Source organism: Macaca fascicularis, chromosome 15 (genome assembly GCF_037993035.2).
Source record: "Macaca fascicularis isolate 582-1 chromosome 15, T2T-MFA8v1.1".
Classification (NCBI taxonomy): domain Eukaryota; kingdom Metazoa; phylum Chordata; class Mammalia; order Primates; family Cercopithecidae; genus Macaca; species Macaca fascicularis.
Window position 1 is genome coordinate 3054174 of NC_088389.1, and position 122328 is coordinate 3176501.

Genomic DNA, 122328 nt, shown 5'->3' on the forward strand with positions numbered 1-122328 from the left:
CAGTGCGTGGCTCCCTGCCCTGCTGTAGATGAAAGCCTCGCTCAGAACCCCAGGGCCTGGGCCGAGATTCTCACGCCAGGCCTTGCCATGAGCCCCCAGCCCTGATTCTCATCCCTGCTGCGGGCAACTCCAGCAGGTCTGCTGGCCACAATGGCCCCAGGAGGGCTCTCTGCTCCTCAGCCTGGGCCTGCTGCCAAGTCCTTTCCTGCTGTGTGTCCTGCTCAGGGCTGGCAGCCTCCTGCCACCCGGGACACGGCCAGAGTATATCCCTCAGTGTGGCTGTGCTGCCTCCCAGAACCCAACAGGCCCCCAAGGTCTGTGCTGCTTTCCTTGCAGCAGGTGAAGAGGCAATCATCTGGCTTTCACTTTGGAGCAGAGGACCAGGAACATCCTGCCACCAAGCAACACCCTAGCCACCGAGCAACACCCCAACCTCTGAGCACCACTCCAACCACCGAGCAACACCCTGACCACCAAGCAACACCCCGGCCACCGAGCAACACCCAGCAACCAAGCAATGCTCCAACCACCGAGCAACACTCTGACCACTGAGCAACACCCCGATCTCTGAGCAACACCCTGGCCACCAAGCAACACCCCAACCATGGAGCAACACCTCAGCCACCGAGCAACACCCCAACCATGGAGCAACACCCTGTCCTCTGAGGAACACCCTGACAATGTAGTGACACCCCAGCCACCGAGTGCCACCCCAACCACTGAGCAACACTCCAACTACCGAGCAACACTCTGACCACCGAGCAGCACCCTGGCAACCAAGCAATGCTCCAACCACCGAGCAATGCTCTGACCACTGAGCAACACCCCAACCACCAAGCAACACCCTGACCATGGAGCAACACCCCAGTCACTGAGCAACATGCTGACCATGGAGCAACACACCAACCCTGACCTCCGAGGAACACCCCGACCATTGAGCAACACCACGGCCAAAGAGCAACACCCTGACCACCAAGCAACAACCTGACCATGGAGCAACACCCCAGCCACCGAGTGACACCCCAGCCACTGAGTGATGCCCCAACTGCCAAGCAACACCCCAACCTCCAAGGAACACCCTGGCCACTGAGGAACACCCCAACCTCTGAGCAACAATCTGACCACAGAGCAACACCATGACCACCAAGCAACACCCAAACCACCGAGCAACACCCCGACCACCAAACAACACCCCAAACACCATGCAACACCCCAGACACTGTGCAACACTCCAACCACCAAACAACACCCCAACCATGGAGCAACACCTCAACCACTGAGTGACACCCCAACTGCTGAGCGATGCCCTGACTGCTGAGCAACATCCTGACCACTAAATAACACCCTGACCACCAAACAATACCCGAACCACCAAACAACATCCCAACCACTGAGCAATACCCCAGTCACCACACAACACCCCAACCACCAAGCAACACCCCAACCACCGCGCAACACCCCAGCCACCGCACAACACCCCAACCACCGAGCAACCCCTCAGCCACCAAGCAACACCTCAACCACCGAGCAACACCCCAACCACCATGCAACACCCCAACCACCGCACAACACCCCAGCCACCGTGCAACACCCCAACCACCATGCAACACCCTGACCACTAAACAACATCCTGACCACCACTCTGACCATGGAGGGACACCCCAACCACTGAGTGATGCCCCAACTGCCAAGTGATGCCCTGACTGCTGAGCAACACCCCAACCTCTGAGGAACACCCCAGCCACTGAGTAACATCCTGACCTCCAAGCAACAACCCAACCACTGAGCAACACCCCAACCACCAAGCAACACTCCAACCACTGAGCAACACCCTGACCACTGAGCAGCACCTCGACCACTGAGCAACTCCCCAACCTCCAAGCAACACCCCAGCCACTGCATAACACCCTGACCACCAAGCAACTCCCTTACCTCTGAGCAATATCCCAACCTCTGAGCAACACCCCAACCACTGCCCCTCTAAATACTTTATGGATGAGATAGGCCTCAGAATCTTTCCAGGTTTTCAGCCATCGTGGCATGGTGGGTGAGTGCTGGGCACGCTGCTGCCGCCCAAGACCACTGCCCTGTTGGATGCATATGTATCCCAGAGGCCTTTGCTCACCCAGCCCTGCAGCCTCAAGTCACTGATGGGCTGGAGTGATGTGGCTTCTGAGGAAGGCCTTGATGGTCTGGGGCAGGGCAGGTACGCATGGCCCCGGGGCAGGCTGACGAGCCCGTATGGTTGGCTGTGCCAAGTCTGGAATGCAGTCCACTTCTGATCATAATGGAGACCACACCACATCCCAGGAGCTGGCCTGGACCAGTGAGTTACACGGGGCTGTGATGGGGACTGACAGCCCTGCACCTCCTAGAGCCTCATCCTCGCCATCTCCCTCCCCTGGGGTGAGGCTGCTTTGCTTTCTTCTCTTGGCTGGGAAGGGGCCTAGTTTTGTGGGTTCCTCTTTGCCTTCCCCATGGGAATCATAACGAGTGCTCTTATCCTGCAGACCAAGGGTCCAATGTAGGGGTCCCAGTGGCCCCCTCCCCACATGTCAATCCCAGCCCTTATTTAGAGCCTGGGGTAAGGACCACTGGGAACTGCAGCTTGGGCAGAGCTCTACCAATGACTGCCCCGATGTGGGGGCATGATGACATTCTGGGTCTCTGGGTATCCGTGTCACCCTGACCCCACTGTCCTCAAATGTCCAGCAGTCCCCTATCCCAGTGCAGCTCCTATAGGTCCCTGTCGAGAAGGGCTGACCAGAATATTACATGTCCCTCCTGGCAACCTCTTCAGTCAACGGTTCCAGGTCTAAAGACTGGCTCAGGTCCAAACCCCAGCAAAGACTGTGACTTTTTATTGGGGCTACCGCCCTCAGTCACTCATCCTTAATTTACTCTGCTAGTACAAGTTGACAACTGCCCATCTATCCTGCCCCAGGGACACCGTGTTCATCATCTCCATAACTCTCCAGGGTGATGTCCCTCTGACCCTGCCATTAATTAGGATATTTGCAACCTCCTGGCATTTAGCAGTTAAGCGTCACCCTCCGGCCTCTGTTATTTTAGGATCTTCTCATCTCTATTGCTATCTGTAACAGCCCCTGGCCTGCAGGAGAGTCCCCACTGACCTCGTTGGAGGTGCTGGTGTCCTTCTGTCCAGCACCAGCCATGTGGCCTTGATCAGTTGTAAGTGGTCTACCCTGGAGCACAAGCCACAAGCCTTTGGTGGGCCTTTCTGGATGCATGGTTCATGGTATTTCCAGCCTGGCATGCTCTGGACTCTTCAAGAGCAACTCCAGGAGCTAGAAGACAATGTGGAAAGGCCTTTACAGTTCTCCAGGAAAATGTCTCCCAATTTGGACTTCTATACCCAGCCAAACTAACCATCCAGTGCTCACACAGCAGGTGGAATAAAGACAACGTCAGGCACGCGCCCTTTCTCATGGAGCCACTTGAGGGACGTGCTGCCCCAAACAAAGGGGTCTAACTACAAAGAGAAGAGGGCACACAGGAAACAAGGGGTTTCCCTCAGAGGAGAAGCACTGGGAGCTCCAGAATGACCTTGCTGGGGAGATCCTGGGATGCCTCTCTTCCTCTGGCATCAACCCAGTTTGGAGCAGGGGAGAAGATTCTGGAGGAATTTCTTCCAGAAGACTAAAGTGATGATACCTGCCTCAGACGTTTGCATGTACACAGGAAATTTAGACACTTGGAAGAAAATTTGAGGTTCTGTTATTCATAAGCACCAAAACTTATACAATCCAGGGGGAAAACAAGAGGAAAAGTATTTATAGACCCTACAGGGTCAGCTGTAAATAGTATTTTCATGTAAATTCTGAATATTGAGTTTATGAGAAGGGTGGGGAGGGACATATGTGGTCAGACAAGCCGAGAGGTGGGGGTGCATGGGGACCCCCTAAACCTGACAGGTCGGGGAGCGGCGATAGGAATGTGCTTTGTGGTGGCACAGAGTAAATACCGAAGGAGTCAGCTAGAAATGGGAGTGCTTGCTTCTGGGAAAGGGGGAGGGAACTATTTTTCATAGGAAGCCCCATAGCATTATTTGGTTGTTTTGCGAAGACACTTGTAATACCAATTTATCTACTTTTTGCCCTGCCCCCAGGGTGAGAGAAAGCCCATCACACCCCTCTATTGTGGAAAAGGACTCACTGCAGCCTCTTCAACAGCAGGAGGACAGGGAGCAGGGAGGGCTCTCCTTTTGTTTGAGGTGGGATCTTGCTCTGTTGCCCGGGCTGGAGTGTAGTGGTGCAATGTCGGCTTTCTGTAGCCTTGACCTCCCAGGCTCAAGCAGTCCTCCCACCTCGGCCTCCCGAGTATCTGGGACCACAGGCACATGCTACCACACCTGGCTAATTTTTAAATTTTTTTGTAGAGATACGGTCTTGCTGGCCGGGCATGGTGGCTCAAGCCTGTAATCCCAGCACTTTGGGAGGCCAAGACGGGCGGATCACGAGGTCAGGAGATCGAGACCATCCTGGCTAACACAGTGAAACTCCGTCTCTACTAAAAAATACAAAAAACTAGTTGGGCGAGGTGGCGGGCGCCTGTAGTCCCAGCTACTCAGGAGGCTGAGGCAGGAGAATGGCGGGAACCTGGGAGGCGGAGCTTGCAGTGAGCTGAGATCCAGCCACTGCACTCCAGCCTGGGCAACAGAGCGAGACTCTGTCTCAGAAACAAAAAAAAAAGAGATAGGGTCTTGCCATGTTTCCCAGGACAGTTTCAAACTCCTAGCATCAAACTATCCTTCCACCTCAGCCTCTGAAAGTATAGGAATACAGGTATGAGCCACTATGCCCAGCCGAGGGCTCTCTTCTGAGCAACATGGAGCCACACACAGCTCCTGCCAGAGCTCTCTCCTGAGTGGCTGCTGGGGGCCCCCCTGTGTAGACATGGAGGAAGGCTGCTTTGGGGCTGGCACAACTGCTGAAGTGCATGGGGACCCTCGGCCTGCCCCTGGAACCCTGACCCCCAGGGCCCAGTGGGAGTGGGGCCTGCCGAGGGCTGGGCAGTGTTTGAGCTCTGTCATCAGGAAGGCTCTTGTTAGTAACACTGTGAACCCTCATGAAGCCAACGCCCCAGACAGGCCCCAGGGGCCGCTCCCTCTCGTCAGAGAGCAGGTGAGCCTAGGGAGGAGCTGGTGTGGCCCCATGGCAGCACTGCTGCCTCGTTTTGGCCACTTGGGGGCCATAACCCAACGTGAAGGGACGCGGGTAGGGGATGGTCCAGACACTCAGTAGGAATTTGCCTCCTCTTGCAGGTCCCAGGTTCTGTGCACAGCCCTGGGCCAGGTGAACATCCCCCTGCTTCTCTGACATTGATAGACAAAGTCAGGCTGTCCCCAAAAGCCCACCCAGGACAGCACAAATCTGAGCCCATCTGTGGTGGGAATAAGCCCACGAGGGCCTCATCTGGGATCCTTGGACACCTCCTGGCTGTGTTGAGGCAGGCCGAGGGTCCAAGAAGCTCCCGCAGGGGCCGCCCCTTCCTGGCCCCCTGCCCAAGGATAGGGGCCACCTGCAGCATGGCCTTGCCTGGGACAGTGTTGTGCAATATCTGGGGACCGAGGGATTGCTGCTCCCCAGCTGCCTGCAGAGGAGCAGGACACCCGGAGCGCTGGAGAGACCAGGCCATCTCCCAGCCTTTGCTCCCAACTCCAATCTGAACACCAAAATGAGTTTCTTGGCAACAGATTTGTTTTCCTACGGCGCTTTTCTGGGTTGGAGGGACATATTTTCTTGGGGGCGAGTGATGGGTGTCAGGGACCCCACCCTCTCCACCAGCAGCCCAGCCCTGCGGGTAACCCCACCAGGACGGGGAGAGGGTGCCACCTGCTGGCATCCCCATGGCCATATAGGTCCCCTGGGAGAACCCTGGATTTTCAGGGGTCACACAGGCTGCCTGTCCCCAAGTGGACCCCTGGACCCTAAGGCACCCGTTTTGGGAGTGGGCGGGGCGTGGGGGCAGCGCGTCCTGTGCTGCAAACTGATTCGCGCCCTTAGTTGAAAAACTGGCCTAATGGCCTATGGGGAAGCTCGGGTTCCAAGGACCCAGATACCCAACACCCTGAGTAGGGGCCACGGGGCCCAGCAGGAGAGGGAGGCCGGCAGCCGGGATCCCCACAGCCCTCCCGTTACTCCTCCTCCCCTGACTGCATGGGGCCCAGCAGGAGAGGGAGGCTGAAAGCCGGGATCCCTACTGCCCTCCCGTTACACCTCCGCCCCCGACTGACCGCCCCAGCCTGGCTAATTTTTAACTGTTTTTGGTAGTAGATAGGTTCTACTCCAGCAGCCGAGTGGCCTTCAGGGTTGAGTTTGGTGTCACTGGACTTGGCTGTGCCTCTGTCAGTCCCCCAGCCAGGCCCGAACTGCCCCACGGGCCGCTCTTCCACAGTACTGCTTCGAGGTTCGGAAGCAGCTCCGGGCTGGAAGCCTGCAGCTGCCGGGCCCTGCTGGCTGGGTGGGGGGTCCCAGGGGAAGACGTAGAAATGAGGGGTGCAGCAAGCTGGGAGGGCTTGCTGGGGGCTCTGATGGCCCCGCCCTCCCCTGCTGTCCTTGGGGAGCACAGCAGGGGCGTGGGTGGGGTGCCCCAAGTGTGTGCCTGCCCCCTGCCAGTCAGGGTGGGGTCCTTGGTGGTGACTGGAGACCCTTCCCCTGCTCAGCCCCCCACAGCCCCTCAAGGCCTAACAGGGTGGAGCGCCCCAGGTGTTGCCCCACCCCATCCCGCCCACAGCAGGGCTGGGGGCCCGGGGGGTGGGGCTGGGGTTGGGTGGCCGGGGGGTGGGGTAGCGTCCAGGTGAGGCCCCTGGTGAGTGCTGGGGCTGCGGCAGGGCTCTGGAGCTGCCGGGGAGGAGCCTACACAGACGCCTGGAGTTTCTCTGGCAACCACGTCCCTCCCCTCCCTGAAGGTACCAGCTCCCAGGGTTCCTGTGCGCTGTGGGCAGTGGCCTTCGAGTGCGGGTGCTTCCCATGACGGACGGGGCGGCCGGGCCTTCCAGCGGGTGAGTAGGGGGCTTTGTACCTGAGCCCCACCCGGTCCTTCCCAAGCACCAGAGGAGGGGCCTGGGGCTGCAGAGCCGCTGGGGTTGATGGGAGGGGGTGAAAGGGCACAGGCCAGTGGGGAGGGGCTTAGACTTGCCTTTTCCGGGAACTTAGCCGGGAGAGAGCAGCCCACACGCTTCCATCCAGCTCCCCTGGGTAGGGGAGGGGGTCTGCCCACCTAGGGGCTCCCTCTGACGGCTTGGGGCCCCCTTACGGGCAAAGCCAGGCTATCCCCGGGACAGGAATTTTCCTTTCCCCACCCACTGGGCTGCCCTGCCTCTGGGCTTAGGACCCAGGTAGGGCCCTGGGATGAAGTCGTCACATAATGAACTATCTCAGTTTCCCCATCTGTGAAATGGGGATAAACACTGCCCAGCCCCAGACGGCTGATGCCTGGTCCTGCATTTGGTCCTACTGGGCAGTGTGTGGTAGAGGTGGAGGCAGCCGGCTGACAGAGGCTTATCACTGTACCTCCACGGCTGACGGAGGTTCACTGCTGTACCCCCACAAAGGGGGCCAGCTGACCGTTCTGCACCCCAAGGCGGGGATGTCCGTGGCTCCTCTCCTGGTGGCATCCCATGCCGGCCGCTGCCGGGTCTCAGGCTCCACAGCTGCATGGTTGCCTGGGGAACATGCTAGGCACAGGTATGGGTGCCCCGGGCCACACTGGCTTGGGAGACGTTGCTATCCACAGCGGTCCTGGGGGGTGACGGGTGGCCTGCTGCAGGGGCTGCCGCCCTCACGCTTTGCTGGCGTGGCTGTGGCCTCTCCTCGGCTGTGGTGGACGGTGTCTCGCAGCAGCTCTGAGCTACCTGTGTGTGCTGTAGGCCAGGGCTTTTATTAGGGGGCTGCATCACCACACGTGGCGGCTGGCCGAGGGTATTGCAGGGACTGGGGCCTAGAGGTTGGAGGGGTGCCGGCAACTGTGACCCCAGGTCCTACCTGTCACTCCTCTAAGGGCAGGGCCACTATCCCTGTGATTTCTCTCCACCTCATCTCACCCCTTTCAGAGTTTCCGTCTGGCTTCCCCCCTGGCACTCTCCCCTAGGGTCTTCACAAATAGCTGGCTGTTGTGCCACCTCCTTCCCACCCTTGCATCTGCCACCTCCATGTGGTCCAGTCCCCCCTGTGCCCGGCCGAGTCCCAGGGGGAGTGGCTGGTGTCTGAACCGTCTGCAGCGTCATGGGGCAGGTCTGCAGCATCATGCAGCCAAGGCTGGAGGGGCAGGTGCCTGTACTCAGTCACCCTAGCGGCCCGGGCTGGCCTTGTCTGCCCTGCAGACCCAGGCAGGCGTGCGTGTGTGTTTGTGTGTGTGTGTGTGTGTTGTGTATTGTCTGTGTGTGTTGTGTGTGAATGTGTGTACGGTGTGTGTTGCCTGAGTATTTGCGTTGTGTGATGTGTGCATGTGGTATGTATGTGATGTGTGGTCTGTGTGTGTGTTGTGTGCCTGTGTGTGTTGTGTATTTTGTGTGTGTGCATGGTGTGTGTGTGATGTGTGTGTCTGTGTGTGCGCACTGTGTATCTGTGTGTGTTATGTTTGTGCGTCTTTGTGTGTATATGTTTTTGTGTGGTGTGTGTGTACTACTTATCTGTGTGTTGTGTGCGTTGTGTGTGTGTTGTGTTTGTGTGTGGCGTGTGTGCACTGTGTGTGTGTATCTGTGTGTTGTATTTGTGTGTCTGTGTATGTGTTTGTGTGTGGTGTGTGTGCACTGCATGTATATGTATCTGTGTGTTGTGTGTGTTGTGTGTTTATGTGTATGTTGTGTTTGTGCGGGTGTGTGTGCTGTGTATTGAATATCACCGGGTGCATGTGCTTTTGGGTGTATGGGTCCCATGTGCCCAGGCGTCCTCATCCCCTGCGGGTCATTTCCCCGCACCTGGGTCAGCCCCGCACCTCTGGTCAGCCTTACAGAGCTGGCACTGCTGGACGGGCTTCTCTTGGGCCGCTGGAAACCTGCCCCTTTCCTGAGCGCCTGGTGGCCTCAGGGCATGGTTGAGGGTGGCTGGAGCCTCCAGCTAGGGGGCAGGGCCAGCCTGGTGTGTCTGCTGCCAGGGGTCACTGCTTGGCACCTAGGGCCAGGGCTGAGGACGTGGAGGTTGGGTGCCATGCTGGGTGCCATGCCCATGTCCAGGCCTGTGCTCGGCTGCCGTGGCTGCAGAGGGCTCTGCGGTCTCCGGCCCTGGGCCCCGTGAGGCAGGGGCGTGGCAGGCACCTCTCCTTCACGGCCCACTGGCTCCGTCCCCCAGGCCTGCCTGGGCCTGCCGAGGGTTTGCTTTTCTAGGGCGAGGCGGTGCCAAGTAAACAGTGTCGCTAATTAGAGCAGAGCTGCCACCAGCTTCCAGGAGGAAGCCCCCCACCCTGCCACCCACCCAGCCCCGCCAGCCAAGACCGCAGCAGAAGTGCGGCATATGCCACAGGCTAGAGTGCCAACAGGCTTCCACGGCGGCAGCCGGCTACGCTTGCCGTGGGAGGTGCCACCTGCAGGCTACACCTGCACGGAGCTGGGCAGAGGTGTGTGGTGTGTGGTATGTGTGTTGTGTGTATTGTGTGGTGTGCGTGTTGTCTCTGTGTGTTGTGTGCATTGCCTGCATGTGTGATGTATGTTATGTGTTTTTCCATGTATTGTGTGTCCTGTGTGTGGTGTGTGTCTGTGCATGTAATGTGTGTATAATGGATGTTGTCAGTGTATGAGATGTGTTGTCTGTGTTGTGTGTGTAATGTGTGTTGTGTGTCTGTGTGTGTGGTGTGTGTATATGGATGTGATGTGTGTTGTTTGTGTGTCTGTGTGCAATGTGTGTTGCATGTCTGTGAGTTTGTATGTCTGCATGTGGTGTGTGTGTCTGTGTGATCTGTGTTGTGTGTATGTGTGATATGATGTGTTTGCGAGTGTTGTGTGTGGTGCGTGTGTTGTCTGTGTGTCATGTGTGTAACGTGTGTCTGTGTTGTGTGTCTGTGTGTGGTATGTGGGTTGTCTGTGTATTATGTGTGATGTGTATTGTGTTTGTGTGAAGTGTGTGTGTTGTGTGATGTGTGTGGTTTCTGTGTGTTGTGTGTATTGTCTGTGTATTATGTGTGTGATGTGTATTGTCTGTGTTGTGTTTGTGTATTGTCTGTGTGTTGTGTGTCTGTGTGTTGTGTGATATGTGTGGTGTGTGTGATGTGTATTGTGTGTGATGTGTGTTGTCTGTATGACGTGTGTGTGCTGTGTGTGTGTTATGTGATGTGTGTGGTGTGTGTTTCTGTGTGTTGTGCATGGTGTGTGTGTTGTCTGTGTATAGTGTATGTGTGATGTGTATTGTCTGTGTGTTGTGTGTCTGTGTTGTGTGATATGTGTGGTGTGTGTTTCTGTGTATTGTGTGAGATATGTTGTTTGTGTTGTGTACATGAAGTGTGTCTTGTGAATCTGTGTGTGTGTGTGGTGTTTCTGTGTGTTGTGTGTGGTTTGTGTTGTCTGTGTATCGTGTGTGTGATGTGGATTATCTGTGTTGTGTGTCTGTGTGTTGTGTGATGTGTCGTGTGTTTCTGTGTGTTGTGTGATGTGTGTGTTGTGTGTGTTGTGTGATCTGTGTGTTGTGTGTGGTGTATGTGTGGTGTGTGTGAGATGTGTGTGTTGTGTATGGCATGTGGTGTGTGTGTGTTGTGTGTCTCTGTGTGTGATGTGTGTTTGTGTGTGGTGCGTGTGTTGTGTGGTGTGGTGTGTGTCTGGTGTGTTATATATCTGTATTGTGTGTGTTGTATGGTGTGTGTTGTGTGTAGTGCCTGCAGTGTGCGTGTGCTTTGTGTGTGGTGTGCGTGTTGTGTGTGTGCTTTGTTACGTGTGTAGTGTGTGTGTCCATGTGTGTTGTGTGTGGTGCATGTAGTATGTGTGGTGTGTGTACTTTTATGTGTTGTGTGTGTGTTGTGCTGTGTGTTGTGTGTCTGTTGTGCTGTGTGTTGTGTGTGTGTGCTGTGTGTTGTGTATCACGGGGAGGCATGTGCTTTTGGGTGTGTGGAACCCACGGTGCCCAGGCATCCTCGTCCCCTGCGGGTCATTTCCCCACACCTGGGCCACCCCGGGAGCTGGTGCTGCTGGGAGGGCTTCTCCTGGGCCCTGGAAACCTGCCCTTTTCCTTTCCTGGGCGCCGAGCTGCCCTTTGACGACAGAGGTGCTGTCTTGGTCCCTCCCTGGCTTCCTTTCTTCCCCCACCCCAGCCCCAGGGTGAGCACTGTGTACTCCACGTGGCTTCTGACCCCCAGGAGTCCTAGCAGCTGGGGCTGACCCTCCGCTCACTTTATAGAGGGGAAGACTCGCGCCCAGAGGGTTGAACGACTGGCCGGCCGTCGCCAGCCTCGGAGACAGCCGTGTATCTGGGAATCGGTGCTCTTGGCCTCTGGGCCCCAAGGTCGCTGGGAAGGGGAGCTGCACGGCTGTTCTGTGGGGGTGTTCATTCCAGCCCCTCCTGGCTGAGGTGCCATCCCCATGCAGTGGCTCTGCATGATGCTGGGACCCCAGGTGGCTGCTGCTATTCCCTGGCCTGGCCTTGGAGACACGGAAGGTGTGGGACGGCTTGGCACGCCCGGCCTTCTGACCCTGCTGGGACCCTGGACACATGACTTAGGCTGAGCCTTGTCCCCCGGTTAAGTGGAGGTAGCACCTGCATTTCTCCCGTGGGATTGCCCTGAGACGGTGTAAAATAAGTCCTCAAGCACTTGTGGGGGCGCTGGAACGCTCTTCCAGCATCTGCACACCAGTGTGTGCCACAGGCAAGGCTACTTCCTGCCCCCAGGGACCGTCCCCCCAGGGAGGGAGGCCTGGGAGGGGCGGCAGAGGGGAACTGCGTGTGCCTCACTGAGCCGGACTGGAGCATGGTGGGCCGAGGTGGAGGGAGCCGTGTGGCTGCGGAGGGGCCTGAAGCCGAGGTGCAGGGTCTGAGTGGGTATGAACCCAGCTAGGCCTGGAGCGGGGTGGGGACATGGCTGGCTGAGCCTGGCTGCAGGGCTCCTGTGCTGCTGGGGACAGGGCGGGCCCGGCTTGCCCAGGGGATACCCCTTCACTGGGGCTGCAACCTCTGCCCAGTGGCCGTCTCGGAGCCTTGCTGTTCCTGTCCACCCCATGCTGAGCAGCCCCAAGCCTCGTATCCCAGCAGGCTGAGTCTCCTGGGGGCAGGGCAGGGGCACCAGCTGGTGCAGGCTGTGAGCGGTCCCCCTGGCACGGACATCGGCAGAGGGTCCTGCACAGATGGAACAGCCTTCGGGAGCTGACGTGCGTCCCCTGATTCAGAGCTGTGTCTGGAAGCCTCGGCCGGTGACCAGGCCAGCGGGACCGATGCTCAGCTGTCCCCCGGGGCAGATGGGGAGGAGAAGGAAGGAAGCTGGCGGTGGGGGCGACTCGCAGGACCTCGTGATGCTCTGCTCGCCCGATTGGCTTTTCCGTTCCCAGGCATTTGCTGTCATGATTTTGTTCCTGGCCACAATAACGCATTTCCACGGCCGTCCTGCTGCGTTTATGATGCGGCTCCTTCCAGAGCCTCCAGGCAGCTGCCGAATGGCTGGGTGGTTTTCCTGCTCGTGGGAAAAAGGGAGCCACCAGGCCTGGCCTCTTCTGCTCATAAGGACCTTACCCCTGTCCCTTTATGGGAGCAGGGCTGAGAGCCCAAGACCACTGCTGATTTGGGAGCCTGAAGGCCTGGCAGGGAGGTGGCAACCTGTCAGCAGGGGGACCAGGTCTGTGCGCCACTCAGATGGCCCCGAGGTGCAGAGGTGGCAGAGGGATCCCCGCGCAGAGCCAGGCTCTGTAGGTAATGGAAGGAGGCTGGAAGTGGAGCTGCCTTCTGGGTGCCTGAGAGCTGTCCAGGCTCCGAGGGCGGTGGGGACCCTGTGGTCACACCACTGGTTCCCTGAAGCTTCCTGTAACATCCCAGACATGCTCCCCAGGGTGTAGCAGCCCGAGGGTCATCCTTGTCCCTGCCTCATCCCAGGAATGGGCTCATGCCCTGGCGCTAGGAGGGTGCAGACAGGCCAGATGGGGGTGGAAGTGGCCGCACCTCACATTACACACAGGGCCTGCCTGTCCTTGGATGGCTCCTCTCTCCTTCCCCTCCGAGGCTGCTGGTGGCTCAGCCTCTGTGCCCTGGATGCCCGTGGCTGTGCCTGCCAGTGATCAGGGCCCCATTTGGCTCGGAACCTCCCCTGAGCCCTGTGCCTATGTGGGGCTGGGCTTGGGCAGCATCTCCAGGCGTTCACCTGGCGGTTCCAGAACAGGTTCTATGGAGTGAGCCGAGGGCCCTCCATCCTTCATGCCTGCCTAGGCTTAGGGAGTCTTTTGCTGCAGACCCCCCTTCCCTGGGGTCACTTGGGAAGGGGCACCTTAAGGGCCATTCCTGAAACAAATCCGTGCTCATTATCACCTCAGCTCCATGCCACTGCCACACCCTGCAGAGGTGGACTCGCTAGGTGCTCACAGTCCCCAGAGGCAGTGGGGTGGGGTCCCCAGGCTCCAAGGTGGCACTGCCAGTGGGGGTGGGGAAGGAGCTGGGAGGGAACTGGGATTTGAGTCCGAGTTCCCCCTCGGACTGCGGAACCATGTCCTCCTCACCACACTGCCCCACCAGGGCCCTACTGGGGTGTGCAGGGGCCGAGGAGGCCAGTGGGGGCTCCTGAGCTGGGGCAGCACCTGGCATCTCTGCCACTATCACTGTGGGCAAAGGGTGCCTTCTGCCGTGCACCAGGGTGAGCCCAGAAGCCAGCGTCCCTTCCCCTGCCCAGCCCCATGGAACTGACAGGTGGCGGCTGATATGTTTCTGTTGGGATGTCTGGGCTGGGCCCCACAACTGCTGGGACCTCTGTGCCTCAGACTGAATTGAGCCTGACCCTGACCTGGGGTTAGGCGCCGCCCCCACCAACCAGAAACTTGCCCAACCCTGACCCCACAAGCCCAGCCCGGCCCCATTCCCTCCCTGCATGTCATTCTGGGCCTGGGAGGGCTGGGTGGGGCACCGCTGAGAGCCCCAGCAGGAACTGAAGGCCTGAGGCTCTGTCGCTGAGTGACAAGGTTATTATGCTGTCACCAGGCCAGCCGGAACTCTCCCCCACCCCACCAAGAGACAGCTCATTAGGAAGGCCCCCAGCTGTGGCCAGCCCAGGGCCGGGCTGCCCACCGTGCCAGCCCAATTTCAATGACCCACCTGAGGGTTTCCATCGTGGGCCAGGGGACCGGCACAGGCGGGCATCCGGAGCCAGGCAGCGGCCAGCCCATCCTGGGCAGGGTCGTAGGCGGGGCTGCAGGCCTTGAAGCCGTCATGTGAAGGCAGCAGCGACCCCAGGCAGGTCGGGCCAGGCTGGCCTTGCACCTGCTCACCCCTTGGCCCTGCGGCCATGCCAACCCTGGTCATGGGCACGCTGCCCACCCGCCTGGGGGACACGCCTCAGCTCAGCCACAAGAACAGCCGGAGGCAGGGCCTCTTCTCCTATGGGGCCCCAGGGAGAGCAGCCGACTGGGAGGCTGGTGCCAAGCCCAGGTAGCATCTGCGTGGACTCGGGCGGGGGGCTGCACTGCTGGCAGGTGCCATGCCTGCCCCGGGAGGCAGCGGCTCTGTGCAAGATACGAGGGTGTGGGGTCAGAGTGCTGTGGCTGCCTCTGACTGTGCCTTTGGGCAGGCAGCCCGGCCTCTCTGAGACTCAGTTTCTCCATCTGTAAATGAGGCCAATCATATTGCCTACCTCAGAGGGGTGTGGTCAGGGCTTGAGAGAGAATGCTGGGGCTGTCCTTGAGGTGGGGTATGTTCCAGGCCCTCCTCTCCACCTCCAGTCTGCAGAGCAGGAATGCCTGGGGAGGTGGGGCCAGTCTGAGCAGCTCTGCTCAGCACTTCACCTGCACATCTGACCCGCGTGTCTGCTGTTCCCTCTCAGGCTCCGCGCACCTGCAGCCGAGGATGACGTGGCATCCCTGAGGTGGCCCTCCCAGCAGCCGGACCCACCCTGGGCAGCTCCCCACATGGTCGGGTCTGAAGACCTCGAGGAGCCAGGCCCCTGGGGGAAGGCCCACAGCCTGCCCATGTGGTCCACAGGCCCGGAGGTCAGGGATGGCGACAGCTCGGTGTCATCGGGCCGCCTCTCGGGTTCTTCGGGGGGCCATGAAGTGTGTGTGTCCTGGAAGGAGAGGCCCCCTCAGGTGTTGGGGCCCCGGTGGCGGCCCAGAAAGAGTGACCCACGGCTGGAGCAGCTGAGAGACAAGATCCGGGCCCAGGCGTGGCAGCAGGGGAGCTGTGCATCCCTGGGCACCTCAGCCCCCTCCAGCACCTCCAGACGCCACAAAGCCTCCGTGTTGGCGCTTAGGAGGAAGACCCAAGAGGCAAAAAATCCCCCTCCAGCCCCTGAATGCTCAGGTCAGTGGCCGCTTTGCCAGAGAGGGGCAGGAGGGCTGTGAGGCTGTCGGGAGGGTGGAGAGCGGGCAGGATCGAGCTGTGCTGGGCACGTGGTGGGGGCCAGCCGGGTGTATGCAGTGTGCCCCCAGGGTGGGGATTAGGAGTCATGAAGGGGTGCTTCTGAGCCGGGTCCATGATGTGGATCCCTCCCTGGAGATGGCAGGGGAGCGGTGGAGATGCCAGCGCCCAGGACGGGGGGCACACAGGGCCTGCGGGGCTGGGAGAGGGGGCCTGGTCTCTCGACCTAGAGTCTGTGCCTTTGTCCCTGTAGCCTCGGGGGACGCTGCATGGTCAGGTTTGTGGGGACTTAGGTCAGGAACGTCCTAAAATGTCAGCCTGGGATTTGGAAAGTCTGGCGGCTTCCCTCCTGCAGGGACAGGGGTGGGAGTATGGTGGGGGTCTTGGCTTTGGAGGGGTCAAGGGTGGGGGTGGTAACTAAAGAAGTTTGGAGGCCGGGCGCGGTGGCTCAAGCCTGTAACCCCAGCACTTTGGGAGGCCGAGGTGGGCGGATCACAAGGTCAGGAGATCGAGACCATCCTGGCTAACACGGTGAAACCCCGTCTCTACTAAAAAATACCAAAAAAAAAAAAAACTAGCCGGGCGAGGTGGCGGGCGCCTGTAGTCCCAGCTACTCGGGAGGCTGAGGCAGGAGAATGGCGTAGACCCCGGAGGCAGAGCTTGCAGTGAGTTGAGATCCGGCCACTGCACTCCAGCCTGGGCGACAGAGTGAGACTCCGTCTCAAAAAAAAAAAAAAAGAAGTTTGGAAACAGCTTCCCTGTTGGAGTAATGTTGAGAGCCAGTCCTGTGGATTCTCTGTGTCCAGGTATTTAACTCTTTTCCTAAGAAAACACGGAAGATGTTTTCCTCCTTTATTTTATTTTATATTTATTTTTTATTTTTTTATTTGTTCGAGATGGAGTCTCGCTCTGTCGCCCAGGTTGGAGTGCAGTGGCGTGAGTGTTTCGTGGGGACAGAGCTTCAGGAGGCAGAGGTTGTCGTGAGCTGAGATTGCACCACTGCCCTCCAGCTTGGGTGACCGTGAGACTTTGTCTCAAATAAATAAATAAAGGCTCTTGAGCTGCTGCCAAAATGGAACCTTTTCTTGGAAATTTTTTGTGGATCTCTCTCCTCACGCTGCCTTCTTCTTTTCACCCTGTTCCAGGTTTCGGCATCTTGAGCGCGGCTGAGCGCAGAGTTGAAGCCAAGGCCTCCCGTGGCCAGGGGCACGCGCTCTCCAGGGTCTCCCAGCACCAGGTTCCTGGTGAGTGGCTCTGTGGCTGGCTGCCCTGGTGCTCCGGGTTACATGCTCAGGCCATGATATGGGCAGCACAGGCTGGACCACACTCACAAAGACACAGGGTCAGGGAGGACCCCAACTGGAAAGAGGCCAAGCGGGGATTTGGAGCCAGACTGCCATTCTCTGGAGCCTGTGTTGTAACCCTCTGCCTCTCCAGTGGGACAGGAATCCAGGCAGGCCCTGCAGGGTAGGGGAGTTGAACAGGGGCATTTTTTTTTTTTTTTCCGGAGAGATCTCCTGCACAAAATAGGCAAGGAGTTTCCCGTGTGGCCTCATGCCAGCCACAGGGAGTGGGCCTGGGGCCCTCCAGGTCCGTGCCAGCTCCTGGGCTCGCTTTTCCGTCTTGCAGATTCGAGGCATCCAGCCCACAGAGGGGGAGACGCTGAACCATTGGCGGGCTCCCAGGCCTGTGAGGAAGGCGCTGGGGCCAAGGGCCAAGGGCCCCACCAGGTTTTTTTTTTTTTTTTTTTTTTTTTGAGACAGAGTCTCGCTCTGTCGCCCAGGCTGGAGTGCAGTGGCCGGATCCCAGCTCACTGCAAGCTCTGCCTCCCGGGTTTATGCCATTCTCCTGCCTCAGCCTCCCGAGTAGCTGGGACTACAGGTGCCCGCCACCTCACCCGGCTAGTTTTTTTTTTTTTGTATGTTTTTTAGTAGAGACCGTGTTAGCCAGGATGGTCTTGATCTCCTGACCTTGTGATCCGCCCATCTCGGCCTCCCAAAGTGCTGGGATTATAGGCTTGAGCCACCGCGCCCGGCCCCCACCAGGTTTTTACTCACTCATTTGTTTGACAAATGGGAGGGGTAGGATGCAGGGGGCAGGAGCTGCTGCTGGGGGCTGGAGGATGTGGCCTTTATCCCGGGCAATGGGAGCTGTTAGGCCTAGGCCGGGAGTGGCCGTGAGCTGGGCTTGGGCAGGCTCACTCTGCTGCCAGGGCGAAATGGATGCAGGAGGCTCTCTCCAGTCTGGAGAGAGGCAGATGCCAGGAAGATTCCTGAGACCCAGAATGAAGGATGGGGAGCTTGGGAGCAGAGGCATTTCGGGCTCAGCACAGGAATCATGTGCATTTTCGTGGGGACAGTTGTCACCCATCCCAGCGGTGCAGTGCTGGCCGGGTGTACCCAGGTTGATGGTTTCTCCATGAGGTCTGGTGGGGCGGCAGCCACAGGCACGCATTTGGGTGTGTCCCTCCCATGTGGTGTGTGAGCCAGTGCAGATGTGGGCGGGGTCCCGGGCTGGCCCCCAGAGAGCAGGGGACAGAGCCCTCTCCCTCACCCCACAGTTGCAGGGGCACTCCTGCCCATCCAGATCCAGTTCCGCCTGAGGCCCGTGGTCAGCGCCATTTTGTTCCTCCCTCCTCTGCCTTCCGGGGGACCCCAATGGCAACAGCTTGTCCAGGTGGCCACTCTCCCTGCCCCTGCCCCAGGTCAAGTTCAGGGTCCAGCAATGGGTCACTCAGGGACCTCAGCCACTCCATCCTATCAGTCACCGGCTCCTGGCAGCCTCGTTTTCATGCTCCCAGTTTGAGAACTCTCCAGAAGCAGGCATGGAGGAGGGCCTTTTTTTTTTTTTGAGACGGAGTCTTGCTCTGTCACCCAGGCTGGAGTGCAATGGCGCGATCTCGGCTCACTGCAAGCTCCGCCTCCCGGGTTCATGCCATTCTCCTGCCTCAGCCTCCCGAGTAGCTGGGACTACAGGCGCCTGCCACCACGCCCGGCTAATTTTTTGTATTTTTAGTAGAGACGGGGTTTCACCGTGTTAGCCAGGATGGTCTCGATCTCCTGACCTCGTGGTCCACCCGTCTCGGCCTCCCAAAGTGCTGGGATTACAGGCGTGACCCACCGCGCCCGGTCGGAGGGCCTTTAAGTGCCCAGTTCAGTGGCGCTAAGCACATTCATCGCGCTGGGCAGACATTGCCAGCCTCCATCTCTAGAACTTTCCATCTTCCCAAACCGAAGCTCTGTCCCCACTTACTCTCCATCTCCGTCCCCCAGCCCCTGGCACCTACCTTCCTACTTCCTGTCTCTGTGGACCTAGTGACTCTGGGGACCGTATAGAATGTGTCCCTTGCAGAGGACCTGGCTTTTGAGGCTCCTCCTGCCAGCAGAGTTGGGGCCTGTAAAACTAAGGGACAGGCCCAGCCTGGACCCAGCGGCGTTTGGAGGTTCAGACGCCTTTGGGTCAGCGTCCTCTTCTATGGGTCCCCCGCCGTGGGACACCCGTCAGACACGGCAGGCTCTCGCATGGTGGCTTCCCAGATGCGCCCCCACCCCAGCTGTGCGGAGACTAAAGCTTGGAGGCAGGGAAAGATGACCAGCCAGCTTCCGGAGCCAGGCCCTCTTGGTGGCCGCTGCACTCGCTGCAGGACTTTGAGCAAACTCCACCCCCTGGGGTTCTCCATCTCCTCCCCATCAGCAGAGGGGTCCACCCCGCCATGCCAAGACCTCTCCAGGTCTTGCCCTTGCTCTTCCTGGCCCTGGTCCCAGAGGTGTTCAGTCCGCTGCTGCCACTCTGTGCATTCACTTGGGTCCTGGCCGGTCCAGTCATTCATTCACTCAGCAAACTGTCCTGAGTGCCCATGGTCCGGGCCCCCAGCTGGGTGCTGGGTTCAGAGAGGAGAAACTGCTTCCTGTCCTCAGGACCTCTGAGCCTGGAGGGGAGGCCGCCAGACACTCGGGAGGGAATTTGAGTAGGTATGTCCGGTTCTCTAGGGAGGAGTCCCCAGCGGCAGTCCCCAGGCAGAGCACTGCAGGGGATGTGACAGTCAGACTGTGCCACGTCCCCAGCGTTAGCCGCCCACCCTGGCTCTCACCAACCAGGGATCAGGACCGGCAATGTTTATGACTCTAGGAACTGTGTTTGCACAGGACCCCAGGACAGCCATGTGGCGGGGCCTGTGTGTCATTTTACTGCTCACCCTCCCTCCCTTCCTTCCTTTCTCTTCCTCACTGAAGTTCTAAGGGAAAAACCCAAAAGGGCCAAGAGCAGTTCTTGCAAAAGAGAGAAGACTCCAAAGTCATCCTACCCTAGAAGACCAGCCAGAGACAAAGACAAAGACGAAGGTAAGGTTTGCTATTTTGGGGCCCCGGCACACTAGGTGTATATGATCCTGGCACACACTAGGTAGGCAGATGGCTTTCATTTCTGGAGCTGGAGCTGGCCGGCCAGACTGCCACATGCACAGGGTTCTGCAGGGCACCTGGGATCGGCAGGCCCGGCTGGAGCGTCAGGGCTGGTGCCCCAGGCAACTGGTGACCTTGGCCACCACTGGAGCAGCAGGTGGTTCCTGTCTGGGCAGGGGCGTGTCCCTTGAGACAAAGTAGAAGTCCACAAAACACCGGGCACTATTGTCCTCTCGACACTGGGAGACTGGGCGAGTCTAAGGAAACAGAGCCGTTCAATCACACTGTAGCATGCATTGGCAGCTCATGGTACCCACAGCTCATACCACCTGCCGCTCATGGCACCCGTAGCTCAAGGCACCCATACCCCATGGCACCCGCAGCTCACAGCACCCACAGCCCACAGCACCTGCAACTTATGGCGCCCGCAGCCTACACCACCCGCAGCTCACGCCACCCGCAGCTCACAGCTCTCCAGAGCAGTAACAGATACTGGCATGGGTGCACGTGCGGTGGGCAGCTCAGGGCACGCTTGGCCGAGGGAGCCGTGCCTGCTTTGTCAAGTGGGCACATTTAATGAGCAAGCCAGGACATCTCCTTCCACCTGCACACTTGGGGGTGGGAAAGGGTCTTCTGTAGACCCCACTCCAGTAGCTTGGGGACTCCGCACAGGCACATGGGGGTGTGGGTCAGCCATGCGCTTGCGTTACGATTAATGTCATGCGTGTTTCCCGGAGAGTCCAGTCAGGTAATCCTGTGGGTGGATCCCAGTGGTCACAGAGGAATTTCTGATCCAGGCATCTCCCCTGCTGAGGACCAGGCAGAGGTGTCAGAGACCCAGCGGCCCAGCCTGGGCATGGGTTTCAGAGATAGCAGGGTGAACCTGAGAGCGGCCCCTGCCCTTGAGCGGGTGGGCGGCAGGCAGAGTCCCTCCGGGGCTTCCCTCTGGGGCGTCTTCATGGTCAGGGGAGTGGTGTGGCCAGCACCCACACTATGTGGGCCCATTGCAGCCTCCTGGTTCCCCGCCAAGGTCAGCAGTCTTGCTCCCATTTTGTAGATGAGGCAACCGAGGTTCACAGAGCGTCCACAGCCTGCCCGGAGCTACACAGGCAGAGGCAGAGCCTCCCACCCGTCCAGCCCGAGGCCGATGCTCCTAACCTGGGAGCCCACCCGTGTGCACCTGGGGCCACACCTGGGCAGCTTGTCAAGGCCACCCTCCAGGCGTGGATCCTGGGGCCCCCGAACCACGGGATTTTGGAGATACCAGCAACAGCCCCCAGGTGGAGTGAACGCCACCCACTGGGCTGAGATTGGCTCTGTGGGACCCTCACTCTAAGTTTTAGCAGTGCCAGCTTGCCGGCCTCTCCCGTGATGCTCCATGCCTCAGTTTCTCCACACCGTGTGCAATCACAGCCCTGGGGCCGCGGGGAGGGGCACTGCGTGGCGTGCGCTCTGTCCGTGCCTGGGGGCCTGAGCGTCTGTCCCGTGTCATCAGTCACCGGCCCCTCTGCTCTTAGGCAAAGCGGCAGCTTCCAGCCGAGCGTAAACGCCTCTGTGCCCACACCCAGAGAGGACGCGCGGGTTAGGTGGGAGCTCAGCGGGGCCGCGGGGCCACCATGTGCATTCAGCGGGGCCAGAGTCCAAGCAGGAGGGGAAGGCGATCGAGGGACCTGGGCACCAAGAAGGTTCCGGAAGGCTGTGGAAACATGCGTACAATATAACAATTTTCTGCATGATCACCCCCTCCTTCCCCCAAGTCTTTGGTTTGTTTTATTTTAATGGCTCAGTTGAAAAATGACCTGCTTTCTGCCTGACACCGGGTCAGAGGGCATGCCACCGGCCGCATTCATCATCGTAAGCACCATGTCACCCTGACAGTGTTGACCATTAGTTTCTGTCAGTGACGAAGTCACAGCTGGGCTAAGGAGAGATGAGTTTCAGTTCAGAGGTCAGAGCCACAGGACTTGGGAATTGGATGAATTAGAAATTTGCTGTAGTTAACAAAAAATTAAATCACAATAGTTATAAAATATTCATCCATCCGGGCCAAAGGAAAATGAAGCCCGATATTTAATTTCAGATTATATCACCTCACTTTGCATTTTTTATCATAGATTCGGTCGGCCCCGGAACTTTGACAGGGCACTTGGGGACTTCATCCATTTCCACAGATTAAAAATCCTCTCGTAAAAAAATTAATTGCCATTAAACTGCTCAGCGGAAGAAAAAATGTGCCCATCAGGACCCATTTATCGAGCGGGACCCTCTGGCGGGCTGATGGGGAAGTGAGTGGCCAGCGATGGAGGGGCCGGGCGAGCAGGCAGGCAGCCCCTCCCCAGGCGGGCCCCGGCGCAGCACCCCAGCGAGGGAAAGCAGCTGTAGGGACTAGGATGGAGAAACCCTACCGGGGCTCCCCTCCATTCTGGGTCCCCCCCGAAACCCAGCTGTGGCCAATTGGGTCACGTTGGCCTCAGCTCCGGCCTTTGACACCACCCTGAGCCAGCGGAATCCTGACCCGCTTCCGGGCCTAACTCCTGCAATGATCGTGACTATCCTTTCATTCTTGTGGCCCTATGGCAGGTGCTGTGAGATACGGACCCCATTTTACAGATGGGGAAACTGAGGCATGGATAAGTGAATCACCTGCCTGAGGCCCATGGCTGATGAGTGGCAGAGCCAGACTTAAACCCAGGTCTGGGACTCCTGAGACCACACCCTAAACCTTCCTCTATCTTGGGGTCCTGTCCTAGACAGGGTATGGCCTTAAGGGGTCCTGTCCTAAAGTGGGCGTGGGGCATGGCTTGGGGTCCTGTCCTGCTGAGGGCGTGGCTGTGGGAAACCTGTCCTTGGGGATGTGGCTTTGGGAGGGCATGGCCTGGTGGGCGTGACTGCGTAGCCCATTCCCCTTCCTGGAGAGGTAGCTTCAGGCCTGTGGCTGATGGCCAGGGGTCAGGGCAGTGTGAGGAAGGTGCCATGTCTGGGGGGTGCTAGGGAAGTCCCTGATTCAGTCCAGGAGCCTGCCCCTGGGTGCTTAGCTCTCTGGATGGTCCCTGCCCAGGGCACCCTCATTTGGCAGAACGTTCCCCTTCGTGGGGGCCAGGGCGAGCCCTGGCTGAGACTCCACGGTGGTCTTAACCCCAGGCTGTGGAGTGGAACCGCCCTGGGCTGGGCCTAAGGGAGGGGCGTAGGCGCCAGGGACTCATAGCATGTGTGGTGTTGGCCCTGCAGAGCCAGGTGGAATAAGCAGTGTGTGTGAGCGTGAGTCAGAGAGCATGTGTGTCTGTGTGAAAGTGCATGAGAGCATGAGTGTGTGGCAGTGTGTGAGTGTGAGAACATGTGTGTGTGAATGTGTATGAGAGCATGAGTGTGTGGCAGTGTGTGAGTGTGAGAGCATGTGTGTGTGAATGTGTGTGAGAGCATGAGTGTGTGGCAGTGTGTGAGTGTGAGAGCATGTGTGATGTGTGTGAGAGCATGTGTGTGGTAGTGTGTGTGAGAGTGAGAGCATGTGTGTCTGTGTGAATGTGTGTGAGAGCATGAGTGTGTGGTAATGTGTGTGACTGTGAGAGCATGCGTGTCTGTGTGAAAGTGTGAAAGCATGAGTGTGTCTGGTAGTGTGTGTGAGTGTGAGAGCATGCGTGTCTGTGTGAATGTGTGTGAGAGCATGAGTGTGTGTGGTAGTGTGAGTGTGAGAGCATGCGTGTCTGTGTGAAAGTGTGTGAGAGCATGAGTCCGTGGTAGTGTGTGAGTGTGAGAGCATGCGTGTCTGTGTGAAAGTGTGTGAGAGGATGAGTATGTGGTAGTGTGTGTGAGTGTGAGAGCATATGTGTCTGTGTGAAAGTGTGAGAGCATGAGTGTGTGGTCGTGTGTGTGAGTGTGAGAACATGCGTGTCTGTGTGAAAGTGTGTGAGAGGATGAGACCGTGTGTGAACATGTGTCAGAGTGTGTGCGAGTGTGTGTGCCTGTGTGAATGTGTGACCATGTGAATGAGCATGTGTGACAGCACGTGTGCGGGATGCTGTGACTGTGTGAGTGTGTGCGTGCCTGTCAGCACTGGAGTGCGTGTGTGAGCCTGTGAGCCCGTGAGGGAATTGTGAGCATGTGTGTGAGTGCGTGTGGGGGGGGCACATGTGTGAGAGCGTCTGAGCATGAGTGTGTGTGAGTGTGCGAGTGTGTGAGCCCAGGGCTGGCCCTGCTTCCGGCCAGGGCCCTCGCGGCTGGGCCCACGGGGCTGGGAGCACTGATGTTGGCATCGGTGGCCGTGAGCTGGGCTATGAAGTACCACCCTGATGAATGCTGCTCACTGTGTGACGCCATTTGTGAGCGAAGGCTCATTTGTACTCGGAACGTGGGGCCGTTTGTTGCCGCGATGCTTGGGACTCCCTGTCCTGCCAGTCTGGGAGCCTTCACCGCCGCCCACCCGTGTGACCACTGACTGCTGGCTTAAACGCAGGTTAATCTCCTGGGGCTCGGCGCGTGTGGCCGGCGGTGGCAGGACCTCCCATGTCCGTGCGGAGCCTGATGTGCAGTGGGGAGCGGAGGGTGGGGCCGCCGGCTCGCGATTGTCACTCCTGCCGCTGCTGCTGCTCAGTGTTTCTTTCGCATGGGCTGTGTGTCCGGCCTGTGCTGAGAGCTTCACTGGCAGAGCTGTGGGGCAGGTCCCGTTGTCCACGCTTTCCTGAAGACTCTGAGGGTCAGGGAAGCCACCTGCCCGTGGCCGCCCTGAGACTCAGCCTTGCCCCGTGCAGGCTGAGGGTCCCGCTGTGCCCAACAGGGGCCTGGATGTGAGGGATGTGCCCCCTGTGCCCTCTGGGAGTGTTGAAGTGGCCTCCTGGGGCTGTGCAGAGCCACCAACCTCCCCGTCCGGGCCAGTGCCCAGAGGGACATGGGGCGCCCGGCTGCGTGTGTGTTTTCTCTGTTTAAGATTCGGAGCTGGTTGGTGTTTACGCCTGGAGAAAGGGACAAGCTCTGGTGAGGTCGCTGCTTGGGCCCCCTCCTGTCCTCCGCAGGCTCCATAGCAAGGATCCCTGGAGAGACCCGGCTCTCACCGTGGACTTAGGTACCTGTGCCTCTGCCATGAGCTCTGTCCTGCTCTGCTGTGGCATCTGGGGGCGGGCGCAGAGGAGGAGACGCCCAGGCTCCTGGCTGCCTGGAAGGAGGAGGTGTGGGCGCCTCTCACAGAAGCCTGCAAACACCCTCCAAACCTGCCACCCATTCAACTGGGGACTTCGGGCAATAAGTGTTTTCAAAGCCTAACAAAAGGGTTTCTGTCCCTGGGAGGCTCCATCGGCAGTTCCCAGGCAGGCACCCTGCCAAGGCGCTTTCCTGGCAGGAAGGCAGGATGGGAGCTGGCAGGGGCTCCCCAGACACTGGCACCCTCCACCTGTGCTTGGCTACCGTGTGCAGAGCAGCGGCTCATCACACAGGCGTGGTGCCCACCCTCAGAGGGCTTCTGCCCAGCAGAGGCCCAAGGGCCTCCTAGCCGCCCCCACGCTCTTTGCCTCCAGCCTGGTGGAGGAGCTGGCTTTGCTCTCCCCTCTGCTCCTCTCCTCACCCCTGATCCTCCTGTCTTCGCAGGAGACAGCGAGAAAGTCACAGCTGCCGAGTGCTCACCGGTTTGTGCCCAGTGTCCCGGTGCCACCTCCGCCCACAGTGACCAGCAGGTGTCTGGGAACACACCCAGCCTGGCTTCCTTCGACCAGCCGGCGACCATCCAGACGGCCATGGCCATCCTACGAGACCTGCGCCAGCAAATCCAGGCTGGTCTAGAACTGGCCCAGACCCGCAAGGGAGGGCAAGAGCTGAGGCCAACAAAGCGGAGGCTGCAGGACGTGGCAAGGAAGGGCCCCTGCAGGGACCCCAGTGCCCAGATATCCTTCTCTAAGAGTCCCTGGGCCATGACAGAGGGGAAGCGTTCCTCTTCAGAGAGGGCTAGGAGTTTCCACACCTGGGAGCCCTGGAGCTCCTCCATTGGATGGGAGTCCCGTCCGCAGAGGGCCTGGGAGACCCGAGGACAGGACTGCTCCTTCCAGAGGCCGGAGAGTCCCCATGAGAGGTTGGGCCACTTCTCCCGGCGGCCCTGGAGTGCGTTGGCTGGGCAGGCCTGCAGTTCGCAGTGGGCCTCGGGGGCCCAAAGACAGGGCCCCTCCTCCCAGAGGCCGGGGAGCTCCCCTGAAAAGCAGAACCCCTTTGGAACCCAGCAGTCCTGGAGTGCTGCAGCCACGCAGCCCTGTCCACAGAGGGCCTGGACTGCCTGTGAAGACTGGGAGGCCCTTGGCCCCAGACTGTGGAATCCTCTGGAAAGGCCCAGTCCTCCAGCACAGCGGCCCTGGAGCAGCTCCAGCGTGCAGAGGGCCGGCCCCCCGGGCAAGGGCAGAGGCATCGGCTCCCCTGCCTCGGGTGCCAAGCATGCCCTGCCACGGCCCACTGGGAGCTTCCCTCAGAACCCACCTGGGAAGGAGAAGGACGTGCTACAGCCCTGCCCCAGGCCCCGGGGTCTCCTGGGACCCTCACACAGCTCCGAGTCCTTGCGGGAGTTCATGCGCCAGAAGGCGCAGGCCCGGCGGCGGCAGGCCCTGGAGGAGAAGGCCTCGGCCCTGCGCACACAGGAGCTGAGGAGCCAGAGGTTGCAGGAGGTCTACCGGCGGCAGAGGGAGGCCGTCCTTGGCAGGGCGGTCCCCGTGGTCTCCCGGACCACCCCTGGCATCGTGACCTTTGTCCCCAGTTCTGCGCAGTCCGCGGTACGTGCCGGGGGTGGGTTGGGGGGACTCAGCCATGGACCCAAGGCTTAGGCGCTCAGGTGCTGCCTCCAGCCCCCTGGTGCCCTCCAGGGAGTGGCTGGGTGAGGGCTGCAGCTGGGGGCTGGGGACTGCGCGGTGTCGCTGCCACTGCCCACAGAAAGCCAGAGGTTCTGTGGATGCCTCCCTGGGGGATGCCCTGGTGAGGTGCAGGGTCAGACTTGGGCGCCTTTGCCCCTGGGTACAACGGGGCTCCGGAGAGACTCCCTTGGCTCTCACAGCCCCTGAAGTGGGACCCCCGATTCCTGCACGGCTCTGGGAAAGCAGCCTGAGACCCCGAGGGGAGGTCAGGGCCTAGCTCTGAGGCTGAGAGAACGGGGCGTGTGGGCTTCCCAGGCGGGGGCCCTCTGATGGCATTGCCCTCTGCTTTAGGGCCTGGAAGCCTCCGGGAGCCTGGAGTCCCCGGTGCTGGAGTGGAGCAAAGTGACCTCTGGTGTGGTGCTGGGGGGCCAGGAAGCTCCAGGCAGGTGGGTGTGAAAGTGCAGGGGCTGCACGTGCTGGGTGGGGCCGTGGGTGGGCTGGGGCCGAGGACAATGCTGGGTGCGTTCTGGGGACCTCATGATATCGCCTCATGATTGAGAGGCTCCTCAGGTGGGGCAGGCTCTGTCCCGCCCGCCCACAGTGCCGCCTGGCTGCATGGAGCAGGCGGTCACCACTGTGCTTGTTCTCATGGAGGCAAGAATCGCATCAAACTTAAATCCACCACATTAAAGGGCACGTTCCGTGGCATCGAGCACCTTCCCCGTGTGCTGTGCAACCAGCACTTCCACTGAGTTCCAGAACATTCCAACTCCCCATGAGCCCCACCCTCAGGAGGCAGCCCCTCCCCCAGCCCTGGGGGGAGCTATGGGTCTGCTTTCTGCCTCAACAGATTTGCCTAGTCTTTTTTTTTTTTTTTTTTTGAGATGGAGTCTCGCTGTTGCCCAGACTGGAGTGCAGTGGCGCGATCTCGGCTCACTGCAACCTCCACCTCCCGGGTTCAAGTGATTCTCCTGCCTCAGCCTCCCGAGTAGCTGGGACTACAGGCGCCCGCCACCACGCCCGGCTAATTTTTTGTATTTTCAGTAGAGACGGGGTTTCACCACGTTGACCAGGCTGGTCTAGAACTCGAAACCTCAGGTGATCCACCCGCCTCGGCCTCCCAAAGTGCTGGGATTACAGGCATGAGCCACCGCACCCCACCTGGATTTGCTTATTCTTGACATTTTATCTAAATGGGATCACGGGGTACGGGTCTGGCTTCTCTCACTGAGGCTTAACGTTTTCCGGGCTCATCAGTGTTGCAGCTTGAATCAGAACTTCACTGAGTCTGTGGCTGAATAATGCCGGCTGTGGGCAGGTGACCTTTCCTTCACAGCCTTGTGGCTGACGGATGCCTGGGCCCCACCTGCGGCGGCCGTGAGCCGGCTGCACGGGCTGCTTCGGTCCTTGCGCTATTTCTCTTGGGTACACGCCTGGCAGTGAACTGCATGGGCACGTGCACCTCTGTGTGCAGCTTTCTCGGGCACTCGTACCCCGTTCCCCACAGCAGCCGCCCTGGTTCCCATCCCCCTGCCGGCACGAGGGTCCCCATCTCTCCTCTTCCTCACAGTGCTTACTTTTCGCTTATTTTCTGTGTTTCTGTTTTGCTTTGACTACCGTGTATTTGAATTTCTGGAGGCCCCTCCCCCGAGGGCATCGTGAGTCACACACGTGGGGTCTGAAGACCTCCCCCCGCTTTGCTTGGGGGAGTTGAGCCTGGGTCTCACTAGTTTCCAGCCTGGCTCTTGCCCAGGGAGGGCTGTGGAAGGCCCCAGCTTCAGGCCAGTGGCACACACTCTCTGGCCTGGCTTCACGCTAGGCACCTGTGAGGAACTCTCAGCCAGGCCTCCTGCATGCCCTTGGTTCTGGCGGGCAGGGGATGCTGGCTCAGAGGCCGGGGAAGGGGCTCCCACCCACCAGGAGCGTCCCACCCTGGACTCCCTCAGGGCTGCCCCTGGCATATCTTTGGCAGCCGGTGTTGGGGGCTTCCAGTTGGCCCCGGAGCTCAGCTCCCACCCCTCTCTGCAGGACCCGACCCCTCCCTCTGGCTCCTTTTGGCTCCATTTTGTCCTGAAGGGGCTTATTTGGGGATTACTTCCCTGGAGTCTGGGTCACAGGGCAGCCCAGGGGCTGTGTCTGTCAATGTCCAGAGAGACAAGGACACAGGTCCTGAGTGAGCCACTGAGTGAGCGTCCCATGCTGGCCCCGCCGTGCCACCCCCTCCCTAAGGGCAGCCCCTCCCCCACTGGCCACTGTCAGGCTCCGTTTGCTCAACAGGATCCTGCCAAGCTTGGTCCTCGTCATCTTGGGCGGCTGCAGGGCCTCATCTCACTTCATCACGTCCTTGTCTGTTTTTTTCCCCACCTAAAAAATTGTAGCCGGGCGCGGTGGCTCACGCCTATAATCCCAGCACTTTAGGAGGCTGAGGTGGGAGGATTGCTCGAGGCCAGGAGTTTGAGACCAGCCTGGACAACATAGTGAGACCCCATCTCTATTTCCTCCGGAACTCTTCATCTTCCCAAACTGACACTCTGTCGCCATAAAACACTAACTTTCCATCTCCTCCCCAGCCCTCTGCAACCACCATTCTACTTCCTGTCTATACGGATCTGCCTGTCCCAGGGCCCTCATGTGAGCGGGAACACACTGTATTTGTCCTTTTTGTTACTGAAACAGCAGGGGTTTGGTCTCAGTCCTGCCGCTGGCCACACAGAAGGCCAATCGCGGAGACAATGAGTATTGCCAGGGAATAGGCTTTAATTGGGTGCCGCTGCCGAAGAGACGGGGGCTCAGTCTCAAATCCAACTCCCTGCCTGACAGACTAAAGCTGGGGTCTTGCGTATCAGGGAAGGAGTGCAGCTCCGTGCAGGAAACGGGAACTAGGGAAGGGTAAGGAAGCAAGCGTGATGCACAAGGAGTCTGGCATCTCATCGTCCGGATGCGGTGACCTGGTGCGTTTCAACTCCTTGATTCTGTCTGGGAGGGCTGGTGGTCGGTTTCCTGAGAAAGGAACTCAGGTAAGACAAATGAAACTTTCTCACATGTTAAGACCGGCCGGGCTCATTTCTATGGTCATTCAGAAGAAACCATGAAGGTGAGTTCCAGGGGACCATCGGGCCAGTTTCATTTTGTGCCTGGCTTATTCTACCAAGGGTGATGTTGTAGCCTGCGTTGGAACGTGCTTCCTTTTCAAGGCTGAATACTATTCCACTGTGTCGGTGGGCCTCATTTTGCTTCTCCGTTCGTCCCTCGATGGACACTGAGTGGCTTCCACCTTTTGGCTGTTGTGAATAAGGCTGCTGTGAACAGGGGTGACGTCTTTGAGACTTTGATTTCAGCTCTTCTGGGTGCGTGCCCAGAGGCAGACTTGCCAGACCCGTGGTCGTTCTATGTTCGACCCAACTGCCTCTCACCGCGGCAGCACCGTTTTACACCCCACAGGCAGTGCCCGGGATCCAATTCCTCTGTCCCCTCACTCACGCCTGGCCCTGTTCCTTGCGGCAGCTGTGTGGTCTGTTGTGTCTGTTGTGTGGATACCGTCACCACTTCCCTGGTCCCTGCGGACAGACACTCGGTCGGTCACAGACGCTGCTGTGATGCTCACCCCCACAAAACACGCGTGCTTTTCATGCCCTGCTGGGGCGACCGAGCCCGAGCTGATCTGCCCACGTCTCTCCCCCTGCAGCTTCTGCCTGTGTTTGAACAGAGCCTGGAACCGTGCTGAGACCCTAGAGACCCCAGGGATAGGGGGCCCCCAAGATGAACGGGATGCCCCCGTGCTGCTGTCAGCCTCACCCTCTCTGGGATCCCTGGAGCCCCAGGACCTGACCACCCACTACCTACCCCGCGGGCTGTGCATCTACCTGGACCCGAAGGAGGCCGAGCACCTGGGCACTTCCAGCCCCCCGCACCTCCAACATAAGCAGGCGCGGCTGCAGGCGCTAGAGACCACGGCCAAAGTCCTCAAGCAACGGGTCGATAGCCTCACTGCCAAGCTGCAGGATGCCGAGGCACCGGACACTGTCGGGGACCTAGCTGCCAGCCTGCTGCGCTTACGTGCCCACACCCTGCCTGCTGCCCCCACGCTCACCGCCCCAGCCTGCCCTGGAGCCTTGGGGCCCAATGGGGGCAGAGAGGCACCTGGGGAATGGGCGAGCGTGCAGCCCCAGCCCCTTCTCCCTGCCACCTACTTCCTGGACGACGAGACACTGCCGTGGGGCCCCAGCTGGGAGCAACAGCAGAGTGTGAGCCTGAGGTCCCCCCACGAGAGCAAGCCCCGAGGTAGGCTGGCACCTGGGCCATGGTGACTGCCGGGTGGCCGGGGGGTCCTGTGGGCTGGGAGGAATGGGGACCCCATTTTGTCTCTGAGCCTTGGCTTCCTTCCTGGAAAGGGGGCTAGGAGGACAACAGCCAGGGGTTGTCCAGGGGGTCTGAGCAGCATGGTGTACGTGGGCTCTCCCGCGTGGCGTGTGGAGTGTGTGAGCTCTCCTGTGTGGCGTGTGGCATCTGCAACAGCTGTTGCTCCGGTCTTGTCCTCTGGCCAGAGGAAGAGTGAGGTTTCTCCCGTGGCTCCTTCCCTGCTGACTCCCTGCCCTTCCTCCAGCAGAGGGGCCTGAGGGCCAGGGAAGCTCCCCCACCCTCACCCCTGCAGGTGTGGCTCAGGCTCTCCTGCTGTGATGGCTTGGGTCCCCCGTCCTGTGCTCCCGCTGACCAGGGAGTGAAGCCAGGTGCCCTCTTCTCCAAGGTTTCCTAGAAGAGGGACACGTGGATGTGAAACTGGACAAAAGGCTGCAGAGAGGTGTGGCCCCCTTCCAGGCCCTCAGCCCCTCTGCGGGGAGGTAAGCCCACCTCCCCCGCGACCCCAGGTCCCTCTCCGTCCCAACTCCCTCCTCCCAGGGGAGCATCTGTCCTACCCCAGCGCCTGCAGCCCCAGTGAGCCCCAGGCGGAAGTGGAGCCCAGCAGGTTCGGTCCAGGGGCGTGTGCAGGTGGAAATTGAGTTAGACACTCATGACAGAGGTTGTAGTGCACGCGGCGGCGGCTCCCTCCCGAGCACCTAAGCCTCAGTAGCAGCTGTGGCCTCGAGTCCCTCCTGGGGATTTGTGAACATGTTTGGATCTCCTCTCCTGAAAAACTCCCCTCCATACCTGCTCCCCACAAAAATCTTCCTCCGAGCCCACCACCTGCCCAGCAGCCTCTCGCTCTTGCTAGGGTGGGCCGGGATCCCTGTCCAGGGCCTTCTGGCCAGCAGTGCCCTCCTGGTCGCCGCGGCTCCCTGCACGCCACATGCTGCCAGGCCTTCTTGGGCCACTCACGGCCACTCTCACCTCTCTGTCCTTGACGGAAGCACCCGGGTGAGGGACCCCGGCCTGACCTGAGCCGCTTCCCAGGCAGCCCTGGAACCCAGGCTCAAAAACTCAGCACCACGGGCGGCGGGGCAGGCAGGAGGCCAGGTCGGCGGCTGTCTCTTGGGAAGGCCTCTGTGCATCCTTAACATGTGGCCAGGTTCACCAGGGACACCTAGACGTTGGCTCCCTGGACGCCAGGGCCTGGGTCATGCCACCCACCTCCACCAAGCTGTCTTCTGGGTGGCCGAGGGCGTGAGGGCAGACGCCACGTGTAGCACTAGGGTGGCAGTGGGCACCACAGCAGAGGAGCTGTTGCTCAGAGTCCACATGTGGGGGAAGGGGGTGCCCCCTCCCCAAGCCCAACCTTCCCTCCTTTCCCCGCCCCTCCCCTCCCCGCTGCTGGGACATTTCCTGGCCCGAAGCCTCCCCTGCCCATCCTTCCTAGGAAACCCCACCAGCTTCCTCTCCTGGAGCCTCACTCCTTGACCTCAGGGGATGGTGGGCTTGGTGCCTGTGCCAGGGCCTTTGGGTTGTGCCCCATCTCACTCCCGACCCCACCTGCTGCCCAGGCCCAGTCCAGCCCGTGGAACTGAGTCATTGTGACCAGAAGAGGGCAGCATCGGGCCAGACCTCGCCTCTGTCCCTGCGTTGCCCAGGACAACTTCCGCCCAGCCCTTGAGAAGGGGTGGGGGGCGGGGGTGGTGAGAATTTTTGGAAAGGTTAATTTCAGTGTCCCTGGTTCCCCGGGGACCAGCTAGATCTGCCCCCAGGGCCAGACTCAGGCTGAGGTCTCCGCATTCCTGGCCTAGCCTGGGTCCAGCCAGACGGGCAGAGGCTTGGCCCAGGCTCCCTGTGGCGATGGTACCCAGATGTTCCCACCAGGGCCAGGCACTGGGCTGTGCCCTCCACCTCCACAGCCCTGCCGAGGCGGCAGAGACACAGCAGGAGGCAGAATCATATTCATGAACCGTGGCCCGGAGGGACCCGGGTTTGTGGAGAGCAGGGATTAGGGAGAGGCTCAGAGGCTCGCTGGGCCCTCCCAAGGCTTCCGCCCCTGCTCCAGCAACCAGGAAAGGGGCCTGGCCTGTGTCTTCTGAAACAGCTGTTGCCACTCACCACTTGAGGGGCGGGAGCTTCAGGGCCAGCGCAGGCAGCCTCTGCTGGATCCACCTGCTGCCGCCCTCCTGCATTTCCCACGCCGAGCCTCTCAGGTGCCCCAGATCCTGGCTGCCTCTCAGACTGATTTCTTTGTTTGTTTGTTTTTTGTTTTTGTTTTTTGAGATGGAGTCTTGCTCTGTTGCCCAGGCTGGAATGCGATGGCTTGATCTCAGCTCACTGCCACCTCTGCCTCCCAGGTTCAAGCGATTCTCCTGCCTCAGCCTCCCCAGCAACTGGGATTACAGGCACCCGCCACCACGCCCAACTAATTTTTGTATTTTTAGTAGAGACGGGTTTTTACCATATTGGCCAGACTGGTCTTGAACTCCTGACCTCGTAATCCGCCCACCTCAGCCTCCCAAAGTGCTGGGATTACAGGTGTGAGCCACTGCTCCGGGCCTCAGACTGATTTCTGAGTTGGGGTGTGAGACAAACACCTGTGGGCCCTGAGGGCTGCTGAGGGAGGGCGTGTCTACCCCCTGCCCGACAACCCCTGGGCCACAGGTATGGGCAGCATCTTCAGCCACTCCAGTGGATTCTGGGTCACTGTGGACCAGGAAGCACAGATGGGGGCCCTGATGAGAAATGCAAAGTGAGGTGAGCTGTGCTCATGGATGCAGGCTCAGCACACGCCCCACCCACAAACCGTCTCTCTGTGCACCCCAAAGACCCCTCATCCCAGTAGCGCTTCCTGCCTGTGCCTGGCAGCTCTCCCTCACCACTCAGCCACCTCCAGGGGAAAGGCCAGCGGCTACACCTGGCTCCTGGCTCTGTCAGCCTTGCGTGCTGGCCAGCCTGAGTGGGGGCAGGTGTGTGGGTCCAGCCATGCCTGCCTCCATGGTCACAGCCTGGGTGCTCCCCAGATAGGTTGCCCTGAAGTCTCCAGTGCCAGCCTTGAGCAGAGGGGTGAAGGTCACAGCTGACGTGTGACCCCATTCTGCTCTGGGCCTGGTGGGCAGTGCCCTTAGTAGATGGCAGAGGTGGTCCCGATGACCACGCTGGCTGGGGAGACTCTGACCTTGGCCCTGGGGACCGATGGTGGCCATGGAAGCTGACCGTGCATACCCCTGCTCTCCCTGGGGTCCGAGTACAGAGCCCAGAGCAGCCAGGCTTGGCGCCGGTGCTTACCAGATGTGGGCTGGTAGCCTCGCCTCGGCCCACACCACCATGCTGGGACACATGCTCAGGCCCCACCTGCTCACCCCTGCCTCCCGCTCACCCCTGCCTCCCACTCACCCCTGCTTCCTGGTTCCCAGGCCTCAGGCTCTTCCCCTGCCAGGCTTTTGGCCTTCGGGTCCCATCCTGGGCACACTGTTGGGAGTCTGAGAGCTGCTCCAGGCCACAGGAGCCCAGCTTCCTGCTCAACAAGGGCTGTCCCCCAGATCTCCCTGCCTCCTGTCTCCTCCACGGTCCTGGCCCTGCCATGCGTGTGCCTGTGTCTTCCAGCTCACACGCGGGCCCAGCCATGCTGCACCCTATCTGGGGCTCCCTACGACTGGAGGAGATGCCGTCGGCTGGAGGGGCAGACTCTGTGGCGCCCTGGACCCCCCAGAGCTGCGGTAAGGGCGACCCTGCAGACAGGCCCTGGGCTGGCTGGTCGGGTGGCCAGGGGCATCCGCTGAGAACCCCTTCCACTGCCTAGCACTCGAGCTTGGCCCTGTGGGGTAGAGAAATACTTTTCTACGTGGAGAGCATCCACGCCTCGTTATTAAAGGTTTTGGAGGCTTTCGGGACCCTCTGCGTGCTCTGTGCTTGCCACGCCTGCAGTGATGGGGGCTGGGTGGATGAGACCCACGTGCTTATTTCATGACAGCCATGCCCCATGCCACTGTGCTCATCCCACCTCCCAGGGCGCTTCCTTACAGTCCCATCAGCCTGGATTCGACTTTTTTTTCCTGCTACTGAGTCTTTTCATCCTGGGTTTCCAACAAGCAGTGCCCACTGCCTGGTGCCCAAGGGACCCAGCAGTTGCTGAAGCCCTGGGCTTGAGGCCCTCGTGCTGGCATGGGCTGCGCTGTGGGACCCTCCTGGCGGGCGGGCTTGGCAGGGCAGCTGGAGGGGCTGGTGCAGCCATGGGAAGTGAGTATGGACTCAGAAGATGGGGGGCCCTTTTTGCTGCTTCGTCGTTGTCTGTTGGTTTTCTTCAGAAGAACAGGTTTTGAGCATTGGAGTAAAACATGTTCATGTCTAGCTGGGGGAGAGATGGTGGGAGGGTGCATTCTGAGTGAATGGGGGCTACCCCTGGACCACCATCCCAGAGCAGCCCCAGATACATCCTGCACCCTCCTCGGCTGGCAGCGGGGAGTTCTGAGGAAGGTTCCTGCCCCAGGGCCAGTGCCGGGGGCAGGGAGGAGGGTTTCAGTCCTGGGATGTGGATGCCACGGGCTGGGTTCAAAGCCTTGAGCTGGAGCCCTCCTGGAGGCTGCTTCCCGGTTGGTGAGGGGCTCATCGGGTCCTCCCCAACTGACAGCGTCCTCCCAGGGCCCTGGAGCCATACCTGGCAGCTTGAGGGAAGCTGTTCTCTGTGGACCAGCAGAGAGGGTCCTGTGTGTTTGTGCACATGCATGTGTGTGTGCATGCTTGTGTGTGTGTGGAGGAGAGGGCCTGTCGGGCTCACACCTGGAGCCCTCTGAGGGAGGAAGGGTCTGCGTCTTCCCCACTCCGGCCCCTCCCCTGGGAGACTCTCCCAGTCTCCAGGATGTGGGAGCCTCTGCAGCCCTGGTATGCACCTGCCCCTTCCTTCCACACACACCCTCTGAGTATCACTGCCTGCCTGGCACTGAGGGAGCAGGCCCCGGCCCTTACAGTGCCTGTGTTTCAGGGAAAGTGGACAGTAAGAAGACAAGCAAGGGAGGATACACAGCGGATGGGATCTGAGGCATGAGGCCAAGGGGAGAATTCAACAGGAAGGGGCAGACAGCTCATGTGCTGGGGGGCGTTCAGAGTCAGGAAGGCCCCTGCAGGCCTCTGGCCTTGGTTGTTTATGCAGTTGTAACAGAATCCCAGAGACCGGATGATTTATAATGACCAGAAATGTATTGGCTCACAGTTCTGGAGGCTGGGAAGTCCAAGAACAAGATGCTGGCGTCTGGCAAGGGCCTTCTTGCAGCATGAACACAGAGAGGAAGGCAGGGGGGCGAGAGGGGGTGGGATTCCCCCTTTTATAACAAACCTCCGCCCACAATGATGGCATTCATCCATTCACAAGGGTGGAACCCTCATGACTGAATCATCTCGTGGCTGAATAGCCGCCTCATGGCTGAATTGCCTTGCATTTCAACATGAGGAGGGACAAGCGTTCAAACCATAGCACCACCTTTCCTATCCCCAGAAAGTGCAGCCCAGGGAGGTGCAGCGAGCTTCCCAGGGTGCCCAGGGATGGGCTGGGATGGGGCTCTGTTCTCCCACTGCCGGATTTGCTGACTTCCCACTTCCTGAAGGCTGGATGGGCAGGGGCTAGCCGATGTGAGTCATGGACAGTTCCAATGGCCGCAGGACAGCCGCCTCTTGGCCGGGATCTCCCAAGGGGGTTGAGGTCAGAGTCAGGCTCTGCCTTCTCCTTAGAAAGGGCAGCCTGAAGGGGGAGTTTTTACCCCATACCTCATTCACCATCCTATGGGCGGAAGGTGCAGTAGCCCCAGGGGTACAGGCAACAGGAGTCTATTGGGTCTAGCTTTTATGACTGGAGGCAGCACTGTCTGGGAGAATCTTCTGGACATAAACACCTACACCAGAGCTGTCCAGTGGAACCTTCTAGACTCAAACACCCAGACCAGAGCTGTGCAGTGGAATCTTCTAGACTGAAACATGTAGACTAGCTCTGTCCAATGGAACCTTCTAGACTTAAACAGACCTGAGTTGTCCAATGGAACCTTCTAGATTTAAACACCTAGACCAGAACTGTCCAATAGAAGCTTCTAGACTTAAACACGTAGACTCGCTCCATCCAGTGGAACTTTCTAGACTTAAACACATACACCACACTGTCCACTAGAAACCTTCTGCAATGAGGGAAATGTTCCAGATTCTGAGTTGTCCAGTATGGTAGCCACCAGTCACATGTGGCCGTCAAGCCACGAAAATGTGGCTAGTGTGATTGAAGAGTGGCACTTTACATTTTATTTTTTGTGAATTTAAGTTTAAATGTAAATGGCGGGTGTGGCTGCCAGCCGCCATGTTGGACAGCAGGGCCCTGGCTCTCAAACTCCACAGCCCCCACCGAGGGCATGGGTCCTGTCAGCCTCATTCTGGTTTGAGGCTGTGACTCCCCAGGACCCAAGCCACATGACTGAGAATGTAGCTAGTTAACATCATCACCACCAGCAGTGACGGCAGCTGCTGTGTGCCAAGATCCGTCAAACTGTCCCATTGCATCTTCACAGCTACCAGGGACTTTGGGGTGGCACATGGAGCTAGACTTTTTGGGGCTCTCACCCATTCTAGAGAAGTCAGGGCACTCATTGGGGTGACTCCTGCAGTCTCTGTCCAGCCAGGGCCATGCCCAGCTCCGGGACGGCTCGCTTTCTCCTGGGTCACTGCTCAGAGCTCAGGAACAAACACAGCTCACGTCCCGCCATGTCCCCTGAACTGTTGGGTGCTGATGTGGCCGGTGATGACCAGGACTCCCCCTCCTCAGGCCACAGCTGGGAGATCTTGGGGGCCGCGGGACTGTGGGGCTCGCAGGAGCCGGAGGGACATTTGGTGGGTCTGGGGCCCCTTCGCTGGCTTCAGCCTCTCTCAGGGCCATGAGACAAAAGCAAAGGATGGTTTCTCCCCTTGGCGAAAAAGGAATTTCAGCTCAGAACAGATGCCTGAACCAAAACCAAGAAGTGTAAGAGTGTCTCCACTTTCCATCATCACCAGTTAGATGGGGCCACAGGGGTGACCGCGAATGCTCAGTGCACGCCATGTGGCCGGCGCCTCTGCTGCTCACCCTGTCTCGGTGCTTTGGGGCGTCCTCTGCTGCTGTGGAAACGCCCAGGGACCGGCTGAGCTGTGTGGTTCACGGCTGAGCTGCTCCGTTCCGGGAAGGCGAGCAGTCCACTGGAGGAGCCGCCGGTCTTGGGGCAGTCGGAGTGGGGATCCTGGTCTTGGCTCCGTCCGTACACTAGGCGACAGTGACTGGGGCACTCATCGAGAGCCGTCACGAGGCCCCACCATCTGCAGACCCCATTGCCTGCAGCGCCTCCTGGTGGCAGCCTCCGTGGGGCCAGGAGCTCCAACAGCGTGCAGAGTCAGAGCTGGGACTCGGGGCCACCAAGGAGAAAGAGAAGCCCCCTCCGCTGCTACTGGGGACTTCACTATCCAAGGAGGAGGCTGAGGTTTTCATGCCCACGCTCTGGACCAATCCCAGAAATTCCAAGGAGAGCCCAGGACTTGTGCCAGTGCTTACATCAGCACCCACCCACCCCCTCAGCACCCACCCACCCCCTCAGCACTCGCCCACCCCGTCACCACCCACCCACCACCTCAGCACCTACCCCCCCGAGAGCACCCACCCACCCTGTCTGTACCCACTTACCCCCTCAGCACCCACCCACTCTGTCAGCACCCACCCACCCCGTTCACACCCACCCTGTCATCACCCTCCCACCCTGTCCACACCGTCAGCAGCAGCTTCTACCTGCTGAGTGCACAGCCAGCCTGTACCAAACCATCTCCTTGGACCCTCGCACAAGGGAAGGAGGAACCTCTGTGTCCCCACTGGGCTCTGACTGACAAGTGATTTGTTCAAGGTCACATGGCAAATGCTTGATGGACCCGGTCTGTCTGGGGGCAAAGCCCATATGCTGGGCCTGGGCCTCCGCCCTCCCCACAGACTCCTGCCATCCATCCGGGCGTTGGTCCTGGCCGGGGTCAGGCAGAGCCAGCCTTAGCGGGGACGAGGAGATGCAGCGGGTCTCTGTGTCCTTCCATGGGGCTGCAGCCCTCCCAGCCCTTCCTCGACATGCAGGGCAGGGGCTGCTCTTGATGGAGTTGATGCCAGCTGGGCTCAGGAGTCAGGCCGTCTTCACTCCTGGCCTCCATGCCTCAGTTTCCCTGCAGGTGCAGAGGCTGTGTTAACCCGCTGTGCCATGGTGCGCCGAGGCAGCGGCGAGGGGAGGCCTGGAGAGTGGCCTGGGCCACTCAGCTGCCCCCCTCCATTGTTCCACAGGTCAGCAGGAGGACCCGTGTGCGAGACACCTTCCCAACACCCAGCGGAAGACCTCCAGCTTTCTGGATTCTCTGAAGGTTTGCCCCAGGCCGACGACAGCTGGGTCCCCTTTCTGCTGGGTGGTGAGCCGGGGGCAGCCTCTGTCTCCCAGAGGCCAAGTGGAAGAGGCTCTAATGCACAGACTATAGAATTTAGAAACAGGGTGGCTGGGTGAGAGGGAGGGGACCATGCAGGTGGCAGGAACAGACGGAGGGGCTTCCCGGGCTGATGGGGAAGCCCCTGGCAGGGAGAGAAAGTTGGTGGGCTGGAGGGAGGGGTCCTGCCCAGACATAGGATTCCTCGGGGTCACCCCCGAGGAAGGGGCCCACCCTCCCTGGCTGGGGGCAGCAGGAACCGTGAGCTTGGGTTCTCCCTGCAGCTGGACCAGCAGAAGCGGGCATTGGCCCTCCTGCGGCGGCGGGCAGAGCTGGAGGCCTGGGAGACGCAGCAGACTCTGGATGGGCTGCTCTTCAGGAGGCAGCTGGAGGTAGCGGCCGCTTGCCACGGGGGGAGCCCCTGTCTCTGCAGGAGGTTGGGTGGGAAGGTCAGTCACACTGGGAAGGAATATGGAGACTTCCATGGGAACAGTGGGCACCCCTCGCCGAGAGGAAGCGAGCCAGAGGCTGGAGCTCCCTTTGAAGCAGTCTCTGTGCAGAAACAGGAGGTTTCGGACACTTGTGTCCTGGGGGCGCCGGCACTGGGGGTGCCTCAGCGGGAACCAGATCTGGGTCACAGATGGCCATTGGGGCCTCCCACCTGTCCGTGTCCCAGGCTTGGTAGGCCCCTGAGCCCTGGGCTCTCCACGGGCGCCTACGACCCAACGCGCGTGTGGTGCTTACACCCCAGGCAGGTCTCTGGCCAGAAGGGAAGGGGCTTAGTGTCTCCTGAGCCGCCTCTGCACGGCCGTCCTGCGCCAATAGTGTCCCCTCCGATGGGCAGCTCTCGCTGTCCGGGGTGGTTCAGCACCTGCCCCATGAGGTGACAATGTCACCCAGGCCTAGGAACGGTGACCCTGGCAGGGCATTGACCGGGCGGCTGACAGCTATGACCTGGCTGGAAGAGATAACCTTCTGGGAGGTGGACCTGTCTTCTGTGTTTGGTTCAGGGGCCGATGGTGGGAAGTACATCCACGGTACATGTTGGGGGGCATCTCCAGGAGAGTGATGGAAGTGTGTGCATGCACGTGTGTGTGTGTGTGTGCACGTGTGGGAGTACACATACAGGCGGCCTCAGACCCACAGCAGCACTGACACCCTGCCCCGCATCCCTGCCTGTTCTCTCCCTGCTCCCGGCATCACAGGCTTTGCTCCCCTCCTGTGCCTGCCCTCCCAGCACCCCCAGCCGGGACCGGAGCTGGGGCTTCCTTCCCACCCATCTCTGTGCAGCGGGCCCCCCAGCTCCCACACCCTCCAGCCCTGGCTGGGCACCAGCCACCCCTGCTTCCCTGCAGTGGCCTCTCCGGGAGGCAGGAGGGGACCGTCAGCCCCGCTGGCAAGATGGACAGAGAGGCCCCTGAGGTTGGAGACTTGCCCAGCTTCAGGCTCCTCCTTGGGACCGGGCTTGGCCTGACCATCCTGACCCAATGCCCACCGTTGTGGAGCCGCCTCCTGCGTTCTCCACAACACGCCTCCCACTCCTCACAGCAGCTGATGGAGAGACACTCGACCCAGACTGGGCCAGAGGAGGCATTGAAGCTGGAGCAGCCTCCAATTTGCAAGGACCAAGAGCCGACCACAGCCTCTCAGAGCACAGGGACGGCCACACCCAGGTGAGGCCGGGGGCTGGGGCTGGCCACCCCCTCCCAACGTGGAAATGCAGATTGGGGAGTCTCTGGGCACAGGTAGTGGGGCAGGCACTGCGGGCGCTGGTGCCAAGTCTCCTGGGCGTGTCCTCACCTGTAGGTCACACCCGCCTCTGGACACAGATGCTGCCACATCCTCCCAGGGTCCCGAGGACAGACCAGAGAGTGTGGTGGCCAAGCCAGCCTCTGCAGGTGACAGTGTCTTCAAAACCCCACCCAGGCCTGAAGGCAGGCAGAGCCCTCAGCCAGTGTGAACCCAAAAGGGGGGAACCGAGGCAGGTACACAGCAAGGAGGCCCAGAGGCCTACAGTGGCTGCCCAAGGCCATGCAGAGTGGAGCTGGGTTCTGCAGTCAGGTCTGTCTGACTCCAGCACTCAGTGACTGACCCTTGGGCAGCCCTAGCCCCTGGCATCCCTTGAGCCCGGGGAACTGGGTTAGACAGCTGGCGGACACTGTCTCCACCCACCCAGCCCGGGGGAGCTGTGTCAGGATCTCAGCAGGAAAGCTTCCCTAGAGCTGGGGGACCAGCCTGACCGGAAGGGAGGTCCGCAGCCCAGGGAGGGTGAGTGTGGCACCTCGGTCCTCCGGGGCTTCCGCCAGGTGACTGAGCACAGGCTGCTCAGTCTGTTGGCCTTGCTCTGGGACAGAGGGTCTCAGCTCCTCTGAGCTGGCGTGACCCCCAGGCTGGCCTCCAGGTGGCTGCCATCTCCTGGAAGCCTGGGTACAACCTGTCTCGGTGTCTTCGGGAACAGGAACCCTTCCCTGGTTCCAGGCCTGCTGATACGCCCACTTCTATTCCTTTGAGTGGCTTTCCCTGGTGGGAAAGGTCTCTGCACAGCCTCCCCAGGGCGGGCTGTGCAGAAAAGCTGGTCCAGACTCCCCTCCCGTGTGATGTGTGTCAGCAAATAAGGAAGGGTCTGCGTGCAGGTTGTAGGGATGGCGCGGCGAGACCACCACAAGGTGATTTTTTTTTTTTTTTTTTTTGAGACGGAGTCTCGCTCTGTCTCCCAGGCTGGAGTGCAGTGGCCGGATCTCAGCTCACTGCAAGCTCCGCCTCCCGGGTCCACGCCATTCTCCTGCCTCAGCCTCACAAGGTGATTTTAGCCCTCAGTATGATCATGGCAGATGCGGTGACTTCCCAGTTGGCCACAGTCGCCCCATCTCCAGGCTTGGCACCTGCTGCGTATTCCTAGTTTAACTTCATTGTGTTCACAAAACACATTCGTGTGGACCTCATAATGTCCAGACTCGGGTTTTAGCTGGAATATGGTCTACATCAGTGGGTGCTCCTTTAAAACAATGTCTGTTCCGTTGTTGCTGGGGGGAGCGTCCTGCAGTATCACTTAGATCAAGTTGGTGGATCGTGCTCTTCAAATCTACTGCATCTTGGTGGATTTTCTGCCTAACATTCCTATCGATGAGTAAGAGATGGGTGTTGAAATATCACATTGCGATTTGCCGAGTTCTCCTTGCAGTTCTAACAGGTTTCACTTCACGTATTCTGAAGCTCTGACATCAGGCCCATAAACACTCGGGATTATTATGCGCTTTTGATGAACTGACCCCTCTGTCATTATGCAATAATCCTCTTACCCGCAGCAGTATCCTTCACTTCAAAGGCTACTTTGTCTGATATTAATACAGCCACTCCAGCTCTCCTTCAACTGGTGTTTCGCGGTATCTCCATTGTCATCCTTTTACTTTCCATTTATTTGCATCTTTGTGTTTCAAGTGTGTTTCTTACAGGCAGCAGAGAGTTGGATCTTGCTTTAAAAAAATCAGTCTGGTAATCTCTGCCTTTTAATTGGGGTGCTTACACTATTCACATTGAACGTGATGACGGATGCGGTTAGGGTTTCACCTGGTTATTCTTCTTTTGTTCTATCTGTCCCTTTATTTTCTTCTTCCACTTACTATCTGCCTCCTTTTGGATTAAGCAATGTTTTTTATGATTCCATTTTATCTCCATTGTTGGCTCAGGAGCTGTAACTCTGTAATTTTAGTGGCTGCTTTAGGATTTATGATAGTATACACAGTCGACCACTTCACTTATGGTACAAGGCCAGTTCTTCTTTCCTGGTCATTAGGTGGTTGTTGTCATGAATTTTATTTTAAATGTTTTGTTTGTTTTTTGAGAATGGGGGTCTCACTGTGTCACCCACGCTGGAGTGCAGTGGTGAGATCTCGGCTCACTGCAACCTCTGCCTTCTGGGCTCAAGCAATCCTCCTTCCTCAGCCTCCCAAGTCGCTGGGACCTCAGGCATGCACCATCACCCCAAGCTAATTTTTTTTTTTTTTTTTTTTTTTTGAGACAGAGTCTCGCTCTGTAGCCCAGGCTGGAGTGCAGTGGCCGGATCTCAGCTCACTGCAAGCTCCGCCTCCCGGGTTCACGCCATTCTCCGGCCTCAGCCTCCCGAGTAGCTGGGACTACAGGCGCTGCCACCTCGCCCGGCTATTTTTTGTATTTCTTTTTTTTTTTTTTTTTTGAGACGGAGTCTCGCTCTGTCGCCCAGGCTGGAGTGCAGTGGCGCAATCTCGGCTCACTGCAAGCTCCGCCTCCCGGGTTCACGCCATTCTCCTGCCTCAGCCTCCCGAGTAGCTGGGACTACAGGCGCCCGCCCCTGCGCCCGGCTAATTTTTTCTATTTTTAGTAGAGACGGGGTTTCACCATGGTCTCGATCTCCTGACCTTGTGATCCGCCCACCTCGGCCTCCCAAAGTGCTGGGATTACAGGCGTGAGCCACCACGCCCGGCCTATTTTTTGTATTTCTTAGTAGAGACGGGGTTTCACCGTGTTAGCCAGGATGGTCTCGATCTCCTGACCTCGTGATCCGCCCATCTCGGCCTCCCAAAGTGCTGGGATTACAGGCTTGAGCCACGGCGCCCGGCCTTTTTTTTTTTTTTTTGAGATGGAGTTTTGCTCTTGTTGCCCAGGCTGGAGTGCAATGGTGCAATCTCGGCTCACTGCAATCTCCACCTTGCAGGTTCAAGCAATTCTCCTGCCTCAGCCTCCTGAGTAGCTGGGATTACAGGTACACTTCACCATACCTGGCTAATTTTTGTATTTTTAGTAGAGACAGGATTTCACTATGTTGGCTAGGCTGGTCTCGAACTCCTGACCTCAGGTGATCCACCTGCCTCAATCTCCCAAAGTGCTGGGATTACAGGCATGAGCCACCGTGCCCGGCCATTTTTGTATTTTTTATAGAGATGGGGTTTTGCCATGTTACCTAGGCTTATTTTAAATGTTTTATAAACTCTGCAATACATTGTTATCATTTTGTTTAAACAGCCAATTATCTTGTTAAAAGTTTTAAATGATGTATGTGTTTATATTTCCATCTGCACATAGTCGTCATTTTGCCATTTCTGGTGCTCTCCATTGCTTCGGGTAGATGTAGATTTCTAACCGGCATCCTTTTCCTTCTGCTGGAAGGACTTCCCTTAGTATTTCTGGTGGTGCGTGTCTGCTGGTGTCTTTAGCTTTCGGATGTCTGAAGACACCTTCATCTCATCTCCATTTCTGACGTACTCTTTCCTGGACATAGAATGCTAGATGTGGTCTTTCCCTTTCAGTACTTTGAAGACATTGCTCCATTGTCTTCTTGCTTGCATTGTTTGTGACAAGAAATCGATTGCCATTCTTCTTGGTTCATCGGTACATTACCGCGTCTTTGTTTCTCTGGCTGCTTTTAAGGCTTTCTCGGTCAGGTGCGGTGGCTCACGCCTGTAATCCCAGCACTTTGGGAGGCTGAGGCAGGTGGATTGCGAGGTCAGGAGATCAAGACCATCCTGGCTAACACAGTGAAACCCCATCTCTACTAAAAATACAAAAAAATTTAGCCAGGCATGGTGGTGGGCACCTGTAGTCCCAGCTACTCGGGAGGCTGAGGCAGGAGAATGGTGTGAACCCAGGAGGCGGAGCTTGCAGTGAGCTGAGATCGCACCACTGCACTCCAGCCTGGGCGACTGAGCGAGACTCCCTCTCAAAAAAAAAAAAAACAAAACAAAACACTTTCTCCTTGTTACTGGTTTTGAGCTATTTTATTATGATGTCTTTTGTTGTAGTTTTTCATGTTTTCTTTTTTTGAAAAAATGGACTCCATTTTTTTTGAAAATTTTTGGAAAATATAGACTCCAAGTCCATATTCCTTGTCCTTGGAGTTTGTTGAGATTCTTGGACCTGTGGATTTTTCATTTTCTTCATATTTGGAAATCGTTTAGCCGCTATTTGTTCAAATATCTTTTTGCTTCTCTTTCTCTCACATCTCATTCAGGGACTCCAATTACCCATCTATTAGGCCACTTGAAGTTGTGATCTTACTGAAGCTCTTTGTATTATTTTATTCTTTTTCCCTCCCTTTTTCCTTTTGGATCGTTTCTATTGCTATTATCTTCCAATTCGTTCATCTCTCCTTCTGCAGTATCTAGTCTGCCCTTCATCCCATCTGGTGTATTTTTCATCTCAAGTGTTTTAATTTTCTTTCTTTTTTTTTTTTCCTTTTTTTTGAGACAGAGTCTCACTCTGTCACTCTGTCGCCCAGGCTGGAGTGCAGTGGTGCGATCTCAGCTCACTGCAAGCTCCGTCTCCTGGGTTCACGCCATTCTCCTACCTCAGCCTCCCGAGTAGCTGGAACTATAGGCACCCGCCACCACACCCGGCTAATTTTTTTGTATTTTTAGTAGAGATGGGATTTCACTGTGTTAGCCAGGATGGTCTTGATCTCCTGACCTCGTGATCTGCCCGCCTTGACCCCCCATAGTGCTGGGATTACAGGCGTGAGCCACTGCGCTTGGCCAAGTGTTTTAATTTTCATCAGAATGTGTATTCCATTTGGATCTTTTGGTTTTATATCCTCTGTGGCTCTACGAAACATCTTAAACATATGGGATACAGTTATGAAACTGTTAATGTCCTTCTCTGCCAATCCTCACACCCATGTTGAGCCTGGGTTAGGGTTAATAAATTATCCTGCTCACCATGGGTTGTATTTTCTGGTTTCTTTGCATATCTTCCGGACATTGTGAATTTTACCTTGCTGAGTGCTAGATATTTTTGTATTCTTGTAAACATGCCTTTTTTTTTTTTTTCCTTTTGAGACAGAGTCTCACTCTCTCACCAGGCCGGATGGAGTGCAATGGTGCAATCTCAGTTCACTGCAACCTCCACCTCCCAGGTTCAAGCAATTCACCTGCCTCAGCCTCCCAAGTAGCTGGGAATACAGGCGCCCGTCACCATGCCCAGCTAATTTTTTGTATTTTAGTAGAGACGGGGTTTCACCATGTTGGCCAGGATGGTCTCCATCTCCCGACCTCATGATCCGCCCACCTTAGACTCCCAAAGTGCTGGGATTACAGGTGTGAGCCACCACACGGGCCCCTATAAACATTCTTAAGCTTTCTTTTGGACTGCAGTCATTTGGAAGTAATTTGATCCTTTCAGACTTTGCCTTAATAGTGCGTTAAGGCTCGGCACGGTGGCTCACGCCTGTAATCCCAGCACTTTCGGAGGCCGAGGCGGGCGGATCACGAGGTCAGGAGATCGAGACCATCCTGGCTAACACAGTGAAACCCCGTCTCTACTAAAAAATACAAAAAACTAGCCGGGCGAGGTGGCGAGCACCTGTAGTCCCAGCTACTCGGGAGGCTGAGGCAGGAGAATGGTGTGAACCCGGGAGGCGGAGCTTGCAGTGAGCTGAGATCCGGCCACTGCACTCCAGCCTGGGTGACAGAGCGAGACTCTGTCTCAAAAAAAAAAAAAAAAAAATAGTGCGTTAATAGCTGAGCGTCAATGCTCAGCCTGGGGCTAATCATTTCCAACAGTCAGGGCAAGAAAGTTCTGTGTACACTGCCTGCCCAGTGACCTGGGTGTGCTGAGGTCCTCCAGCCTGGCTACTGGAAACAGGTGACATTCCCAGGCTTCCAGTCCCCTGGAATGCTTCTGTCCCAGCATCTGGTAGCTTCTTGACATGCATTCATCCATCAGTTCTCTACTGAATACTCCAGGAGGACGCTTCATACATCTCAGAGGTCCTCTCTCTGTGCAACTCTCTCCTCTCTGACACTCTGCCCCCACAAACTCCAGTTGCCTTGGTCCCCCCAGACTCTGCTGTCTCCTCTACCCAGGCATTCCGCCAGCTCAGCCAGCTTCCCCTCCCTCACCGTAGCCTGGCAACTGTTTCAGGCAGTGAACGGTGAGCGTCGCAAGTCTCACCTCCTTTGTTTTCTGTCTCTCAGGGATCACTGTGCTGTGTTGCCTCATGTCCAGTGCCTGGAAAACTGTTCTTTCATATGTGTGTGTGAAAAAAAATATATATATATGTATATACACACACATATCTCTATATAAACACACATATGTGTGTGTATATTTATGTGATTTTTTTAGTTGTTGCAGATGGGATGGTAAAGCCAAAATCCAGTCCTTTCTGCTCTCTTTGTGGGGAGGGAAAGCCCTTAAGGACTTTTAAGTATAGGCTCCTTTTTCCATCACTCAGAAACAGAAGCACGGCCAGCAGCGGTGGGCAGCAGGTCAGCTACTTCAGCTGGGGATCAGGGCTCTGCCGTCACCTGCCAGCTCCTTGGTGCTGGACCTAGAACAGCCCTTCTCCCTCTGTGGGCCTCAGTCTCCCCTCCTGTAGAAACGGAGCAGCTGGGCTGTCTCCCTGAGCTCCCTCTACCTTTGGTCTGGTCTTTCCCACAGTCAGTGGGGTCACACACTAGAACTTCACATCAGGAGACTGCTGGTCCCTTCCCGCGTGGTCTTGTGGATTCTTCGTGAAGCCTTGTGTGTCCGGGATGGGGTGGGGGCACTAAACTGCCCTAGACCTCCTACTTTTATGAGGCCCTCCGGTAGAAATGGCCCCTGACACGGGGCACTTAGACCCCCTACATGACCCAACCATGGTGCTTCCTTCCTCAGAGGTGGGGGGCCCTGACGGAGCCCTCTCCCAGCTGCCCCTGGCCAAGCTCTTCCCTCCAGACAACCCCGCCCACCAGGTAGGTGGAGAGGTCCCCTGGGGGAGGGGCACAACTTCAGGGCCCAGCAAGGCCCTGGTAGTGGGCCCCGGACTCAACTGTCCCTTCACTAAGAAGGGCCAAGGCAGGTTCTGGGTCAGGAGGTTCTTCCGGCCATTGCGTCACGCAGTCTTCCAGCTGACGGCTACTCAAGCCGGTTCCTCCCGCCCTGGGTGACAGAGCGGGGCAGGCATTTCAACAGGGTGCTTTGGGCACGGTTAGCCCCCGCCCAGGTTGTATATCTTAGGGCAGGTGGCCTGGGCTTCCTGGATCAGGGCTGGTGGTGAGGCCGAGATGATGAAGATCCGGCCTGCCCCGCCAGCTCACAGTCGGGGAAGCGGGGGCGGCATGGGAGATGAGCGGGGCGGGCAGTCCTAGAGGGCTTCTCGGAGGCGGTGGCCGGTGCCTGGAGCGATCTAGAACCTAGGCGGTGAAGCGGCCCGCCCTAGTGGAACCCCGCGAGGCCCGGAAGCGCCGAACCCAGAGCTTTAGGAGCCTTGGGCTGCTTCAAGCCGCAGATGCTGGAGCGGAGCCTGCGGGAGGAGGAGCTGCGAGCACAGCACCAGGCCGCGCTGCTGCACCTGCGAGAGATGGCGCTCCAAGAGAAAACGCTCGCGGAACTGGCCTGGCTGGAGCATCGGCGAGGGTGAGCGCATGCGCCCAGCGCCGGCCCCGCCCCCGCCCCGCCCCGCCGTGGCCCCGTCCCGCCGCGGCCCCGCCCCGCCCTGTCCGGGTCCCTCCCGTGGCCCGACAGCGTTTTGAGAAACAAGGTACTGGTCCAAATAGTAATAGGTGTTTGCTGAAACTTAGCTAAGACAGTAAAGGACTCAATACACAAATATAAAAAATACCCCCATCGTCCCAAAGATGACCTCTGAAATCATCTTTGCGCATACTTTGTTTTTTTGTTTTGTTTTGGTTTTTTGAGACCGAGTCTCGCTCTTGTTGCCCTGGTTGGGGTGTAGTGGCGCATGGCGCGATCTAGGCTCACTGCAACCTCCGCCTCCTTCAAGCGATTCTCCTGCCTCAGCCTTCCAAGTAGCTAGGATTACAGGCATGCGCCACCACGCCCGGCTAATTTTGTATTTTTAGTAGAGACGGGGTTTCTCCATGTTTATCAGGCTGGTCTCGAACTCCCGACTTCAGGTGATCCACCCGCCTCCGCCTCTCAAAGAGCCGGGATTACAGGCGTGAGCCACCGCCCCCAGTGCGGATACTCTGTTCTGGGGGGAAACACACATGGCTATTGCCACGTTGCAAATGGGCGGCATGTGCTGTTTTGTAACTTGCGTTTTCAATTTAAATGTCAGGAAAACCTTTCTGTGTGTCTACGTAACCGCTGTAACACACAGGGCGCACTGGCGCACAGACAGGGCTGTAACTCCCTTCGCCTGTCCCGGATCTCTGGGCTTCTAGGCTGTCTCCAGTTTTTTGCCATTATTAATGAAGATAGAGAGGTCATTTCCTTAAGGCAAAATCTTTTTTTTTTTTTTTTTGAGACGGAGTCTCGCTCTATCGCCCAGGCTGGAGTGCAGTGGCGCGATCTCGGCTCACTGCAAGCTCCGCCTCCCGGGTTTACGCCATTCTCCTGCCTCAGCCTCCGGAGTAGCTGGGACTACAGGGGCCCGCCACCTCGCCCGGCTAGTTTTTTGTATTTTTTAGTAGAGACGGGGTTTCAGTGTGTTAGCCAGGATGGTCTCGATCTCCTGACCTCGTGATCCGCCCGTCTCGGCCTCCCAAAGTGCTGGGATTACAGGCTTGAGCCACTGCGCCCGGCCTAAGGCAAAATCTTAGAAGTGGAATGACCGTGTCAGTGAGAATGCATTTGGAAGCCGCTTGATAATGCCACACTGGTCTCCAGAAAGGTGATTCCAGTTAACATCCTCACCCAGTGTCTGAGCGGGCCAGGCTGAGGGTGTTTATCCCATGATGGGAGCAGGGGTGGATGTGGGTGACCCCCACCTCCTCCCCCCAGAGGACCCACTGGCCTGGGCTGGGTCTTCAGGATGGCAGGGGCTGCTCTCTGCCAGCCTTTGTCGCTTTAGACCAAAAGTCCAAAAGTGGCTGTGAGGGGTGGAAGAGTGACAGCCAGGGCTGGGGCCATCTGGCCACCCCAAGGCTGCCGAGCCTGTCCACGCATGGCTGCCTCCTCCCCGGTGCCCGCACCTTGGGAGGGCATTCCAGGTTGATGTGGCCGACCAGGGCTGGCTGTGTCTGTGACTTTCTATATCCACTTGCACGGGCTGTCAAGATTGGCGGTGATGTTGCCATCTCCCCCCAGGTGCCTGGACAGCAAGAGGGACAGAGCTGTGCTGGCCATGCTGGTGGAGAAGCAGCAGCAAGCCCTCAGCAGATTCGAGAAGGAGCAGGTGGGGCCAGCACAGGCCTGGTGGGTCGAGGTGGGCGGCACACAGAGGTGGTCCTGTCATCATCTTGCCTGGAATCTGAACATTCCCCAGCACCAGAGCTAAAGAATTCCCAAGCCCTTGCCACCCTCCAGGGCCATACAGGACCCTGCAGTACAGAAGGAGTGCCCATGGCCCGAGGGGGCATCACGGCCAGGGTGGAGGGTGGCCCTGTGGCCCTGGCTCCAGGCCAGGCTCAGCCTTTTGCTGGATGTCACCTCGGGCAAGTAGCTCTGTCTCTTGGCGCCTCAGTTTCCTCCTTGGAACCGGAGAAGAATAGTTAGTATCTGTAAGCAGGGGTTTGGGAGAGTTTAGTGCAGCCAGCACTTACCCGGGCAGATGTGCGCCATGTACGACCTCAGAGGACTTTCCCAACCGCTCCGAGCCCAGTTCCCTCATCTGGAAAATGAGGAGAAGCCTGATGTGCGCATGCGTGGGGGCCGTGAGGGTGGTGCAGGTAAATCCCCGGCCTCGCCTGCCAGGGAGGGGTCTCCATCTGTGGCTGCTCTTGCCTTCCTGCCATGGTTGTCACCAGGGCCTGGAGGAAGCCGACCCCCAGGGAGATTCGGTACTGGGCTCACACGTGGAGAGGGGAACAGCTGCCAGAGTCAGGGCTTTGCCTGCGGCAGAGAGGAGCAAGCCTGAGAGCCAGAACGAGGACCCTTGCAGGCCCCCGCCCGGGTCACAGGCTCAAGGGCCCCTCACAGCTCGAGGCCACTGTGCCCGCATCCTCACATCAGTGTCCCCATGCTGTGGGGCAGGGGCTGGCGCTAACACCCTTGGTACAGATAAAGGAACCTGACTGGGTGAGGCGGTTCACGCCTGTAATTCCAGCACTTTGGGAGGCCAAGGTGGGAGGATCACTTGAGCCCAGGAATGTGAGACAGGCCTAGGCAACATAGTAAGAACCCCGTCTCTACAAAAACTAAATCTGCCACTACAGGTGGCCAATGCTTGTAGTCCCAGCTGTTTGGTGGGCTGAGGTGGGAGGATTGCTTGAGCTCGGGAGGTCGAGGCTGCGGTGAGCTGAGATTGCACCACTGCACTCCAGCTTGGGCAACAGAGTGAGACCTTGTTTCAAAAAAAAAAAAAAAGAAAGAAAAAAAGAAGCTGAGCTGGGGTGGGGGACTTACTTCACCCAGGACTCTGCTGGGAAATGGGGTCAGTGCAGGACCTTATGTTGACTGGAAAGCCTGAGATCCCCACCCCTGCCCTGGACGCCCTGTACATACTGGGACTTGGGATGTCAGGCGTGGGGCATTCCAGGCGAGGGAGCTGGGGGCGGAGACCCAGGCTGCAGACCCATGCGCGAGTCCTCTTGGATATGGAGAAACAGGAAAAGGCAGGCCCCACAGAGAACCATGTGAGCCCGGGAAACAAAAGGGGCTTAGAAGGGGTCTGCTTGTCATCGAGGGGGCCTGATAGAACAGGCCCTGCCCAGGGAGCCCATGCGGGAGGAGCTGGAGCTGGCCAGGGCCAGGACACCCAGCCATAGGCAGGCTGCATGTCATAGACAGAGACGCCCTGGTGGACGTGGGGTCTGGGACCCCCCAGCGGGGCCGTGGACCAGACACCCGCTTGGTAGAGCCTCAGTTTCCCGTCTCCCTGATGAAGCTGCCATCTCCCAGGGCGGGTGGGCAACGGCCCGTGCCTTTGCTCCATACAAGGTGGTTCCGAGGGTGCGTCCACCGGGGACACTGTGGGGAACAGAGAGAACAGTCGTAAAGGAGGGATGGGGTGGGGGCAGTGCCTGGAGCCTGGAGACAGGGAGGGCGAGGCCCAGTCAACCTGTGCCAGCCCCGCTCGAGCCCCGGGGACTGTCTCCTTCCTGCCTCCTGCCGCCTGCGGCTGCCTCCTCCACCAAGCCCAGGGAAGCCCAAGGCCATGGGGGTATCCTCGGCCCGGCAGGAGGGGCAGGCAAAGGCCAATTGGAGGGAAAGGGAGGCCCCCCAGTGCAAGGGCCAGGGCGTCCGCCCAGACACCCCTTCCCTTTCGTTGGCCTTTTTTTTTCTTCTTTTTTTTTTGAGACGGAGTCTCACTCTGTCGCCCAGGCTGGAGTGCAGTGGCCTGATCTCAGCTCACTGCAAGCTCCGCCTCCCGGGTTCACGCCATTCTCCTGCCTCAGCCTCCCGAGTAGCTGGGACTACAGGCGCCCGCCACCTCACCCAGCTAGTTTTTTGTATTTTTTTTTTAGTAGAGACGGGGTTTCACCGTGTTAGCCAGGATGGTCTCGATCTCCTGACCTCGTGATCCGCCCGTCTTGGCCTCCCAAAGTGCTGGGATTACAGGCTTGAGCCACCGCGCCCGGCCATTCGTTGGTCTTTTCCTCTGCTGGCTCCGGGGTTATGCTGACATCTGCTTCTTTCGCCTGCTCAGAGGGAAATCCAATACCTGCGCCACACGCAGCTGCTCAGGCACCGAGACAGGAAGCTGTTTTTGCAACATCAGAGGGACGTCGTCTCCATGCCGGGGCCTGCAGGAGCCCTCCCCATCCCAGGGCCCGCGGGCACCCGCCCCATCCCAGGGCCCAGGGACGCACTCCCCATCCCGGGGCCCACGGAAGTCCTCCCCATGACAGGGCCCGCGGACGTCATCCCAGTGCACGAGCTGCAGGTCCGGGCCAAGCTGCCGCAGGTGGGCGCTCTCGCCTGGGCTGGGGCTCAGCCCCAGAAATGCTGTACCCTAGGATCGTGCAAGTCCCTTGTAAAAATGCCTGTGGCCGCAGGAAGACTTGCTGGGGGGTGGGGTTGGGGGTGGGGCAGATGGAGGGAGGGAGGGGCCGCTGCTGGGGGGCTGAGGAGGCTTCCTGGATGGGGTGGTCCTGGCCAGGCCCTAGAGCAGAGCCAGACTTCAGGTGGGGGCAGCAGTGGATGGGGTTGGGGAATAAGCAGGACTGGGGATCTCATGGGACCCAGGCAGGAAGGAGAGTGTGGCTGGAAGTTCCCGGGGGAGGCCAGCCCCTCAGGGACCCCAAGCAGAAGCTGCGTCCTTGGAGGGCGGCTCCAGCTCCCCATGTCCACCAGCAGAGTGAGGAAGCTGTGTGGACGAGGGGTGGGGGACTATCCCCAGGCAAGCTGTGTGCCTTCCCCACCTGCGCGTCTCCTCTGTAAGGCCGGGAGGGCAGCGGGCTCACCCGGAAGGTGGGGATGAGGATTGAATGATCTGAGCTCTCTGAAGCACCTGCTCCAGGCTGGACTGCAGGAGAGGAGACAGGAGCAACCTGATTCCAGAGCTGGGCATGGGGGTGTCTGGCCGGCCTTGGGCAAAGACTCGTCATTCTGGGTCTCCCATCCATACCTCTCAGCGGGGGTGCAGGACCCCTGCTCAAATGAGAGGTCCTGTTTCAGCCTGGCACCCAGCAGGGAGCAAACAGCCCCAGCACTGCACCAGCCCTGTCACAGCCACAGTCACATGATGCCCGGCACCGGCTTTTCTGAGGAAGAAATGAGCAGAGACAGCCACGCCAGGCTCTTCTGCACCGTTTCTCACAGGGCTCCAGCCCCAGAGTCAAGGTCACCTGGGAGGGCGGCTCAGAGACAAGTCAGCAGCCAGAGGCCTCCCTGTGTCCCCTGACCCTGCGCAGGCCCAGCAGCCCCACCAGCCGTCGCCCCCAGAGCAGCCCCGCAAGCTCGAAGGCCAAACGGTGAGTTGGTTGGTCTTGGGGGTTGGGAGTCGGGGTCTGGACGCTGATGTTCTCCTGAGAAGCCTTTCCTGCACTGGGCGGCCGACTCACTCAGCCCCATCCCCACCTGTGCCTGGGAGGATGGAAGGGGGTGGGCATTGAGGGCACTGAGGGAGGCCTGCTGGCCCAGTGGGTCTGGGCAGAAGCCGGAGCTGCCCGGGCCCCATGGGAGGAGCCCCAGGAGCTGGTTGCACCTTCCCGGCTCTGTGGCTGGCTGGAGTGTGGCCACGGGGAGGATCTCCTCTTAGCCTGTTTCCTCACCTGGGAAATAGGGACGGGGTGCTCTCCCCTCCACAGCTGCTGCAGGACGCGGTGGGGCACAGCCGGTGGACAGGTCTGGCTCAGGGGCCAGGGGTGGCACGTGTAGCCCTGGGCACCCCCTCCCAAGGTGGCTGGGGGCTGTTCTGCCCACCGGTGGCAGCTCAACCTTCTCTGAGGCCTGGCCATGTGGCCGTTGGCTTTGGTTTGCAGCAAAAGCGCCTCATTAGAGGGCACCAGGGCTCTGCCTGGACTGTCCCCATGGAGCAGGGGAGGAGGTGTGATGACCAGGGTCACCTGGCCGAGAGCCTGGCCGTGGGAGGAGCAGCTGCTTTTCCCATCAAGAGCCTCCCGGCTTCCTGATGCTGGAAACAGCTCTTCTTTCGGGGCTCAAAATGGCCCTGGAGGGCCGAGGAGGCCTCCTCTCCTTTGAGCTCAGACCCCCAGGGCCGGCAGCCCTCAAAACTCTATCACAGACCCCCTTGAAGCAGCAAGCGGCGGGGCAGCACAGGCCCAGGGGAGCAGCCTTTGGAGGCCCCTGCCTGCCTGGGGGAGCGTCCTGCAGCTCTTTCCCAGCCCAGAGGGGCCTCTGCAGCGAGGGGAGCTGCTGACCACTCAGCCTTGGCCATTGGCTCCGTGGCTCCTCCTCAAGCTTTCAAATAAACCTGGGCACAGACTGATCTGTCATTCACATTGCTGCCAGTTGCCAGTCCCAGGAATCTCTGAAGAGGCTTCCAGGCCTACTACCGCCACTTGGTCCCCCAGGGTTTGCTTATAGGGCTGGAGAGGAGGGGCTGGTAGATGTACGGTTGCAGACCTGGACCCCAGCGTGGGGCTCAGCCCACCCTCCTGGCGGAGGGGTACACCCTATGTTCGGCTTGTCACACCAGCGATGTGTAGCCCTGTCCACAGCTAGAAAATAGAGAAAAGTGAGGTATTCACAGAGAAAACTTTGGCTCCCTGGGACCCCACCCCCGAGAAGCTCACCTGTGGTGTTTTGCTGGGGCTCCTGCCACGCAGGAGCAGACGCGCTTCCCTCCTTCATTGGTTCATTTGAGAGAAGCTCAGTTGTGAGCTGGGTGCCTTGGGGTTGGGGTGTGTCTATCTGCACCCCAAGGGAGCGAGGAAGAAGCTGGATGGAGCAGATGGAGCTGCCGCAGGGTCCTGGCCTGAGACGCTGCGTGCTGAAGAGGGTGTAGGGGAGGGGAATGAATCCTTTAGGACATGGGGGTTCCTTTTTTTTTTTTTTTTAACTTTTTTTTTTTTTTTTTGAGACGGAGTCTCGCTCTGTCACCCAGGCTGGAGTGCAGTGGCGCGATCTCGGCTCACTGCAAGCTCCACCTCCCGGGTTCACGCCATTCTCCCGCCTCAGCCTCCCGAGTAGCTGGGACTACAGGCGCCCACAACCGCGCCCGGCTAATTTTTTTTGTATTTTTAGTAGAGACGGGATTTCACCGTGGTCTCGATCTCCTGACCTTGTGATCTGCCCGCCTCGGCCTCCCAAAGTGCTGGGATTACAGGCGTGAGCCACCGCGCCCGGCTAGGACATGGGGGTTCCTGTTCCCATTTTTATTCAGTCATGTTCTGTTTCTGGGGCAGCTCTGAGAGTACAGTACCTTGCTCTGCTTTGGGGGCAGTGCCAAGCCCTGGGGGCACTGCCCTGTCTCCCTCTAGAGCCTGTGTGGGGCACACACTGGTGTCAAGGTGCCTTCCCAGTCCCGCTCCAGCGAGAGTGCGGGCTCCAGCCCCTCAGCCATCTACCTTGGGATACGGGGATTCCAGGCCCTTAGGGCCACCCTCCTCTGAACCAGCACCTCCTGCTCACCCCTGGCCATCTGTGAATCCAGGGGGAAATGATCAGGGGCACCCTTGGGCGGGAGCAACCAGCTGTGCCCAGATGTGGCAGGTGCCTGGGGGAGAAAGGGAGTCGGACGACGTGTCGCCGGGCAGGCACCTGAGACAGCAGGAGTTTTCTTGCCACCCCAGCAGTGTGACCCAGGCAGAGTCAGACGGGGGGTGCCTGGAGGTCAGCGCAGGCCTGGGGTGGCACCGTGCTTCTCGGGGGCCCAGCATGTGCACCTGGGAGGCACAGTCCATCTCCAGGCAGAAGTCTGAAGGGGCCACACCCTGAGGAGAACACAGGTCTCTCCCACCCACCTTACCCGGGTGAGGGGGTCACAATCCCGTCTTCTGCTTGGCCACTGATCGCAGCCACCCCTGGATGTGACATGAGGTTGTTCCCAGAGAGAGGGTGCTGGTGGAGGTTGTGGCCAGGGCTGGACACCTGGGAAGGGGCAGCCGGGCGGGCGGTCACCTCCACTCTGCATGGCCGTGCAGCCCTCCCGCGGAACAGCGGGATGTGACGCCGCCCCAGACAACCTCCGACGCAGATGGTCACCAGCAGCCTCCGAGGCCAGCGTGGGGCGAGGACACACACGACCCCCGGGGCCCGCTGGTGGAGAGCGGCAGCCACGTCAGCCAAGGTAACGAGCAGCAGCGGTGACTGCCCCGGGACAGACGGACTCATTCAGTGGGCCCTGGGCAGCGTGGGGTGGCGTCAGGCTCAGGGTCAGGCAGGCCTGCTGTGCCCCACCTGTGACTGGGCCACCCCGGCCTCCCCGTGTCTGCATCTCAGTGCAGCAGGGCACACAGTGAGCTTGCCAGCAGGCAGGCCATCCCATGCACAGGCAGCCAGCATTCCCAAGATACACAGCGAGGGATGCGCTGGCCGGGAAACCACCCAGGCAGGTTCTGTCTGCGAAGGGCTCCTCATGGGCGGCTGCCCAGAGCACCTGATCTTGGTTGGGGCCACGTGCAGGCCTCAGACTGTTGCCAGGCAGGTCCCAGAAACACAGGCCCACAGAGAGCCCTTGGCCAGGGCAGAAGGAGGATTCAGCAGGCCGCCTTTCCCAGGCTCGGGCTGAGCAGACCCTTGGGCCTCCAGGCAGGGGACATGGCAGGGCAGAGAGCCGGATGTGGCCCCAGGCTGTCCCTGTCTCCCTCGAAGTTAGCTTGTTTGCCGTCCATCCTGCCAAGAACAGGGCAGTATGTGGCGACACCCTCCCCACTCCCCACGCACATCAGTCCCCACCATGTTTCCCCCACCCCCCACCCCCCGCAGCTCCATTCTGCCCCTGCCTCGTTCCTTCCCTTCCTGGCCTCAGTCTGTGGTTGCCGCTGGTGACTCCTGGGACTGTGTCTTTCAGAACCTGGGGAGCAGCCTCGGGCCCCTCAGCCGGACCTGCAGCCCGCGAGCCCCCCTGACGGACAGCAGCTGGGCCCAGCCTTTCCCGTACGCACTCCCTGGAAGCCATTTCCCCAGCCCCACCTGTTTCAGGGCCCTCCTCCCAACATTCTGCCAATCGGCGACTTGATCTTGGTTGGGGCCCCTTGGTTCCTGTGGCCGGTCCTTGGTTCCTGCAGTGGGTCCCTGTCTGTCCCTGCCCGTCCCTGTCTGTCCCTGTCCACCCCCATCTGTCCCCATCCACCCCAGTCTGTCCCCATCTGTCCCCATCCATCCTGGTCTATCCCTGGCCCTTGGTGCCCTCCCTGCAGGGCCCTGTGGCATGTCCACTCCCCTGTCTCAATCCCCAGGCCGAGGAGGCGGAGGGGCGCCTCCCCACAGCTCAGCGCAGGTCACAGGAGGCGAAGGAGCCGCTCCCAGGTAAGCACCCTGGAAACAGCGTGTGGGCCATCACGGCGCCGGACGCGTCCCCTACATCCGGCAGAGACAGTCCGAGGCTGGAGCTCAGCCACTGGACAAGGACGGAAAGCAAAGAAGATGGGCCCTGGTGGCCCCCCACCCTGGCCTCGGACCCCTTCACCGCAAGAAGAGTGGCCGGCTCCATCTCCTACCGGAGGTGACGCAGCGGCTCTTCTGGAGAAATTAAAAGTCATAACTGGCTGGGGTTGTTTTAGTCGCAACTTCGTTCATCTGGGGCAGGTTTTTAAGCGTTTGGAAGCCAGCACTGCCTGAGCGTCTTCAGCCGACGGAGGTTTTTGCACCGATTACATTTTTCTCTTTCCGAACCTTACACTTGGCCGGGGGCCTCCCCGAGAGCCAAGTCCCCAATTTGTAGGTGGGGCGGGAGGGGACGCGCTCACCGTGTCAGGGATCCCTGGTGGTGGATCTAGTAGCCGCCAGCTGAAGAGTGAGTGGGGGGTTGCATGCCCTGCGATGCCACCTCGGAGCTCCCTGACCAGCTCTGGGTGCCGAGTTCAGAAGGCCCCCACCCAGTGTCCATCCTCGGAAGCAGGGAGACTATGCTACTGAGGGTCTGCTGGACTGGGGGGCCCTGCAGTTGGGGCCAGGGAAAGCAAACCTCAGGACAGACGGGTTGAGATAGGAAGAGGTTAGAAGCACTTGTGGGGCTGCCTGCCCAGGAGAGCGTGGCTGGTGGGGCTCCCTGGAGAGGCCAGTGGCACTGAGGGGCGGAGTGAATACAGAGTGCTTTCCCCCTGTGTCCCGCATTGCCCCCGGGCCTGCGTCGTTCAGGCTTCAGCGGCCACCGTGAAGATTGCTCAGCCTGAAGCCTCCCTTGCCACATGGCCACATGTACCAGCTGTCACTGTTCTCGTTGCCTCTGGAGGTGGCTTCACTCGTTACACCCACACTGCAGAGGAGGAGCCTGAGGCCTGACTTACGTTCTCAGGTGGTCCAGGGCTCGCCCTGGGGCTGCCTGATTGCAGTGCTGGCCGCTCTCTGATCAAAAGACTGCACTCGCAAGGCCTCCCTGGGTGACGCCCCACTGTGGTCATTGGGGCAGCCCAGGGCCATGGACAGGAGGGCAGGTGTTCCCGTTGATGGAGCTTCCCCCTCCTTGGGCGTTCACTAAACAGCTCCGGTTCCCTTAGCCAGGTGGCCTTGGCCCTCACAGTCCCCTGACCCCACAGAACGAAAGTCTAGGGAGATGAAGATGCAATGCGGGGAGGGCCTGGTGCTCCTGGGGAGGGCTCTGCGATGGCCCCACCCACCCCTTTGTCCCCCTTTGCGATCCCTCCGGCAGTGCACTGGTGACCTTGCTGTGTCCGAGGCCTGCCCCCCACCAGCCCTCTGTGCCACTCCTGCCTCACACCAGCGTCTGTCTGGACGGCACCGAGGGGGAAGAGCAAGCTCTGGCAAAGGGTTTCCCCCAAGGGAGGGAAAGAGGCCTCTAAATAATAATAATATAATAATAATAATTATTATTATTTTTGAGACAAAGTCTCACTCTCTCCCAGGCTAGAGTGCAATAGCGTGATCTTGGTTCACTGCGACCTCCGCCTCCCGGGTTCAAGCAATTCTTTTGCCTCAGCCTCCTGAGTAGCTGGGATTATAGGCACCCACCACCACGCCCACTTAATTTTTGTATTTTTAGTAGAGATGGGGTTTCACCATATTGGCCAGGCTGGTCTCGAACTCCTGACCTTGTGATCCACCCACCTCGTCCTCCCAAAGTGCTGGGTTTATAGGCGTGAGCCACCACGCCCAGCCGACTTCTGAATTCTAAACAAATTTTCTCTAAACTCTTGGCTGGGACTTCGATCACTAACTGTCCAATAACAGGATCATTTTAGGAGCAAACTACCATGTACGTTTCCGCCCTCATTACTAACCAAGCACTGCAGAAAGGCATGCGTCACTTTGAATTTTAAGATTTGTTTTATGTGACTTCGGAATTCCTGGGAGCTGCTCCTTCTGCTTCCTGCGTCTGTCCCCGCCAGTGCTGACAGTCCCTTTGCCCTTCAGGAGACCCTCAGACCAAGCCCGGCCCTTCCTTAGCGGGGAAGCCCCGGGCTCCGACAGACAGCCACGTGAGGAGCTTCGGGGAACGCAGCCAATCCTCCTGGGGCAGAGAAGGTCCTTGTGGCCCACAGGAAGCCAGCGTGAGTCGGGTGTGGCTGTGCACTCCCTGTGGGCTGAGTGGGGCCTGGCCTTGCTGTGTGGCCCTGCGGGGTCTCCTGGTCCATCCCATGAGTGCCCTGGGGCCCTTCCCAGCAGATGCCTTCAGTTCTGAAGTTTGCCAGTTCTCTGGGTCTCACCCTAACACTCAACACCTGGGCAGAAAAACAGACTTTTTTCCCATGGCGGCAGGGCCCAATGGGAGGAGGGGAATCTGATGAGTGGGGGTCTCCACGGCCATCTTTTGGGTGGTCTTTGTTCCTTAACCATGGCCGCCGGAAGCACAGGGGCTCCATCCAGCTACAGGAGGTGGACAGAGACAGAGGCCACACCCTGACAGTGTCATTTCTCCAATGTGTCTCCAGCAGGTGACTGAGGGCAGCACGAGCGAAGAGGGCTCGGAATTGGGGCTGGATTTTGCCGAGAGTCCCGTGGAGGAGTCCCAGGAAACCGAGAGCTGGCGATCAGGGGAGCAGAGGTGTGGGGCTGGGCTCCCCGGAGCAGGCAGGACCTGGGGCAGGGGTGGAGCCTGAGGCACGGAGACGGGTTCAGCCAGCACTGCCTGTCCCCCTGCTGTGGAGACCCTCACTCTCTCCTGGCACAGTTGTGCTGCTGGGGTACAGCTGTGCACCCACCCCGAGCCCTCCGGGGTCTGACCCACTTTTGGAAATAAAGATGTCACCCATGAATCAGCCCAAGGTCAGCAGAGGGGCCTCGAACCCCCTGGGAGTGGCAGCCCCACCCCTCTCTGCCACCTGATCCAGTGGGACTGAGACTGGATGCCTCCAAAGACAAGCCACTGGGGAGCCCTTGCCTTCAGGGTCACCTCAGGTGGTGGCAGAGGACTAGCTGGGATGTTTTTCGACTGTGGGCTGTGGACTGAGCCCAGTGGGGTCCCTGACAGTGGGCCCTGGGGAAGAGGCCAGGAGGACCAGGATCCCCACAGGGTTCTCCACGAATGTGCTTGCAGGATGGAGGCCTGCCTGCAGGAGGTCCCCGGCGTCTCCTCCACCTGGCTGGAAACTGCCCGGGCTGCTGCCTCCCCAGGTGATGCCCCAGCCCCCAGCCCCTCCCTCAGCCATCGAGTCCCCACTAAGGGTCCCCCAAGGCTGTTTCTACGTCAGAGCCAGCTTCTCCCCACAACACACAGCCCCTGCCTTCCCCACTGCCCAGCTGGAGGGCTCTGCCCACGCACCTCCCCATCACAGGGTTGCTGGGGGAGGTGAATGATGGTCAGGGATCCTCTGGATCCACCCACATCCCGAATGAAAATTAAAAAGGCAAAGCCAACCAGTCAGTCCTTGAACCACGGCTGCAGTGCTATGAGGCTGGGTCCCCAAGGCTCGGCAAGGTCCCTGGACATGACTCACTGGGTGTGGGTGGGGGTGGGCATGGTCAACCGCTGGGGTGGAATCACAGGGGTCCAACACGCTGGCACCTCAACGTTCTTCCTGCCTCTGTTCAGGGTGTTTCTCTGTTCTGACCTCCTGGCTTTGGGGGCCGTGGGATATGCATGGGGTCCAGGGTGCAGAGGGTGACAAGTGTTGATTGTCCCCTCTCTCAGCAGCTCCTGTGGCTCCTGAGGAGGTGGCGCTCCCGATCCTGCACCAGGGCAGTCCCCTTCTCCCCGCCACCCCCTCCTGCGGTCCAGGCTCTGAGTCTGCTTCCGGAACCTGCTGGGGGCCTTCGGAAGAAGCCATGGTGTCATCCCACACCTCCCCAGCAGGCTCTGTGACCAGCCTGTCCTGTCCCTCTCTCTGGGAGTTCCAGAAAGCAGCGGCTACGCTGGTCCAACTTTCTGAGAGCTCCAGCTCTCTTCCCGGCTTGGAAGCTGAAGATTCCCCAGACAACGGTTTTGCCTGGCCTGGAGAGCTCTCTGCCCGACACTCCTCCGAGGAAGCTGGCCTGCCTTTGTCCTGGGGGCCAAACCAGGGTGAGCCTCGGCCAGGCAGTGTTCCTGGGGGTGGAGGACGGGTCACCTGGCAGAGGCCCCAGGGCAGTGGGGCCAGCCCCCTGTGTGGTTCCTCCTTGGACACGGCTGTGGCAGAAGGTTCAGCACCGGAGCAGAGCCCGAAGGCAGGCTGGCTGCTGCCTTTCCCAGACGTCCCTTCTCCAAGGTCAGGCTCAGAGCTGTCAGAGGCCTCCAGCGAAGTCTGGGACGAGGACAGCGAGAAGGACTTGCCAGAACCCTGCACTGGGGCCGAGCCAGCCTCGGGGAGCTCCCTGCCTGCAAGTGGTTCATCGGGCCTTGAAAGTGGTGTGGAGACCCAGGTGGCTCTTCCCTCCCCATGGCCTGGGGAGGGGCAGGAAGCTTCTGGGACCAGCGAGAGCCTGACGGGGGTGTCAGACACAGGAGAAGCATGCCGGGCACCCCCGGAGGCCGCCAGTGTGGTGTTCCCACCCCAAATCTCTTCTGCCAGCGACTCGGACTCGCTGCCGGCCTTTCCTCTGGGGACCTCTGGGAGTGAAGGAGCAGATTTCGGCAAAGGAGAGACTTTGGGCTACCAGGAGGAAACTCGGGATGCTGACTCGAGTCTGTCCACCAAGAGCAAACTCCCGCACCTCATGCCAGAGCCCGAGACCCCGGTGACCCTGCAGGCTCCTCCCGGGGACCTGGGCAGGCTGGCACTCCCAGTAGCTGAGAGCCGGGTGCCTGGGCCCGGTGGGAATGGAGCCCCCACTGTCCTGGAGGAAGCCTGTCCCCCACTTGCCAGTGACGTCTTGACTGAGATCCTATCTCCCGTGGACGAGTTGCTGTCCTACAGCAGTGCCGACCTCCCGTCCTCCATCCACAGGGAGGACCCCCTACCCCCACCTCCTCCCACTCCCCAGGCACAGAGTGATGGCAAAGACACCAACCCATGCTCAGATGCCTTCCCTTCCCCGCCCTCGGGGCCCCTCGGGGAGGACACCGCCATCACCACCCAGGATTTGTCCTCCTTGTCTGAGGAGAGTCTGCCGGAGGGACTGTTTCCTGGGCCCCAGGGGTCCGCGGGAACCCAGGAGTCGGGGCTCTGCCCAGGGGTGGCTGGACCGGGTGGAAGCCTTGAGGACCAGTTGGGTAGATGCAGTTCTATAGCAGAGGATGAGGCCGGAGGCAGCCAGTGGCCTGAACCTGTCAGCTGGCCAGGGCGCCCGTCGTGTGAGGGGTCAGGCAGTGTCCCCGGAGGGCTCCCAGGGCCATCAGTGCAGCCTCCAGCTCCATCCAGAGTGGCCTCTGTGGCCAGGGAAGGTCTGTCAGGGCTGTTGGCAGCTGGTGACGTGGACGTGACGAGTGGCAGTTCATCGGGGGACTGGGTTCCTGCTTTGGGTACAGGGTTCTGGGCTGATGTGGCCTTTGAGGAGGTCTTGGGCCGTCGGGGAGAGCCCTGGGAAGGAGCGCAGAGCTCTGGGTGTGCAGAGAGCCAGGGAGGGTCGGGGCAGCTCTTGGTGGGTCTGGATGAGCTCCTAGACACTGCTTCATCTGCAGCGGGGCCCCTGGGCAGCCAAGCCTGCTTGGCCAAGACCCCCACCAGGGGCCGAGACCCCAAAGAAATACTGGGTAAGAGCAGGAAGGCAGCCACACCTCCACAGGCAGCCACACCTCCACGTCCCCGGGAAGCAGCCCCGGCAGCCTCTCCCCCAGGCCAAGTACCCTTGGCCACCCGTGGAAAGTGTGGGTCTCTGGAGCATGCCGGCAAGGACATCGAGAGAGGCCTGAGCCGCCAGGTAGAGGACTCACCCGGGCCCGAGGGCGCACTGGGCAGAGAGCCGCTCCTGGAGACAGACTCAGGCCGTTGTGCACATCTCCCAGGTGTGGAGCGAGACCAGGCAGTGGACCTCGTCTCCACGCGGCTCACCAGGAGGGTCCTGCGTGACTCCTTAGCTGCTGTCTCCACATTGGCCCCCAGGTGTGGCCCCTAGGGAGTGTTTTCTGGAACTACAGAGATGCACAGGCGTCCACGATGTCATTGTGAGCTGTGTGTGGCACACACATGCACACGTGGGAGTAAGAACCTAGAGGCCTGGACTTTCCCAGGGCGGACCGGCCAGGCGGCCGGCTGTGCAGGAGGGCCACCTGGACCTTCCCAGGGTGGACCAGCTGGGCAGCTGGCTCTGCAGGACGGTCGCCTGGACCTTCCCAGGGTGGACCGGCTGGGTGGCCGGCTGTGTGAGGGATGGTGGCCTGGACTTTCCCAGGGTGGACCGGCTGGGTGGCCGGCTGTGTGAGGGATGGTGGCCTGGACTTTCCCAGGGTGGACCGGCTGGGTGGCCGGCTGTGCGGGACGGTCGCCTGGACCTTCCCAGGGTGGACCGGCTGGGTGGCCGGCTGTGTGAGGGATGGTGGCCTGGACTTTCCCAGGGTGGACCGGGTGGGCGGCCGGCTCTGCGGGACGGTCACCTGAAGCTGGGCCCAGACTGCACACCCACTCCTTCGCATCAAAGCCATGAAGAGGCGTCCAAGAAAAGGCGTTGCAGCCCAAAGCCAAGAACAGTCAGAGTCGTCAAGAACAGGAGCGAGGGCAGGGGTGGAACAGCGCCTATGCCAGGACAGGGGTCATGGGGATCAGCGAAGGCCAAGAGAGGAAGAGAGAACATTTGGGGTAAAGAAGAGCTGGGGTGGGCCTGGCTGGTGCTGACTCACACCCCTGAGCCCTGCTTAGAAGACAGTCAGGGGCATTTGCCTGCTTTGACTTTGGAGGTGCCTCCCCCCGCCACCCTCTACCCCGCCCACACGGCCAGCAGATGACGTGCAGCTGGGGGAACTGGGCATGGGCGTCTCTCACCTGAGCTGCACAGACCAGAGGAAGCCGCAGCTCAGCGGCCCAAGGTCATTTCCCCTGCAGCCCGCACAGCCGGGGGCTTGTCCTCTGGGAGTCAGTGGCCCAAGATCTCTTTTGGAGCATGTTTGGGACTCGCTGTGCCTGGAAGGCCAGGGCATCTGATTTCTCCTGGTGTCATGGACTTTTCTTTGCTTCCAGAGCATTCGCTGGGAACCCTGTAATTTCTCCGGGACCCTTTTGAATTTGAGGGTCTCTCCTTGAATGGGGAGTTGATGGGCAGCGTGTTGGCCTCAGGGACCTCTGTGTCCCAGCACTGATCCCTCCAGGATGTGGCTTCTCCTGTCCAGGGCCTCAGGCCTCCTCCACTTTGAGAGGGGACCACACTCCAGACTTTATGCATGCAGTCCGGTGGGAGACATCACAAAGCTGGCCTGGCAAAGCCCTAAGGCGCCAGGTCGCAGGACACACAGAGCTGCCAGGGCCCTCTACCCCATAGCTCTGGTGAAAGACCCCAGGCCCCTGAGAACCCCTTTGGGCCCCCTTCCGTGAGGTAAGAGCCCCTCTCCAGACACCCCTTGCTGGGCAGCAGCTAGGCCCAGCCTGCCTTCTCCAGCCCCGGGGCGGCTGCTCAGCCCCAGGTGCCGTTAGGATGGCCAGCCTGTGTCAGGGCCCCCACTCAGCATGTGTGTGGGAAGCCCAGCTCGGGCCGGACATCTGATTTTGCGCCAGCTCCTGCCCAGCCCACCTGAGAACGCAGAGGTTTGGATCCAGTGGGGAATGTATTCCTGCGCCGTGCTCTCAGTTTCAGAACAAACTTTGAGCTGAGCTACAGCTTTCTCACGGATCCCCTTCTAGTCTTCCGAACAAATTAGTCTGTGATTTTTTATTTTTTTCCATTTATTGCTGACCCTTTTGGATTTATGAGGCCGTGGGAGAGGAATTATGTATTTCACACACACGCATCTGGCACGGCAATAAATCTCCTCCACTGAAGCCCCCTGCAGATTTGCAGCGAATCCGATGGCTTCCCGGCTCGCCGCCACACGTTTGGTGCTGACGTGCGGTGTGATGCAGTGGCGGCTGCACTCACAGCTGGACTTTCCCTGGGAGCCCAGCAGGTGCCGGTGGCAGGGTGCCCTTGAATGGGGCTGGTCGTGAGGAACGAAGGCAAACCCGGGCCAGGGCTTCCAAGGACAGCAGCGCTGGAGGGGGCCGGAGCTATCAGGTTACTCTGACTGCAGGAGAAAAAGCCACTCCACCAGAGGTGTAAATACATTTAATCTCCCAACATGACACATACAGAGCAGAGGGCTTTGGCATTCAGATATATCGACCGGGCGAGATGGTAATCCAAGGTTCCTCCCCTTCAAGGTCTCCTGCTGTTCTTGTCTGGGCTCTGATCTGTCGTCACCGCTTGGGCCAATAAATCTTGATACCGGCCTCCAGAGAAGTCATTATCTTTCATAGAAAATGATTATTTCTCAGTTAAACCCTACGTTTAATTTTCCCGTGATCTGTCTCTTTCAGCTTCCCTGCTTAACGGTTCCCTCCTGCATAAAATGCCCATGAACGTGTCCGCGGCACTCCCAGTTCCAAATCATCAGACAAACTTTACGAGTCCTTTTGATTCCCTGCCCTGCATGGCCATCACGGCCACCCTCATAAAACACACATGAAGGCCAGGGGGGCCCTTTATGAAAGGGGGCGGCTGCACACACTCCTGGGAAGCATAGCCTCCTGGCACCCAGGGGACTGGGAGAACTCACTCACTGCCCAGGTGGAGCAGGGTCCCTGCGGGTCATTTTCTCTGTCCCCAGGGTCGAGCCTGGCCCGTTCATGCCCAGCAAAGCCAGGCTCAGAAGCCGTCCTTTTCGCGGCTCCCCAGGCAGCTTTGGGGTCCTGGAAGAGTGTTGGCAGGTCCCACAGCCATCCCATGGCGCCTTGTCCCGTCCACCCACCTCATGGCAGCATCAAAAGCTGGGAGTGGAGGATGGGATCACACACACCCCCTGGCGCTGCCCCGGGGCTCCCTGCCACCCTTCCCCTGCCCGCCACTCACCATGTCCATCAGTCTGTAGCTGATGCAGCACCGGCCACACTGGTACTGGGAGCCAGCTCGGGCTCTGAGGCTGCCTGGGCCCTGCTCCACCTCTCCCTAGGGGTCTGGCAGGGAGCCCCTGCCCTCAGACGTGCCTCCATGTCCACAGTCCCAGGAGGGTGGCCACCCACCTCCTCATGGTGTCCTAGGGAGGACATGGAGAATTGTTCCCCCGGGCACTGTTCCTGGCACGTAGCCAGTACGCAGGGGCTGGCACAGGTGTGCACAATTCCTCCTCAGAAGTTTTCCCAAAGTGGGTGGTGGTCGGTCATAAGCAGCTGAGCCCTCCATGCCAAACTCCTGCTAAAGGGGGAGATGTGGATGGCAGGACCAGTCCTGGAGCCAGGGCCATTGAAATCCATTGGGCCTCATCTCCGCTCTCCCCAGGTGGAAAGGGAGGCGGCTCAGAGCTGGGGTTCTGCCTTTGTCTGCAACACAAGCGTTGGAATGGGCCCTCCTGGGTTCCGGGAGGCATGTGGGCCTGAGACTCTCCTCCCTGTCACATACATGCCATGTGTCCTTCACCTCACACAGTAGTCAGCCCTCTGAGCCTCAGTTTCCCCCTCTGTAAAACAGGAATATCAGGCCGGGCACGGTGGCTCACGCCTGTAATCCCAGCACTTTGGGAGGCCGAGGCGGGCGGATCACGAGGTCAGGAGATCGAGACCATCCTGGCTAACACGGTGAAACCCCGTCTCTACTAAAATACAAAAAAAATTAGCCGGGCGTGGTGGTGGGCGCCTGTACTCCCAGCTACTCGGGAGGCTGAGGCAGGAGAATGGCGTGAACCCGGGAGGCAGAGCTTGCAGTGAGCCGAGATCACGCCCCTGCACTCCAGCCTGGGCGACAGAGCGAGACTCCGTCTCAAAACAAACAAACAAAACAACAGGAATAGCAATACCTGTTCCACGATGGGCAGGCTTGTGCAAACCTGCTCCAAAGATGGAGGAGGCTGAGAGGCAGAAGAAGGGGGCTGACAGGTCCAGTTTCTCAGGACGAAACATTTAGTAGGGATTTACAAATGGAAGCCACATCTGTGTCTCTGGAGGCCCAGACGGACGGGATCCCGCCAGCACCCCCAGGCCCGGGGCTTATCTGCCACAGGGGAGGTTGGTTTAGAAGGGATGTGCAGAAACCTGAAGCAGAGAGCATCAAGGCTTTGTGCCCTAAGGGTAGGATTGACGGCAAGTACCTGCTCTACGCAGGGAACAATAGATCCACTGGAAATCTTGGAGGCCTTCCCGGAATCAGGCTCATCATAACACAGCAGGTTAGGTCCAAGATGCTGCCTCAGCCTGCACAGCACCTTATCTCATCAGGTCTGAGATGTGATCTCCCCACATTTTGATCCCTTTGAAGCCAGAGCTGTCTCTGTCAGGGCACCTGAAAATTACCACCAGCCACGTGTTTTCTCGCTCAGCGGCACGCGTGCTAACCGCGCCTGCAGTCACCTGGCCTTTGCCACAGCGACATGTGACATGCGGACGCCTCTCCTGCAGGAGGAGGGGCAGATTTCACGCGGGCTTTGGGCAGGACCTGGCTCAGCACAGACAGCTCTTGCCTAGACTCCGAGATTCAATCCCAACCCCTTCTCCTCCCCCACCCTGTCTTGGATTGGAGAAACCCTGGTTGTTTTGGGGTGTGGCCTCTAAGTGCTGGGCTGAGCTTGGTCCCATGGGTGGCTCCATTTCACCAAGCAGGTTTGGGGTGAAGTGTTGCCCCGATGTTCTGAATGTGCCCCTCCAGTTGGGCTCATGGCATCCTCTGTCTCAGCCGGATCAGGCTCCTTTTCTCCACTCCCTGTTCCCCTGCCACCTCGCCGCTGCTCCTTCTGGAGGCCTGGGGCTTGGCACGTGGCCCTCCCCTCTGTCCCACAGCCTCCCCAGGGGACCTCAAGCTCTGAGCTCCAGACTCGACTCCCACTTCCAAACCCTGACCTGACACCTCCCTTAGAGGTTGAAAAGGCTGCTCAGATGTAACCGGTCCAAAGCAAACTCCTGGCGTCCTCCCCAGCATAGCTCTCCCATCTCACCACTGCAGGATTTAGTCTCAGCCATAAGCAACCCCATTCCTCCAATTGCTTTGGCCCAAACTCTGCCAATGTGACACCCTCCACCTCCACCTCCACCCAGGCTCAGCCGACCCCTCCACCAGCATTGCCTCTCACCCCTCCCTTGAGTCCCTCCAGCTCATGGAAGGAGGCAGCGGCCCCTCCCAGGTTCCCTGCTTCCCCTCCTGCCCCTCCTACTCTGCAACTGGAAGGGCAGAGCTGCATCTTTGCACCAATCCTCCCATAGTGGACCCCAATTCAGCATCAAAGCCCAAGTCTGTGGCCCGGCTTGTGAGGCCCCCTGGGTCTCGCTCAGGCTCTCAGCTTTTCTTCCCTCCCACACTTCCCCCAGCTTGCTCCGCTCCCACCAGGCACGGCTCCGGCTCCTCGCTGTTCCTCCAGTGCGCTCAGCACCCTTCTGCCCCAGGGCCTTTGCATGTGTGGCTCCTCTGCCTGGGCCATGTGCCTCCTCCCTCACCTCCTTCTCCACTCGGGTCACCTTCTCAAAGACTTCCCCACCCTCCCGTGTGCGGCAGCCCTGCTGGCACTCGCCTCCCTATGCGGCTTCACTGCTTTTCATAGCACGCGTTGGCTGCTTTACGCGTTGGTTTGTTTTGGGTCTGCCTGAATGGCAGGCCAGGGGCACTGGGGGCTCAGTTTTGTGCTCGCTTTGTCTCCAAGGCTTGGCACAGAGCAGAAGCCAGGAAACGTGGGTGATGGAAGGAAACGTGAACAGGGAGACGCAGGACGTGAGGGAAAGGGAGCAGGTGCCTCGGCCAGGGGCCCTCTGGGGAGAATCCTCTCATCTGGGGTTAACTGTTGTTAGCAGCAAAACCGTTTAAACAAAATCTTACACAGAACCCCACAATATAGTTATCTATTTATTTTGAGACAAGGTCTCGCTCTGTCATCCAGGCTGGAGTGCAGTGGCGGAGTCACTGCTCACTGCAACCTGGAGCTCCCAGGCTCAAGCCATCCTCCCACCTTAGCCTCTCAAGTAGCTGAGACTACAGGTGTGCACCACCATGCCCAGCTTTTTTTTTTTTTTTAAGAGATGGGCTTTTGCTATGTTGCCCAGGCTCACCCACTCTCTTTTTTTGTTTTGGTCACACAGTTCAGAGAAAATACTGACGTGTAAAAATTAGAAATAGGAACTAAAAAACCCCAGGTATCCTGTTCGATGAAGTAAAAAGTCATAGGATTTCATTTCCGAACCTTGAAGCTGCGTTCGACTGGAACACCCTAAAAGGTAGCACGCAACACATCCGACTTTGAGTGGATGCTTTGCTGCATTTTCTAAGCGTTCAAATCTCATATTAAAAAGTCGAGGCTGGCTTGCAGACCCTCTGAAACCCCAGGTGGGGTTGCCAAGTAAAAGAACTCCATTTGCATTTCAGGCATGGCACAGACCTAGGCTGAAAAACCGACTGTTTGCTGAAATTCACATTGAACCTGGCGTCGTGCACTTTTATTTGCTAAATGTGGCCACCTGGCCCCGCTCAGGGACGCGGTTTGGGGATCGCGCGGCGGGGCGGGGCGGGGCGGGGCCTGCCACGCATGGGCGGGGAGATGGCGTCATCAGACTCTTGGGGGCGGGGCTGCCACACATGGGCGGGGGCGGGGCCATACGCGCGGGGGCGGAGAGAGGGCGGGGTCAGACTGCGGGGGCGGGGCGGGACAGAACTGGGCGCGCGGGGGCGGGGCCGGACGCGCCGGCGCACGTGACGGTGGTTGCTAGGGTGAAAGTTCAGCGCGCCGGCGGCACTTCCAACATGGCGGCGGCCGGGGCGGCGGTGGCGCGCAGCCCGGGAGTCGGAGCCAGACCTGCGCCGGGAGCCCGGCGCTCGCCCCCGCCGCGGGCCGCACGGCTGCCGCGGCTGCTAGTGTTGTTGGCGGCGGCGGCGGCAGGGCCGGGCGCGGGCGGTGCGGCGCGGCTGTACCGCGCGGGCGAGGACGCAGTGTGGGTGCTGGACAGCGGCAGCGTGCGCGGGGCCACCGCCAATAGCTCGGCCGCGTGGCTCGTGCAGTTCTACTCGTCGTGGTGCGGACACTGCATCGGCTACGCGCCCACCTGGCGGGCCCTGGCCGGGGATGTGCGAGGTGAGGCGCGCCCCCGCGCGGGGACCCCCGACCCCCGGGACGGCGGCCTTCCAGGACCCCCTGCGACCGCCCCAGAAGGCGGGTCCCGGGGCCCCTCTCCCGTTTTTCTTTCCTTACCGCAGAGCCAGCCCCTGCCCCATAGAGGCACCCCACTCGGACCAACCCTGGCCTTTCCAGGGTCAGGTAACTAAGCCAGCTGCTCCCCACGTCTTCCCCAGGTTAGATCCTAGCGAGTCGGGCTGTCACAAGTCAAAATGAAACCATTTTCCCGCAGCCCTCACCGCACACTTGGGGAGAGGGAAGCCCTCCCGTATCCCAGCTCTCAAAATACCTGTGTTTTGAGCCCCAATAACTTCATTGACTGCCAGGCCTCCTACCCTAGCTATTTCCTGGCGTCCACACACCCCATCCCCAGTTATTCCACATCAGTGCCTAGAATTCCTGTTCTCTGAGGATCCCTCATTTCTATTCCGCACTTGTAGCCACCTCATTCCCTTTAAAACCTTCATCATTAGCTTCCTGGTTCGGATAGCTGGCTGTATAGTGGGTGCTCAGAGTGAACCCACAACGTAGCGATGCAAATACTCTGGAGACTTCTCTATAATAACCCACAATAACCTACAAAGCATTTTTTTTTTTTTTAACTCTACAAAGCATTTCTTTGGTGGGTTCCTTGATCACAGATGCACAGCCTTTGAGAAATCTTTCACCAAACTGCCTAGGTAGTGTTCCACACTTGACTGTTTAGTGCTTTCGTCTGGTCGCACGTTGTTAATCAGTCACGAAGTTACTCGCCTGCTCTACAGGTCAGAGTTGGCGTGGGAGGGGCATTTACCACACCCTTCCCTTAAAATGCAATTTAAATCACTGAAGTAGGAGGTCCTCCCGACCCAGTGAGGTTTGGCAGGGCTTCCTGTGTTGTGCTAACCTCTAATTACATGTTTCAGTGGGCAAGAGCTGTAACAAATTGCTACTCTTTCTTCCGGCACCTTTGTTTTTATGTCTTATACCCAATCCTGCTGTATTTTTCTCATCACCAAACAGATTTGTAAAGAAATCTTTTTTTTTTTGAAGTCTAAATAGGGCTTTTGTTTGTCATTGTAAATGGTTATCTTTAAAATGCATTCTCCTCTTATCTCACGGTGATGGGGCCTTTTGATTCGAATGGATTCCTCCTCTTTGATCTCATGTTTTCTTATGTCCCTGTTGACCTGACTCAGAACCGAGGTCAGAGACTGGAATAGAAAGACAGAAAAACTGTTCAGTGGGGTTTTTAAACACTGCTTTTAGGAAAACAATTCAATCATGTAGAGAACCCTTCAGTTCTTGTGTGTTATTCAGTGGCAGAAACAGATATGTTCATTAAAATGCAGGTGGCCCTGGCAGTACTTTGTCACCTGTTTAGCTTTTTTGTGGGTTTTGGGTTTGATTTTTTTTTTTTTTTTCAGTTGAGTCGCTGAAGTCTAAAGATGGTAACCAGATTCAAATATTGCAGATTCTGTAGCTGAAGCAGCACTTAGGTAGCCTTGAGAACCGTCCCCAGAGCTCAGAAGGAAGGCCACTCCTGACATCCGTACCCAGTGGTGGGATTAACTCAACTCAATAAGTTGAGACCCTTTAGAGGGTCTGACTGTCTTCCCAGTCACAGCAGGAAGAACAGGCTTGGGCCTGAGACTGAGACTGGAGGAGGATATGGCTGAAAGTGAAAGACAGCAGTGGCCTGACCAGGCAGCAGGGAGAGGGCTTCAGGGAACCCAGGCAGAGGGTCCTGTTGGCTAAAAAGCCAAACTAGAAAATATTGAAAGAGGTTTGTTCTGAGCCAATGAGTGGAGGGGCCATGGCCCAGGGAAGAGTGTCAAGAGGCCCTAAGAAAGTGTGCTCCAGGCAGTCACGCTAATTTGATTTTATACATTTTAGAGAGACAGAAGTTCAATAGGCAGAGAAACATAAATCAGTACATGTAAGGTATAGGAAGGGGTAGGTTTACAGATCATAGGTGGATTCTGATTGGCAATTGGTTGAAAGAGTTAAGCTTTGTCTAAAGACTTGAAGTCAGCAGAGAGAAATGCTTGAGTTAAGCTAAAAGGGCTATGGAGGCCAAGGTTAAGTAGATGAAGCCTCACAGGCAGCAGCCTTGGGGAGAATAGAGGGTAAATGTCTCTTTTCAGACCTTAACGCTGTCAAACTCATTAAATGTCTCCTAGATCCAGGAAAGACCTAGAAAGGGAGGGAGATTCTCCGCAGATGCAAATTTCCCTCACAAAAGACAGCTTTGTAGGACCATTTCAAATATGTCAAGGAAATAAACGTATTTGAGGGTGAAATATTTTTATTTCCTTCAGGGTTTGCTATCTGTCATGAGGTGCTGTACCCAAGTCAGGCTGGAGTTTGGTGTCATTGCTGGTGAGGCTGTGCTGTCTGTCTGTCTCTGTTTCATTCACCCTGGTCAGCTCTGCCTAAACTCCAAAGGGAGGTGGTACAACCAGGTGTGTCTGACCTCCCTTGCCTTCAGGGCCTGGAATTTGTTTCCTCGGGTTGCCCTGGGGTCTCCTTGGCCAAGAGGGGGTTCAGTTCAGTCAGTCAGGGGACTCAGGATTTTATTTTTGGTTTACAGTCCTGAGAGCCAAGCTGTGCCCATGAGGCGTGTGGGAGGTGGAGGCCAGGTAGAAAGGGGTGAAAAGCCCTCGGCACCGAGGAGTCCCCAGAGCTGTTCTAAGGCTGCAGCTCTCAAAGTGGGCCACTTGGGGACTTGTTAGAAATGCCTGCTTCTCAGCCCCAGACCAGACCTGCCAGGTCAGAACTGTCTGCTTGGCACCTGGCTCCTCGTCTGTCATCCCTGCATGGAGCTGTTCCACAGGGATAGGGCGCCCACTGCCCGTGGCAGTGCAGGGGTCTGGCCGCATGCAGTCATCATTCCCGTTGTCAACATTCTCATGTTTTCTTATGTCTCTGTTGACCTGACTCACATCAGTCACCTGTGGCCCTGATCAGTCACCTGTGACTTAGGCCATCCTGCTGATCCCCTGGGGGCACACAGGCCATGGCTTGGGCCCCACTTCGACCTAGAGTGTCCAGCCACCTCCTCCCACCGGTCCCCCTGGCTGGCACCCGCCACGCCCTGCGTTCTCCACGCCTGTAGCTGCTGGGGAGGATGGTTAGGTGTGGGCTCTGCTCCCCAGGAGCCTCCAGCTGGAAAGAGCAGGACAGGCCAGGGCCGCTTTTAGAGGCCTGTTCCCCACAGCTTAGGGCACGTTTGTTTTCCTCAAAAATTTGGATTGAACTTTAGCTCTTGACTGGCATTTTTAAGGTTGGGAAAATAAATGTTTTTCCTTATAAGAAGGTGGCTTAACAAACAAAAGGTGTACTGTTTGGTGTGACCAAATGTCATTCTAGTGTTTGTGGAGATTTGGCTTAAGCCTGTCACTTCTAAGTACTTTGCAGAACAAAACCTTGCTGAGTTCCTGAAGATCTGCCTGGCAGTGATGGTTGCTGGGTTTGTGATGGAAGATGAGACACCGGGGCCTGGGGCTACACTTGGGCCTGTCTGACCGGTGAGATCTCTGAAATGCCTCTGCAGTCTTGAGTGGACAACAGGATGCACCCTAAAGGCAGGGCCTGTGTCTCCGTGAGCCGTCTGTGGCCCTGGTGCCTGTTCCCTCCCATCTCCTTCACTTGGTCAGCCTGAGAAAGCAGGGCAGGCCGCCACCCACAACAGGCCGAGTCCTCCCACACCTGTCCTCAGGAGGGCAGGAGCGCTCATGTTGCAGGTGATAGCACGTGAGGTTGTGTGGGACAGGCCGAGTCCTCCCACACCTGTCCTCAGGAGGGCGCTCATGTTGCAGGTGATAGCGCCTGAGGTTGTGTGGGATAGTCACGGTCATGCAGCTGAGTGACAGGCCAGGATGGGTGTCCAGGGGTGGGTGACCTGGAGCCCTGGCAGTTCATTCCTGTGTCTTTGTACAGGACGGGTGGGGGTTGGGCACATCCCACATCTCCTGAAGGAAGGGAAGGGCACTCTGTGATTGCTGCCAGCTCCTCTGTCCCACTTGGTCTGGTTTCTTATCTACTCGACTAGGCTGCAGGCTTCTTGGAGATGAATTAGAACTTGGCGTTCCCCACAGACTCATTGTCTGTTTACTGGAGAAAGAAACAATAAGGGCCAGAGGGAGGGGGACATACGGGTGTCAGTGGGCATCTGGCGGGGCTGACGGCCCTGAGAGCCGCCGGATGCTCACTGGACTTGTGGGGATGGAGAGGGTGGAAGGAGGAAGGTGAGTGGGGCAGTGGAGGCCTCCTGTCTCCTTATGGGCCCAGAAATGGCCTAATGCAGCCCCGCTGTGGCGACCGCCTGGGTATTTCACAGAAAGGATGGTGCGTCGGAGCAGCCGGCCTCCCTGCTGGCCTCCCCAGTGGCTGTGGTTGGTGCGCTGAGAGTCCGCCAAGAGTTCCAGGCCGCTTGTTGTTGAAGTAAGGCGGGATGGTTCGCTAAGAGGGCCTTACAGCCACATCCAGGGAGCCGCCTCCGCTGTGTAGTGGGGTCATCGTGCCTTGGGTGACCCGGGTCGCAAGCACTGCTTGGGCTTCCTGATGGAAGACGGGCTGAGGGACTCGTTCCCTCCTGAGAGAGAAGCAGCGTTGGAATTGCTGTCACCCCAGAGCATCCTTCGAGGCTGAGGACCGTGTAGTTGTGGTTTAACGGAACTGAGCTAAATGCTGGGGATCAAGAGTCCACGGGACCCAGCGCTGCCCTCAGTCCGCAAAGGAGGCGACCGTAGCATGCGTCCAGGTTGTCTCAGACCAGCCCTTGGCAGCTTCTAGGTGATTTGTGTTAGGCTCTCCCGGTTGCTAGGTGGGTTTCATTTCCACCCAGGCCTGTTGTTCCAAACTTGTGTCTTGAACTTGGAGCTTAGCTAAGAAGACCTTTGCTCAGCCGAGAGGGGGCTCCACACAGAGGGTCTTCTCCAGGGGCTAGCGTGTGGAGTTTGAGACCCCAGCGTGGCCCTGACTCAGGAAGGAGAGGCTGCAGTGGAGCTCTGTCCCTTAAACACAGTTCACTAGTTGCATTTAAACTTGGGAGATGATTTCGTCTTTACTGTAATCATTTTCTAGAACTGATCGATACTTCACTATACATTAGACTTCTATAGACTTTTTCATTAGAACATGACAGGCAGCCGTCAAAGAGTTAATCTTGTTAGATTCGGTATCAGAGTTATTTGACAAGCACGTTTGAAATAAATGTTAGTCTGCTATATATAGAAGCTTAATTATTTCTCAAGTATTTTTAAGACTGGAGTACTAAAATAGCCGGGTGCTTGAGCGGAAGTGAGAATAGGCCTGCAGTCTCATTTCTGCCTCCCTTTGGAAGCCCCTGGCTGCGCTGGGTTGGACACCCCCGCCCCTGCCCACACCCTGTGCCTCTCAGCCGGCTCTAACCCCAGAGGCCCAGTGAAAGCAGGCCATTTGCATTCTGCTTTAGAGGTTCAGAGCTGGACAGGTGGGCAGGGCAGGAGAAGGGGAGGGTACCCGTTGAGTGAGGCCAGTGCCCTGAAGCTAAGCCTTTTACATGTTTTGTGTTTTATTTGATAAGATGGACTGCCATATCTTTTGTGTTGCCATGAATACCGTCCATCTGCCGGGTCCTTGCCGGGACTCCTGGCGCCTGTTCAGCTGCTGAGGGCGGCCTGTGTAACTGAAATTCTCCCTCATCTGCTCAGCCTTCCCCGAGCACACGGGCTGGTGTTCTTTCAAGGACAGACAAAGGCTTTGTGGGTTACCCGCAGGCCCCTTCACCAGGACCGACCCTGCGTGGGGTGGTGGTGTCGGGAGCATAGCTCTGCCGAGGCAGGTCGAGGTGCTGCCCCTGTGGACTAGTGGAGCTGGACTTTCCTGGCCCTGCGGGGTGTGCAGGGGCTGTGCATGAATTCAAGCTCTGGGATGAATTTGCGCTGTGTGCTCTCCCAGCCCCAGGCCTCGGAGAGCTTGGAGGAACAGCAGGGAACAAAGCAGGGAGGTCCCTGCCTGAGGAAGCCTGTGCTTTAGAGGGAGCAGCTGACAGTCAACAGGAAGACAAATAAAACAAGGAAGCGGCCAGGGCAGTGGCTCACGCCTGTAATCCCAGCACTTTGGAAGGTGGGAGGATCACTTGAGCCTGGGAGTTCAAGACCAGCCTGGGCAACATAGCAAGATTCCCCACTCCTGTGGTCCCAGCCACTTGGGAGGCTGAGATGGGAAGATCACTTGAGCCCAGGAGGTTGAGGCTACAGTGAGCCGTGATCACGCTCCTGCACTCCAGCCTGGGTGACAGAGCGAGACCTGTCTCAAAATAAAATAAGTAAGTTACCTATAGATTGTAAGTCCTAGAAAAATGAATAGACCGGTTAGAAAGAAACTGGAGTGGCCCTGGGTGGTAGAGCAAGGCATCAGACGGCAGCGACTTGGGAGAGGAGCCACGAGGTGACGGTCCTGCCAGGGGCATGGCCAGCACAGAGGTCCCGAGACAGCCAAGACTGCAGTGTCCAGGGGGCCTTTTGTTTTAGAGACTGGTCTCTCTTTGTGGTCCGGGTTGGCTTAGAACTCCTGGGCTCAAGAGACCCTCTGCCTCAGTGTCCTAAGTAGCTGGGACAATGGGCAGGTACCACCGTGCCCGGCTAAAAGGACTTTGATAGGGCCTTGGTCGCTCAAGGGGGCAACCACGAGGTCCCTGAGGGCCCAGCAGCAGGCAGATGCGGGCTCAGTGAACAGTGCTCGTCTTCTTCCTGAGCAACAGAACGCCAAAGAACGATTTTAAGCAGGGAAACCTGGTTTCTAGGTAAAAATCTCCAGCTGCTCTCTGGAGAACTGAAGGCCAGAAACCAGCGGAGGACAGTGGGATGTGTGAGAGGCCAGGCCGTGCCTGGCAGCTGGGACCTGAGGGGTGGAGGGAGGGTTGGCACAGCCAGGTGGGAGGAGGCTGCCCGCCGGGCTTGCTCAGGGCCTGGATTGCGAGGCGGGAAGGAGGCCCGGGGAGCGTTGTCTTTGGAAGGCCAGCTCAGGGTTCCCTGACGTCTGAGGGCTCCTCGGGGAACAGAGGGGAAGACTGTGCCTTCCTGGTAGAGCTGTGGTTTCAGGTCACGCAGACAGTGTTTGGGCGAAAGTTACCGAAGGCCGCGTCTCGTCTCCTGGGAGCACGAGGGTGCGGGGAGGTGGGCACGCGCCCGAGATGTGGAGCAGCGCGTTTCACTCCTGGCCAGGGCCTGGCTCTTGTTCCTGGCCCCCGACTGGTCGGGTTCCCTGTCTGGCTAGTTTTCTGTATCCTGCTGCTAAGGAAGTATTAGGTAAAACCTGGAAATAGGACCAAAGCTGAGTCTCGTGCCCTCTCAGCATCATGTTGGGGTGCTGCACGGGCTTGCCCGAGGGCTGTGGCCTGGGGGACGTCTGTGTGTTTACGCTGCTGTTCACTGCTGACTACGCGCCCAGGCTCTGGGGTTGTGCATGAGCTCGCAGGCCTTTCCTGGTAGAGGGGTGGACAGCGTCTGTCCAGTAGACAAGGAGAGCCCAAAGGTTGTGGTTTTCTTGCCCAACAGGCCAGTTTCTTTGCACACTGTCCCTGGGGGCAGGTAGCACAATTCTCTGCTCCCCACCTCGCCTCACCGTTTCCTTCAGCAGCCCCACTGAAGGACGTCGATGACGCGTGTTCACTGTGTGTGTGTGTGAGAATCGCGTGGTTAGCTTTTGGAAAATTCTTCTTGGGCACTGGCACAGGACGGGCTCCAGGTGACGGTGGCCTAGGACGGGCTCCAGGTGACGCCAGCCCAGGATGGGCTCCAGGTGTGCATTCGTCACGCTGGGAATTCACCTGGTGAATTTATCAGAGGTGTCACGGTGAAGTGCACCCGTGTGAGTCTTGGGACGCACGCTGGGTTCTGGAGCACCCGTGTGGCCGGCGGGCCTGTGATTCAGGTGATGCCGCAGCACTGGCTCTTCTTGCCATCGTGAGGAAAGCCTCAGATTGGCCAAAACTCGGGGGAAAGCAAGGTGGGTCTTTTCTGTCTCCTTTATTTAAGCTGGCAGCTGCCGCCTGTCTCAGAGGGCAGGTTCCACCCGTGGATGTCCATCCAGTCCGGCTGAAGGAGAAACATCGCCATTACCACCTAGCATCTGCCCCATCTCCCCACACCGTGCGTCTCCCCGGGAGCTGGCGCACCCCTCCCTCTGTCCTTGGGCAGCAGCCAGTCCTGTCTCCGCGTGCCCCATGGAGGCGAGCTGTCTACCTGGCTCTCTGTGGAGCAGGGAGTGGGAGGAGGTGGAGGGTCAGGAGTGCCGGGACGATGCCTGGGACAGCTGAGTGGAGTGGTGGGTGGCAGGTGGCTTGCAGAGTGTAGACTGGGAGGGGTCCGGGTTGACTTGGTGGGGTGCAGCGCCCCCACCCGGCCCTGACCCTGATTTCCGGTGACTTCGGAACCAGAGGGAGACTGGATGCTCCCTCAGCTAAGGTGGCTGTGAAGTTCCATACTTGGTATTTATGATGGAAACTGCTCTCTGCAGCCCAGTTCCTCCCAAAGCTGAGGCCAGAGAGCGTCGCTGGTGAAAATGTTCGTAGAGGACGTGCCTGCAGGCACGAAGCCAGTGAGACCCACTCCTTTCTGTGTACCCGGAGTCTGTGGCCTTGGATGTGGAGAAGAGACGGCTCAGCCCTGGCCACCCCTGGGCCATGCTGCCTCTGTAGCCGCCAGAGCTCCGTGGGTCGCCTGGGTGTGACCCAGCCCGAGGGTGAGGGGAGCAGGTGGTCTTCAGGGCTCTGGCTGACGCCGACGCTCTATGCTCGTTGGCCACCCGTCTTCCTTCACTCGGACATCGTGGTGGTTGAGTTCTCCACACACATCAGTGGCCGTCCGTGGCTGTTGAGACAAATAACAAAGTCCGCACCAAGATCTGCAGCCTCTTGTGAACCGGCCTGAGCCCCGCTCAGGGCTTCCTCTTGTCTTCTGGGTGACGGTGTCCCTGACTCGAGGGGTTCCTGCAGCCGCCTCCCCGCCTGCTCTGCCAGCCTGAGTTGTCTTCCCTCCTTCTCTCCTTCCTTGGTCGTCACTCCCCGTAAGGACCCGGCAGTGTCCCTGGTCCCTGCAGGTGTGGCTGTCGTGGGGGCGTGGCCTTCGAGTGGGCTTGTTGGTCCTGGCCCTGCTCCAGGCAGTTGCTGTGCCACCACCTGTGCCTCTGACCCGGGCGAGCCTCACACTACCCTTGGGAGATGGATCTTCCCTGGCATCTCCATGTTACAGATGGAGCAGCAAGAAGAGATTGTAACTTGCCCCAGTTCTCAAAACTCAGCAAGCAGCAGAGCCTGATGTGAAGCTGGACCTCCTGGCTGGGCCTCCACCTGGAAGGAGGGTCTGCTGGGCATGGGCCTTGGGTGGGGGACCCAGTTGAACAGCAGTCAGGGTAGACTCCCAGATGAAGTGGCATTCGGGTGGAGACCTGGGGGGCAAATAGGAACGAGCCCGGTAAAGGGAGCAGGGGTCACACAGCCCAGACGTGTGGGGACAGGACAGAGCAAGAGACGCAGACTCACCTGTGGTCGCTGGGGTGGGGCGTGATGAGGCTGGGGCGGGCGCAATGGAGCTGTGGGGCCTCATGGAGACCAGTCTTGCTCCCGAGCTGTGGGTGGCCACTGGGGCTTCCTCCAGGGCCCTGCTTCCGTCTCCGCCTGCTGGTGCGAGGTCCATAGGAGACCCAGGACGGCTCCCGGGTGCCAGTGTGCTAGCCCTGAAGGGGCTGCGTGAACTCTCACCTTTTTCTCCGCCAAGTGTCTCTCTGTCAGGCTAGAAAGAATTTGCCACTGTTGCTCTGGGATGGTGCGTTGTCAACTCTGAGCTGGAAAAGGTGTGGGACGTCTACCGGTTACGTCTGGGCTGCCCTCCAGGGGGTCAGTTAGAAGGGCAGCACTCCCGTTGTACAGTTGACCCTCAGACAACTTGGGGGCTGGGGGTGCCAGCTCCTGTACAGTGAAAAATGTGTGTATAACCTGTGACTCTCCAAAAACTGAGCTCATAGCCCACCATTGACTGGAAGCCTTACCGGTAACAAATGGTCGATTGACACAAACTCTGTGTGTTACACATGTTCTGTACTGTGTTCTTACAGTAAAGCAAGCTAGAGAAGATTGTCATACAAGAGAGAAGTAGGCCTTCTGCTCAGGAAGTGTCCTAGGCAGACCCTCATAAAGGCCTTCGTCCTGTTCAGGCTGCCCCAGGTGGATCCTCATAAAGGCCTTCGTCCTGCCCAGGCTGTCCCAGGTGGACCCTCTTAAAGGCCTTTGTCCTGCCCGGGCCGCCCCAGGTGGACCCTCCTAAAGGCCTTCGTCCTGCCCGGGCCGCCCCAGGTGGACCCTCCTAAAGGCCTTCATCCTGCCCGGACTGCCCCAGGTGGACCCTCCTAAAGGCCTTCGTCCTGCCCAGGCTGTCCCAGGTGGACCTTCTTAAAGGCCTTTGTCCTGCCCGGGCCGCCCCAGGTGGACCCTCCTAAAGGCCTTCGTCCTGCCCGGGCCGCCCCAGGTGGACCCTCCTAAAGGCCTTCGTCCTGCCCGGGCTGCCCCAGGTGGCAGCGGTAGAGGAGGTGGAGGCAGTGGAAGGGAGGCAGATGTGTTCCATGTCACTTCATGGAGGTACGTCATTCTTTCTGTCTGGCTTTTTTGCTTTTTATTTCTCTGAAGTGTTTCTGTGTGGTCCCAGTCCTCCTTCCACTGTTTGCTTTAGTTTTAGTGCTTGTTTTAGCAAAGGGTCCATGTCATGGAAGAAACCAGAAACCGTCTTGAGTGATGAGAGCCCTTCTGCCAGGTGATGGGCTGCGTTTGTGTTTGGCACTGGTCTGATGGGCTGCGTTTGTGTTTGGCACTGGTCTGATGGGCTGCGTTTGTGTTTGGCCCTGGTTTGGAGGCACTTGGATCCACGGCGTCATCTTCTGTTCATTCCTCTGGTATGAAGTCTGTTAGCTGTTGAGTTTCTCCACGATTCGTCTCATGGAATCCTTCTCCCCTACCCTTTTGGCCACATCCACAATCTCCCGTGGTCTCCTTGATTGGCTCTGTCATAAATCCTGTGAGGTCAGGCACAGCCTATGGACAGTTTTCTCCAGCTTGACGGCCTTCACGGCTTTTCCTGTAGCAACGAGGGCATCTTCGGTGGTGCCGTCCTTCCCGCTGTCGTGATGTTCCCTCTGTGAGGTTCTCTGCCACCGCGTTGGCCGTCCCGAGAGGACGGTGTGATGAGCCCTAAAGGGCCTTAGGACCCCAGATCTAGAGTAAGGTTCACTGTGTCTGGGGACAGGTAGACTGATGAAGCCTTCGGTGTTGAACTCACGAGTTCTTGGTGGCCGGGGGCATTGAGCAAGATCAGATCACTGCAAGAGGCAGCCCCTTACTGGAAGGACTTCCTGGCTTCGGGGACAAAGCGTCCGTGGAACCACTCCGGAAAAGTGTTTCTCGTTGCCCAGGCCTTCTCGTGCTACCAGAAGACTGGCAGCTGGTGTTTGCCTTTCTTGTTCAAGGCTCAAGGGTTAGGGACTCTAATTATAGGTAAGGGCAGTCCTGCCGATACACCCGGCAGCACGTGCAAAACTGCGGAGTTGGCCTCTCCCGGCCGGTGCTCGCGCCTCTTCCTTCCTAATTCGTGTCCTTCGTGGCGTTTTTTTTTCCAAATGGGCACTTTCGCTTGCATTAAAATACCTGTTCAGGCAGATGTCCTTTCTCCTCCATGGTTTTCTTTTTTTCTTTTCTTTATTTTTTTGAGACAGTGTCTCACTCTACCCAGGCTGGAGTGCAGTGGTGCAGTCTCTGCTCACTGCCGCCTTGACCTCCCGCGCTCAAGTCGTTCTCCCACCTCAACCTGCTAAGTAGCTGGGACCACCATGCCTGGCTAATTTTAAAATATTTCGCAGAGACAGGGTCTCCCTGTGTTGCCCAGACTGGTCTTAAACTCCTGGGCTCAAGTGATCCACCAGCCTCAGCCTCCCAAAGTGCTTGGATTACAGCCATGAGCCTCCAGGCCCCAGCTTATCCAGTGGTTTACCTTTCTCTCCACTGTGAATGGTGCTGTGTGTGGTCTGTAAGTTTTGTGTGTGTGCATTTTGATGCATTGTAACTTTTTATAATAGATTTGTATATATTTTGTGGTAGTAAATGATGAAATAGCATCTACATATGGTCTCTGCATTCATGACATGCCTTTTCTTAATTTTTTGGATATTTCTAAGCCGTGTGGCTCATCCGCAAGTTTTTTCAAATTGTCGCATATCTCCAAAAGTTTCCTAATACATTTGTTGAAAAAAATGTGCGTATTTAAGTGAATGCACGCCGTTTGAAGCCACGTTGGTCAAGGTGACCCCTTCGCATGTGTCACGGAGAGGAGGGGCGGGAGGTGAGGGAGGCTGCCCGCCCTGTGCAGAAAGCCCTCACTGCACGGCCTCAGTGGTTTCTGCGGACTGCCACGTGAAGTGCGAAGAAGACAGCAGGTCCTCAGATAACCACGTTTCTGTCAACATCATTTCCTTACAGCGTGGATGAGGGAAAAAAACTGGTTTTGTTTCCAGGAGCCTGTCAGTGACACGAAGTGAGGACTTCTGTAGTTTCCTCTGCCTCCCTTTTTATGTCTGAGGGTCAGCGGGTGGGACAGTTCCAGAACGGAGGTTCCTTCTCGCTGGGAGAGCCTGGCAGACGGACCGCGGAGAGGGTGGAGGGGCCAGAGGAGGCAGAGCGCCAGCCCTGAGGCTCGCTGTCCCTCTCTTGGCCTCTGGGGTCTTGGAGCTCGGTGTCCTCATCTGCCAAGTAGGGGCGGTGACATTCACACCATAGCCTTTGATGGAAGCTCAAGAGGGATAAGGTGGGTCCGAGTGCTTCTAAAGCATTAAGTGCTGAAGAAACTGCACAGAGGCCATGGTAGCGGGCTGGGTAAGGAGTGATCAGTGTGGGGCTGTGAGGGGCACTGCCCTTCCACTGCGTCATTTCACACAACCCCCTGAGCACTGGCCAGGGACCTCCTGTGCGCGGGGATGGGCTGCCAGGCTGATTGGAGAGGATCCCTACCTTCCAAGGGCAGAGCCCTCTGGTCTAGTGGAGAGACGGTGTGAAATATGTTGGGAAGATGAAGATAATTTGCTTTTACAAAGCATTGATTTTCTGCATCTTGAAGGAGGTAGCATGTCCTGTGGGAGCCTTTGGAAGGGAATTGGTGGAATGATCTCTCTGCTCCGCAGGTGTTTGTCTCAGGGTGTAGCAGGTGCAGGTTTGGGCTGCAGCGTCTGACCTGCGTGACGGGGAGTCTTCATTCGCCACAGTAGGATGGGGGCGTATTCTGGTCACACACTAGTCGGAGTTGGGCACACCTGTTAGGAGGTTTGCCCTCCACGCTTGAGGCGCGTGCTATGTGGACCTGAGGGACTTTGGAGCCTTCCTCGGCCTCTGCAAGCGTCAGAGTCCCCCTCTGTAGGATCCTGTGTTTGTCACCAGGCCACTCCCGTGGTAGATAATTTGGTCAGAAAGCTTTGTCAACTTTAAAGGGCTGTGTAAATTTACCACCCATGGAAACAAGGCTGGTAGGAGGCTTTTCCTGCCAATGAAATGAGGCCTGGGCAGGGAGTCAGGGAAGGCCTCGCTGAATAGGTATTACCTGTGTTCACATCGTGAAATCAATGGGAAAACAGCCACGAACAGATCAGTGGAAGGAGTTCTGCCAGGGAAGAGATGGGGCGAAGGTGGGAAAACAGCCACGAACAAATCAGTGGAAGGAGTTCCGCCAGGGAAGAGACGGGGCGAAGGCCCAGGGGTGGTGGGGTGGAGGTCAGGCCTGTGCATGGCTGGAGGGGGAGAGGAGAGGACAAGTGAACGGAGCAGTGCTGGGTCCGGCGGATCCTGCGGAGACTGGGACTCTCTCCCAGGCGCCTTCCAGCTGGGTTCAGAATGTTAGAATTACGTACTTAAATCTTGAGTTGAATGTTTACTTGCTTATCACGGAAGAGTAACAGGTAGAAACAACCAGCAGACATTTGGTCTTGGGAATTTGAAGCCTCGTTGGAGAGGCAGAGCCTGTGAAGAGCCGGTGACAGGGTGGGTTTGTGGCCCGACGTGATGAGGATGCCGTCACGGAGGCCGACTGCTGAGGCTCGTGTGTTTTTGGGCAGTGCCCTGCGGTGGATGAGCTGGATGGGAGTGGGGGCACAGGAATCAGGGAGCAGTTGTGAGGCCTGGATCTGATCGTGCCTCTGTTCCTCATGGGCTCAGCCCTTTGGCACCTGGGATTCTGCATTCCAGGTGTTACAGAGTTGTTTACTGCAGGGCTGACAGCCATTCCCACCAGCCACATTGAACTCTTCACATTCTCTCTAGCGCTGCATGAGATTCAGGAGGGTTATTAAATTTTAGGTGTTTTTGAGATGGAGTCTCGCTCTGATGCCTGGCTGGAGTGCAGTGGCATGATCTCGGCTCACTGCAAGCTCCACCTCTCGGGTTCACGCCATTCTCCTGCCTCAGCCTCCCGAGTAGCTAGGACTACAGGCGCCCGCCACCTCGCCCGGCTAGTTTTTTGTATTTTTAATAGAGACGGGGTTTCACCGTGTTAGCCAGGATGGTCTCAATCTCCTGACCTCGTGATCCACCTGCCTCGGCCTCCCAAAGTGCTGAGATTACAGGCGTGAGCCACCGCACCCGGCCGGGAGGGTTATTTAAAAAGAGCAGCATTGGCCGGGTGCGGTGACTCACACCTGTAATCCCAGCACTTTGGGAGGCTGAGGCAGGTGGATCACGAGGTCAGGAGATCGAGACCATCCTGGCTAACACGGTGAAACCCCGTCTCTACTAAAAATACAAAAATTAGCCGGGCGTGGTGGTGGGCGCCTGTAAGTCCCAGCTACTCGGGAGGCTGAGGCAGGAGAATGGCATGAACCCGGGAGGCGGAGCTTGCAGTGAGCGGAGATCACACCACTGGGCAACACAGCGAGACTCCATCTCAAAAAAAAAAAAAAAAGGTAGCACCACCTGGCCTGGGCCCAGACTGTCCAAGCAGCCTTCGCCCGAGGTGCTGGGAGAGTTCCATGGCCGCTGTGCAGGGCACTGTGTTGCCACCTTGTACCAAGATCCATGGGAAGATAGAAACTAGGAAAATTGCAGGGGAGGTGGCCAGAGGAGGAAAGGGTGTGGTGTGGCCAGCAAGTGCCTGGGGCAGCGAGGACGTGCTGTGTGTGTGTTTGTAAGTAACGTGCACTGAGGACAAATCTGAGAAACCACAGATGGGGCCAGATCCCACCATGAAAACCAAATCCTGGCGAACATCTTGGAACGTTTTCTTCTTCCCGTCTTATGTTTTTGCTGTTTCTAGGCCAGCTTGATTGTGTCACACGGCCGTGACACGTGTGCAGTTTGGGCTCTCAGAGCAACTTTTTGTTTTCTTACGTGTTATTTCTGGGCACAAAGGTGCTTTATTTTTTTATTTTTTTTTATTATTAGACTTTAAGTTCTAGGGTGCATGTGCACAACGTGCAGGTTTGTTACATATGTATACATGTGCCATGTTGGTGTGCTGCACCCATTAACTCGTCATTTACATTAGGTATATCTCCTAATGGTATCCACCCCCCCACAATAGGCCCTGGTGTGTGATGTTCCCCTTCCTGTATCCAAGTGATCTCATTGTTCAGTTCCCACCTATGAGTGAGAACATGCAGTGTTTGGTTTTTCTGTTCTTGCGATAGTTTGCTGAGAATGATGGTTTCCAGCTGCATCCATGTCCCTACAAAGGACACAAACTCATCCTTTTTTTTTTTTTTTTTTTTTTTTTTTTTAGACGGAGTCTCACTGTGTCTCCCAGGCTGGAGTGCAGTGGCGTGATCTCGGCTTACTGCAAGCTCCGCCTCCCGGGTTCACACCATTCTCCCGCCTCAGCCTCCCAAGTAGCTGAGACTACAGGCGCCCGCCACCACGCCCGGCTAGGTTTTTTTTTTTTGTATTTTTAGTAGAGACGGGGTTTCACCATGTTAGCCAGGATGGTCTCGATCTCCTGACCTCGTGATCCACCCGCCTCGGCCTCCCAAAGTGCTGGGATTACAGGCTTGAGCCACCGCGCCCGGCCAAACTCATCCTTTTTTATGGCTGCATAGTATCTGGGCACAAAAGTGCTTTTTAAAAAAAAAAAAAAAAAAAAAAAGTGTGGAATAAAAATGTGTCGTAGAAATTCCCAATAAACAGAATGAAACCATGTGGAATTGTGAGCCAGATAAAAGGCCACAGAAATGAGACACTTCGCCAGGACACACGGGCTAAGGAGCCGAGGCTGTAGAGGGGTCACCGGTGGGCAGCCTACGGCGGGGCTGCTGGGAGCACCTTCTGTTTCCGTGTCCCCTGCCGTCTGCTGTGCTGACTGGATGAGAGCGCGAACCCTCTGCCGCAGTTCCATGTGGTCTGAGGCTTGAGGAAGGTGTGGCCGGGGATGCAGGGAGCTCACGTGGCTTTTCCCTCATCCACTGAAAGTGGCCTCGAAACGTGAATTGGTTTCACTTAGCCAGCGTAAGCAGGAACAGTATTTGATCATTGTTTCTGAAAGAGGTTTCTTTATTGTTGTTGTTGTTGTTTTTAAATTACAGAGAGAAAAGACCAGTATCTTAAACAAAGCTGTGGTATATTACGTAGAAAAATAGCAATCTGGGCTGGGCGCGGTGGCTCAAGCCTGTAATCCCAGCACTCTGGGAGGCCGAGACGGGTGGATCACGAGGTCAGGAGATCGAGACCATCCTGGCTAACACGGTGAAACCCCGTCTCTACTAAAAATACAAAAAACGAGCCGGGCGTGGTGGCGGGCGCCTGTAGTCCCAGCTACTCGGGAGGCTGAGGCAGGAGAATGGCATAAACCCAGGAGGCGGAGCTTGCAGTGAGCCGAGATCCAACCACTGCACTCCAGCCTGGGCAACAGAGCAAGACTCCGTCTCAAAAAAAAACAAAAAAATAGCAATCTGAACCACTAACACACACAAGCCTTCATATTTGTAGTGTCTGTGATACGTTCCGTCTCTTCCAGGCCTGCTTTTAACAGAACCTCTGAAGTTTGAGATCATAGCTTGTTCTCAGAGAAGACATCTTACTCTTTCGACATGATTTATAGTCGAATCATTGATTTAGACAAGGGGTCAGAATCAGAATACAAGTCTACAAAGAGCCTTATCAGTGTCTCAGTGACAGGCAGACATACATTCCCATTCAGAAATCACTGGGCTTCTGGTCGCAAGGCTGTGCCACGGCAGCGTCCCACGTGGCTCGCTCCGTTCCTCCAGGCAGGTCCGTTGGCTGGGCGCCTGGGTCTTGCCTGTGTACCTGCCTCTCCCACGGTGCGGCGTGCCCTGCCACACCGCTGACTCTGCCACGGCCTCCACGCTCCATGATAGCCAGCGCCCATCCCTTGACCCATTGGTGCCCTTTTAGGCTGTCCCCTCAAAGTCTCAGGGCCTGGAAGGACCCCTACAGGGTGAGGAGCTGGGAAATGTTTGTGAATTGTTGGCAGTGCAATTTTTACATCCCAGAGAAAGAACACACATCTTTTAAAAAGAAAACCTCAGTGGTGAGCTTCAGAAACCATGACTTTGATACTGGTGACTGAAGCACGAGCCGGGCACTCTCCTTCCTCGTGTGAGTCGTTCCTCTGGGTTGCAGTGAGGGCAGGTCTCTCTTTACAGAATTGTCCCAGCTCATCATGAACAAACGGTGAGAGATGACACGTCACCATTTCACTGCAGCCCTAGTGCATTAATGCATTTAGGTCGTGATCACTAAGGAGAGAGGTGTCGCCGGCCTCTGCGTGGAAGCCTGCCCCACTGCCTACAAAGTAATCTCACCAAACAAATTAGACAGGCGTCGAGATCTGAGTACCCTGTTTCAGAAAAGCCAGGAGTCCAGGGTGCTGTCGGTCAAACCCAGAGAAGGAAAGTGCCAGGACCCACAAGAGCAACCAACAAGCCTGGCTGGGGTCTCGATTCAAACAAACTTTAAACAAATGAACATATAGGGACTTTTTGTTGTTGTTTTTTAAGACAGAGCCTCCCTGTGTTGCTGGCTCACTGTAGCCTCTGCCTTCTGGGCTCAAACGGTCCTCCCACCTCAGCCTCTCAAGTAGCTGGGACCACAGGTGTGTGCCACCAATGCCCAGCTAATTTTTTGTGTGTTTTTTTTTTAAGAGACAGGGTTTTACCATGTTGCCCAGGCGGGTGTCAAACTCCTGAGCTTAAACCTTACCTCCTTGGCCTCCCAAAGTGCTGGGATTCCAGGCATGAGCTGCCATGTCCAGTGGAGAGTCCTCATCTTTCAGAGGTAAAGCCTGGTAGATTTCGTGTGGAAATGACGTGCTGTCTGAGATTTGCTTTGGGACAGTTCTGGAAGTGGGTGGAGGCTTTGGCAAAACAGGATTCACCTTGAGCTGATAATTATTGATCTAAGAGGTAGGATGTGTGGGATTTGTTACATTTTTATCTCTATTTTACTTTCATGTTAGAAATTTTCCATAGTAAAAACTTTAGAGTTAGGAACAAAATATTAAAGTAAAAACTTTAGAGATAGGAACAAAAAAATATGGCTCCTTTTAGCCTCCCCAAAATGGCACAGGTGTTCCCGGGTTTGTGGGCAGTGCCTGGGATGGGGTTGGAAACCACTTCACATGTGTCTGTGTGCACGTCCTTGCCCTGAAAGACCCTGCTCAGGTGCTGCCAGTACCTGCTCGCTGGAGTGAGAACATGGGAAAGTTTTTACCAAACAGCCTGGACCACGTCTGATTAATCTACACATACTTGCTTGCTGTCCTGATGAAGTGCCGGCCGCTGACAGCCGCTTCTGTAACCAGCGCTTTTCATCCATCAGGGTGTCATTTAATTAGGGGACCACAGCCTCGTCCCTGCTCCGTGATGTGCAAGTTCAGCACAAATCTGCTTGTTCTGTGACCATCTGTGGTAGGAGAGGCATCATGCTGTTGGTGGAGGTTCTCTTTCCTAGCTCCACATAGACGCTCTGTGTGGTGAGGGCCTAACTGATGACGTAGAAGGGGTAGGTGGGCTGGTCTCTTAGGTGTCTGCAGCCTGGAGTGGGGACCGCTGGGTCCTGGGCTTCCCGAGAGTTCAGTGCTCACCACACTGAAGGTCATGCTCCTGCTTTTCAGACTGGGCCAGCGCCATCCGCGTGGCGGCTCTGGACTGCATGGAAGAGAAGAACCAGGCCGTGTGCCATGACTATGACATCCACTTCTACCCCACCTTCCGGGTGAGTATCACGGGGTTTCTTGTATGTTGAAATTCGCCACATCGTAGTGCCTGTGTTTTGGCCTCTCTGGCTCTCTCCTTGAAACTTTGTAGGAATTGTAGGAACTGATGTTTGCTAGGGGCAGCTCTTGTTCCACCCTGTTGTGCTGCAGAAGTGTCTGTGGGACTGTCCATGCTCACACAGCCCCGGTCACATGGCGGGGATGCGTGAAAAGACCTCCTGCAGCCTGCGTGGCCAGAGGGCGCAAGGACACCAGGAGCACAAGGGCCGGCACCCCAGCCTGAAGCCACGCATGTGGTCCGTGTACCACGGGGCTCCCCTCGGTGGAAGACACACACGTGCACTCACACACACACCCACAGGGCCTCTGCCTTCCTGAGCCAGGGTCAGCCCCACAGAAGACAAGGCTGTGCCCGTTGCTCCCACTAGGGGGCAGAGGTACCTGTGACCTGTTGCAGGCCCGTGCATAGCATGTGTGTACACGCCGGTGCCGCTGCCTCCTGCACGCCTTGACATGGACATCTCCAGAAATGTAGGCGCCTTGGGCCCACTTCCCAGGAAACTCTGCGCCCCCGTCCTTGTCAGCCCTGGTGCCTTGCTGTGTGGTGTGGTGTCACGTCATGGTGGCTTCCCTTGTGTTTTGGGGGCTGTTGTTTTCACTGTGCTGGCAGCACCTGTGGTCCTGCCCCAACAGGTGCCACGCTGGGCAGCACCGGTGCCAGCCCCGCCCCAGGGCCTCTCGGGGCCTGTGTCGCACGCTTGCTTGCCTGCCCCTGCGTGTGATTACGTCAGGATGGCTTCCTGTTTTGTTTTAGCTTCAGACACAGGTCACGCTGTGCTGTGTGTAAACTTTTGGGCCTTCTTTCCATTACTTAATGGGACGTTGCTCAGATCCACTACGATGCTCATTGGATGGGATTGTCCAGTGATGTCACTCTGAGAACCAGAACCCCCCGTTGCCAGGCATGTGGCCTCTTCGAGGCTTTGGTGGCTTTAAATAGCACTGCTGTATTCATTCCCGGGCACGGGAAGAGCCGAGGCTGGGAGAGAAGCCACTGGGCCGCGAACCAGGTCTGTGCACAACAGACCTGCAGGGCCAGCAGCGTCAGGCAGTTTCGTGCTCGCCCAGGGAGCGGTGCAGTCAGAAGCACCGGCAGCTTCATTTGCATTTCCCTGGCGGCTGCGGTACCAGCACATCAGGCTTCATGGGCCGTGGGTGTCACGGGTGAAGTGTCTGCCTGTCGTCTGCACATTTCCCTCTTGGCTGGCCGGTGCTTTTCTTACCGACCTGATCTCCGCCATCCTGTAACCTTGTCTCGTCGCTGTCTTTGATGTGCCCTTTGATGAAGAAAGTTTTTAATTTTAACCTAAGAACCCCGTCATCCACTGAGAGGTACTGCATAGTGTCTCCTCCTCCTGCAGATCTCTGTGTGGTTACAGCTAACGTTACAGCTCACCATTAGGACACACGCTCACTACCAAGTCCCGGAGAGCTGTGTCTTTAGTGATTCCAGCCCAGTGGAACTGTCTTTTGCTTCTAGCCCTGTTGGGTCAGAAGATGTCAATGACGGGACTGCTGATTGGAGCTAACCTTAGCCCCCTCGTAAATCTGACAGGAAACACTAATATGCACAGAGACACGGAGAAGCGTGTGGTTTGTCAATTTATGAAAACTTTCCAAAGGAAATTGAGTAAAGCTCCTTCTCTAAGGTGCCAGTCGTTTTGTTGCTTAAACACATATGCAGATGCCCACGCAAGGCTGCCTCTTACTTGTCTGTGTGTTTCCTCTTAGTATTTTAAAGCATTTACCAAGGAGTTTACAACTGGAGAAAATTTTAAAGGTAAGGACATAAGCCTTGTATTTTAGTCCCTGCGATTCCCCTCCTAAACCTGCTAAAGACACGTGGTCCCAGAGCCTGGGGAGCTCCCAGCCTGGGCCAGCACCTTTGCCTCTGCTGACCTTTCCTGCCTGCTTTCCCTCAAGAGTTCAGACGTTAATAGCTTCAAAGAGAAATTTTCATTTTGTGATTTGCCTTGCTTGGCAAATATGGTAGTAAAAACTTTTTCAGAGTAAATTTGTTATTATAAAAATATCTGGAGATGTACAGATCACATGTACACACCCGATGAATTTTTGCAAACCACCTCACCCAGGCGAGCATCACCCAGTGTGATCAGACCCCTCAGGCCGCACCTGGGGGGGCTCTGCCTGTAAGTGGCCTGGTGGAATTGCCTGGCCTGCTCCTTGCCACGCCCTGGGGGGACTCTGCCTGCAAGTGACCCAGTGGAGCTGCCTGGCCTGCTCCTCACCGCGCCGTGTCTTGCCGTCTGCCTCTGTTGCCTGTCCGTGTGGCCCACCCATGCGTGTCTCATTGCCGTGTGGTCTCCAGTTGTGTGAATCCCGTGCTGTCTGTACCACGCCTGTAGGTGGCATTGGGCACACCCGCTGGGATTGCACACATTGCGGCCACCTGCACCCTGCTGTCTTTGGACCCCGGGCTGGGACGGGGCTGCTGTCCCTGGGTGTGCACCTGCCCCTCGAGGACAGCTGCACACACCTCTGACCCTGGTGTGCTTCCGGCAGGACCCGACCGAGAGCTGCGAACAGTCAGACAGACCATGATTGACTTCCTGCAGAACCACACGGAAGGAAGCCGGCCGCCTGCCTGCCCGCCCCTGGACCCCATTCAGTGAGTAGCTCCAGGAAGAAGGTGGCTGTTAGACTCACGTTGAGCTGTGCGAGAAGTGTAATAGGTTTCTCTTAAGTGATGTGGCCACTGGAATGTGGTGGGCAACTCGCTGCTGTTGACAGCACTAAAAGCCTCTTTTTTTTCTCTTGAAAGGCCCAGTGATGTTCTTTCCCTCCTTGACAACCATGGCAGCCATTACGTGGCTATTGTCTTTGAAAGCAACAGCTCCTACCTTGGACGGGAGGTACGGCCTCTGCGTGGGCTCCAGATGTCACACGTGGTGTGATTGGGGTTGGCGGTGCATCTTTGATGAGATTCGTGGATGCCGGTCACTGCGTCGGCGTCTTGTGTCCTGTCTGTGGCTTTAGGTCTTGTTCATTATCGGAAGCGTAGTTAACGTTACTCAGCAAAGTCACTGGTGTCTGGAGAAGACTGTTAGGAGGAACGAGCTTGGCGGTGGGAGGGGTTCGGAAGGTGGCCTAACCCCAGGTTTGAAACTAACAGAGGGCTTTGCAGAAGAGCTCATTTTTACGACAGGCTCAGCTCACCTTGAGGTCATTCTGTATTTCGCATGCAGTATTGCTGAGATTTTTTCATTGCTATATTCTGAACGCTTGACATTTTTGCCAAATCCAAGATTCCGTAAAACGTCATTTCTTTCATCGTCATACTTTGATTTCACACGTACAGTTCTGAAGCCTCGCTTTTGGCCAGGTCTAAATAAGGTCCAGGGACCAGGTGCAGGGGCAGCCCAGGTTGAGTCATTATTGCCAAGTCTTTCCGGAGACGAAAGGCCTCACCGCGCACACGTTCGCCCAGCGCTCACCCTGAGCTTCTCCTCCTCCTCCTTGCAACCTGATAGGCAACTGTTTTTCTGTCCACTGGGGGGGCCTAGCGTTGAGTGGAGGAAACAGCGTTGCCCCTGCGAGGGCTTTTGGAGACACACTTGGGAAGGAAGCTGCAGACACCCGCGCTGCGACCATCTCGCTTCGTGCCCTGGCTGCCCTCCTGGCACCCCAGCCCCACCCCCTCCAGGTTTGGTGGTGATGCCAGGATGCCTTCCCGTGGTTGGCAGGGTTCTCCGTGGAGGGCTGAGGAACCGCTAGCGGTGTGTGGCTCTCCCAGACCCCTCGCCCTTGTCCCAAGGCCCCTCATGCCTTTGCTGTCTCAGGCAGGGCCTCCACACACGCACACCAGAGGCAGGGGTTCCCCCGAGCAGAGGTGGGTGTGGGCCCGTGTTGCACGCTCCCCTACCTCCCTGGCGTGCTGCTGCGTTCGGGGCAGCCAGGCTCCACCCGTGCAGGAGGAGTGCTCTTCAGCACAGAGTCACGGCACGGCCCAGGCACCAGTGCGGCCCAAGAGTAGTGATCAGCTCTTCGAAGACACACCCAGCTCAGGAGAGGCACGGCCACTCGGGGCGCCCAGTTCACCGCTTTAGCTAGGGCCCTTGGTTTGAGGAGCAGCTGGTTTTGTTGCTCTCTAAGAGAAGGAAAGACGTACGCCCGATGTGGTGTTGGCGCACACGGCGTTTCTTCCGAAATGCTGAGATGCCAGTCCTGTGCTCTCTCTGCCACCGAGACCCTGTTGCTGCCCCTTCAGCCTGAGCACAACCAGACAGGAGCAGGGTGGCTGGGGAGGAGTGGCAGCTCGAGGCCTGCTGCCCCGGCCACGAAGCTTCCACACGGGGGACAGGAGCGTGAGGCCATGGGGCGTGGCTGCTGTGTACAAGGACTCACTTGACCAGTGTCAGTGTTGTTAGAGGTGCCCTGGTTTTAGAAAGTCAAGTGCAAATTCATGGATAAGGGTGTTCTTTGATTGGTCTGTAAAATTGCCAAATAACACTGGTTTCTGCGCATGGCGTGTGTGCCATCGGTTGCCTTAAAGTGCGATAGGAATTCAGATGTGCGTGAGGATGTGAGTGAGGGTCTTGCCTGCAGGGGGCACACTCCGTGCCCTTCTGGGAAAGGTTCCCTGCAAGGCCATGTATCTGCACGTCGTGTTTTCTGAGAAGCTGCCCGCCCCTGTGGAAGTGTCACTGTGTTCTCACCCCCCAGGTGATCTTAGACCTGATCCCATATGAAGGCATCGTGGTGGTCCGGGCGCTGGATGGGGACAAAGCATTTCTGGAGAAGCTCGGTGTTTCCTCAGTTCCTGCGTGTTACCTGATCTACCCAAATGGGTCGCATGGATTGATTAACGTGTGAGTGCCCTGTGGGATCTGGGAACCCGGTGATGTGCGGAGTTACTGAACAGAGGCTCCGAGTAGACCACGCAAGTCTGGTGTGAGATCCGGGGAGCCCTGGCCCCTCTGCCCAACTTCCCTGGGCAGATTTGGGCCCTGGCTCTCAGCCCTTGGGTATTGCTGATCTGTGCTGTGTTTTTGTGGATTTCTGTTTTCTCACTGCTGTGTCCCTGCACCTGGGAGGGGCCTGGCGTGGTGACTCACCAAGAGCCGCAGAGGAAACCGTGGCTAAACCCGCACATGCACAAGGGCTGCTGGGCCAGTGCTTCGGGAGCAGCAGATGCTCCTCAAACATGGCTCTGGGTAGACTCTGGGCTGCAGTTCGATCTGTATCTGGGGCTGGCAGGCAAGCCCGTGTGCCTGCCTCTGCAGAATGAGAAGTAGGGGTGGGCACCAGGCCCTGCCCCTCACGTTCTGCTCTCTTCTCTGAGAACCGCAGAACCTTGGCAAGCCATTTGCCTCTGCGCGGAGTGCCCGTGTGCCCCTCAGATAAGCCCTTCGCCTCTGCACGGAGTGCCCGTGTGCCCCTCAGATAAGCCCTTCGCCTCTGCACGGAGTGCCCGTGTGCCCCTCAGATAAGCCCTTCGCCTCTGCACGGAGTGCCCGTGTGCCCCTCAGATAAGCTCTTTGCCTCTGCGCGGAGTGCCCGTGTGCCCTTCAGATAAGCCCAACAAAAAAGTAAACAACTTGAATAAGGTTAGAAAAACAGTGAGAGCCGGGCGCGGTGGCTCAAGCCTGTAATCCCAGCACTTTGGGAGGCCGAGACGGGCGGATCACGAGGTCAGGAGTTCGAGACCATCCTGGCTAACATGGTGAAACCCCGTCTCTACTAAAAAATACAAAAAACTAGCCGGGCGAGGTGGTGGGCGCCTGTAGTCCCGGCTACTCGGGAGGCTGAGGCAGGAGAATGGCGTAAAAACCCGGGAGGCAGAGCTTGCAGTGAGCTGAGATCCGGCCACTGCACTCCACCCTGGGCGACACAGCGAGTCTCCGTCTCAAAAAAAAAAAAAAAAAAAAAAAAAAAAAAACAGTGAGAAAAATGAGGCTGGGCACAGGTGCATCATTTGAGTCTAGGAGTTCGAGACCAGCCCAGGCAACATAGTGAGACCCCGCCTATACTAAAAATAAAAAACTAGCCGGGCCTGGTGGTGTGTGCCTGTAGTCCCAGCTACTCAGGAGGCTGAGGTGGGAGGATTGCTTGAGCCTCAGAGGTCAAGGCTGCAGTGAGCTAAGATCATACCACTGCACTCCAGCCTGGGCAACAGAACCAGACCCTGCCTCAAAAAAAAAAAAAAGAAAAAGAAAAAAAAAAAGATTGAGAAAGTTAAGTAACATCCTGAGGCTGGAGGGAACCCGGCCTCCTCACCTTGGGGAGAAGGACAGCATGAGGCCGGCCTTGCCCCACACTGGGTGGCCCCTTTCCCTGGCCTGAAGCCGCAGCGCCTCCGGCATGTGCGGGTTTAGCCACGGTTGACTCTGTGGCTCTTGGTGGCTCACCACACCAGGCTCCTAGGTGCAGGGACACATCAGTGAAGATAGGACATGTTTCCTGTCTCTTGGGGCTTCCAGTTTAGCCTCTTCAAAGATCGACTGGGGCATGGAGGGCGCCCTACAGAAGCCCCGAAGACCGCAGCTTCTTAGGTATTTTTCTGTCCTTTTGAAAAGGAGACCAGGCGTGGTGGCTTACCCCTGTCATCCCAGCACTTTGGGAGGCTGAGGTGAGAGGATTACTTGAGCCCAGGAGTCTGAGACCAGCCCAGGTTGATAATGAGACTCCAGACTATGAAAAATAAAACATTAGCTGGATGTGGCGGAGAGTGCCTGTGGCCACAGCTACTCAGGGTGCTGAGGTGGGAGGATCATTTGAGCCCAGGAGGTTGAGGCTGCAGTGAGCTGAGATTGCACCACTGCACTCCAGCCTGGGCAACAGAGCAAGATCCTGTCTCAAAAATAGGTAAGTGGAAATAGATAAAGCTAGAATTCAGGGTAACCAGAGAGGCTATTGAGCTTGTTAGGAGATGCTCTGAGTGCTTGGGGACCCCGCTGTGCCAACAAGGTGGCCCATTCCAGGCCTGGGGCACAGCACTGCCCTTGGCAGAGCGGCCTGAACCACTGCCAGATGTTTGTTTAGTGTTAAAAGTATCATATAGACAACTTCTTAGTGTCAAATAATGTTAGTAGTTTTATAGATATTTCAATATTTTTGCAAATATCACTGCTACATGCTGTCTTTGGAAACAAGCTCCGCGTCACACTGAAGTGCTCGATAATGGCATTGAGGGTGTCCTCAGAAGGCGGCTCCACCCTGTCCACACGGGGCGGGCACACAGGGGGCTCAGCTCCACCCTGTCCACACGGGGCGGGCACACACGGGGCTCAGCTCCACCCTGTCCACGCAGGGGGCTCAGCTCCACCCTGTCCACACGGGGCGGGCACGCAGAGGGCTCAGGGGCCTGACTTGAGGGAGGGGCTGGCGTCCACCCCAGGCCCCGACTTCCAGATGCCCCACTCAGGGCTGGCAGATTGTGGGCGCGTCGGCGAAGGCTCTTAGGCATGTCGGAAATCTCAGTCAGAATAAAGCTGATCTTGGCAGATGCTCAACCCAGCTTTACAAAACGCCTTAAGTTCCCCACAAACATAAATGAGTCATAGTACTTATGACAAGTGGAACTGGCTATAAATCTGTGGATTTGGTGTGTCTCCTCTTATCCCCAGGTGGAAGCTCAGCCGCGGCCCAGGCGGGGTGTCGGCTGTCCCCACGGACCCCCAGTCCCCAGTACATGCCCGAAGAATGGATGGGGTGGCCCAGAGCTTTCCTGAATGCCGGGGGCTCCTGCTTCAGGATTTTATAAAGGAGGCTCTTCTCACCTTTGCCCTCCCCTTTCTCACAGCGTGAAGCCTCTGCGGGCCTTCTTTTCCTCTTACCTGAAGTCATTGCCGGATGTGAGGAAAAAATCGCTTTCCTTGCCTGAAAAGCCAAACAAAGAAGAAAATTCAGAAGTCGTGGTTTGGAGAGAATTTGACAAGCAAGTATTCATTTTGAACTGAAGCCCCCGGGGCACAGCGCGGGTAGACCGCAGGCTGCGTGCTTGCTGGGCGGGCTCACTCAGAAACCCACCCCAGCCGCTGAGGGCCGCTCAGGAGCCCTCCCCGGGGGCCCCGGGAGTCCGTGGGGAGGAGCCAGGCCAGGGAGAGGTGCTGTGGAGGGAAAGGTTGGGTGTTCCCTGACTCTGCCGTGTCCCGTCGTAGGTCCAAGCTGTACACGGCGGACCTGGAGTCAGGGCTGCACTACCTCCTGCGGGTGGAGCTGGCAGCCCACAAGTCCCTGGCTGGAGCAGAGCTGAAGACGCTCAAGGACTTTGTGACTGTCTTGGCTAAGGTTTGGGACGGCTCTGGTCTGGGCTGCGTGTGGGAATTTGGCCCTGCACAGAGTGGGCCCTGGGGGCCGTCAGACGCTGCCGGGGCTCCGCCGTCTCCACTGAGGTGCTCTCCACCCTGCTTTGTCCGCTCAGGCCCGTGCCCCAACTCATTCCACCCGTTCCCGAGTGCCTCCTGCGTCCCATGCTGTTCCCAGCACTGGGGCTGGGGCGGTGGCTGTGGAGAGGGGCGGGGCCATGAGCGAAGCACCTGTTGGAAAAGCCCAGCTCTGGCTTCCTGGAGAGGAGACGGAGGAGGGAACGGAGGCGCACACCTCAGCTGGCTCTCGGAGGAGCGGTGCACAGGGGCTGGGCGGGAGAGGGAAAGGCAGGGGCGGTGCAGATCCAGGTGGGGTGTGCACCTGCTCTGCCAGCCAGGTTCAGGGAGGGGTCCTGGGGGCTTCACACTCAGCACTGTCACAAGCACAGATGTGGTGTCTGAAACCACTGAAGGGGTTGCCAGGAGTGGGCAGAGATATGCAGCCCAACAGAGCTCAGGCCTGGCTGTGCCCAGGGCCAGGCTGAAGAGGACCAGCCAAGGAGGTGGCCAGGTGTAACTCCATGAGCTCACTTACTTGTCACTGTCTAAATGACCAGGGGGCTTAGGCTTAAACTATTTCTCTTGCCAAAAATAAGATGCTAGTGATAGAATAATTTATAGTCAGCACTTTGGATAGAGTTTACTTACAATGTGATTTGTGAAAAGTACAGGAAGCCTTGAAGGACCCGAGGCCCCGCAGATGAATGCACGAGCATCGCCTCGGCAGGTTTTTACCCCACGGTGCCATCCAGAGTTCAGAAATCTCTAGCTGCCCTCGTTTCCTTTAAGAAAGTGTCCTGCTAATCTGTCCATCATATTAGCGGCGGACAGTGTGGCTCTTAGTGGTGATGGCCGCCGGCTAATTCGCTGGAGTCACACAGCTGTTGCTAGGCAGACCTGCTCTCCTCTCCCCGCTTCTCTGTCTTCCCCCTCAGTCTAGTTAGGCCTGGAGCTTTTACACTTGTGCTCTAGGTAACTCCTTAGGCCAGGGTATTAGTAAGTTATTCTTGATATTTTTCTGAACTTTATTTGGATGTCCAAAATAAATTTGATACTGGTAAATTAATCATGGTACTTTTTAACCTGCATGGGAGAGTAATATATTGGACTGAGCTGAAGATGCCGGCGTTTCTGGTCTGGCATCGCCACCATGAGCTTCAGCTCGGGTTTTCGGAGCTCTTTCGGCAGCCTGCGTTTTGCATGGTTTGTGGTGCAGCAGCTGATCGGAGTTCCTCCTAAAAAGACAGAGCCCTGGGATCTTCTCAGCCAGATGCCTCCCTAAGCTGTGTTGATATCAGCCAGCCTCACAGCCCACACGAGGCCACAGGCAGTTAGCCCCGGCTGCCGGCACCTATGCACTGCCGCGCGCCCTTCACACAGTCAGCGATGACGGAAGGGAAGCCCAGCGGGCAGGCAGGTGGGGTCAGCGCAGCTCCTGGTGAGGAAGGCAGAATAAATCAGCAAGCCCCCGCCAGTTCCATGATGAGTCACACACCGTGACCTTGCCTGTCACCTGGAGGGAGCGAGGCTGTGGGCACAGGTGGGTGAGCTGCAGGCATGGGCTGGAGAAAGGCATGGCCGTGGGCGCAGGCTGTCCTGGGGAGAGGTGCTGGCTGGACGCCTGCCCCACAGCCCCTCAGGTTTCCTGCCTCCCATCAGAGAAACCCGAGTTCTGAGAGGCCCGGTCCTAGGTTCAGCCCCTCCGCAGATGGAGTTGCTTGTACCCGGAGGTGCTGTGTCCGGCGGTGGGGGCGGGCCCGGGTTGGGTCTGTAGCTCTCCAGTGGCTCCTTCCTCTTGCAGCTGTTCCCTGGACGACCGCCAGTCAGGAAACTGTTGGAGACGCTGCAGGAGTGGCTGGCCAGCCTTCCCCTGGACAGGATCCCCTACAACGCTGTGCTCGACCTGGTCAACAACAAGATGCGGGTGAGCCCCAGAACCCTTGCCAGCCACGCCGCGCCCTCCTTCCCTCGCCCTTAACTGTGATGAAGGGGAGCAGCGACTTACTGTCTCCCTGACAGCGTCATGGCTACGGCCTCGTGTCTGCCTTGGCAGCGTCATGCTGGGGCTTCAGTTTGAGGACAGCTCACCAAAAGTGCACTGTGACCACCTGTCCTTTGGACAAAATGGGGTTTTCTCAAGCAGTGTAGTACTTGGGCTTTTTAAATTTAGTAAGCCAATCTAAGGAAAAAAGTTATATTCAGTAAGTGTGGGCAGTCCTGCCGGAGCTTTCCCCAAGACCAGCTGCCAGCAGGTGCCAGTCTTCACTCAGGGGACCAGCACCCTGAGCGGTCCTGGCACTCCCTCTTGCCGTTCCCTCCTTAGTCCAGATCAGCAGCTTCTCTGTGGCCCCCAGAGCATTTAGTCACAGGCAGTAAACCCACCATGCTGCTTGTCCGACGCCCCCGTGGCCAGCGTGGCCGGCGTGGTCAGCGTGGCCGGCGTGGTCAGCGTGTCCGGCGTGGTCAGTGGCACACAGCAGGTCTTCTGGGAATCCTATAAGGTGCACTTAGCGTGCTGTGACTTTGCCAGCCTTGTCATTCGCTGGCTGCAGCTGAGAAGCAGACGGTGCTGGGCTGCTTGCCCAAGTCCGTCTTCCACCTTGACTCCACTCTGAGCTGGAGGTCATGGGCACACCCTCTCACGTGACTGTGACGTAGGACATCTCCCTCTAGCGCGCGTCCCAGGCTCAGGAGTCCTTAGGGAGGGAAAGGTGGATGAGACACAAAACCAAACCGAACGGAATCTGCCCAGGGCTCACAGCCCTCCCAGGCCAGCAGTCACCCGCTCTGAGGGCCACCCCATTGCTTCTCCAAAGTGAACACGCCTTGTTTCTTCTGGCCGAGGGTTATTTGAGGGTTGAGCTTTTGTATGTTGTTAGTTGCCTTTTCTCTTAATACTGTCCTTACAACTAATTCTAATTGAAAAGGTGAATCCTTTTTATGCTTAACACTACTGGTTTATCAAGATACAGAAGAGCTCGCTCTCCTCTTCAGAGTGGCTGGAGAGCTCCTTTAGTAAAGGAGACCATTTCCTCTCATTTGTTTTATTGAATTTAAATCTGCGTACGGTAGGAGGCACAGATCTTGTGTGTACAGTTGATACAGCTTCAGTAAACCACACCCCCATTAACCACCCCCCCAGTCAAGAAGGTATCTGTCGACTGTTTTTAATTTCAACAATTATCTTTTATTTTTTGGGTTTTTTTTTTTTTTTTTTTCAGATTTCTGGAATATTCCTTACTAATCACATAAAGTGGGTTGGATGTCAAGGAAGCCGATCTGAGTTGAGGGGTTACCCGTGTTCTCTCTGGAAGCTGTTCCACACTTTGACTGTTGAAGCCTCAACCCACCCAGACGCCCTGGTTGGCACAGGTAAGCTGTCCCTGTCCAGGCCGGAGGGGCCGACGGACTGCCCGACACGTTAACCCAGCCGGTGTGTGCGAAGGCGCGTACTGCTGTATGTGAGGCAGCGTGTCGCCAGGGCACCGAGGCAGGGGAACCGCACCTCAGACTCCGCCCACAGGCAACTTACCCAGGGCTGTGGCTGCGGGGGCAACAGTTCCCCTTGTCAGAACTCACAAGGATGTGCGTGGCTAACGTGCAGGAAATAAACCATGGAGAAGAAAGGGAATGCCGGCTGGGAATTTTCCTGCAGTGTAAACTCCCTGTTTTTTGCTCTAAAAAGACAGAATAGGCCGGGCGTGGTGGCTGAAGCCTGTAATCCCAGCACTTTGGGAGGCCGAGACGGGCGGATCATGAGGTCAGGAGATCGAGACCATCCTGGCTAACACAGTGAAACCCCGTCTCTACTAAAAAATACAAAAAACTAGCCAGGCGAGGCGGCGGGCGCCTGTAGTCCCAGCTACTCGGGAGGCTGAGGCCGGAGAATGGCGGGAACCCGGGGGGCGGAGCTTGCAGTGAGCCGAGGCTGAGGCAAGAGAATGGCGGGAACCCGGGGGTCGGAGCTTGCAGTGAGCTGAGATCCGGCCAGTGCACTCCAGCCCGGGCGACAGAGTGAGACTCCGTCTCAAAAAAAAAAAAAAAAAAAGTAAGTGAAATCTATTTGGAGAGGTGTTTTCATAATCAGCTGTTGCATAACAAATCACCCTGAAATTTAGCAGCCAGAACTTCCCATGGTGATGAGCTCACAGTTTCTGAGGGTCGGGCATGGCCTCATCTGGGTCCTCGTCTTCAGGATTGGTCAGGCTGCAATCGGAGTGTCAGCGGGGCCTGAGGGGTCACCTGAGACCCACCTAGGGAGAGTGGCTTCCCAGCACCCTCATGGGGCAGAGAGCAGGGCACACCTCCTTGCACGTGGCTTGCCTAAGGCCCTGAGCTCCATGCTGGCTGTTGACTGCAGGCGCTTAGGGCCTCTCCGTGGGGCGGCTCACATCATAGCAGCAAGCCTCCTGAGCGAGCCAGTGAGAGGGTGCCCATCCGAGGATGACATTCCGTCACCTCTATCAGATTCTGCTCAGTAGTCAGTCACCAGGCCCAGGCCACTCGCAAGGGGTGGACATTACAGGCGGGGTGAGTATAGGTGGCATGATCTCTGGGGACCGTCGCAGAGGCTGCCCACCCCAAGGGGTTAAAACCTATAAAACTTTGAAGTTGGATTTAATAATTTTCAATTACTAGGAAATAGATAAAATGAAATTTTCTGTCCTTTACAGAACACTAAAGTATGTATTGGATTTTTTATTCCCTCTGAATTTTGATGTGCGTGTGCTTCTCAGTTGAAGCAGTGATTCAGGTTCATTAATGTTTACTTGAAAGCCGAAGTGGAGTCTTGACTCACACAGTTCAATACTCTTTCCAGTAAAATTCTCAAATTCTTTTACAGTTCTTTTTTGCCACATAACAAACTAGCCTAAAATGCTGGGGCTTACAGCAGCCACCACTGTGTTTGCTTATCATGCTGTGGGTCAGCAGTTTAGACTGGGCTTGGCTGGGCGGTTCTTCTGTGAGTTGCTGCTTGGGCTCACTTGCGTGTCTGCCTTCATCTGGTGGCAGCTGGTCAGTCCAGGGGACCTTGGAATGCCTCGTGCTCCTGAATGTGGTTTCCCCACCAAGTAGCACCAGGTTCAGGCAGGACCCCCCCCCCGAGAGGCCTCAGTGTGGAGTCACATACTATCACTTCTGCCGTATCCTGTTGATCTAGCCTAAATTCCTGGTGAGAGAAATAGATTCCACCTGTTAATGGGAGAAGCAGCAAAGTCACATTGCGGGAGAGTGTCCTGGGATGGGGGCACTGTAGTGGCCATCTGAAAATCTACTGTTTTGGCCCTCCTCAAGGTGACACTGGATTACTGCTTCTCGAGGGTCTGGTTAGGGGAGAGGGTGGGTTTTAACCTCAAATCCTTTTCATAATGATACAGAAAAAAAGAGTAGTATGTTTTTGGGGAGAAACGTTGGGAGCTGTCCAAACAGAAATTGAAATCAGAGCATCCACACTGCCTGATCTAATGCCCAGCCAGACCATGTAAACCTGATTCTGGGCCATGCACAAGGTTCACACCTGTAATCCCAGCACTGGAGGCTGCAGTGAGCCGAGATCATGCCACTGCACTCCAGCCTGGGCAAAAGCAAGACTGTCTCAAAAAAAATAAAATAACTTTCTGAAACGTGAGGCTGAGTTAGGAAACCTCACGTTTACACACGGAAGGTTCTGGTGAGGAGATGAGCTGACACGCCATTCCCCTTTCCATCTGCTCTGATCACACGGGCACACGCAGGCCTGAGCCGACACGCCGTCCCCCTTTTCGTCTGCTCTCATCACACGGGCACGTGGGCATGAGGAACGGTTCCTTGAAGGCAGTGTGGGTACAGTGTTGGCTGAGGGAAGAAGTTGAATGACCAGGGTATTTGATTTTAAACTATGCTAGCACCAGGCCTAGTGTAGTGGAATGGTAAGAGCAGCGTGATGGCAAAGCATACGGCTGACAAGACCCTCAGCGCTCCTTCCTCCCATCAGCATATTGGAAGCAGCCTCCAGGAGTAGCCTCCTGCCAAGAGAATTGGGTCAGTGGCGACCACAGGATTAAGTCTTGGAAGGTTTTTCTTCTCTTTACTGTACGTTTAAGCCCCATCTAGTAAAATGCCTGCAAAGGCCTCTAATCCCCCCACAGGTAGAGGTTTATGGTTCTTGTCCACTTTAAAGATTAGAGTGGCCCCATGCTTGCGGCGATGTGGGGAAGAGGGAGGGGGATTACATGGAGATGCAAGGCAGATGTCCGTGGAGCCCTCCCGGCAGGAGAGCAGGGCAGACGGGCCAGGTCACAGGGCCGGCGCCTGAGACACCGCCCAGCTGCCTGTGGACACACTCAAGGCCGAGGAGGAGGTGCTCTGCTCTACTCTCACCTTCTCTGGGTGAAATAAACAAGAAGTGTCGGGATTAAGGATCGACCAGGACGCTGAGATCAGGGCCTGCACGCAGCTGTGCTTTGCAGGGAGCCACAACAAGCGTCAGGCCTTCGCTTGCGCGGGAAGCTCCCCCAGGGCCTGCTGTCGAAGACGGATTCATTCGCGAAAGCATGTCTTTTTTTAATGCTGACATGTAATCTGTTTTAATCTCATGGGTCTCCTGTCTGTGCGTTCAAGCTCCCGTGTCGGTCGTCTGAGCGGGGACTGCCGAGCCCTGCCCCGTGCTGCCCCCTTGGTTTTCTTAGGGGTTCCCCTTGGGTGCGGTGCTGGCCACTTCCTGCCGCCTGCGGGCAGGGCTTTGCTTTCCTGAGACGCGCGTTCGTTCACAGCATCTGCAGGCACCCCGGCCTGTCCACGGCTGTTTTTACGTTCGGTGGCACAGACTCTGGCTTGTGGGTACACCCGTCCCTGTGCCTGCCCACCCGCTCCACATCCTCACGCCCGTGGCTGGCAGCAGCCTAGAGTCACTTCCTAAGGCCGTGTCCCCACTCGGGCTGGTGTCCTGCAGGGCTTTCAGACACGACAACTGCAGATTTCACCCAGCTGGCAAATCCCAGGGAAGAATCATTGCTTGGCACTGCGGGCGTTCTGGCACAGATGGCCGGAAGCCTGGTGGGAGGTTCGTGGAGCTCCTGGAAAGGCTCCTTGGGGCCCTGGCGGCCGAGTCTGTGGCTCATCCTGGCACGTCCACCCTCTGGGCTGTCCACGGTCATCGTGTCTCCAGACACTGCGGCACCCGTGGGCATGTTGGACATCTTGGCTGGTGCTGGCTCCTGGTCTGTGCCCACAGCCTGAGGCCCCGGGGAGACGTGAGGTGGCTTCCCGACCTGTCAGGAGCAGTTTCCCCCAAGGCTCTCTGGACAGGCGTGGGGTCAGGTGATCCCCACGCACCTGCCATTATCAGCACCTGCCATTGTCAGCGGTGTTTCTTCCCCTGCAGGCTTTGAAGACGACCCCCAGGCTGTGCTGCAGACGATGAGGAGGTACATTCACACCTTCTTTGGGTGTAAGGAATGTGGCGAGCACTTTGAGGAAATGGCTAAAGAATCCATGGACTCAGTGAAAACCCCAGACCAAGCCATCCTCTGGCTTTGGAAGAAACATAATGTGGTGAACGGCCGCCTGGCAGGTGAGAAGCCTCTGGGCGTGGGGGGCTCAGCACGGGCGGAGGGAGGCCCTGGTCCTGGGACAGCACGGATGGCGCGGCTGCGGTGGGGCTTGGCCCTGAGCTTTGCGGCCTCGTGCCACCCACTGTGCTGATGGGATCAGGACTTGGGTGGCTGGGAGCTGCCAGAGCCGCAGCCTTTCCCAGGCTGCTTCTGTCCCCGGCTTTCTAGATGGTTCTCTCACTCGGGGGGCTCTTGGACCCTCGTGGGAATGGGCGTGGCTCTTTCTTCCCCTGTCAGTAGCCACTGGTGCCCGTTAGACTCTGAGGATGTTTTTGATTCTGGAAAGCTTGGAACGTAATTAATTGTTGATGAGGAATTGTAGTTGTATGAAAATTTGTTGTCCAAACGTAAACCAAACCTCTCAAAGTGATTTCGTTAAAAAAAAATAGTTAAATAGAGCACATGTATTTTCTCAGAGTCAAGTACTTCAAACTGTTCCTAAATCAGTGGCAGATTAAAATTAGGCTTAAAAATAATTCCACTGAGAAATAAATCTTAATAGAGATGAATAGAAAATGCCACTAAACTATTGGTTTTTATTTAATCCACTGTATTAGAAAAACATATTACAGCTGAAGCACTAAAGAAATTGGTTTTTCTTTGGCCTGAGCCTGACTGCCGGGGCCGTGGTCATGTGGCGAAGGCACCGCGTGTCTGTGGGATTTGTTCCCTGGGTCAGCACAGCTCCTCCGCCTCTCCACCCTGGCAGCCTCTGCATCGCCGCCGCCCACAGTGCTCCGTGTGCTTTCCCCGAGCCATCGGCTCTGAGGCGGTGGGACCAGGAACCTCACCAGGCCTGCCTGGACCTGGAGCCCCAGCCTGCATGTGCCTCCACCGCTCCAGTCATGAGGCTGCAGCAGAAAGGGGCCTTACAGGCCGGGCGCGGTGGCTCAAGCCTGTAATCCCAGCACTTTGGGAGGCCGAGACGGGCGGATCACGAGTTCAGGAGATCGAGACCATCCTGGCTAACACGGTGAAACCCCGTCTCTACTAAAATACAAAAAAAATTAGCCGGGCGAGGTGGCGGGCGCCTGTACTCCCAGCTACTCGGGAGGCTGAGGCAGGAGAATGGCGTGAACCCGGGAGGCGGGGCTTGCAGTGAGCTGAGATCCGGCCATTGCACTCCAGCCTGGGCAACAGAGCTAGACTCCGTCTCAAAAAAAAAAAAAAGAAAGGGGCCTTACAGCCCGGTGTGACTGTCCCTCCCGAGAGTCCCGCCCCACCCAGTCCCACCTCCAGCCTGTGCTTCAAGACCCAAGCTCCTGGGAGGCCCCTCGGAGATCCGCCCGGGGTCTTCTGCCCAGGACTCGCACCTGACTTCACAGTCCTGTGAGGCTCTGGCAGCTTCTGACCAAGCGCCGCTGGTCTGTGCTTGTCCCCTCTGGCTTCGTGTGCAGCACCTGGCACCGGTTAGCAGGATAGGCAGTCAGTGACTGGCCCGAGCCGGGCATCTCTTGATTTCAGGCACGTGTGAAGTCCTCCAAACAAACGTGGTTGCGTTTACATTCACTTCTGGAAGCTCTCTGAGGGTGGCCAGGCGTCAGCAAGTCGGCTGGCAGGGGCTGGGAGAGTTGGGAGGCGCCGTCTGCCACGGCTTCTGCATGACGGATGCCTGTTGGGCCCAGGAGTGAGCAGGTGTTACTTTGGAAACGAGTTTTGGAGATTTGAAGGGATTTGTAGTCTGGAAAGGGCCCGTGTATCTGAAGTGCAGTGGAAATTCATTGCTGCCCCTCTGCTCTTTCCCCTCTGCCCTTACCTGAGGCCCGCTGTCCATGGAGCCCAGGTGGCCGGGGCACTGTGGGTAGAGGGCCTCAGGTGCACCCTCAGGAAAGGGCAGAGGGGCAGCAGTGAGGGGAGGGGCACACAGGCAACACTGTGTGGACAAAGGCCTCGAGGTGAGAGCTGCATGCTCCGTTTTGGAAGCAGAGTGCTGGGTGGTTTGGGACAGGTGCGGTCCAGGAGGTGGCGGAGGCTGAGCGTGTAGCGTCCCCTTACTTGCAGGCATGGGAACCGGCAGAGGGGAACACGTGCGCAGGGGCCTGCAGAAGCAGGATGTTACCTGGGCCACACTGCAAGGGAAGGGTGGTGGGAAGGGCAGGGAGGGAGGCCTGGCAGGACCCTGGGCTGGGGCAGCAGAGGCCCGCGGTGGTGGGAGTAGGAGTCCGGTTGCCTCACGCTGCACGTGGCTCCACAAAGCCCCCTTACCTCGGGCTCTCCCGCTTCCTTTCCTTCCTAGGCCATCTGAGTGAGGATCCCAGGTTTCCAAAGCTTCAGTGGCCCACTCCGGACCTCTGCCCAGCCTGCCACGAGGAAATTAAGGGCCTGGCCAGCTGGGATGAAGGCCACGTGCTCACGTTCTTGAAGCAGCACTACACCCGCGACAACCTCTTAGACACGTATTCTGCAGACCAGGGGGATTCTGGTGAAGGAGGAGCCCTGGCCAGGGGTGAGGAAGAGGAGAAAAGACTCGCTCCCCCAGAGATGTCCCGTGGAGAGCGAGACGCCCAGAGCGTCCGTCCACCCAGTGCGCTGGGCCCCAGGCCCGCCCTTCCAGACAGCTTGCACCACAGCTTGGACGTGAAACTCCAGGATCCGGATGGGCCCGGGGTCCACAAGGAGGTGGGGGGCGCTGCACCCTTCCTCGGGGTTGACTTCTCCAGCCTGGACATGAGTCTCTGTGTCGTGCTGTACGTGGCCTCGTCCCTGTTCCTCATGGTGATGTACTTCTTCTTCCGGGTGAGGTCCAGGCGGTGGAAGGTCAAGCACTACCACCCGGCCGTGTGAGTGCCCGGGCGCTGCCAGCCATGGCGGAAGCTCCCTCGGAGGCAGCCCTGCCCTGTGCCACCTGCAGCTTTAACGTGATCAGGGATTTTATAAACATGTGGGCCTGCTTTCACGTCGGACGGCACCTTTTGGCTTCCAAGTCCTGGTTTTACAAACGCTCTTCTAACAAGGGAAGAACACGGGGTAATTTTGTGGGGATGTTTGCATTCCTGGCATACTCAAGTCTGTTCATGCTCCTTTTGCAGGTCCTACAGCAAAAAGACTTCGGTATTTTTACTCTTCTAGATCTAAAAAGGAGGGTGGGGAGTCCAGGCCAAATAGTGTACCCCACACACTTTCATCTCGTTTCCTCGACTCTGCCTCATCCTGCAAGGCCTTCTTTTTGTATTTGGAGAAGAACCTCGCCCGCTCCCCCCGCAGCACCCCCTGCACCCTCTACTCCCTTGCCCCCCCCGCTTCCCCCTGCCCCCTGCTTCCCCCGTGCCCCCTGCCCCCTGCCCCCTGCTCCAGGCTGCCAAGTGTTTTCCTTTGGCTGGGCGGGGACAGAGCAGAGTTCCAGGGACTATCCTATGCTTGTGGCCGCTTCCCTAGGGCAGGTTCCTGAGGGCTCTCGGTGTTCCACGCCAGATGTGGGGAATTCAACAGGGGAGGAACCACGGAATTCTGTGGCTGTGCTGCATTTCAGAAAATAACCCCTAGAGGCCTCGGGCAGTGGACTTGGGGGTTGGAAGGATGGCGGCTCATTTAACCCTCAGAGGCAGCGCCTTTATCTGGTGACGAGAGAGGCAGGTAAATGGGGGCCATTTGGCCACTGGTCCCTGGAGGGCAGCTCTGGGATCAGTGGGCAGTGCTCAGAGCAGAGGCCCCTCTGTTGGGGGGTGGGGAGGAGAGCGGTCTGCCCTTGGGAGCACAGGCCCCAGGGAGACTTCTAAAGCCCCCTGCGTTGTCTGCTCGTCACCCAGCACCAGAGGCGTCTGCCACACACTCAAGCGTCTCACTCGGCCCGTGGAGGGGCGGAGGTGGCAGGGGCCTGCGCCAGGCTGCTTTGCCTGAAGCTGTTTTGGGAAGTGTCTCCACACAGGCACTGATCTCCCAGGCTTTGGTCATGATTTCTTTTACCATTTCATAATTTTAAACATTGTTTTTAAACCCAAAACATTTAGTGGTCAATTGCCTCTGAAGATTTAAACAAACAAATACACTTATTTCTGGGAACATCTATATTGAGATTCTTTGTGGCTGTTGGTGTGTCTCACAGGCAAAATTTGATTTGGCTAAAATAGACTCTCATGTATTTGTGTGCCCGTGTGTGTGTGTGTGTGTGAGAGAGAGAGACTTTGACAATTGTATTTTTTCCGCTTTGCCTACTTTATGTTGTGTACTCCTGTGTTTACTAACGAGTTGATCACATGGATGTATTCATAAGACCCCTGTAATATTGATGTGATTGTTGCCACTTAAAAAGTCAACAGCTGATTCCTTAAACAACTGTCACAGAATGGCTGGGCTGAGAACGCTGCCCAGGGCCCTGCAGCTGGTGGAAGAGGTGTCTGGTGGGAGAGGTGTCTGGTGCCTCGGCCTCCTGCTTCACGTCTCTCACTCGAGAGTTGCTTATGGTTTCACACTTTTTAACCCCTCTGTGCTTTAGCAGCCGTGACCTTGCCTTCGTTGCTTCATCCAGTGCAGGCCTGGGTTATTGAAGAAACCAGAGTGTTTCTCTTTCAGTTTGAAAACCAGGCAGGTTTACACATGGGTTTCAGTGTATTTGCCTTTGAACCCTTTAAACTAAACTTTTGCCTCTTGGCTAGTGTTGAATATATTCAGCTGGGGTGGCCTGGGGTGACCTGGGATGGTGGTGTGGTTTACCGTCTCGTCTCCAGCTTCAGCCTTTCCGGAAACCCTTGTGGAGGGCAGTGTTGGCTGCTTTCCTCATCATATTGCAGTTCGGGGTCACCACTATTTGGGGGACAAGCTTGCGTCCTGCTGAGGGGCAGGATTTTCAGCAGAGCGTCAGTGGTGGGGCTGGGCCATCGTGGAGGTGGCCTCGGGTTGTAATGCCATGCCCAAACACACCTCGTGTGGCCTGCTCAGAGCTGGATGCCGCCTTTAGGCAATGTTTAGAGTCTATTTTCTAAAGTTTTAAGTATTTTAAGAGGTATTGAGACTAATGAATATAATAGTTCAGTAATTTAAATGCTTATTTATTTTCAATGGAAGGATTTTTATTAAAAAGAAGCAAATCGACATGGAAATGTCAGTGAAATTTCTTACCTGCAAGGAAAGTGAATATTTTGTATTTAAGTAAACTATGATGTACACATTTTAATAAAGAAATCTGACATTTGAAAAAATGGTGATTCTTTTGAAATGTGAACCAGCTCTACCAATGGGAGTTGTGGTAGAGGCGGTGGGTGCAGAATGGACCCTTCTTTCTGTTCACAGACTGGACATCTGAAATCCTAGAATTTCTTCTGTCGAAGGAGACAGCCCAAGGGTGAGATGGAAAGTGATGGATGGAAATCAGTGATAGATCGTCTCCCTGGAGCTGATCTGGGGGAGACTGTCACAGGACAAGACCCTTGATTTTACACAGATTAAAGGGCAGCTGAGATGCATGTAAACTACACACTTACAAAGTGCACGCGCGGCAGCCCTGCCTGAGGGCACCTCAGAGGAATTTAACCTGTGTCAGCGGCCACCCCTCTGCTTCCTGGGTTTGAGTGTCTCGCTAAGGCTGAGTTTGTGGTGCTCTGTGGGGTGCCCTTGACCCCTTGTTTTCTTCTGCCCCACCCCCACTTTTGTTGTGCCGGTGGGGGCGGGGCAGTGGTCTCCAACAGTCTGGTCTGTGGCTTTGGAGGAGTCCTGTTGGCACCTCCCTGGCCAGGCTGTGCAGAGGCTGGCAGGAACTCAGTCCCTCGGCAGGCACGAAGCAGACACCAGCCTGGGTGTGTGCTGGGCAATTCCTTGAGGCCCTGTCTATGCCCAAGGTCTTCAGTCCGCAGCAGTGCTTTTGTTAGGGGGGACTGCAGGTACCCCTCCTCCTGGCAGCCTGAGGGGTGCCGGCTGAGCTCCTCCCAGAAGTTGGAGGTTGAGTTCAAGGAGGTTAAGAGTGGAAAGTTCCTCGACCAGCAGAACACCTGCAGGAGAGTGCCCCAGTGAGCCCTGGGCTGGAGGTGATCAGACAAGGGGCTGCCCTGGGGCACGGCCTGCGCACTGCTTTCCAGAGGCTGCACGCCAGAAGGGGAGGGTCAGCAGCCTCCTGCCCTGCGGCTGGACGACCCGCTTGCTGCGAATCTCGGCGAATCCCAGCGCCTCAGCGGGGCCTGGAGCTTAGGGAAGAGCGGGCGCGGCCCCGAGAGCGGCCCAACCCAGCCAGGGAGGGAGGCGCGCCCGACGCTGCCCGCCCGAGCACCGGGGAGGGGGACAGGCGGGGGTGGGGACCGGGGCGGTGAGAGGGGCCCCCGAGAGGTGGGCGGGCGCGCGGGCGGGGCGGGCAGCGGGCGCCTCCTTCAGCACCGCGGACAGCGCCCGGCCCAGTGGCTCCCGGGCTCCCTGCTCCGCACGACGCGACGGGACTTGGGAGCCCCGAGCCCTCCAGGGGACGCCGACCTAGGAGGAGCGCGGCTCGCGCCACTCGGCCTGGTGGCCGCGATGCTGCTGGAAACGGGGCTCGAGCGCGACCGAGAGAGGCCTGGGGCCGCCGCCGTCTGCACCTTGGGCGGGACTCGGGGTAAGCCCCAGCAGGACACCGAGGACAGAAACCGGCAGAGGCGCGAGGAAGTGGGTGCGTGTAGGGCCAGCGGCCAGGCAAAGAAAGTCCCGCCGCTCTGCAGGCGGGGCACAGAGATGGGAACAGTGCAGAGAGTGAGTTTCCAGATCCCAGGGTGGCAGGGAGGGCCTGACGCTGGCCTGCAAGAGTGAGGGACAGCAGTTGGAGTGGAGGCCCCCAGAGAAAAAGGGGCATCGCAGGCACATCTGGGGGGCGATGGGGCTGAGCAAGGGGTGCCAAGTTCTCCCGGTGACCAGTGCCCCTCAGCTCTTGCACACAGCCCTGCCCAGGCCTCTGGACCCCACAGCAGGGGACCCAGGGCTGCGTCTCCCGCCTGAACCACCCTCTCCAAGGGCCATTCCATCACCACGGACGCTGGGAAATAATGGAGGCATTGTTGGAGGGCTGGCCAGATGCCAGCAGAGTGGGCTGCCTCCTTGACCTGCCGCCGCCCCTTCCCTCGTCCAGCCACACAGGGCCCCTGCTCCCTTCGGCAGCAGCTGACGCTCAGCCACCTGCACCCAGCACAGCCCGCACACACTCGGCTTTGCGCCCGCATGTCCTTGCCCTGGCCCTTCTCGGGTAACAAGTGCGGTGCAAAGTGAAGGGGCAGAAAGAGGGCTGCGTGGGCCACTGCTCAGAACAGACACATTGGAACTGCTGGGAGCTGGGAAGGAGGGACTGTGGTTTCTTTTGCCCATCCTTGTGAGCCTGGGCCCTTAAAGCTCACAGTCCAGAAGCCATGGACAGAGTGGACAGAGTATTACTGTGAAACCCACAGGGAGAGGGACCTGGAGGATGGCATCAGCCCCTGGTCCCCCAACCCTTCCTGGGTGTTTCTGTGCGCTGCCAGGGCCCCCTGCCTTCGCCATGTCCTGTGCTGCCGAGGGCCGCCCACTGCTGGGTTCTTCCCCGGGTGGCTGCCCAGGGCTGGTGCTGGCCCAGGGCCCTCTGGGCAGCGGTGGGTGCATCCCTCTGCCTGCAAGGACAGCGTGGGTTCTGGAGAGCTCACCTGTGTGGACTGGGGCAAGGGGCTGGAATACCAGGTAAGGGACCCTGTTCCGATGGAGCCAGAGGCTGGGGGCTGGAAATGGAGGGTGTGCCCTGGGGCTTCCCCAGCTCAGCCCCCCACCACCCGAGGTCTTGGCTGCGTGTCCAGGACACAGCCTATTCTCACTCAAGGATTGCCCGTCCTCCCTGAGCCCAGTCCGGGGCCGCAGTTCCAGGGGTGGAGCCCAGAAGCCCGTTAACATCTGGGATCGGTCGGGCACCTTGTGGTTCCCGGACGCAGCCTTCAGCGCCACACTCACCCCTTCTGCGTTTCGGGTTGAGCTCCTGCCGACCATCTGCGGCTCCCGAGGCCAAACCTCAGCGGCGGGAGGACCCGGCCGCCTTCTCGACCGCTCTCCCGGGAACCTTAGCCCTCCTGGCGTGTGCTCCAGCCCAGGCCTCTGCCCTCGGCCAGCTCCTGCGCAGGAAGCTGCGGGGCCGGGACGAACGCTGGCGGGCAGCTCTGACCTGAGCCCTCCCCTACCGGTGTCCGCCCTCGGGCCGGGCACGCGGGGCGGCCTCTGGGCACCGCAGGTCCCGGCGCAAAGGCGCGCAGAGTCCGCAGTCACCCCGGGCTGGTCTCCGCGACCCCCGGCCCCGCCCCGCACCGCGGCCCCGCCCCCCGGCCGCTCCTCCCTCCGCTCGGCCAGAGGCTCCGGGCCCCAGGGCGGCCCGCGGGCGCAGCACCCAGCAGCACCGGGAGTCGCTTGGACGCCGGTTCGGGACCACTGCGGGGTGGCGTCGCCGGGCCCGAGAAAGTTCGGGACCGGAGAGTGGCGACGCCGGGCGGCGGGACCCATGGAGGCGCGCGGGGAGCTGGGCCCGGCCCGGGAGTCGGCGGGCGGCGACCTGCTGCTAGCGCTGCTGGCGCGGAGGGCGGACCTGCGCCGAGGTGGGTGCCCGGGCAGATCGGCTGCACCGGGGAGACCCGGAGATCCTCGGGCCTTTCCGGGCCTGGCCGCGGAGGCTGGCAGGAGCTAGAGGACCTGGGCGGGAGTGGGTGCGAGGACCCCGGAACGTCCGCACCTGGGCGCCTCAGCCTGAATTTGTTTTGGGGCCCCTGGCCTGGGTTGTCAGGGAGTGAGTGAGGTTGTGGCACCGCACTGCTCAGGCCAGGGAGCTCTTGGGGGTCCAGGGTGGGCTTAGGAGACCTCTGCAGCCCTGAGCCGGCCCCCTGGGCTGGACGAGGCGCAGGGAGCAGTGGCAGGGCAGTGACCACGGGACCGGAGGGTCCCCAAGAGGGTCGCCCCACCCGAACTGTTTCCACGTTCCAGCGGAACAGAGTCAGATGCAGGGGCCAAGGTCGAGCTGAACTCCGACCGTCGGTCTCCCCCGGAAATCAGGTTTCAGCGTCTGCGTCCACAGACACCTGCTCGGTTTATCCCCGGTCAGGGCCCGTCTGTAGGAAAAAGCCTCGCTTCTCCGAGGCCCCCAATTTCCTGCTGGAAATACTCTAGCTCCCAGCACTTTGGTTCTTAGAGAACCTGGGCAGTTCTCTTCGACTCCCGGGCCAGCTGGAGCCGCAGGATGGGGAAGGAGGCCCCTGAGCCAGTGGGGAGTGGGAGGGACCGACCGGCGGGAAGACGGGGTTCCATCCAGGTTGTGGGGGCTCGAGGTTCCCTACTTATTTATTTATTTATTTATTTTCGACGGTTCCTGGGAGGGGTTGACCGCGGGGGCTGGGAGGCGGAGAGAGGGAGGGAGGGAGGAGGGCTGCGCGCCCTGCGCTCCGGAGAGCTGGCCAGAGCGGGCAGGCTGGCTTCCAGGCTCCGCCGACCCCGCCATCCCTGGCAGCAGGAGACCCCGCCGGGGCTGGAGTCGCCATGCAGCGTAAGACTGGGGTCGCGGGCGCGGCGCGGGGTGGGCTGGGGCGGCTTTTGCCCGACGCGGGCTCCGGCGGCGCGTTGCGGCCGAGGCGCTGTCCGATCCGCGGTGCTGAATCCGCGCTGTGTGGGCCTGTCGGGCAGCCCCGCTCTATGCCGGGTCCTAGCCGCCCTGCGATCGCTGCCTGCGATGGGGACCCCGGGCGCGCGGCGGGTCCTCAATACTCCGCACCCGGAGCTGCTGCGGTTTTGCCGGATGCGGGGCGCATTCATCGCCGGTTTCCCGCCAGTGCGGGGGGAGGCGGAGCCCAGTTTTTTCCGCCAGAGGCCGAGGGAGCACCTTGCCGGTGTCTCTCACCCGCTGGGAGACGGGCTGGAGCCGGCGGGGTCCACAGCCAGAGAGGCGGATGCAATAGGGCAGCAGGTCCCGGTCCCTTCAGCGGGCACTCCCGTCTTCCAGAGACTTTTTCTAAGTGAAGAGGGAGTCCTAAGCCCTTGACACCTGGAAAAGCCACTCAGAGACTCCAGGCTCCCACAGAGCACCCTTGGACCTCCCCAGCGTGGTTCTTCCAGGGGGCCTGCAGTCCCGAAGTGGAGTGTGGGGGGCAGAAGCAGCGGGAAGCCGGACGTTTGAGTAACTCTGATGGTGCTGGGGGCACCCATGCCTGACACAAAGGCAGTGGATCAGCTTGTCCAGTGCACTCATAAGTACTTCTGCGGCCACCCAGTGATGGGAAAGGCATTGATATTTACCCCAGAGGCCTGCAGACAGGGCCACCAGACGGGGCAGCTACATTTTCCAGGAGTCCCTAGAAAGAGTGGTCATGACACTTAATATGAAGGAGAACCCAGTGGGGTGCCCCAGCTCCAGGTGATGGTGAAGACCCGTTTCCCTATGTTTCCTGCCTTGCTTCAGACAGCAGGCCTGGGGTGGGTTTTCATTTGAGCTCCATATGCACCCTTCTTGGCACTGGCAACATTTTGTAATTGAGTATTCAGCCTCGTGAAATGGCCTGGGCTGCTTTCCTGCTCTCACACACACATTTTTAGACCGATGCCAGTTTCCCCTTAGTTCCTACCATAGGATGCCTATGCACTCCCGGAACTTGCGGGGCCACTTAAGCTGGCTGGGGAAGAGGGCCCGCAGGGAGAGGAGAACCCCTCAGCAGCCCTGAGTCCTGCGGGCTGGAGGGGAGGCTGACTTGCGTTGGGGTGGGAAGGTGGCTTCACTGCCTCCTGGTCTAAGAGGTGACCCAGAGCTTCTTCATGCCCACAGAGATTCCGCTGTGTGCCGGCTGTGACCAGCACATCCTGGACCGATTCATCCTCAAGGCTCTGGACCGCCACTGGCACAGCAAGTGCCTCAAATGCAGCGACTGCCACACGCCACTGGCCGAGCGCTGCTTCAGCCGAGGGGAGAGTGTTTACTGCAAGGATGACTTTTTCAAGTGAGTCCCGAAGCCTCGCCTCACTGTGGGAGCGGAGGGCACGCCTGCCCCAGGAAAGGTGGCCTGGAGTCCCGCCACCCCAGGGCCTCACTGTGGGAGCAGAGGGCACGCCCGTCCCAAGGACTCCTCCCCTCACAATCACCGAGGCCAGGCCCTCAAAGCCCACGTCTCTCACAATCCCGGCCCTCTCCTGTCACCCAGGCAGGGCACCCTGCGGCCTGGCCAAACTAAGGGTGGGGCCTCTCCATGGGTGCTCCCTGGGTGGCTGGGCCTGACTGGGACATCAGCAAATATTATTTGGAAAAAAACAATTTATTTCCTAAATCACAGAAGCAGTCATTAGAGAAGATACGCCCAAGTTTGTAGAATTCTATCGGACTTAGTCCCTCTGAAATTGGTGGTGTTTTTATCCCGAATGCTCGGGACCCAGGGGCTCCGGCCCAGTGGCCTTCATGGTTCCAGCTGTGGGGTGTGAGGGACCAGGCCCAGATGGGTCCTCTCCCTCCGGATTCACCTTCCCAGATCCGGCATGGGTCCTGCAGGCAGTGGCAGCCGGGCTCCCTGAGGTCTTCCTGAGGTTGAGGTTCCCTTCTCAGTGGCAGTGGACAGCTCTGCCCCAGAGGCCAGGCTGGAGACCAACCTGCAGGGCCAGACGGAGCCCTCCTCCGGGGCACCCGATTCCTGCTCTCTGACCCGCTCGGGGCGAAATGAGCCTCGCCCTGCCGCGCTGAGCCGGGCCCTATGCGTCCCGCAGGCGCTTCGGGACCAAGTGCGCCGCGTGCCAGCTGGGCATCCCGCCCACGCAGGTGGTGCGCCGCGCCCAGGACTTCGTGTACCACCTGCACTGCTTTGCCTGCGTCGTGTGCAAGCGGCAGCTGGCCACGGGTGACGAGTTCTACCTCATGGAGGACAGCCGGCTCGTGTGTAAGGCGGACTACGAAACTGCCAAGCAGCGAGGTCAGCCGAGGGGATGACGCTCCCACCTTTTCTGGTCTGAAAAAATGGGGCTGAGGCCAGGTCCAGGGGGGCTTCCGGGGAAATGCTCACTCCAAGCGCTCACTAAAGGAGCCTGGGCTAGGGCGGTGCGGGCCGAAGGAAGCCGAGGCCGGGAGCGGCGGAGTCAGGGACAGACCCGCGCCCCAAACCGCTTCGTTTGGTCCGAAGTGTACGACTTTTCATCCCTAGTCGGAATTATTGCCCTAAACTCTTGGCCGCGAAGACTGGGCCATACCCACACCCTTAGAATAAAGGGGAGCCTGCGGAGAAAGCAGGGTACTTGGAGTAGGGGGGCCAAGACTGAAGGCCGGGGCGCCATGGAGGGTGGTGTGATTTTAGGGAAGACGCCGCCCCCACCCCCCGCAGCAGAACCCGCCCTCCGCCGGCGCCCCCTCCACCCCGGCCTGGGTGCCGCCCGTTTTCGCCAATCGCTCCCAGCGCCCGCGCATTCTGAGAAGCCCGTGGGGGCGGGCTGGGAGTGGGCACCTGGGGCCCCGATGTCCCCGCGCCGGCCGGGGTGGGGAGAGCTGGGGGTCCGGCTGGGACCGGAGGGGCCGCCGCGTCTCACCGCTCGCCCGCCGCGCAGAGGCCGAGGCCACGGCCAAGCGGCCGCGCACGACCATCACCGCCAAGCAGCTGGAAACGCTGAAGAGCGCCTACAACACCTCGCCCAAGCCGGCGCGCCACGTGCGTGAGCAGCTCTCGTCCGAGACGGGCCTGGACATGCGCGTGGTGCAGGTCAGCGCTCGCCCCCGCTCCCCTCCCGCCCGCGGCCTTGGGGACCCCCGCAGATCTGGGCGGCCGCTCACCCCGCCCCGCCCCCAGGTTTGGTTCCAGAACCGCCGGGCCAAGGAGAAGAGGCTGAAGAAGGACGCCGGCCGGCAGCGCTGGGGACAGTATTTCCGAAACATGAAGCGCTCTCGCGGCGGCTCCAAGTCGGATAAGGACAGCGTTCAGGAGGGGCAGGACAGCGACGCCGAGGTCTCCTTCCCCGGTAGGCAGGGGGGATCGCGGAGCTCGGGGAGGGACGAGCGCGCGTCAGAGGGGTCGCAGGGGGCCTGCGGATCTGAATTTCCCATGGGGTTAGGGGGCTCCTTAAGTTGTACTTTCAAAAACATTTCACTTAAGAACCTGATCCCCAGCACCCTCCCCGCCCTGGCTGGCCACTGCTTTTCCCCTGGTTGGGACACAATCCCTGTGGCCCGACCTGTCCCCAAGCTGGGCCCCTACTGGGCTTTCTCAGGTGGGGTGGTGGGCGTGTCCAGACCGTCTCTCTGGCTCCTAGCCCTTGCAGTGATTTTTAGGAGAATGGGCAGCGCATTTTGGGACAGACTGAGTCAAAGTCCCAGCTGCTTGGAGTTGGGGAGGGCCGCGAAGGGGCTACCTGGGGTCAGGGAGAGAAGGTTCCATACCCTTCTGTGGGGCCCGGATTATTTATCTCATTCTCCAGCACTGGGGATGCTGCGTCCCCATCCGTTGATGCCCATCCTCAGAGTGTGGGCAAGACATTCTCTTCTGGGCCGCCTTGTGACCTGGACTACTCACTCAGCCTCTCTGGAACTAAATTTCCTTGTCTGCAAAATGTGTGTGGTGGTATCTGTGCCCCCTCCCTAGGCTGCTGTGGGGCTGGTCCTGAAAGCCTGGGCCCTGGCTGGGCTGTTCCTGACTGATCCCACCAGGCCTGAGACACCTGGGTTGACTCAGGGGTGAGGGCAGGGAAGGGGCAGGGGCAGCCACGCCTTCCAAGAGCAGAAGGGATCTGTGCTGACCTGTCATGTGGCATGGGGCAGCCACTCCTGCTTTGGCCCAAGGGTGCTTCTGCTTGCAGGATGGGACTCTGAGGGGCTGCAGGTGGAGGGCAGACGCTGACTGAGCCTCTGCTTCTGTTGCAGATGAGCCTTCTTTGGCGGAAATGGGCCCGGCCACCGGCCTCTACGGGAGCTTGGGGGAACCCACACCGGCCTTGGGCCGGCCCTCGGGAGCCCTGGGCAACTTCGCACTAGAGCATGGAGGCCTGGCAGGCCCAGAGCAGTACCGAGAGCTGCGTCCCGGCAGCCCCTATGGTGTCCCCCCATCCCCCGCCGCCCCGCAGAGCCTCCCTGGCCCCCAGCCCCTCCTCTCCAGCCTGGTGTACCCAGACACCAGCTTGGGCCTTGTGCCCTCGGGAGCCCCTGACGGGCCCCCACCCATGAGGGTGCTGGCAGGAAACGGACCCAGTTCCGACCTATCCACGGGGAGCAGCGGGGGTTACCCTGACTTCCCTGCCAGCCCCGCCTCCTGGCTGGATGAGGTGGACCACGCTCAGTTCTGACCCAGGCCCAGCTCCACCCAGCACTGGACATGAGGGAGCTGCTCCTGGGTGGGCGGCTCGGGAATGCTGGGGGTTGTGAGGAAATGGGGCCAGGGCATCAAGGGAGGGCTGGTGCCTTCGGAGCTTCCCACTGCTGACCACACAGCTCCCTCCCTGGGGGCTGAGGGACCCACCTGGCCCCTCCTCTGACACAGGGCTGGCCCGCCTGATGGCCGCCCAGCAAGCCGGCCTTTTTTTGTAAGCAAATTTCTCCCCTTTATTGATCAATTAACCGAGCACTTGCTGCTGTTTCTAGACATGAAATGTCACCTTGCTGAGGCCCAGCCCAGCCCAGCATAGCCCAAGGGCTGAAAAAATGCTTTCATCTCTAAAACTGAGAAATCATCATAATCGTGCTTTCACTTCCCAGGCTCCGTATGTCTCGGAGCCGTCACCCCGAGGCTCCCTCTTTAGGTCAGAGATTGGCCTTGTCTGTCCAGGCAGGAGGCCGCGGGGCGGGGACACACCTGTCCCCCCTCCTCTCCCCAGACTGTGGGGGGCCTCCCTGCCTCCAGCCCCGCCTTCCCCGGGAGCAGCTTTCCCCAGTCCCCAGGTCTCTAGATCTTTCTGTTCTTTTTGAGTACCCTGTGAAGGAGGCAAAAATGCCTGGGGTCCCTTCTCTCCAAGCTCAATTCTCTAAGCCCCTCAGGGTCTCCTCCTCAGTCCACCCCAGGCCCTTGGTGTCCAGGCTGCACCCACAGATGTCCATTGCCAAACAGCCTACCCTCCCTGCTGGAGCCGGCTCTGCCTGGCCCAGACTGGGAGGTCTCCCCACTGGAGAAGGGCGGGGCTCCTCTGAGCCTGCCCTGCCTCCTCCATCAGATCCTTTGGGAAGGAGTTTCTGGGAGACACCTGCAGCTGTGTGTGCCCCAGACACAAAGGCTGGCCTGTGTGTAAGTCAAAGTCACTCCCACAAACCTGAATCTCGAGCTACCTACTGGTTCTGTGAATGTTCTGTGTCTTTTATTTATTCTCGGGTGATCAGCTCTTTCCAAGACTTCAATAAATTTGTCAGTTACAGTCAATGGAAGGCCCGTGTTTTTATGAGGCTGTAGGGGTTGGGGGAGGGTGTCGAGTGTGGGGAACATTCTGTGAATGTTGAGAGGCAGCCCTGGAGGGGCCCTGGGTCCTCCCTAGTTCCTTGCTTGGGCTGGCACCCGGTATGAATTTGGGCTGGCTTTATCCCTGGATCTTGGCCATGCTCAGGAGCACTGGAAGGAGGTGGGGGGACAGCCTGTCCATTCCTGATGAAGGGGGGGAGGTTGGGGTCTCCACACCCTGTCCCTGGGAGAGGTAGGGGTTGGGATGTCCAGAGAGCATGATGGGGGTGGAGGGTGGGCCGTGTGTGCCACTCACAGCTTGCAGCTGGCACCAGCCCCAGGACAGGGATGCTGGCGTAGGCTGGTAGGGTGACTAGG

The 122328-nt window shown here is 58.1% G+C and overlaps 3 protein-coding genes across 21 annotated transcripts; all 3 read left to right on the top strand.

Moving 5' to 3' along the window:
• The first annotated feature begins 6965 nt into the window (after positions 1 to 6965).
• On the top strand, positions 6966 to 66649 carry CCDC187 (coiled-coil domain containing 187). 17 transcript variants are annotated; one of them, XM_045374180.3, is made up of 26 exons: positions 6966 to 7024; positions 14953 to 15428; positions 16631 to 16729; positions 19718 to 19825; positions 24807 to 24941; positions 25460 to 26622; positions 27052 to 27146; positions 30386 to 30981; positions 31445 to 31538; positions 34651 to 34763; positions 39359 to 39435; positions 39777 to 39884; positions 41041 to 41165; positions 41299 to 41390; positions 48121 to 48197; positions 48728 to 48861; positions 50497 to 50584; positions 52997 to 53254; positions 54112 to 54263; positions 56898 to 57043; positions 57767 to 57852; positions 58155 to 58224; positions 60289 to 60425; positions 60807 to 60919; positions 61346 to 61488; positions 62006 to 66649. In XM_045374180.3, the coding sequence occupies exons 1-26, from the start codon at positions 6993 to 6995 to the stop codon at positions 64342 to 64344; spliced, it is 7056 nt and encodes a 2351-aa protein (XP_045230115.2). In that variant the 5' UTR covers positions 6966 to 6992; the 3' UTR covers positions 64345 to 66649. The 17 variants fall into 17 exon arrangements, 16 of the variants coding, with proteins under 16 accessions (XP_045230115.2, XP_073872118.1, XP_045230109.2 ...); XM_045374174.3 differs by lacking the exon at positions 6966 to 7024 and adding an exon at positions 7160 to 7709; XM_045374175.3 differs by lacking the exon at positions 6966 to 7024 and adding an exon at positions 7160 to 7709 and having other exon boundaries at positions 62009 to 66649.
• Positions 66650 to 71115: 4466 nt separating this feature from the next.
• QSOX2 (quiescin sulfhydryl oxidase 2) lies at positions 71116 to 111825 on the top strand. Its single transcript, XM_005580445.4, has 12 exons — positions 71116 to 71452; positions 90610 to 90710; positions 92503 to 92551; positions 93295 to 93400; positions 93554 to 93644; positions 95455 to 95600; positions 98534 to 98668; positions 98892 to 99021; positions 100900 to 101022; positions 102320 to 102470; positions 106462 to 106650; positions 108927 to 111825. The coding sequence occupies exons 1-12, from the start codon at positions 71125 to 71127 to the stop codon at positions 109472 to 109474; spliced, it is 2097 nt and encodes a 698-aa protein (XP_005580502.3). The 5' UTR covers positions 71116 to 71124; the 3' UTR covers positions 109475 to 111825.
• A 1184-nt stretch (positions 111826 to 113009) lies between these two features.
• Positions 113010 to 121935, top strand: LHX3 (LIM homeobox 3). 3 transcript variants are annotated; one of them, XM_005580440.4, is made up of 6 exons: positions 113010 to 113204; positions 117393 to 117564; positions 118319 to 118521; positions 119147 to 119298; positions 119386 to 119554; positions 120453 to 121935. In XM_005580440.4, the coding sequence occupies exons 1-6, from the start codon at positions 113126 to 113128 to the stop codon at positions 120869 to 120871; spliced, it is 1194 nt and encodes a 397-aa protein (XP_005580497.3). In that variant the 5' UTR covers positions 113010 to 113125; the 3' UTR covers positions 120872 to 121935. The 3 variants fall into 3 exon arrangements, with proteins under 3 accessions (XP_005580497.3, XP_005580496.2, XP_015291697.2); XM_005580439.4 differs by lacking the exon at positions 113010 to 113204 and adding an exon at positions 114942 to 115185; XM_015436211.3 differs by lacking the exon at positions 113010 to 113204 and adding an exon at positions 116025 to 116123 and having other exon boundaries at positions 120453 to 121093.
• Positions 121936 to 122328: the final 393 nt, after the last annotated feature.

Coding starts and splice junctions, on each gene's coding strand:
- LHX3 (XM_005580439.4), top strand. CDS start 115,092: ATGGAGGCGCGCGGGGAGCTGGGCCCGGCCCGGGAGTCGGCGGGCGGC. Junction 118,522..119,146: donor CGAAACTGCCAAGCAGCGAG/GTCAGCCGAGGG, acceptor CCCGCCGCGCAG/AGGCCGAGGCCACGGCCAAG. Junction 119,299..119,385: donor TGGACATGCGCGTGGTGCAG/GTCAGCGCTCGC, acceptor CCCCGCCCCCAG/GTTTGGTTCCAGAACCGCCG.
- CCDC187 (XM_045374174.3), top strand. CDS start 7,390: ATGAACTATCTCAGTTTCCCCATCTGTGAAATGGGGATAAACACTGCC. Junction 48,198..48,727: donor CAGACAACCCCGCCCACCAG/GTAGGTGGAGAG, acceptor GGCTGCTTCAAG/CCGCAGATGCTGGAGCGGAG. Junction 54,264..56,897: donor GCAAGCTCGAAGGCCAAACG/GTGAGTTGGTTG, acceptor ATGGCCGTGCAG/CCCTCCCGCGGAACAGCGGG.
- QSOX2 (XM_005580445.4), top strand. CDS start 71,125: ATGGCGGCGGCCGGGGCGGCGGTGGCGCGCAGCCCGGGAGTCGGAGCC. Junction 71,453..90,609: donor CCTGGCCGGGGATGTGCGAG/GTGAGGCGCGCC, acceptor CCTGCTTTTCAG/ACTGGGCCAGCGCCATCCGC. Junction 98,669..98,891: donor GTTTGGAGAGAATTTGACAA/GCAAGTATTCAT, acceptor GTCCCGTCGTAG/GTCCAAGCTGTACACGGCGG.